The 144179-nt window shown below is 38.2% G+C and overlaps 3 protein-coding genes and 2 long non-coding RNA genes across 8 annotated transcripts in view; 1 reads left to right on the forward strand and 4 right to left on the reverse strand.

Moving 5' to 3' along the window:
* Window positions 1-624: 624 nt before the first annotated feature.
* On the reverse strand, window positions 625-84130 carry igf2bp1 (insulin-like growth factor 2 mRNA binding protein 1). Its single transcript, XM_084743726.1, has 15 exons — window positions 83390-84130; window positions 82150-82210; window positions 26885-26933; window positions 17869-17920; window positions 16003-16066; window positions 13783-14076; window positions 13304-13438; window positions 13104-13226; window positions 11999-12134; window positions 11630-11752; window positions 10309-10425; window positions 9013-9087; window positions 8776-8907; window positions 8478-8591; window positions 625-6768 (listed from the first exon to the last, which is right to left on the reverse strand). The coding sequence occupies exons 1-15, from the start codon at window positions 83562-83564 to the stop codon at window positions 6613-6615; spliced, it is 1806 nt and encodes a 601-aa protein (XP_084599852.1). The 5' UTR covers window positions 83565-84130; the 3' UTR covers window positions 625-6612.
* Window positions 41123-44397, forward strand: LOC146310299 (uncharacterized). Its single transcript, XR_014772403.1, has 2 exons — window positions 41123-41421; window positions 43787-44397. It is a non-coding gene; the product is annotated as an uncharacterized LOC146310299 (long non-coding RNA).
* A 9225-nt stretch (window positions 84131-93355) lies between the features above and the next one.
* LOC146310300 (uncharacterized) lies at window positions 93356-102342 on the reverse strand. The gene is made up of 3 exons (XR_014772435.1): window positions 102213-102342; window positions 99346-99431; window positions 93356-93550 (listed from the first exon to the last, which is right to left on the reverse strand). It is a non-coding gene; the product is annotated as an uncharacterized LOC146310300 (long non-coding RNA).
* Window positions 102343-108601: 6259 nt separating this feature from the next.
* LOC146310301 (uncharacterized) lies at window positions 108602-130068 on the reverse strand. Of its 4 annotated transcripts, none has more exons than XM_084745009.1 (7): window positions 129848-130068; window positions 126072-126337; window positions 125340-125586; window positions 118842-118931; window positions 115583-115807; window positions 113955-114134; window positions 108602-110611 (listed from the first exon to the last, which is right to left on the reverse strand). In XM_084745009.1, the coding sequence occupies exons 1-7, from the start codon at window positions 129980-129982 to the stop codon at window positions 110444-110446; spliced, it is 1311 nt and encodes a 436-aa protein (XP_084601135.1). In that variant the 5' UTR covers window positions 129983-130068; the 3' UTR covers window positions 108602-110443. The 4 variants fall into 4 exon arrangements, with proteins under 4 accessions (XP_084601135.1, XP_084601136.1, XP_084601134.1 ...); XM_084745010.1 differs by having other exon boundaries at window positions 114003-114137; XM_084745008.1 differs by having other exon boundaries at window positions 113955-114137.
* Window positions 130069-139127: 9059 nt separating this feature from the next.
* Window positions 139128-144179, reverse strand: part of prr15la (proline rich 15 like a) — a 13097-nt gene continuing 8045 nt past the window's right edge. The window contains exon 3 of the mRNA XM_084745018.1: window positions 139128-141275. Coding sequence (XP_084601144.1) covers window positions 140882-141247 — 366 coding nt within the window. The 5' untranslated portion in view covers window positions 141248-141275 and the 3' untranslated portion in view covers window positions 139128-140881. The remainder of the gene's footprint in view (window positions 141276-144179) is intronic.

The following is a 144179-nucleotide window of genomic DNA, read 5'->3' on the forward strand; positions in this document are numbered from 1 at the left end:
TGTACTCTGCTGCCACAAACAAGAAGCTAGGCGAGATAATTCACCCAAAACTCTCAGTTCCCAAGCTTAAAATCTTTAAAGGACAACACCAGTGGGTTTGTAGCCTATTTACTGCACACAGTTTACGTCAGTGCTGAGCATGTTCTAAAACGCGCTTTTCCACGACTGTCAGTGCATTTCATTGCACTCTAACAGTCCGGTTGCAGACACCTAAAGCTGCTCTAAAAGAGTATTTCTCCATTGGGAGAAGAGCGACACTGAAGTCTGAAGTTTTTTGAGGTTTTTTTGAAAGTGCCTGCCCTTTTCCAATCAGTTTCTAAGGACGACCTCTCAGATGTTTCCATGTAATAAACCATCTGGCATGTAACATTAGCTCAGGGGAGCATTTTAGCATTTTCCAGCTCACTGTTCCGGCGTTACGGCCTGCAGCTGTAAGGGTTTAGTTGAGTCTCACTGCTCTCATGATGTAATTATCAGCCACAGAAGGCAGAAGCCACATGTGTTTCTCAGGAGACCAACCTCAAGCTAGAAGGAGAATGACTGTTGGAGGTGACTGAACTTTTTTATTACACCTAAATGATACACTTAGTGCTTTTTGGTGAGAAACACTAAAAGTAAATTAAGTTTTTTTGCAGGAACTCTCCATGTTGTATCTTTAATTGGAAATGTGTTGGATAATTTAGATCACCAAAGTATAATATCAACTAAGGCTGGTTTGTGGAGCCCAGAGCCCAGTGGGGCCCCGATTCCATGGTGAGGAAATCTTCCCACCAGTAAATAAACTCGTGACTCACCTGTGTCACATTTTACAGATAAAGATATCAGTTATGAAGCTCAATAGCTGATCTGTAATGTTAATGTGATTATTGTGATCAAATGTTAGATCTTTAGCTCTTCCTCTTACTTTCAACAAAATGAAGGCTTAGAAGGTTGGTTGAGTTTCAAGTTATCGTATTTGACTGACATCTACAGACAAGTTGTAAAGTAACGCTAACGTTGAGTACACGCAGCTTGTGTTGTTGGCTCCTTTTCAAGCTTGCCTGGTTTAGCTAAGTTAGGCTTAGTCTTGACAAATTAGCACCAGCTACAACTGGCTGGCAATGCTAGGCCTGCAGTTTTTGCCCTTCCAGCACCCAGCTGTCAAGCAGCCTAATTTTGTCACATCTGACATCTGACTCCTGTGACTCTGCTGCTGAACGGACATTTTAAGCTCATAATTGTCACATTTGACATCTGACTAAGGCTAGAGATATAATTGTTTTTAACTCCACGTTGGCAGATGCACTCCAGTGCATCTTGGATGCCTCGTCCATTTGGAGCGATGGTTGTGTGTATGTTCAGAAATTAACGCTACGCATACGGGAATCACTGGCTTTAGTATTAAAAACACAATTTTGTTAATGGTCAGATTATAGATTATATGATTTATGATGTTTTAGAAAATGCTCAGCAGTGATTTATAGAAACCTGCACTGGTGTGATCCTTTTCTTTTCAAACAGTCTTGAAATAAGCTTGAAAAAACAAAATCATGTAAGCTTGATGCTGAAGTTTTAGTGTGTGACGACTATAATGAGCTTTTTTACACTGTGTGGCACCTGACACTGCCAAACTCTGTCCTAGCTGATACAACTTATCAATACATCACTCAACTTGCATAAAAATAGGACAGAGAAGGAGGAGGGTCACTTTTTGGACCCAGAAATGAGCCAGTTCTGATGAAAACCAGATGAAACATAAGAATGGATTTCTGTCCCAGTCAGGATGCAGGCTTCGATTTGTGTCTGCCACAGAGCAGGAGTCGTATGCATTGTGTGCGTCTCTGTGGAAACGCAACAACCATAAAATGTCTCGGCTCTATTGTACATACAAAAACAAGATGAGAAGAGTTCAGTTCCAAGATGAGATTTCACCATTTGAATGTAGTAATCTTCACTCTGAGTACTACTGACGTTATCTTAAGAGCTCTTCAATGCGTTCAGTATTACAAGTTATTTGCTCCAAATGGCTCCATACTGCATTCTGGACTGAGCCCCTTCCTGTGTGTTTGGCACAGTTACTGTCTGTCGTGTACTGAGCTACATGTTAGTAGTTCATTGAGTTTAGTAGCTGTTTTGTTAATAGATTTGTGCATTCAAAAACAAAAGAAGAAAACATGATCAAATTCAACTATTTTTCCAAAAGAGTCAGAACATTGATTGTAAAAAAACAAACAAACAAAAAAAGGTGGTTAAAGTAATGAAAATCGAAAGGTCTTGAACAGAAGTGAGCAAAACGAACACGATGGAGACCAGCGCAAGAGAGGGCGAGGGACCCTTACGTTCCCGCCCGCTCCAAAAATGAAATGATTCTTTTTTTTAATAATAAAAGGAAATAAAAACATCTCACTCTTCTTCTCCTGGAGTACAGAAGGGCAAAAAAAAAAAAAAAACAAGGAGAAAGCGTTAAACTGTTTGGTGGAAGGACAATGGGGGAAGAGTAAGAAAAGGAGATAGTGGAACCTCCCTTCTTCTTCCTCCCCTCCTCCCATCCTTCCTTCTCCTCTTCCCTCCACTCTCCACCTCTTTTCTTTAAAGAATTGCATCAGGTGTCACAGGAGGTTCTCAGTCGTTTTGATAGTTTGACGTTTGTCGACATATTTCTTCAATTAGTGCAACAGTACGTCCCCAGATGTCACGTCCAAATAAAGCTTGCTGTATTGTCATAACTAAATAAAAACAAAAAAATAATAAAGAAATGAATCCTAACCAATCCAAATGGCTGCAGGCTGAATAATGAATCCTAAATAGTGTGTCTTGGTGGTTGTGAACAGAGCTCTATGGTTTGGAAAGGGGTGGAAACTTAACACAGGGCAACCATGTTGAACTGTGAAGTTACCCCCCTCTGGACAAAAATGGAAGCATCAACACGGTAGAATAGACTTTTCCCTGTTTGATGGTGAGCTGTTGGGGTAGCCGATGAAGATTGACGGTGGATGACGCCGACTGCAGGTAAGACATTAAAAAGATTGGGAGTTATCTGGCAGTGTCCTTCAGTGACTTGGCTTGGCGCAATCTTTCCTGTCTACACGGCTTTTCCCATTCGGAATTTTTTAGCTTTTTTTTCTCCAAAAATACAAAAGTATTGTGATCACCTTTTTTAACATCTTATGTACAGGTTTTAATCTATTACTCAGCTGGGTTAATGTTGTTTTTAAACTCTCTTGCTTAGCTTTTTTTTTGCTCCCATTTTTTCAAAGGTTCTTGGATGTCTTCCTCCTCAGTCAGGTGGAACACAGACGGAGGGGCCATAGGTTCTTGTCCTACTTTTTTCTGCTTTTTCTAAAGTTTCACCCAACCACATCCCCTGACAAAAATGAACATTTAAAACCAGTGAACACAAACACACACACACACACACCTGCATTCGCTTTCACACACAAACACACACCAAGCACACATGTAGCCAACAGGGAGCATCTGAGGTGTCGTGGTCAGTGCACAGGTAATAAATATTCACATTCAGAGAAGTCAGAGCTAGTTCAGGCTTGTGTGTGTGGGTAAAATGCCCTCTGCTGTCTCCATGTACAGTCACGCTATAGATGGAGCACTACTGCTGCATTCAACACAACTCTGATCTGACAAGTTCCTCACCTCCAAGTGAGCTAGATAAAAAATGACAGGGTGAAAGCTGACTTAGCTCACTATCACAAGTTTTCTTTGTCGGTGAGGAACTTAAACTCTTGAACACTTGAAGCCCTCTCATAATGTTTGGCGCTAAATGATGATGTCATCACAATAAGGCAGGAGAAGGAGGTCCTTCAGGGCACAAGGTGGACCAGTAGCCACAGTGTTGCAGTGACATATTGCAACAGATGGATTGTTCAGCCTGTATCTTTAGTACCCCACCTATGATGACATGAGCTCAGTAAAAAGAGCACACAGTGGCATGGTGGGCCACCGTGTGCACCTTGGGGCCCCCTTTCAAGTTAACACCACTCCCCATGTACAGTCAAGCTATAGATGGAGCACTTCTGCTGGTTTCAACACAACTCTGATCTGACAAGTTTCCAATCTCCAAAGGAGACATGTATAGACAGACAGGGTGAGAGCTTACTTAGCTCACTCTCACACGTCTTCTTTGTAGGTGAGGACCTCAACCACTTGAACACTTGAAGCCCTCTCATAATGTTTGGCGCTTCATGATGATGTCATCACAATAAGGCAGGAGAGGGAGGTCCTTCGGGGCACAAGGTGGACCAGCAGCCACAGTGTCGCAGCGACTAATTGCGACGGATGGATGGATCAGTCTGTATCTTTAGTATCCCCCCTGATGACATGAGCTCAGTAAGAAGAACATCCAGTGGTACGTTTGGTCACCGTGTGCACTGTAGGACCCTCTCTCGAGTTAACACCACTCCCCATTGGCCAATCTTCCGTTTCAGACAACGGCTGCTCCAATCACACTTCAGGAAGACAGAGAGCATGTTTCCTCACCTAGAAAAGGCAAAATGGCACCCAACCCATTCCTGCTCTAGACCAGCATTTTATCTCTCTCTGCTTTGGGGAAAAAACACAGCCTCCTCGTCATCCTGAGCTCATTCAACCATCATCACACAAAAAAAAAAAAAAAAAAAACAGAAAAAAATAACCAAAGCAACAAGACAATACCTAAAAAAAAATACTTTTTTCTTTAAAAAAATAAAAAATATTCAGGACTATCAGCTCTTCTTTTCTTTTTTTCTTCTTATATAAAACACCAGCAAGCAAAAAAAAGTTAGGAATACTGAGGTAACTTTACCCTGAGGTAGGTTTTTTCTTTTTCATTTCTTCTCTAATCTGTTCTAATCTTGGCGAGAGCGTCCAGGCGTAGACCCCGCCCCTCATTATCATACGCAGGCAGGGTCTGGAGGCTCTGCCCACAGGCCTTTGGCAGATTGGGAGAGAGAACGAGGAAGCCGCTCCCCTTCAGACTGATTTTACCCTCTCTGAGCTCAAGGCAAGGAGCTTTGGAAGACTTCGCCTTTTTGGTTCCGGCGCTCGGCTGAGGCCAGTCTTAAACATTTATTTTTAATACAAGCATCAGAGGCCATGTTTGTCCAAATGAACAAAGGCGGCTTTGATGCAGTGATGGTCTTAAGGACCCCAGCTCCTCTGAGGAGAAAGCCATCCTGTCTTAGACTGGCCTCGAGTGTCTAGCGCTGGTGGAAGGCAATGAGCAGAAGGTCTCAGACACACCTTGTCTGTCTGTCATTGCAGGACTAATTCAAACAGGTGTAGAAATCCTCACACCTGACTCGCTGCCTTCAATACATTCACCCGAGGGGCCGGGCTAACTCACATATCATATATATATAATATATATAAAATATGCCGTTTAAGGTGCGGGCCGCTAGCCACCTAGCATAGGCTGGCTGTTTTTATAAAGTTGTTTTATCATGGTTTCACATGAGTGAGCTAAGCCGCTGCAATAGAACTGCAGGACCAGCTGCGACCTCCGCTCCCCTTACTGTCTCTTGCTGCGCCTTCCGCCACACGGCTAAACGTGGAAGGGGGAGCTCAGTGCCTCCCCAGCCCCCCGCCTCGTTGTAGGCTACATTATGCTACATATCATAGACAAGGAACTGGGAAATATACAGAAGACCCCTTTAAAAAAGGCAAGGCGGCCAGACACAGCATTTCTTAACATTTACATGAAGATTATATATTTACAACCTCATATTTTCTCCTTTTTTTTTCTTCTAATCTCTCCGCTATTCAGAGAGGTCTTTAAAGAGCAGTGTTAACATCTGCGGCCCCTCTTCTAGACTCTCATTGGCTAGGATGTTAGGGGTGGGTGGGGCTAATGCCAGACCCATGACCTATCCCCCTGTGCCACTGCAGCAGTTTCCCTGCTCCCTCTCCCGGCTCTGCCTCACTGCATTCTATCAATAATAGCTCTGAATAAAACATTTCTATACATATATCTCTATGTTTAAAAAAACCACCCTTAAAATATAGGACTGACTGCAGATGGTTGGAGAGGTCCGTACAGGGCGACAGAGGAACAAACAGGCCTCTGCTAGTGTGTCTCAGAAACAAAGATGAGTGGAGCCAGCCTCCCCCCTCTGCAGCAGATCTGAACAGGTCGACAGGTGTAAACAACAGCAGTAAGGCGCCATCCTTACAGGGAGAGTAATGTCGGCCATGTTGTTTAAACCTGTCTGATGCAGGACCTGTTAAAGTTGCAGCAGATGAGGAGCTGGCTGCAGCCCGACCAAGGCACACTAGGAGGACGCTGCCCCTCCCTCTCTCTATCCCTCCTTTCCTTCATCCCTCCATCCTCAATCAGTCTCTCTTCTGGCCTGGCATCTGGTTTCTGTTCTCAAGTTTCTTTTTATCTTAATCCTCTTTTTTTTTAATTCATTTCATCTTTTGATTTTATTCATCTTCTCTCTTCGTCTCTAAACGCCGATCTTTCTCTCTGACTATCGGGCGTACTCCCTCCCTCTTTATATCTCTCCCTGTCTATCGCTGGGTTCGTGTGTCGCTCTCCTGTATCCGTCCGTCCGTCTGTCCGTCCGTGCATGTGTCTGTCTGTCTGTCTGTCCGTCAGGCAGGGGGGGCCCACGGCATGTGAGGAGGGTGCTGGGACCCTCACTTCCTGCGCGGCTGGTGATCCTGAGTCAGTCCCTGTGTAGGGCTGCCCATCTCTGTGAAGCCCTCGGGGTTCGGGCCTGAGCCCATGCCCATCCCACCTTTCTGTGGCTGTTTGACCTGGGTCAAGATGTCCCGGATCTTCCTCTGAGCCAACTGGAGGACAGAGAACAAATGTGAAGGATGAGATGATTTGTGGCAAATGAAGAGCTGCATAGGTCAAGATCTGTGAGTAATAATAGAGCTTAGCAAATATATTGATATTATATTGCTATCATATTTATATCATGATAAAAGACTAGATAAGGTCTTAGATTTTGGACATTGTTAAATTGTGATATGGCATAGATTTTTTTTTTGCTTTCCTGGTTTTAAAGGCTGCATTACATTAACAGTGATGTCATTTTCTGAACACAACTGATGTTACTAGATGTTCTTTTATTTACCTTTAACCACTGACTTATGATATTTACATTACTGATGATTATTCATTAAAAATCTGTGTTCATTTTTCATGAAAGCACCAACAATACAATAATGTAGCAACATTGATTTTTGTTCAAAAATGTTGTGATATTTGATTTTGTCCATATTGCATCCATATTGGTTAGTTATTTTAGAGCAAATGTGTATATTGCGATATATATATTGTGTATTGTGGAACAGCCTCAAAATATCGAGATATTATTTATAAGTCATAGCGTAAAAATATACTTGTTATTTATACTAGCATCAAACTGCAGATAGACAATGTTATCAACTAGCTGGTGAACACAGTGAAGCATTAAGAAGCCAAGAAAACAGATATTTTTTCCCAGTTGATGGAGATCAAATCAGAGCTAAAAGGGGAGTGAAGGAGTCCACATCACATCAACTTTATATTATATGTCAGTGAAATATTTACAGCTTATTTGGGTGTTAGTGACCAAAAAAACGAATTAATGCAAATATTCGTTAGAGAAAATGATGTGTCAGTAAGGTTGGGAAAAGGATATAGTTGAATATCATCTACATAAAAATATACTGGTACTCTTTGCCTACTGATGATGTTATGAAGGAGAAGCACGTAAATAGAGAAAAGAATGGGGCCCAGAATCGACACTTGAGGTTCACCACAACTCTGTTCTGTAGACACCACATCAACCTTACATCATAATATGTCAGTGGTGTATTAACAGCCTATTACTGTATCAATAATATTAATATAATAATAATCAATTAATAAATTTAGCATCAACTATTTCAATAATTGATCAATTTGTGTAATTCTTTTAGAAAAGCAAGTAAAGATTCTGTGAATATTTTCTGGTTTCTTTACTCCTTTATGACAGGAAGCTGAATATCTTTGGGTTGTGGGCAAAACAAGACATTTGATGATGTCATCTTGGACTTTGGGACACACACTGATTGACACTTTTGCCCTTTTTCTGTCATTTTATAGACCATACAACTAATCGATGAATCGAGAAAATAATTATATTAATGGACAACAAAAATAATCTTTAGTTGCAGCTGAAATCAGCATAAAGATGTAATGATACTCTATGCTTACTAATTATGTGATGAAGAGGAAGCATGTAACTAGAGAAAAGAACGGGGCCCACATCACACCACAAGTCTGTTCTGTAGAGAAGGAAAGTTAGCTATCAAGTGCCACAAAGAACCGTTAAGAGCCAAACCAAGGAAGAAAACTACATGATATTAGTCCCTGATAAATGCTGTCATTACTTTGGCATTATTACACTTTAGCCCTATGTGGCTAGTACAAGGAGCACAGCCTGTACTAGCACTGGTTTCATGCTTTTAAAGTGAGTTAAAAGTTAAAGCCTACTGCAGCAGCAGCAGCAGCAGGGTAGCAGGAGTACCTGGCTGGCGTAGAAATGTCCATTGATCTTGACGATGACCTGGTCATTTTCATCGGGTGTCTGTTCCCTGGGGACCACCACCTCAGCTGCTGTCAGGTTCTGAAGCTCATTCACCTGTAGACACAAAGTTTGGTTTAGTATGAAGCAACAATATTATGAATGTTGCAAGTGCAAAAAGGTTTAGAACAAAGTTTAGAACTGAGTTTTAAAGACACCTCCACTTGAGTACAATACTTGTTATGGCAACCATTGCATGATAAGCAAGAAGGGACTGTAATCTAAGGTTCAGACGACTTACCGTCTTGCCTCCCTTGCCAATGACCCTTCCTGCAGCGGCAGCAGCCATCTTGATGTGTGTCTCCAGTTTGACCTCCTCCTTAGGCCCAAAGAAGTTCTCCTCCTTCAGTTTGCCATAGATTCTGCCCTGCGCCTGCATAAGGGACACAAAAGGCGTTAATAACCCATGAATTGATAAGATACTATGCTAAAACATAATATATAGATAGATATGAATCAGCTGCTTGTTAGTGTTTACCTTAAACTGAGCCTCAGGAGGTCCCGTCACAATCACCTGCCTCACTTTAGCATCTGGAGTTTCAGCTGGAGCGATCTACAGGGGAGGAGACACACATTACTGAGCTTCAAGAGTTTATCAAGAGAAAAACACAATCTCACAATCGTCTTCTCTTTGTTTTATGAGAAACAAATGAGACTCTTAGTTTGTATTTATTGAAGTCTCATCTGTTTCTTCTTCTCAAGTCTTTAGACCACAGTGGGCAGAAAACAACAAGCAGGAGTCTGGTTCCTTCAAAATTGTTCCTGGGACTAAAAGTTACAGGTACTTTGGGTGGAAACATGGCTTAAGAGGACACTTTAGTGAGATTTAGTGAGTAAATCAAACAGAAAGTGGAATTGTGGGTGTAACAAAAATATAATTTTGCCAAATCCATGAGGAAAATTATTGCAACAGAACACGTTTTGGGATTACATGTAATGGGATTATGTAATCTGGATACCAAAAACAGGTAACTATATTCCATTAAAGTTACAGACTAAAAAAGACATAAACAAATTACAGACACATTTAGTAAAAATGTGGATTATTAGCAGGATTACAGTTTTAAAATAAAGACAGATATCCTACCATACACAGTTCACACACAGCTGTCAATTCATTATCATGATCTCTAGAGAAAAAATGATTCACTGGGTGGTAATTTCAACATTTCTTGTCTTTAAATCAATCAATAAATTGCACACAATTAAGTAAGGAACAGCTGGACAAACTAAACTAAACCTAACAACAATTAATCATTTATTATTTAACAATTGTTTTGCTAATAAATTAATTGAGTATTTTTTTTTAAAGAAAAAAAGTCCAAATCCTCTGATTTCAGCTTTTTAAATGTGAATATTTTCTGGTTTCTTTATTCCTCTCTGACAGTAAACTGAATATTTTTGAGGTGTGGACAAAACAAGAGGACGTCATCTTGAGCTTTGGTCAACATTTGTCACTATTTTCTGACATTTTATGGACCAGACAACTAATTGATTAATTGGGAAAATATTTGATTGATTAATTATGATGAAAATGAAATTAGTTGCAGCCCTGAAAAACTTTATTAGGTTGAACAATTTCACCATATTTTATACTAAGGTAATCCAAAATAATATAAAATAATCAAATTACATGACTTTAATATTGTGATACTTGGATTATGTTACTGATTTTTTAACAGTCACTGTATCAGAACACATTTTTAAAGTAACCCTCCTCACCTTGTGACAGGATTAATCAACATGTAGCATGATAACTGTAGAAAGTACAGACCTTGATGGAGGCTCCGGCGAAGCGGCTCAGCTGTTTGATGTGCTGTCCCTTCTTTCCAATGATGGCTCCTACTGCCTGTGCTGGGATGTAGACATGGACTGTCTCCTGCTCTGGAGCCTGAACACACACAAAGTGAACATTTCATTACATTAATTCAATATCTCTTATGGGATTAATGTCATGTTACTGGAACTGTGGTCAGCAGTTCATTTTGATTATTGTGACCTCACTGTGCAGAATGATGGATGTGTACATGTGTTTTTTTTTTTTTTTTTTCTCTGCGTTCATCTTAAATCGCAGTTTAACACCTGGACATGCAGCCGGTTTGTCTTTTGGTCATTGCATTTTCCATTCAGAAACAGGTATTAAAAAACAAAAAACATGTGGTTGTTTGATTTTCTTTTTACAATACAAAAAAAAGAAAAGGATGAAGGACTCACATAACAGCAATAACTTCTCACATTATATCACAAATCATGATCCATGAAGTCTTGTTGAATGTGATGTCACCAAATAAGTCCTAATGTGATAAAACCATTCCCATAATACAACATGATACCATTCATAATTTATGTTGAAATTTTCAAAATTGAAAGTCCATGATGACTCAGACTATAACTATGTAAAATTTGGAGTTATTTTACTGTTAAATTTTGAGAAAATAATAACTTCTAAACATTATTTGAGCTGACGTTTTTTTTTTAATATTCTAAGAAATACTATGAAATAGAAACATGCAAATCAAACATTTTACCCTTTTTTTAACCATGAAAAAGAAAAAAAAAATCACCTTGTATTTCAATCTAACTTTAAATTTTGTAAAATGAAAATCAAGTTTTGTTTTTTAATGAAAAGAAAAAGCAGTAACCAAAAGATACACTGACCGACATACCAACAGGATTTTGTGATTATCTCTTAAAACTGGCTTGGAGGGGAATTTTCAAGAAAATACAAAATAATCAGTTCTTAAGAACTGTGAAAATAAATGTTGGCTAAATACAAGATTACAGCTGAAGGATATTTACATTTGGTGTGGGATCCAAAATTACAAAAAGTTTTCTGATCAAGGAACAACAAAGTCATCATTTCAGAAAAAACAGCCTTCATTTGAATTATTTCTCTGTGTATCAGAGGTTTTTTTTTTAAGATTTCTTTTGCCCATTTTAGAATTTTCTCAACACATCACAACTTCAAGTGAAGGAAATGTGGGGAAAATAAACAAAGGTGGATTATTAGGTTTCATTTGACAAAAGCAAAGCATTAAAGAAGGTGGTCTGCACTGACGGATCTCTGTGGAAATGTACTGAGCAGGTGTTCTTACCCCGAAGCAACTGTAGGGGGCAGCAGCGGACGTGTTTCCAGGTGGGGGTGGGGGCATGTTGGAGGAGGAGGGGAAGAGACCCAGAGCACCCAGGTTGAGTCCAGGGATCAGGTGGGTCTGTTGCTGTAGAGAGGAAGGCTGCAGGTTAGAAACCATCAGGAGGTTTACAAGCGTGTGTGTGAGGTTGCACAGAATTGATGGGGACTGCTTGAATTTGCGCAAACTGCAACATCACAATTTATTGGAGGGACCAATATATATGTGCATTTAAATATATATATGTATATAACCAACACAGAGTTTATAGGAACATTGAGGTTGTGTTGTATAATACAGGATGTGTGTGTGTGTGTTTGCCTCAAGACTCACATTCATAGCAGCCACGTCGTTCTCGTAGGCCTCTCTGATCTTCTTGGTGATCTCCATCTCTGCTTGACAGCAGGCGTTACTTGTGCCTTTGACCGTGATGGTTCTCTCTGGATTGTACAGTGTCAGCTCCACAAGTCTGCACACAGTAGACAGAGAGGTCACTGATGTTTAACACCACAGCAGCCGAGGCCTTTTCAAATGTATACCTACAATAACTTTGCTGAATTAAAAAAAATAATAAAATACAATGTTGCTGCTGTCTGACTTTTCATAAAAGTGTCTGTACTTGCATTTAAAATGGTTTTAACATAAATTAAACAAAATGCAAAGAAAATGTGATTTTTTTTTTACCTGTTTCAGATTTAGGCAGTCATACTGACCACATGAATATCACCACTTTCATATTGTTAGTTTTTGCACAGTTGCAGATGCATCTCAGGTGCTTAGCTGCTATCATTGTCTCTGTCAATACACAAGTGGTCTCAATTTCCAAACAAATAATTAATTAATTAGACTCAATTAAAATAAAGTAGGGGAGACCAGGGACAGTTGCAGCACTTTTTGTTTTTGCACCTATAACTCACTGAATTTTTGTGTTGCAGCTCTCAAATGTTGAAACAAAGTACCCTTAATTATTACAAAAAACAATGTTTCATCTTTTTTTGTTTTTGTTCTCGTTCAGTCTTTTCCCATAGGCTACAATTATTTTTTGTGATGGTTCTAATATTAAAATAACACATTTAGACTCTCATAAGATACATTGAACTGTTCATCACTCTGAGTAATTCTAGATGAATCTAAAATTTGAATCAGATCACTGATGGTTATTATCCTACAGAAAAATACTGCTGTGAATATATTCAATCATTAAGGTTTACTACATGTGATGGCTGCATGTTGATAAACATATAAATACATTTTACAAAATGTACAGTTTTGTGTTATTCATCTTTTAAAAGATAATCTAACAGAATAACTACATTAATCTCTTAGTCTGGTATTTATCAAGAGAGATTATAGATTTTGGAAGTTAAATAAAAGTGTGTGTGTGTGTGTGTGTGTGTGTGTGTGTGTGTGTGTGTGTGTGTTTGTGTGTGTGTCTTACGGGGAGATGGTGATCTTGGTGTCTGTGTCCTGTTCAATTTTTTTCAGGTTGCGTCCCTCCTTCCCAATCAGGCGTCCAACAAAGTTGTTGTGAGCCAGGATCTTCAGAGGAACCTCATCAGCTCTGCAAACACAAACCAAACGTTCTGTCCTGCTGTCTCATGTGAATACAAACACATGTGATTGTCATTCAGAACCTACGTCTTGGTGTCTTTAGCCTCCTGGTGCATGATGTCCAGGATCATGCGGCAGGCAGCTGAGCAGCCCTCAGGGGTGGAGTGGATGCTGATGGGCTTCTCAGCAGCGCCTGCATTCTCCTTGCGGTGCACGTCGATCCTGCAGTGACAGGAAAACAGGAGTTACCATGGTAACCATGGTCATACACTGTAGTATACACATGAATCTGCAAATCAAGTGACTACTAGTATTTATTTACATTGCAACTGGACGTACTCTGTGCATCCTGTGTACTTGTCATGTATATTTTCTGTATTTTGTCTTGTACTTTGGCTGCTATGACAATTAATTTCCCTCCAGGGATTAATAAATCAATAAATCAATCAATTAACAGCAAATAAAAGTTCAAGCACTTTTCAAGGTGCATTTTCAAGGGTGTGCACACAGTGTCTTCCTGTTGTGTAGACATTGTGCACACACAGAAGACGTTGTTCATCACTCACTTGCTCTGCGTCTGCTTGGTGATGTTGCGGATGGTGGCTCCCTCTTTGCCGATGATGGCTCCGACAAACTGCGTGGGCACCAGCAGTCTCAGAGGGATGTCAGCGTGCGCAGGCTTGGGGGGCATCCCGGAGCTCGGGGACCAACCGCGGGGCCCACCCCGGGGCCCATAGCCAGGGCGCCGGCCATTATCGGGCCCCCGCTGGCCTCCTTCCAGCTCCGAGTTCTCATCTGGGATGTAGGAGACGCGCAGGGCATTGTTCTCAAACTGGTATCCATTCAGCTTCTGGATGGCTCTGAGAGGGACACGAGCACAGGGTCAGCTACTGCACACAGCATGTGAGGCAGACAAGAGTTACATGCTGCATTTCTCTTATGTTTTTCTTCTATTATAGTCATAGTAATGATTATGGGAAATGATTATTATCAGACTTTCAAACTAATGAAAAACGGGGCACACATCAAGTGAAGTTAAGTGAGGAGTGCTTCAGTCATGGCCCCTCCAGTGGAGCACCATGGGACCTAACTTCAGAAAAAATATGAACTGTAGTCTATAGTGAAAGCCAGTCAACCTGTATACACACACTACACAAGGTGCACACGTGAGGGCCCCCCCCCCCCCTTATCTCAAAGCAGGTGTCAGTGTTTACAACTTTGATGAGAGGATGAAACAGAACTAAAGAGAAAATAACATCAGAGAGTGAACAGTAATCAGGTTAACTTGTGTTTCCTCCTTTACAAGTTTGATATCATTCATTCACAGTAATGTAAAGTTGATGCTCCTCCCTCTGTCTGTCTGATGTTAGCTGTGCTGCTGTCTGTCTGTCTGTCTGTCTGTGTCCTGCTGACAGACACATCCAGGGCTGCTCTGTGACTTTGTGTCTGACAGAAGTGAGAATGAAATAAAACTATTTATCATATGTGATGAGTGCCAACCTGCAGCAGTGTTTATAACCTGCAGCTCAGAAAAGATGACCCCATTGCATGTGAACATGCATTCATATGCACATGCATAATTTCCCACAGCCTCTGTAGAGACCAGTCTGTCTGATGTTAGCTGTGCTGCAGTCTGTCTGTCTGTCTGTCTGTCTGTCTGTCTGTCTATCAGTCTGTCTCTCCAGACAATATATGGACATGATGTTACTCCTCTGAGGTGCACATCATTTTAAAAAAATACAATGATTATCTGTCTCCCAATCAAGATTTAGTTACAGTCAGGAATGTAAAAGTATTCGGATCCTTTACTGAAGCAAAAGTACTAATATCACACTGTAAAAATACTTTACTAAAGGTCCTACATTCGAAAAACCTTACTGAAGTAAAAGTATGGAAATATGAAGGTATTCGTGTTACAGTGAAATGTTCCTGTCAGTATTATTATGTCTGATGTTTCTGGATTAATATCATCGTTTTAATGTTACTGCTGTTTACTGCTGTAGATGTTTAAGGTTGAGCTCATTTGAACTACTTTAGAGGTAACTGTATATTATTGTTTTAACTTAAAAAAGGGTCCAGGCTGCCTTAAAAATTGAAGTTGACTGAATTTAAACAGACAAACTGAGGTCATTTTTAATGATTCAAAACAAGCAAATTTTTCTGTTAAATAAAGTTGATATTAATTCAGTTTTACTTGAGAAAACACGTTCAGTTAACAAATTTTAAGTTTAATTAACTTGAATAAATAAAATTTAATGAAGAAACTTAACTTATTTAATCTGAAAAAAATGAATGAAAAGAAAGAAAAATGATTAGCTGATTCCACTAAATCCTTGTATCTTTTACTGTGTAGATCCTCATCTGTGATTGGCTATTTCTGTGATTAAACATGATAATTTCATCATTTTGATTCAAAAGATTCAGGTCTATAAATTCAAAATAAATACTAGAAATGTTCAAGCTCACAAACTCAAAGCTCAAGTTTCATGTTGCAGTTTCCTTACATGACCACTAGATGTCACACGTGGAGCATAAAAACAGCCATATAACTTTCTGAAATTCTCACTGCAGTTTTATTGAAATATTCATTTAAATGAAATGCATTCTAGCATATTTTAGAAGTTTGGTTAAATACACAACCACGCAACATACCTCTGACACAGTTCTGTAAAACATGAAATAAGGCTCAGAAAGAAAGGAGAATAAAAACAGAAATGGGAAAACAGCTGGTTTGAGAGAGACAAAGGTCAAATATAGAGAGTGTAAAGGATGATGGAGGAACTTACTGTCTGGCATGCTCCCGGGATGCATATGTGACATTTACCACTGCAGTCTCACTGTCTGTGTTCACTGAGAAAAAGAGAGGAAAAGAAACTCTTAGATGCAGCATGTGTTTGTTTTTTAACAGGTCAGAACAGATCTCAGACTTGTTTGCTCAGGTACACAGACAGAAGAAAGACTGGATGAGAGCTCCAGCTGTGTGAAACATCACGGAGCGGGCAGCTGGAGGAACAGGACTGCATCCTCACACTGACTCACAGGCTGATTTGCTTTTTCCCCAAATTAAATTCTTGTCTTGTCTGTGGTCAGCTCCTCTCTGACAGGAAACATTTTTCACCATTTTCTGATATTTTATGGATCAAACAATAAACTGAGAAATTAAGAGACTGATTAATCAATGATGAAAACAATTGTTAGTTGCAGTCCTAAAAACACTACATTATTAATATTTTAATACTGTGATAGAAAATGCTTTATTTATTTATTTGAACACACAAACAGAAACATTCATGCACACATGAAACTATAGAAAATACCAAATATAATACTGTAAGAACCATTTGACCATTTTCAAATTTATATGTGCAATTATTTTTGTTGAATTCAAAAATACACTGCTGCTGGTACCTGACTTTCCTAAAAGAATCCACATGAATATTTTCACTGTCATATTATTACTTTTTGGACAGCTGCAGATGCATCTTGGTTGCTGAGCAACTATCACTGTCTCTATCAATAAAATTTAACAAGTGGTCCTGATTTCCAGTTTCTTAACATTAAAATACAAAATTTTAATTAGACTCAGTTAAAAATAAAGTAGGGGAGACCAGGGATGGTTGTAACATTTGTCTCAACACCTATAACTTACTGAATTTTTGTGTTGAAGCTCTTAAATGTTGAAAGAAAGTTCCCTTATTAAAAACAGCAAGGCTTCCAACCTTGTCTGGTTTTATTTTTGTCTTTGTTTTCCAGTCTTTTCCCATAGGCTGGGATTATTTTTGTGATGGTTCTAGGTGGAAATTTCTCATTATTAATGTTAAAATAACATAACAGTTTATAATCTTTTAAAATACATGGAACTGTTTCTCACTGAGTAATTCTAGATGAATCTCAAATTTGAATCAGATCACTGATGGTTATTATCCTACAGAAAAATACTGCTGTGAATATATGCAATCATTACAGTTACTACATGTGATGGCTGCATGTTGATAAATATATAAATACTTTTTACAGAATTAACATTTTGGTGTTATTTCATTTTTAGAACGATAACCTGACATAATAACTACATGAATCTCTTAGTCTGGTATTTATTATGAGAGATAATCAGAGTTTGGAGGTCAAAATGATGCTTCTGGTTGTTCCAGTAGTTCTGGACTTCTGACACTTCCGGTGTTAAAAGAGTTGATGGATGATGGCTGCAGCTGGCAGCAGATAAAAACCAGTGTAACACAAGGCACATGATGCCAGAAAGTACAAAAACTACAAAAACTTTTCTTAAAATTTTCTTACATACATAAATGGAACTAAAAGGAAGTGAAAAAAAGGACAGAACCCTCATTGTTTCAGTTACTACTTACAGGGTTGTGACATGCTGTACACTGGCTGATAAATCAACTGCTGTCACTGTGACAGACATACAGTTATCACTCTGCCACCACTCGGGGCCAGCAGAGGGCCACATGGAACCACAATCCTGCAGGACTGGGGACTGTTTTGAGGTCTTGACTGGCTTGTATTGTTCCTGCTCTCCAGTTAGTAAAATAAATGAGGCGTGTATGGCAGACGTCAGCGGTGCAGTACACAAACCAGAGAGCAAAGATCGGACGGGCTTGAAGTTAATTGAGGGTAAAGCTCAGACGTCTCACCTTGTTCGCAGTTCTCGACGGTCCCACACTGAGCCAACAGACCATCCAGCACCTGACACACACACACACACACACAGAGAGAGAGAGCGAAAGAAAAGAGAACAAGGACAGAAAGAAGACTGTTAGATCATGTGGGGAAACACAGCAGCATTATCATCATCATTTCAGTGAGCAAAGATAAAACAAGAATATTAATAACTTATATATGGAGAGGTGGCTTGAAAATGATCTATACTCAGGGTTACTTTAAAGATGCACTGCAAACCCAAACCCAAATAAGTTATCAGTACTCAAACAGACTGAGGCAATCATTTGCCACAATTTTCATGAGTTGATAAACTCAAAAGTTGGAGGATCAGAGCTGGAACACTTGGAGTTACATGTACTCTTTGATTACAGTTAAATTAAAATGATTGATTAAGCCAATTCAAATATTTTCAGTAACTCAAAATTTTCATTCAACCCTCTAACTGCAATAGGTGAATAAATTCTAAGTATAAAAACTCATTATTTCAAAGTAATATAATAATAGTATAATAGTATTAAATAATACATGCTTTCAAATCTCTTAGGGACCTTTTGATGGACCTTATTTCCCTCAATTAAATCATTATGAGTTTAAATTCTACTGTCACTCAAGTTTTAAGTTATTAGAACAATTAGAAACAAATTGAAGTTATCACCACTTACTGCAAATAATTCTTTTGAGCATTTGGTTTTACAGTGTGTATCACAGTGTGTACACTTACTAATTACCTAATAAAAACCTAGTCAGTATCACAATATTAAATTAATGCAACTTGATTACCAACTGTGAATTTTGGATCACATCAAAATGATTAATTAATTAATTAATTAATCCTGCTATAATCTTGTCACTTGAAAAACAGGATGGCCGCCATGCTTTTTTGTATTAGAATTTTAATTTCACTAGAATTTCATTTCACATTTACATTGATTTCTTCAGAGTAAGTATTTTAAACTACTTTTTCTAAGTAGTCGTATTTAACCAAACTTTACAAAAGTGAGTTTTCAAGGTAACGTCCCCAACACTGATAAGAATTAGGATGAAGAATTACACTTCAGAAGAGGAGGAAAGAGCCAGCACAGGAGTGAAAAAGCTTTTTGCTAAGTTTGAGTAAAAGGAAACTTTTAACAAATGACTTGATGCTACTTTCAGTGAAGTCTGAAAGGAACTTTTTAAAGCAGCTCTTAAGTTAACAAATGTTTAATCACAGAAACAGCCAATCAGAAATGAGGATTTACACAGTAAAAAAACATACAAGAATTTAGCAGAAACAACTCATCTTTTTTCATGAATTTAACATAAATATATAAGTTTTATTTACTCAAGTTAATTAAACATTTCTAATATTTTTTCTCAGAAAACTTAAGTCTTTTAACTTGAAATGATGAGTTGAATTCAATACAGTTTTTAAAGAAACATGATCAGCATATTATATATGTTATATATTTCCCAGCATGCTTTGTTTTAGACTTAAAGCTCTCATGAGATCTTATTTTTTATAGTTTGAAGAGAACATGATGGAAACTTGCAGTGTGTCTACACTTTAAGATAAGTCTAAATTGACTCTTCAAACTGATAAAATGTGACAGGAAATCCAATTTGTTTGTAATGCTGGTTAGTGTGATAGAAAACTTGTTGATTTGACTTAATATCCGAAGCTTTTTGAACACGTTTTCTCAAGTACAACTTAATTAATATCAAGTTATTTGACTAGAACGGTTTATTTGTTTTGAATCATTAAAAATTATACCTCAACTTGTCTTTTTGAATTGAGTCAGTTTAAAATTTTAATGCAGCCTGGACACTAACTTTTTAAAGTTGAAACAATAATTTATTTTTTTACAGTGTATCCTCCATCCAATCCATTGTGTTCCTGAAAACAGATGTGATTTTAATAGGACAGTGGATGAAATGGAAACAAAAAGAGCTAAACTGGAGCAGGAAAGAATTTCTGCAGCTGGTGAATCAGAGAATAAAGAACACCAAATGCAAACAAGAGACTGAAACTACTGTTTCAGATACACATTACTCATCATGATATTTTGTACAGTGACATCTACTCTTAAACTTCAGACAACTCTGGAGTATTTTTAATTATTGGTTTGAGTTTTTATGTTTGTGAGTCGGAGTAAAAGTGAAGGATTTTACTTTTATTTTTCACAAGTTTCACTTTGAATTGAACTCATACAGAGCTGTTACAGCTTTTACCTACAGCACCTGTACAACCAAAGCCTTTATCATCAAATCTAAATTCTTACCTATAAATTCTTTTATACCCACAAATCAAGGCCACTTTTTTATTTTACCAGCTCTTAAAATGTACTTGGAATTATAATTATTTAAAACTTACTAATTTCCAGAGTAAGAATTCAACAGAGGACTGATCAAACTATGAATGATCGTTTCATTTCAAATGTTAAAGATTTGTGGTTTACATGAGTGACACCAGATTATGTTGAAAATCAAGAGAATATTCAAATTCAAACATATTCCCAACCTTGGAAACGTGACAGTTAAAATGACACATTTTCCAAACTTTGTAGGAACCTTTCTCTTAGCAGCTGGACAAATACAGCTCAGGTTCTCCACTTCAGCTGGAGACCAGGCTGATTTCTGATTTCTGATTCCTGTGGCTGTTTGTTTGCTCACTTTTGTGGATTACATTGTTTTTTGTATTTGTGTTTGTATAATTCTTACTGAGGTGAGATTCCTTCTATAAGCCATTTTAAATCTCGCCTGCACAATTTGATTCTTGTATTTCTCTCGTTAATTTTTTCTTCTGCTATTGCACAAAATAAAAATCATAAAAAATGTTCTCATTATGCAAAAGATATGATAAATGTATGTAGTTTGGCACCTGTCTGTGCCAAAGATTGCTGCAAAGATTCATTGGTAACTGATTGACTATTAAGTTAAATGCAAATATATTATATTTTCATTAAGATATGGACAAATTCTCTGATTTCAGCTTCTTAAATGTGAATATTTTCTAGTTTCTTTACTCCTCTCTGAATATCTTTTGGTTGTGGACAAAACGAGACATTTGAGGACGTCATCTTGGGCCTTTTTTTTTTTTTTTTTCTTACCATTTTCTGACATTTTCTGGACCAAACAACTACATAATTAGAGCACATTTTTGATGCAGAGAACAGTCTAAGATTTCTTGTCCTCTGAAGTTGTGTCAATTGTCAATTTTCTAAAAAAATGCAAATTTATGCAATGTTGCGTCTAATTATAAATAACACATCTAAATAAATGATATATTACAAGCTTTGCTTCCTCATGCTTTTATTGTGAAGTACTGAATGTTTCCTGTGTCTCTGCTCAGGCACAGCTCTCCTGTCTGACATGATCACTGATTTCTTCTCTGGGTGCTGCTGTGACATGTGACCCTCACTGAGCTTCAGCTGCAGGTAAATGACATGTTTCTGTCAGCTTTGCGGAGAGACGTCGCCCCCGTGTGGACACACACCGCGGCATCAGAGCAGCGGAGAGACGGAGGAGGAGAGGGAGACGATCTGGCTCATATTCAAATCACACACACAGACACACACTGACACTCCCACAGGCTGTTGCTTGCCAGAGGAGGCAGGCAGTGTGCCACACCCTCACAAAAAACAATAACGGCACACACAGACACACACATACTGAGAGATTTGCTGTTCTAAGCACTAGTTTTGTAATGGTCTACAAAAAACAAGCTGAATCTTGATTTTAGTTTTGTTTAAATATGACACAGGGCTTCAACTAATGATTATTTTCATAGTCAATTAAATGGATGATTGTTTTTACAATTAATTGATTAACAGTTTAGTCTATAAAATGTCAGAAAATGGTGAAAAATGTTGATCAGTGACGTCCTCAAATGTCTTGTAAAACTCTTCAAGTCCTGAAATCAAAATGCTATACAAGATATATAAAAACTGTATTAAAATATGATGGAAATGTCTCCAAACAAAGCAAGAGAACAGGTGTAAACAGTATGTTCAGTCTTTGTTTGGCTATTTTCATCTGTTAGTCAAACTCTAATCATATATATTAATAGAACTTTACTGTTGTATCTGTGATAATATTTTCTCTGATGCAAAGTAAACTGATGATGACATTATGCAAAGTTAGAAAGAGTAAAAGTTAAATATTTCAGTGATATCAATTGGCTGCATAATTAATTGTAATAATCACAACATGGCCAATAACCAAACTGCAGGAGCTGCAGTTTTTCCAGACTGTCTTATGATGAAGGACTGTAGAGCTGCAGAGACGTCCTGACCTGCACATCTTCTTCTCCAGATGAAAGAAAACATGTTTGTTTGGTTCAGACACCAACAAATGTCACATCATCATGATTTTATTTTGTTTCATGTTGTTTTTTTTTGCTGAAAAAGAAAATTGATTTTTTGATTTGATTTTTTTCTACCATGTCATGCAGCCGTACTATTATTAATTAAATTTCACTGTCTAGTGTTTAGAAGTAGAGGTGCAACTTATGATTATTTTCATTATCTGATAATCTCTTGATCATTTTCTTGATTAATCAATTACTCCTGTCACAATCTTGTCACTTGAAAAATATCTTTCAAGTCTTTCCTGTAACGATTATTTTCATTATCAATTAATCTGTCGACCATTTTTTCCACTAATGAATGAGGTGTTTGGCCTATAAAATGTCATAAAATTGTGGAAAATGTTGATCAAAGTCCAAGATGACGTTTGCTGTCAGAGAGGAGTAAAGAAACCAGAAAATATTCACATTTAAAGAAGCTGAAATCAGAGAATTTCTTAATTTAAAAGAATACTTAGCCAGATCAATATTAAAGGAAAACATCACTTTTACATCATTATTCTCATTTTAATTGAAAAACATATTAAAGCAATTATGATGTGTTATTTTTTCAGGGATCTGTACCACAATATTTAGTTTGACATTTCACCTTTAACAAATATTGTGCATTCAGTGATCTGAAAACTGCAGTAGATCTTATTGTGATTATAGAATTCTGATCAGTTATTCGGCCCTATGATCAATTGATGACCAAAATAGTTCTGATTAATTTATTAATCGATTCATAATCAATTAATCTTTGCAGCTCTATTCAGAAGTAGTTAGATCTACATTAACAAGAAAAACCATATGACCATATAACCATTTAAAACATTTTGCTGACCTGTAATCTTTAGTTAAAGTTTTTTTTTCTTTTTTTTAGATAAACTCGAATCTTTGAGTTTTACAAACTAAAAAAAAAGCTGTGAACCTTGTCTTGTCTTTTTTTTAGTGCCTGAAAAATTTAATATTTCTAATCGAAAATAAAATTTTAACATTTACTTTCATTTCAATGAATCTAATTTATATTTTTTTGAAAGAAATATTTTGAGTTTCTATAAGTCAAAGCTTTAAGTTTATCTAAAGAAGTAAAGTAAATCATCACAACTAAAGATCAGTTGCTGGTAAAACTTCTTCAGAACTTAAGAATTTGAGTTGGGCTAAAAACTGAAAAATCTAATGCAGTTTGTTGCCTTGAAATGTTGAGTTTTGTCAACTTCCTCGCTTTTACATATGTCATGTCATGTTGTTCATATGTATTTTGTTTGAATCTTATGTGTGTGTATTGTGTTGTACAGTTGTTCATGGCTACAATATTCTGCCTTTCTCAGCTTCTTGTCCTTAAACGTTCCTGTTCTTGGTTTTCGACATCCAGCTGGAGCAACAAAATAACTGCAGCAATTAGTGACCATCAATCAATAGGTTAGAGCTTACAACAGTTAGCCCATAAGTTGATCAATACATGACTATTAGTTAATGTTCGATTCTAATCACTGGGCTCCCGTTGGAATCATCTTTCAGCTGCACTGTGACCTGCAGCTTCCACTCGAAGTCGCTCTTCTCCACACAGAGCTGTGGGAGCTTTTCGTTCAGATACATCCACGCAGAAATGTGTGGATCCTGGCCCACAATTCACAGTCAGCCCACTGAGGTGGAGGCAAATATGACCCATAAACACCCTGCACATACACACACACACACACACACACACGCCTAAAGTGGTGCAAATATTTACTTGCAGTGAGGTCAGCCTGGGTGGCATTACAAGCTTCAACATCAAACCACTCAGTATCAGACACACTGGACCAGGTTCTCAGAGTGGAGGGGTCAGCTACAGATCTGTGAGCCTCATGTAGGTGTGTGTGTGTGTGTGTGTGTGGCTGCAGGGTGATCACTTCTCTGAACACATGACTCATGTACATCTCACATTTCTGACAGTGATGCTGCTTTGACTCAGTGAGGCCTCCTTCACTCCTCTCCCTCCACTTAACAAAAGATGCATTTCCACTGCAGGAACTTTCCTCAGGGACCGGGAAGCTTTGGAGGAACTTGTGTTTCCTCTGCAGAGACCAGGGTCTGAATTAAGTTCTGGGGACATTATTTTACATCTTAAAAAGTTCTTTTTAGGAGGATAGGTCTTGAAAAGTTATAGGAACTTCAAGGCTGGGGCTTGCTGAGCTGAACATTTCTGATCGGTGGAGTACTCGCAGCATTTCATTTCAGTTACCACTTCTAAAAATCTGCAGTTGCCAACCAGTTTGCTTTCTTCTGGAACTCCATGTTGATGTGTTGAAGTACAATGACCAAAAACAGACAACAGATGGACTGACGACAAAAAAACAAAACAGCTGTCACTTTTTCAAATAAGTCAGCCGACTAATTTTCCTAATCTTTTGCGAGTCTCTAGACCACAGTGGAAATGCAGACAACAACGGGTGGAAGGATTTTAGTTCCATAAAAAGAGGAAAAGTTCCTGCTGTAGAAACACAGCAAAACTTGTACTTTTGGAAAGTACTAACCCCCAAGCCAGATTTTTTTGGGCCAACTTAATTTAGACCCTGGTCCCTGCAGTGGAAACACGGCGAGTTCTTTCAAAGGTTGGGGTAGGTAGAAGTCCGTCAGAACTTGGAACTTGTACAAAGTTGGTTTTGTTTGAAGTTGTAAGATTTATTAGGGCTGTCCCTTGACAAATTTTGGGGCCTTCAGAGCTTTCCTCAAACCTGTAGCCCTTTGCTGATATACTTTAATATATTGTGATTATGAGTATTATGAGAGATTAGGACAGGAAGGACGACATCAGTGCAAGTCTTGACAATCAGGATTGTCTGCTTTACCCAGGGCAAGAAAAAAATGCCTTGTCAGGCTAGTAAATCTAGCAATTCACTTGCCCAGTTGGAGAAGTGGTAATAAAATAATTAAACTATTAAATTCTTTGGATAATCAATTCATGGTTAAAGTCCATGTAAACGAAAAGGAGAGTTTTTCTTCTAAACACATTATATATGGAACAGAGCTGCTGAAAACGTGAAGAGAACTAAGTTGTACTGAATTCTGAAGTTAGAACATTAAACTGTTGTTCATGAGTTCTGAAAAGTTTTTTTTCATGATGTTGAGACCTAATTTTTTATACCTGATGATTGATTTAATCATTCAAATTTGGCTGGGTGGTTAAGAACATGTTTTTTTGTGGTGTGACAAAGTCAGAACATACATTTATTGTTGCTTTACAAGATCTTTAAAGTAATTTTTCATGCAAAACAAGCATAAAATGCTGTTTACAGATATGGAGATTTTCTGCTTTTCTCAATGCATCATTCAACTGAATATCTTTGGGGTTTTGGACTGACAGAATAAGACATTTAAAGACATCAGCTTGGACTAGGATGGACATTTTTCCCTATTTTCTGACAATTTGTAGACATTACAACCCTAGATTAAACATGAAAATTAACTTTCGTCTTTGATGTTATTAGATAATAACACAGTTTGTACAGGGGTGAGTAAAGAGTGGCTTCAGGCTTCATTATAATCCCAAACAGACATACATGGACCACAGTTCTGTGTATACTACTTTTTGGAGTTTGCTTGGAGGAAGGGCTCCACACATGTGAAGTACATCGCCATCGCTGAGGGGAGGTGGTGTGAACCGTATCTGAGTTCATGGGGCTTATACAGTGCTGGGTGAGAGCTCTGGCATGTTTCAAGTCACCCCCAAAAATCCTGAACACAGAAATCATTACAAACAGGCTACTGGTCTCACTCTACAATTCAGTACTTCTCAGTGTGTTGACATGCTTTCAAGCAACTGTGTTCGAACTTGTATAATGTGTTTAAAAGAAAAACTCCATTTTTTCCTTTACACAGACTTAAATAATGTTTAAAAGTAGTTGTGTTTCTCCCTTCAACCAGTAATTTGGCCTTTTCTTTTGTGTAGCACCTCCACCCTACAAACTGTTGGTTTGTTTATTGCACAGAGGTGACTGTGAACAGGCAAGAGTGTGTTGAAACTATGTTAAAAGCCCTGACTGAGCCTCATATTCTACAATAATAATATAATAATGATCACAACATGCTTCAGAATAAGACCTACTTTGGAATATCTAACTGGAATCTGCTGTTTACATGACCTGTGTCAAATTTAGAATATTGTCATATTCTGAATAATAGTGGAATATTAGTGTGCATGTAAATGTAGCCATTATTTTGCTCTGATTTGAAGATTTTGAATAAGCAAGTGGTGCACTCAAGCTGTAATATACCAGATTTTTAAGTAATAAATTTGATAAAATGCAGAAAACACTCACAAAAACTGAAAGAAAAGCCTTCATCAAAAGCTACAACAATGGATGTCACTGACTCACTCATCATGTTTTTGACTAAAATGCCTGTCACTCATCTGTACGGCAGCCTGTGACTGGCTGGCTATAGACAGAGGAGAAGTAAAAACGTCCATTATTTAGCTTTACTGACTGTATTCACAGACGCTAACATGAGTTTTGTTGTGGTTTTCAGAGAATCTACATCCAAACAGTAAAAGCAACTCATTTCACAAGACGTTAGAAGGCAGTGTTGTGGGTGGAAGGAATGTGGTGTGGTTGCTGGCAGTGTGAAGTCACAGACTGTAAATGATCCCAGCAAGAAAAATAACAGAGGAAATCGGAACTAACCTCCCACTGCAGGTGAGGTGGAATGTTTCTGATCTGCAGTTTCCTGGTCCTGTGGAGAGAAGAAGGGGAAAAGGAGGAGAGGATATTAGCAAGTTAAAAACATCTGCAAACAGAAAGAAGTGCCTCACACTTTTGGGAGAGAAATACAACTCGTCATGTAAAGGATCAAGAAACAGCATATGAGTGAGGTACACATGAGGAATGCTGCGTGTGTGCTGAGAGTGGACAGTGCTGACACGCTCCTGTCTGTGTCAGGCTGCGGGTTCAGGGATGAAAGCCAGTGAAAGGAGGAAGAGGCCACTGAATGAAGCCAGGACGTGTCTTGAGAGACAAACAGGTGGAGATTGGAAGAGAGTCTGTTTGAAGTGACCCCCTTTGATACGAGCAGTAAAATCAGCTCCACCTCCACTCAGCTCCCACTGCTCTCACCTATACACAAACCTGCATGTGACACACGGCGCTAAACAACGAGTCCAACTATACGACCTGGACATCACCATCACATGTCAGCTGTAGCTCGACACATGTGTCTGTGTGAGGGTATCATTAACAAGAGTCACTGAAATGTTGCTTTGATTCATCTTCATCAATCACCTGATGAAAAGCTAAAAACTGGGACACTGGGACAGATCATGTCCTACCAAAATACATCAAAATAAAAACAATTATGAATATCAGCACTCTAATTCTATTTTATTCCCAATTTTTCTGAACATTTATTCTTTACAGATTTCTATATATAAAACATATATATATATAATCAAAAAGTTTACTATTTATAAAATGTTTTATAAATATTAATTTTATTAACACCCCTGTCCCAAGAAGACAAGAATTCATAACTTCAAACAATTTGGAAATGTATTAAAATCCTTCAAAATCTACAGCTAACAATACCTACTGATAACATGGGTATAAAAATGTACTAATATGATCATCTTTGTTTAAATATTGATTTTTTTTTTTTTTATGAAAATGTCCTGGTTTCAATCAAGGTGAGAATACTGCTTGTCAGTGGATGATGTGGTCCTGCACATGTGTGAGTGTGCTGCCATTATGGACAGCTCTCTACAATGATGACATGCCAGCAACCTTTAAAAAAACACTTGTTTGCAGTTAGTTGCAAAATCCGAGCACTTGTCAAAACTTGAAAGTATTTTAGTTTAAAAAAAATTAAAAACATTTAATTTTTGCGCTTATCAGTTTTTTTCTTTTGTCATGGTATCAAAAGAAGCACTGCATATTGTTTTTTAATGCAAGTTTTGTTCTGAAGTTTAAAATTCTGGTATGGCAACAACTCTAGCATCCTACCATGCTTCTTCGGGGGTTGATGCTGGTCAATACGTCAAGATCCCTTTTCACAGGTATCGATGCATGTCAACACTTGTATAATGCCTCTGGTGTGAGCTACAGGCGTCGGTAAACATTGCACTTTTTTTCTTTTTGTACTGAAATCAAACACTCCTTTCTGGTTCATCTGAACACAAAGAATCTGCAAATCTCATCCACAAAAAACACATTGGACCTAAAACATTCTTACACTGACATACACATCAAACCCACACTGGTGTGTATAACTGCACAGTTTAAATGAGTGCAACACTTATTTTTATTTAAATTCTAGCAAAAATGTCCTTCTCAGGCAGATCCATCTTGAATCAGCACAACACATTACCCATGAGCTCCTGATGCCCCTACACCATCTGTACCATCATCTCTGAACTCACATTAACTGCGAGAAACGTCCAGTTTTTGGCTGCCGGACAGATTCTGACATCCACCAAAATATCTCTGCAGGTAGGAGGCCCTTCGTCTCTACTTCACCAACACCCCTGATAAACGTCACCGTTATGGAGCTTGAGCTCCAGTTGTTGGAGAAAACCGTAGTGGGAAAAGTAGTGGGACGGCTTCGTGTTCAACCGCCCACGCTCACAGTGGGGGAAGGGTGGCCCGCTGAATACAAGGGGTGGCAGTCGAGCCTGTGCACAAGTGGATCTCAGTCCAGTATTTTTGCCAGTAACCACGTCCAGTCTTGGTTTGGTTATGCATGCTTGCTGTAATCAGCGTAACCATTTTTTTTGGCAGTGATGGCCCTCCTCTGTATTCTTGTGACCTCGTTCGATTTCTTGTAATCTGTTTATACTCTGGTATTTTTCAAGGTGATTTTAATCAGCTGTGGTTTTATCATTGGATTTGCTTTTCAGTCCAATTCTTTTTCATCATCTGTATCAGTGCCTGTTTGGTAAAACATTGCACAGTAAAAAAAAAGTGACAGTTTTTATAGCTTTTATTTAAACTGATAGATCTCCAGAATGCAAATTTAAGTTGTGAATATGTTTATATGCACTACTTTCAGTAAGACAATTTGAGTTTTATTTACGTTATGGGTCAAGTCTAAAGCCTAGGAAGGATCGTCTAGGTGCTTGGAGAGTTGCAGCTGAATGAGTCTCATGAATCAGACAATGTGTCCAGTCCTTGAACCCATCCCTCCACAGAACTATTTTTCCGTCTGTTGCATCAGTGCTGCACCTTTGACCCCCAGCCTTCTTACTGAAGCTGCTTGCATTGAAATGTAGAAATGTCCAACAGTGTAGCGTTCCGTCTTTACTACCCATTACCATCTTAACCGCTCCTTATCCAACCCCGCACCCCACCCAACTGAACATCAATGGCCCTAAACCCCAACAACAACCAACCCCCCATCTCCACCTCACATACTAAACCCCACCCAAAGCCCCAGGAGGCTCCAGCACAGATGAATAGTCTTTTGTGCATCCCGAATACCTGACATCCCCCCTCCAAAAAAAATGGAAGAGCCCTTTGATCCTCGATCAATACTCAGCTACAATCACTAACCCCACCACCAACCAACCGCACATAAAAACAGACCTGTTCTCCACCTGCACATGCAGAACTTCCACCACAGACATCAAAATCTTCATTACCTCCAACACACATACACACACACACACACAAAGTTCCACCTTATCAACACATCAACTCCCCATTATCCCCTCCAACGCCCCAGTCCACCCCCCACACACATACATCCCAACCCCCATCAAGCCACCAACAGTGAACTTGTTTGACCCCTACCGCCGCCGCCTGCCAACCCATGGCCTGCCCCATTGGCTGAAACCATGGCAACAGGTTAGGAATGGGCGGGCAAAGAAGATGGATGGGCGGGTGGACGGACAACAAAACAACATGCCTCACATTTGCTTACGCGCTCAGTCACTCATCTGTTATCTTTTTTCATTTAAACCATCTTTGCCTTTTACCCACATGGGGCTGACCTGTCTTGTCAGGGCTCCCACACTCAGTTAGCCTGGGAATTAACACTGCAAATTATAATATTACACTTATTTCCAAAGGCCCTGATGTGTCATTAAGCAATTAACTCAGTATCAGGTGTATTAGTAGCATAATACCTCAACAGTGACTCAATACGTTGAGTGAATTCCATGTTTTAATTGTATATACACCTGAAAATGACAATACAGATGAATAGAATTAGAAATGAATAACATAATGTCAAAATGCTTCATTTCAAACAAATTTGCACCACCCAAACAAGAAAGAAATCTGCTCCGAGAATCTCATCCTCAACTCTTTGTTGATATGCAAAGATGGAAACACATTGTCAATGAAGCTTGAAAATGTCTTAAGTCGAACGTAAAAACCGGAGCTGTTGAGGTTCCCTCAGCTGTGAAGGCATTAAATCCACGCTCAGCTCCAGCCTCCGGCCGAACAAAAGGGCCAGAGAGAAAGAAAAGAAGCCAAGAGAATGAAAAGAAGAGTGTGGTCCTCAAGGAGGAGGTGGAGGAGAGGAGAGAAAGGCTTCGCTTCTAGGAGGGGGTCAAAGGCCAAGGGTTGGAGCCCTTCAGACCAGACAGAGGGGCCCCTGGGACCACAGCGAGGTGTGTGAGGGCGTTGTCCTACACTTTGATAGCCAAGAAAACACAACAGAGAGGAGTGCAATATGTAAAGCCTATCAGTGCAAAATCATCATCCAGATAAGGGCTGCAACTATTATTTTCATAATCCATTAATGTGACGAATATTTTCTCAACTAATCGATTAGTTCTGTGGTCTATAAAATGTTAGACAGTGGTGAAAAGTGTCCATTAGTGTTTCCCAAACCCCTAAATGATGACCTAATATATCAACTGTTTAATCGCAACCCAAAGATATTCAATTTATTGTAATAGAGGACCAAAGACATCAGAAAATATTCATATTTAAGAAACTGAGAGCGTTTTTTTTTTGTTTTTTCTTAATAACTCAAATCGATTGATCAATTCTCAAAATAGTTGGCAAATAATTAGTAATAGATTAATAATCAGTTAATCGTTGCAGCCCTAATCAACATTACTTTCTTTTCATCTCTTTATACTTAAAAGGCAAACATTCCTCTGCTGCAACACTTACTCTAATGAGCAATTATTAATCAATTAGAAAATCTATTGCTAACTATTTTGAGTGTTTTTTTAAAAGAAAAAAAGACAAATTCCTCTGATTCCAGCTTCTTAAATGTGACCATTTTCTAGTTTCTTCACTTGTCTATAGCAGTAAACTAAATATTTTTGGATTGTGGACAAAACAAGACATTAGAGGACATCACCTTGAGTTTTGGGAAACACTGATCAGGATTTTTTTCTTCTACCATTTTCTGACATTTTATAGACCAGTATCGACTATAAAATAATGGTTAGTTGCAGCTCTACATTCTTCATGTGTCTTTTGACGTCCACACCTGACCCTAACTTCACTCATGTCCTGTTAGGTCTCATCAGCAGGTCCCAACTCCTTCAGCTAATGATCTGCTCAGTGATACACACTCAGTACTGCAGTGACATACAGATAGGAGCTATTTGCTGATTACAGCAGACTAAACTCCAGACTAGATGCTACTGTAAGACTAATTGCACCAGCAATTGTAACGACATGTGAGATTGTTTGTTGCACAGTGTCCCTTTCCTATTATTAACATCCTGACCTGTTTTGATTGGTCGAGAGCTGCTGTCAGGTTATAACAGGGCACTCATGCTGCAGGTGGACAAGCTGATGTGTCGTTCTTTACTAAGTTTACGTTCAGGGTGAACTGTTCAGCTCATTAAGTCTGAAGGCATCGCCGACACCACCAGGGTATGCTTCACCACAGTGGTTGGATCAAGCTCTCTTTGTCTGTATAAATACATAGAAAGAATTTTGGTTTAGGCCAGAGATATTCATGCTTTTAACTACATGTTTGCTCATCCATCCATACACATCGTGGCTGCTTCGCATGTCCTCCATCCATTTGGAGCGATGGTTGTGCATGTATGAACGCAATGTAACATTAAACAACTAGTTTATCTCCAGCTGTAGACATGACAACAAAATGTTAAACAACATAGTCCATTTGACACGGAAAATATATAAAATATGGTGAAATTGTTTAGCCTAATATAGTGTTTTTAGAGCTGCACGAGACGGACGTCCATGTGCTCCACATATATATCCATTTATCAGCTAACAAGATTGTGACAGGATTAATTAATTGATTTTAAGTCTTTCCTGGAATGATTTTCATTATCGACCGATCGTCAACAGTTTTCTTGATTAATGAATTAGTTGATGATCCAGAAGATGGTGAAAAATGTCAATCAGTGTTTCCCAGAGTCCAAGATGACGTCCTCAAATGTCTTGTTTTGTCCTCAACTCAAAGATATTCAGTTTACTGTCAGAGAGGAGTAAAGAAACCAGAAAATATTCACAGTTAAGAAGCTGAAATCAGAGAATTTGGACTTATTTTTTTTTCTAAAAAAATTTACTCAAACTGATTAATTGATTATCAAACTAGTTGGCAGCTTCAATTAATAACTGACTGATGGTTGCAGCTCTGTTCAGATCTCTCGCTGTCACCACTAATGACAATGAAAAGTGGAGTATTTGTGTTCGCTCAGCCCTGCAGGCCATGAATGGACCTCTGGTGACTTATTGATCACATCGCCCACTATGAATCCACAGTGAGGCACCGGAATCTGCTCGCTGTGGTTTACTGGATCTCCCATAAACATCTGCATCCATCCACTCAGTGTTGTGTAGCTTAATGGGTACAACACTAACACAAAACTTTCTGGGAAACCGAGTGTGTGTATGTGTGTGTTACAGCATGGTTAGCTGCTGGTTTTAAGCTGATTAAATCTGAGAGTCAGACAGAGACAGATTACGAGCTGAAAAGTCAATGAAAACTGTTCCCAGCAGTCTAGTGGGGCAATACACACAGACACACACTCATGTAATAACACACACAGTGACGAGGGCGTGATGCCATTTGTAGCAGCATGGTCTAATGTTGTCCAAAGTCTTACATCAAATCAGACTATGAAATTGAGGGATAATGCGTGTGTGCTGGCAGTAGTTTAACACTCCCAGCGGAGATGTTTAATGCCAGAAAAAGGCGTGTTTGATGGGTTTGACTGACACCTTTTCCAGCAGAGCGTGTGCAGCCCAGATGGCAGCTGTTGACTTCTACAGTACATCCATGTGCTAAATCAGGTAAATATGCATCCATACTGACGAGACATGTACAAGGAAAAGAGCAAGTGCAGATTTTACAATGTATCTTTTTTTTTTTTTTTTTTTTATTCGCTTCACTTTTAAAGGGACAGTTCATCCAAAAATCAAAAATACATGTTGTTCCCCTGGCCTGTTGTGCTGATTATCCATCTAGATTTTTGCCTGCCTTCTCCCCAATATAATGGAACTAGATTGCACAAAGTACTTATGCAGAATGTCCCATTTCAGATGTGTATATTATGATATTGGATTATAATTGTTAATGCATTAATGTGTACATCAATTTAATATGGTAGATGGTAAAAGGGGAGCTCATTTTGATTACTTAATATACACCACTATCTGATGTTATCTTTATCTATAATAATACATCACATTTTACTTGTTGATTATATTTGAATCTGAATCTGCAAAGTAATTAAATTTCAAATAAATGTAGTGGAATAAAAAGTACAATATTTGAATAGTTATGTAAAGCAGAAGTAAAGTAGCATCAAATGGAAATACTCAAGTATAAAGTAAATACTGCAGTCAAGTACAGATGTACTTTCCATCACTGCAAAAACATTTGTATTTTTTTTTTTGTTTAGCTCCAGCTGCAGTTTCTCTACAAATAATCAAACATGAGCAATAAAAGGGACAGTTCACCACATATTCAAAAATACACAGATGTCTGCGTGCTCTCCAATATAATCAGACTAGATTGCACTTGGATTGTGGTGCTCAAAGCGCCAAAAAATACATTTGGAAACCACAAATCCAGTGACTCTTTCCAAAAATCATGACCTGCTTACTCAAGCTCTTCCACAGACCTTGTTGTGAGCAGTTTCATGTAGGAAATACTTTCTTTCTAGTGGAAATAAAATCGTATGAAAGTAGTTACAGTCTACTGTAGAAAGAAAGTAGTTCCTGCATGAAACTGCTCACAACAAGGTCTGTGGATTCTCTGGAGTAATCGGGTCATGATAGAGACACTGGTTTTGAATTTTTCAAATGTTTTTATGGCACTTTGAGCACCACAAGCTGAGTGCCTCTTATTTCCATTATATTGGCAGACATCTCTATGGCTGATATCTCCAAAACTCTGCAACTCACACCAAAACTACCAACATGGATAAACAGCACCACAGACCAGGGGACAAACATGCATTTTTGATTTTGGGGTGCACTGTCCCTTTAAGAATTGTTGTATTCATCCATAATTGTAAGAATCTGCTGTGTCAAATCAAACGCGTAGAATGAGGGAAACAGGAACTCACACTGTGTTCCCGCCAAGTGTCCAGATAACAGGCCTCGTCAGGACGCTGCAGCTGGACTGACTGACTGACTGACTGACTGACTGACTGACTGACTGACACAAACACTCCCAGTGAAGGAAAACAAAGTGCACACAAACTGGTCCAGCTGACTGCCACACAAGTGCTCATCGATACATTGCAAAGCTTTTTATCCACAGTTTCACTGTGCTGAGCATTAGCCACCGTCTGCGAGGGTCTCAAGGTCGGTCCACGCTGAACAAATCAGCATAACAGACTCAATAAACAAAGTGAAAAAATGCTGCGTGGTTTAACGCGTCTCTGCACATTTTAAAGGCAACACAACACTTTCCCTGTCAGTCGCAGTTTAAAGTTGTATGTCTCTTGTCCAGCTGTGACATAATCAGTAAGTCTGGATCAATAGATTTATATCTGATCACACAGGACACGTTAAGAGGTGGTCAATGATGCAAATGACCACTTCAGATATGGAATGCACCCCTGACCAGACTAGGGTGACCAGATGAGAATGGGTGAAATTCAAGATGGGAATAATTTAAAAATTAAAAGATAAAACAAGACATTTGAGGACGTCATCTTGGACTTTGGGAAACACTTCTACTTCAGAAACAAAACAGTTCCTACATGAAACTGCTCACAACAAGGTCTGTGGATTAGTTTGAGCAACTTGGTCATGATTTCTGGGAGGACAGACTGGTTTTGAATTTTATTTAAGTGTTTTTTGGGCACTTTGAGGACTAATGCCACCTAGTTCTGTTACATTGGAGAGAAGGCATCTTTATCTCTAATACTCTGCAACTCACACCAAAAAAGCATAACAAGCCAGAGGAAAAATATGTACTGTTCCTTTAGTAAAATTCAATGAAAAAATATTTGAACTGAAAGGAACAAAATGATTTGAATCAGCAAAATGATTCAGAACTTCCACCTCAAACAAAACACTACATACAAGAAGTTCAGAAAATAAAGTTATATGACTTATATGATTTTCATTCCCGCTCTCATGTGTAACCACTGTTGGTGTGTTTCATGTGTGTGTACACTGAGGTGTCCAGTGCAGCCATTACCTGCTGCCATTACAACCCCCCACTATGCTCTCAAATGTCCCCTAGTACGAAGCAAATGCTGGCTGCAGGCTGGAGGAGCGCAGAAGTGCAGGGGGTTAATATTTTATAAGAGCTATCTAGCCAGCATAAAATCACAGATGAATTTTTCATTGCTAATGGTGAGGGACGAGTGGGTCGAGGCAACCAAACAAAAATCCTCCAGCGTGTGCACTAACCTCGTTACCAGACAAATTCCTACGATCCGATCCCACCTACCCGTCTTCCCATCAGCTAAACACACCTTGATGGCTCCACCCACTGACCCTTTGAACCATCCCAACCACCGTCACTGTGGTGGGGTGTGCTCTGCAGAGCTGCTGCATGAGCGAACACTGGAGCAGAGAAGAGAGAAAAGCCTCTGTTTGACTCTACCACAGGTGATACAAGTGCAATCAAATCGATCAAAAGATCACGCTGATCATTAAGTCTCTTTTCATTCACATGTTTAGAGGAAAACCTGGATGCAAGAACCTCTGCAGCAGCAATGACACACCACAACACGAGGCAGCACCAGGAGGCACACTGGGGCTGAGGGTGGAGGCTGCACCACAGAACACAGGACACAGAACAGGAGGACGTTTCTACTTGTGGCCATCAAACTGTAGAACTCCTCCCACTTCTGCAGGAAGGACAACTGCAGTAGAACAATAATACAAAGTATTACTTTTCAATATCATGTACAGTGTTACTTTTCTATTACACTTAGTATTGTGTTTTATTATCATGGGCAATATTATTTTTCTGTTACATTTAATATATAAGGGATAACCTGCATCAACCAGTCCCAATTTATTTAACAATAACGACCTGCTCACTGTACATTATCCTGGTTATTACATGGTTACTTACCAAAGAATATTAAGCAAACATTTATGAGACAAAATATTAATTTCAAAATGGTTTTATGGCTTTATTTTGCAATAGTGGTCCGCTAACTGAACATTAATCTGCTTGTTACATGGGCAAAAATTTGACACAAAATATTAACTTTAAAATGATTTTAGAGATTTTATAATTAGTTTTGAGTTTCTCCAGGTTCTATGATCAGAACTGTGCCTATAGTAATGTCTGTTATGCAGAAATAACAGACCTTAGAATGTTTTAATTCACCAGTCAGACTGACTATTTTACAAAACCATGTAATAATATGTTTTAATGTGATGGGCAATATGTTCATTATCATGTGCAATATTACTTTTCACTTTAATCTGTAATATTACTTTTCATTATTATCATGTAAATAACTTTCTATTATCTCTCAACATCACTGCCAATATTACTTTTCAGTTTAATTACCATTCTACTTGTTCTATTTTAGTTTACTTTTGTACTTCGCTTACCTTAATTGTTATTTTATCAGGCACTGTTTCTTTGCATTTATTCCTTATACACTTTATATTTTATATATTTATGGCACTTGATACTTGTCATCATTGTGTAATTTTTGGAGCAAGCTGGCACTAGAATTTCCTTCAGGATTGATAAAGTTAGATCTTATCTTATCTTTACTCTCTTATTATTAGCTGATCTTATTGCGCCCCCTCCTGAATACTCAGAGTACTTAGAGGAATCTTTCTCTGGAAAACATGATGTCAAAGTGTCCATCAGAATCACAGCTGCTCAAGCTACAGTTACAACTATTTCAATTTGATATTCCTGCCCTACTAAGAGTCTTGGTTCCCTTGTGTCCAAGCTGAAAACTGTGTCCATGTGTGTCTTCTCTCTCCCATCTCTCCTCTGCTCTCTGTCTTCCCAACTCTTTCTGCATTTGTCCATTTTCCTTTCTTCCCCTCCTGTCCCTCTCCTGGAGTTTTCCCCTCTAAGCCTCCCCCCACTGCTGAGGGCTGGAGGGAAAATTCCAGTGGATGTAACACTGTATAAGAGCTTTAAATAGACAGTACGGGCAGGAGGAGGCAGGAGGGAGGGGAGGGGAGAAGAAGGAGGAAAACTAGTGAGAGGAGGCGTTGGGAGCCGGGGGTGAGAGGGAGAGGAGAGGAAGAGGAGGAAGTGCAAAGGAGGAGGAGGTACTGATGCTGGGGGACAGATTCCACGCTGGCTAACCTGTGCGGGGCGCGTCACTCGGTGAAGGAGAGTGTGTACCAGGCTGTCAATATGTGTAAGTGCACGAGTGTGAAAATGACTGGGAGTGTGTGTTTTTTTCTTTTTTTAAAGGGCAAATCCGCACCGAATCACACGGTATGGAGAGCATCTTCACTGCTCTCTATGGGTTACTGATGTCTGACAGCTTGATGTCACAGCCAGTAGATGTCAAGAGCAGAAAGCAGTCACGACATCCCAGATGGCAGAGCAGGCTGGTTGGCGAGTGTCTTTAATGGTGAAAAAAGTGAGAAGGGGGCGCTCGTTTCACACCTCTAGGTAACAATTATGAGCGGTAACAATTCTGACTTTTTTTTTCTTTTTTGAACTTCAATTTCTTATGTGACTATAAGAGAAATGTGGCATACCTGGGTGCTTCCCTGTATGTCCACTCTCAGCCAATCACAGCGCAGTGCACATATCCTGCACATTACATGACCACAGCGAGTATTTAACTCCTGTGAGAAATCTTATTATTATTCTGCAAAAGTATGAAATAGATGAGAGAGTCAGAGGGAGAGATGCCCAATCACAGCGGTCATCACTCACTGATTGGCCCAGATTTATAGGGGAAAGGTCATCTCCCTCATTTTCTGCGATCTAATTGGTCAACTGAACCCCACTTAATGGTGAATCTTGCCTAATCAAAATTTAATAATGATGCCACCATGAGCATTGTGGAGTGGGCTGACAACTCCAAAGGCACTCAAGTATACAATATTTGTGTGTATGGTGAATATCTTTTCATTATGTTTTCTGCACTAACTTATTATTACTGCATCATATTCCCTGTATGATTTTTGATTTATTCTGGAGAAGAAAAATATAAAAGAAAAAAGCTGCAAACTGTTCACTTTGGCCTAAATAGTTCCTAAAAAGCTACACAAAATAAGTTTTATTTGTCTAATTATTTTTTTTATTGCTAATTTAATAATACTATAATCCCTATTAATCCTTGTTATTATTATTATCATTATCATTATAATTATGATTATTATTAGATGATTAGTACATGTTCCTGCCACAGTCACATCAGAATATATATACTGTGTCTAAGTATTAATGTTTCTATGGATGAATACTGCATGTGTGTGTGCAGACTCACACGCCGTCATACGTATGCGTAGCTGAATAGAATGCGCACGCATGTAGACTCTCGATTTGTCTCTCTCCTCATGCGACTTTATTAGAGAAAATACGTTTAAACCCTCCTGCTGTACAAAAGAAAAGGCGATATAGGAGAACTTTAACATGGGGCGGGCGACGTGTTTGAGAGGGAGGCCTCAGTTCTGGAATTCATTTAGGGTAAAAAGAGAGGAGGGGGTTGCAACAGTGTAGGTCAAAGTTCAGGCTCTGTTCTCCACTCTGACCCCGCCTGCAGCTCGGGCCGTGCGGCGGGCCTCCATTTTGGAGAGGCGAGGATCTCCATTTTGAGAAGGTGGAAGGGAATCAGCCTCGTGCGCTCTCTTGTCACTCCGACTTTTTTTCCTTTTTAAAAAATATAAAATACACACGGCGTACACTTCATGGTTAATTCTGGGATACTGGTATTAAAAGAAAAGAGACGGGCTTTTTATTAATTATTAGACCTCATCTATCCACTCCACCGCACCTGAGCCGCTTCTATGCTGATATCGAACCCTCGCTTAGTAAGTTTACTATATTACACTTGTAAAAACGGTGTTATTACAGGATACATTTCCTCTCAACTTAATTGAAGCCTATTAACTGAGAAGAGCTGCTGGTGAGGTGCTCAACACCTTCACCAGCTCTTCTCTCAGCTGTGTTGAGCGCGCGCCCCCTCCCCTCCCTCTCTACTCGCCATTTTGTGAAGCCTATAGCCATTTCATGTTACGGCAGGGCGGGGGAACAGCAGGCCCACACGAAGACAGTGCCATGACTCTACATGGTTGCCATTTATGAACGAAACTTGCGGTCAAGTCTGTGAAATATGGCCTCGCGACTCACAGGCTTAGTGCTGCTGACTTTTTTAAACTAGTTGTCCTCTACAGCCAACATTAAATAAAGGTTTAGGCTAAGTTATGGTGGCACTGTGTTTTGTCATAACATGAGCCTTAATTTTCTAAGATGGTTACAGTTGCTAAGATTTGATTTCAAGGCGCAGACAAAGCGTAGAGAGGAAATGTGGCTGAGCGTAATGCCAAGAGAGAATCAAGGAGCCTCTCGCGACAACAATTAAAGGCATGCAAGTGATGAAACGAGGGTGAATGACGAGTGTTGGTACAGGCCACTGACTGAGGCCGTTAATTACTTTACACGGCATTTTAGTCTAAAATGGGCTGCCCGTCGCCCTCATTCATATTTTCCTTAAAAGTGACTGAAACAAACTGCCCGCTACTGATAAAACTCTACCCGAGAGCCAGAGGAAGAGAGACCGCTTCAATAATAGGTTTTCCGACGGTTTGAGGATTGTTGACTGCTTATCCGCCGTTTGTGCCACATGTATGCAGACTGTTACCCGCATATGCCACAATGTGGCAAAGCAGTAAAACGCCATCTCTGTTTCTCCCCCCCTGCCTCACTCACTCACACACACACACACACACACACACACACACACATACATGTGAGCGTAAGTAGGCGGCCATCTTGACCAACGCCCATTTACTACAATGAGTGTGCAGTCACATGACAGCGGAGAATTCACCAGAACAGAGCACATACAGAGCACATAGGAGGAGGAGGGCGAGCACACCACATGCGCCATTATAGGAACATGGGAGCATGCAGGCGGTGTGTTGGTCTGTGGGTCGTCTCAGTCACTGCAACAGCACAATAATGCTGATGCACAATAAAGCCCAGCCATCTGTTTCATCTCACCGCTGCCCGCCATAACTGTTTGGCAGCGGGGCACAGGGATAGATGGATAAATGTATAGATAGTTATGCATAATTGTAGTTACAGGCTGCACAATAGCTGATATAATATGAAAGTCGCAGCTGTAGACTACTGTGCTCACCACGCAGGGACACACCCCCCTCCGTGCCCGCGCGCACAGACACACGCTCCGTTTTCAATCGCAAAGCCCAGAAACATTTCAAATATGATCCTTGTAACACCCTTATATCATCACTTTATTAATTATCTTTAATTATCAGCTCCCGTACATTCCTTCCCTTTCTCCTCTTCTCTCCGCGCGCTGCGTGTGTAGGAGCACGAGCGCGTCCCTCCATTCACAAAGTGCGTTCAAACTACTACAGCGGCGCGAGGGGTGGGCGGGGCCGGCGGCACAGCCCTCTGCGAGGGAGAGGGGAAGAGAAAAAAGGAGGAGGGGGTTATACTATAGAATGTGTGCCATGAATGCTTACGCCTGAAATACAGCATGGGGGTTTCTGTGTGTTGTAGTATGGCAGCGAGGAGGGAGAGAAAAAAGGTTTCTTTTCCTGGTTTGAGAGGAAAGTGTCCGGCTGTCCTCGCGCTTTTAGCAACTGGAGCAGCGCTTCCTCCTCGCGGCGCTCTCAGAAGCAGACAGGTAAAGGTTGAGGAATAAATGAGGAAAAACCGACTTCTATATGACAGCTCGGTTTTAACATTGAAATCAACGAACTGTTGAATTGAAGCCGAAGCTGCTTGAGGAGGCTACATTTGTTTCCAATTTGTTTCCAGGCTCAACCGACTGAGCTGGCAGAAAACTGAAACGGCTGTCGGTTAAAAAGAGATTAAAACAACGCAGAGCCACGTTTTCAAGTCAAAATTGAAGGTTAATTATCTGTATTTGCATCGAAGAAATGTTTCCAAAGACCTTTCTTAACCTTCTGAGCTGTGATACAGACGATATAAACCCAAACCAACTAAGAGCAGAAAATGACTGCAGCATGGCGGCTGTAGTAAAACTGCTTTAACTGGCTAATTAGACAGAGCCGTGCAGATTAGGCTACATTTTAATAACTTAATAACAGTGGCAGAGTGTAGCTTATCATTTAGTGTGCTTAAAAAAAGAGAGAACGTTTAGGAATAAATTACTTGAAGATGAGTAAGGGGTGATGCTGGAAATTTAAAAGCGTTTGTCCTTGAAATAAATCCAAACTACTTGATTAATGAAAATAATGAGGTGAAAACTATCTGGCCTTAAGGTCAAACAGTCCTTCGGACAGACCAAACCCTGCTGCAAGAATAGAAACCATCTAAAATCAGTAAGATTGTTTCTTAAAACATATTCTGACACTGTGATGGACACAATTTAGTAAAAGAAAATAGCTTAGTTTCTTGAATAATATTACAGTCCTGAGAGCAGAAAGTTTGACACCCATCAATATTTGGCAAATAACATCCTATTATTATTATTATTATTATTTACATTTGGCCTTTTCTCTTTAATATTGAGAAGAGATTTTTTCTTTCCCTGTCTTACATTGGAAACTTTAAACAAAGTGAAGACATTTTTTCTGGAACTGTATCACGACAATTAAAATACTAACACTATATATATATGTCTCACAGTTAAGGTTTAAAACATAGATAAATATTAAGTATAACTTGAAATATAATTTAAACAGTCCAGTGAATCTTTGTGCAGCTTTAAGAGAATTACACTGTCATTACAAGACATTTTAAGCCCCCTCACAGTTAGGAACAAATTATTTAAAATCCACTTAAAACAATTTTTTACAATAAATTAGTAAGTGTGGTGTGGTGAGTGATTTCCTTACTGTCATAAAACAGTAATAAGACACCCTGAGCCAATCAGTGAAGGCAGAAAAGTCCACAAATGCTGCCATGTTTAGAAGACTTCAGGGAAGTGTGAGAACAATTTTCTATTCATTTTTTTCAGCTACTATTACTTTAACTGACCTGTTCAAATGTGAATGATAAGTTTGTTGTAATTGATCAATTTGCTTTAGTTAACAAATATGTAACACCATCATAATTTTAGAGCATTTATTAACAGCATGTAAAGGTGAAAATGATTCTTCAATATTCATTAATTTCATTTAAAATCTTTTGACACAGACAAATTTGTAGGAAAAGCCTAACAAAAAAACAAAAAACAAAAACAAAACAGTACTCTAAGACCTTCAAAGAGAGAAGCAGAAACTTAGAAACAATTTAATTGTACACATTTTTGATGTATTAATTTTAATTGATATATTTTTTCCTAAATGAGTATTTTAATTTTTACAGCATAATGTATCTGTTAAATTAGTTTAAAAGCTAGAGAGAGTCTCAGAAACTCATTCATCTTTTTGATGTTTAAGATGCTGCAGGAAAGTAAGAGAAAAGGTAAAAACAATTTATTTTTAACATATCAGCTGACTTTACCCCCTGTGAAGAGAGCAGAGCTGGAATAGTCAGGCAACAAATCAAGGAGGTTTGTACTCTGATTTCTGCAGGTGTGCAGAAAGTAATATTTTTGCACTTTGTAATGAGAAATTTGGTGATGTGTTAGATTTAATTAAACATCCTGTATTTTCAGCCTCTGCATGTAGAGGTGAGCAACTGGCCTACGGACTGCTTTTCTGCAGTATGAAGCCCATATCTTAGTGAAACTGTTTGATGATGATGTTTATGTGACTGTCAGAGAAGAACTTTACTTATCCTCCTCATTTTATAGGCAGATTCACCACAGTGCAAACTGTATAAATATTGACAAATAAATGATCTCTATTTAACTGATTAATTTGCAATCATAAGATATACCCACAGTCTAATTCACTTATATTAAATTCTTTCCTGTTGGTTGAAGATTGTTAATTAGCTCTAAAATGTTATTATCTTAATTGATCTTTCAGATTATTCACTCCTTAATAACACCACAGTCAATGTCATTCCTTCATAGACAAGATAATCTGCTTGTGTCTAAACAATAAATTGCATGTTTTTTTCATTCTGGTTTTCAGAGGGTGTAGTTCCTGGACTGACTGAATGGAAAGCGGACAGGGGCCCGGCCTCCGTGCGCCCCTCTTAAAAAACAAAATGGGGGAGAAGGAGGAAGACGAGAGGGAAGGAGGGAGTTCCTGCTTTGTCTAAATGAGAGCCTGTGTGTGTGTGTGTGTGTGACGTCAGCCTGGACTTTGTTTTGAATCGGCAAGGAACAGGGCGGGACCAGCAGCAGCCAATAGGAAAGCAGCAAGGAAAGGGGCCCGTCTCCACTACACACCGCATACACACTAATACCCACACACACACACACACACACACACACACACACACACACACACACACGCACTAACCCAGCCTCCTTGGATTTCATTCCCTGGTTTGCTGCTTTGAACAGCAGAGGGCCGACTGAGTCACTGTGCTCCTCTCTGCTCTGCTGCTGTGACTTCAGAAAACCTACTCACTGCAGTCTGACTGAACAAACACTCAGTCTGGGGGAAATTAATAATGAAATCAAAGTTTTACATTCTGAGGAAAGCAGGGATGATAACAATCATCATTCAGAATCTGATTGATCAAGTAAAATGTAATCAACTTACTGTCAAATAAAGATCTGAAATATAGCAAATTATTTTTATGAGTGAGCTCTGTCATGTTTAATATCTGTACATCTTTATATGTTTCGTATGCTGTAATGCTGTCAGAGAATGTGCAACATGTTTCTGTGGAGATAAAGCTTTGATTGAAGGTGAAAAAAAACACATTTGGTATTCTTTGGTGTAAGCAAAATTTTTGTTTGTTTTTGAATAATTAGCTGACTGAATGTACAAACAATTAAGGCTTACAATTTGCAACCCAGAGGAAAGTTCTGGTCTGTTCATGTACCTGAGCAGGCCAGTGAACAAAGACTATTCATCTAAATACTACAACTACTGCTACCACTGCTGCTGTTAGCACAGTGTAGGGTCCTCAGAAATATTGATACTGTTTAGATTTCACATGTCGAAAACAATACATTATCAGTTAATTATAGTGCTGAAAGTAAGGAAGCTATTAAAAATGATCCAAGTGCTCATTCAGTACATCATTTAAGTTGAGAGCTGCATTGATTATGAATCAATTATTAAATTAATCACTAACTATTTTGACAATGAATCAGTTTAAGTAATTTTTCAAGAAAAAGTTTTTAAAAAGTAAAAGAAAAAAAGCAACAATTAAAATAATCTTAAATTGTAACTCTGCTGCAATTTAGTGGCAAAAAAATCCAGTCAATCCAGTGTTCAATGACTTTTTCTGTATCACTAAAAAGAAAACAACTTTTATGAGCCCAGGACTTTTTCTACTTTTAGCATGGTTAAGACATATCAAGATTCTTTTTTTTTTTTAAATTCAAGTATTGTGTCAGAGTTTAACATTCTAGTTTTTCTTTTAGTGAAGAACTCAGTGCATGGGTGAAACAGTCTCAGTACAATAAATAAATAAATACATAAAATAAAAGGTGCAAGTCTCCTTCAAAAACACTCCACGGCACACTGTAAGGTTTGTACAAAATTAAAATGCCCTTATTTTACATGGCAAAAAGAGTTAAAGATGACCAGTGCATATCGACCAATGCAGGTCTTCATCAGGGTCAGTCAGGAGGACTGTGTTACACTAATGAGCTGGACTGGAGGGTTGTTCCCTGACAAGGTGCAAGTCTATTGGTCAAACACCAAGGAAGTGATGCGTCATTAAAAGTAAAGGAGAAAAAAGAAAAATAAAACAAGAAAAAAATAAAAGTGCAAAAAGTAAAAAGCAAAGAAGAAAATAACAATAATACTAATGTGAGCAACAGAAAGACACAGCAGTGTTTCCATTCTATTGTCTTAAAAATAGAAATAACAGTTGAGTAGAAAAAAAAAATGCCTGTCTTTACATCTACACATTGCTGAAGTCGTACCATAGAGGACTGTTCCAAACCTTTTTGGGGCCCTCAGCAGATTTTGAGGGGCCACCTCCCCAGTGTCACTGTGCACAGCCACACAACAGTCTCGTGCCTGACAACAATCTTAACTCAAGGCCTGCTTACTTACTGTTTTTTTTTTTTTTTTCCAGAGCTTTTAACCCGTTTTCCTCAGTGGACAGAGTTTTTTATTATTATTATTATTTTTTTTTTTTTAAGAAAATCTCAGCTGATCTTTTTTTGTAGTTTTGTTTCACACTGCAGTTACAGTAGGACTTGTTTACCTCCTGTAAACTCCTTTTAGATCAGATTCATGGCTTCATTTTTCTGTTAGAATAAACTTATAATAAAATAGAATAAGCTTATTTTTTCTGCTTGGTGCACAGGTGCCTGCAAAGATCGCAGTTTGCTTTTTTGTTTTTTGGGCCATTTTTTCCTATGTTATGTTGCTACTTTGTGTAAAATAAAAGATCTATTCCTACATATCTGAAGACACATAAAAATACATTTGTGTCTGACGTGTTTTTTTCCCCCCCACAACAAGGTTCTCAGTCTTAAACAAATTCCTTAACTTAGATCTACTTCTAAATCCACTCTCAAAGAATATGCACTTTTTTTTTTTTTTCTTTTTCTGAGTGTATGTGCACTAGACATTCCCACATATATGTGAGAGGGAAACTGGGCTGTGATTGGCTCCTGAACTAGGAAACTAAATCCTGCTCATTTGTGAACATGAAGGGAACACAGAGATACCTTCACCTCTGCACTACACTATTTTTGATGGTGGATGACAGGGCTGCAACTAACCATTATTTTCATTGCCAACTGATTTGTCAACCATTTTCTCTATTGATCAATTAGTTGTTTGGTCCAGAAAATTGTGAAAAATGTTGTTCATCATTTCCAAAAGCCTAAGATGACGTCCTCAAATGTCTTGTTTTGTCTCCAACTCAAAAACATTTCGTTTTTTGTCAGAGAGGAGTAAAGAAACCAGAAAATATTAACATTTAGAAAGCTCAAATATGGACATTTTCTCTTAAAAAATGATTTAAAAGGTTCCTATTATCAATTATCAAAATACATGTTAACTTTAAAGTTTATTGAATTTAAAATACTTGTCTTTCTGTCACATTTCATGCAAAAACATACTTTGTGCAGCAATTATCTAACAACTGAATGCAGACTGAAATGTGTATGGAACAAGTTTGGTTTTTTTGTTATTAATCATGTAAAAACTTAACCATTGACACAGTATCTGTAAGGCTGAATACTCTGACATTGTGAGACAAACAATTGCGACATTACAAGTGTGGTGTACTAAAAAAGTAACAAAACTAAAAAGTTGTTCAAAAATCCCAATTCTGAACTCAACTTTGAAAAAACAATTACAATTAAGTTTAATAAGTAAAAGAAAATGAATTTACATTGAGCCTCTCTTCATTAACAAATACATTGACAGAAATGAGAACTTCACATTAAGAATGTGTTTGTTCTGGGGCCCCTCTGTGGTCGCGTGGCCCTGAGCAGCTGTTGTAAAACATTTCAAGGTGACAAAAATCTCTGATCTTTCCATTCAAACAAGAGCAAAGACTAAAAAAAAGTCAAGAAAACAATTGCACACGAGTGAATTTTTCATCATCAATGACATTTAAAACCTGAGACAGGAAATGCTATTTTGAGCAGCGAGTGGCTTGGAGACGATGAGAGGAGGAGCGGAGGCGGCAGCATCTAAACTGAGGGCGGCTTTCACCTTTCTTCTACAAAATTGGGCCATTATATCGACTGGTGCTGCGCTCGCTTTCAGACTCTGCCAGCTCAGTACCAACACTCACAAGATCACATACACTGGGAAATCTGTTGGCTCAAATCTCAGCTTGTCTGAACGCATCGGGCTGAAAGTCAGTTTTTAAGCTTTAATATTCAATCCTGCTAAAATACAGAGGGTTCAGTCAGTGAACGTGCTGTCGTCGTCTCAGTCAGAGCTGAAAAATACATCAGTCATCTTCTCAGAGGAGGTGGTGTTTGTTTCTTCCCCTCCCAGAAGAATGAATCCTGCTGTTAGAGCTGCTCCTTTCATTTTCATCTAAGTGAGCCCATCAAACTGTCACACACACACACACACACACACACACACACAGTATTTTCTCGAAGGCTCCCACCCAACATCACAATGTACAACTACTGCGACACCTCCCTCCACACACACACGCATACCTCAAGACCACGTGAGCCAGTGCAGTGGATGTGATATGGCACACCCCCGGCTTGCACACACCCACTTTGGCGAGGGGGGAGGGGAGGACAGAGAGAGGAGGGGGAGGGAGGGAAGGAGTGTGTGTGTGTGTGTGGGAGGGAGGCTGGAGGCTGGGGGAGGGGACTCCTCCATCTCTCTCTCTCCCTCTCGGCTTCCTCCTCCCGCCGCAGCTCATATATGTCTGCATGTGTGCGCCGTGTGTGTGTGTGTGTGTGTATGTGTGTGTGTGTGTGTGTGTGTGTGTATATGCGCAGCCGTAGCACATGCCTGTGTGTCATGTGACATGTGACCAGCAGCCATAGCCTCCATTTTAACTCTTTGAGAGAATCTCCGGGTCGGAAAGAGAAGGAGGGAGAAGAGTGGATCATGGGAGGAAAGTTGAGAGGAAGCAAACAGAGACCTGAACAGTGACGAGGCCGATGTTTTGTTCTTCAGCCTGTCATTAATTAAAGCTATTAAAACAACTGAGCTACATCTGTACACACAATATGGCTGCTCACATCTAACACCTACTACAACCAGCTACAATGACTGCGTCCACTCTCAGGCCTCTCACACCTCTCTGATGGTGGAGTAAGGATGGCCATTAGGGACAATTTTTAAAACTTTCCAAAAGAGGGCAGGGTGCAAACTTCTCATCTGAAGGGGACAGTTTACCCTAAATCAAAAATACATATTTTTTCCCCTTTTTTCATCTAGAGAGTTTTGGTTTGAGTTGCAGACATCAGCTGTAGAGATGTCTGCCTTCTCTCCAGTATCATGGAACTAAATGGCACTAGTCCTGTGGTGCTCAAAGCACAAACACACACGTATGTATGTATATATATATATATATATATATACATATATGTGTATGTATACAAAGAATTCTTAAGTAGCTGCAGTAGATTCTACTGCAGAGAAAATAGTTCCTACATGGAACTGCTCAGCAAGGTCTGTGGATTATCTTGAGTAACCGAGTCATGATTTCTGGAAAGAGACATTGCTGTCGGTCCTTCGAGCACCACAAGCTGAGCACCATTTAGTTCCATTATACTGGAGAGAAGGCAGACATCTCTACAGCTGATATCTCCAAAACTCTGCAGCTCACACCAAAACTAGACTAGATGGATAAATAGCACTACAGGCCAGGGGAAAATATCTGTTTTTGATTTGGGGTGAACTGTCCGTTAAAGTCAAGATAGAATGAGAAATTAACCCTGAACAATAAAATAATATTGATGTACAGTACATCAGCAATAGACACTATAAAAGCAATAAGAAAATAGTTAAAGAAAATGTTCAAAAGTTTCACTTAGATGCAAAGCGCCAATACACTCATAAAGAGCCTACAATATGCCTTGACACTGGAGCGTACTACAAGTAAACAGCCAGTCATCTAACAGATGTGTCGTTCAGTTGCACCATCCACATGTTGATGTGTGGACTGAGAAAATGAGAGCAGAAAACTGTTAATGAAAAAAAGGACAAAAAGGGGAAAAAAAAAATCTATTACTTAAGTGCCTTAATAAACAACGTGGTTAAACTCAAAGTAACTTAGTTAAATTCAAAATCAAGTGGTTAAATTCAACCTCTTTTTCCTCCTGGTATTTATTGATAATAGGTAATTAAAATGATCAATAATTGACTGAAATGAAACAATTTATTGTACATGAAAAACACCTTTTGGACTCTTTTAGATCACATCCCTGGATACTGTGCACACATTTATCAATATATGGCAAAAGAAGATAGAAAAAAAATATGTCTTTGTATTCTTATATGGAAATCCATAAAACATATGTAGGTTTGAACCAACCAGTTTCAACCAGTGATATCATGACATCCACCCATCAATTCAACATTCAAACGTCTCCCCTGCCTCTTCTGTTTCACTGAAAACATGAAATTGCTGCATCATCAAGACTTTAGACTGAGGCTACGTAACAGAACAGCAGCCGCTGCTAACTGCTAAACTACCATTAAGCTTAAAGCTACACAGTTGTTTGGTATTCAGCTAAAATGCTAAGCTACTGTAACAGCAGCACAAGTGGAGACGTTTCATTCAGTCCTCTAATTAATTCTGTAATGTCTTATACACAGGGCTATACTTTAAAAATATATTCAGATACAGTTACTAATTACCTGTTAAATAATGTAGTCAGTAACATATTCCAAGTATCATAACATTAAAGTAATATAACTTAATGTAACTTAATGTAATTGATTTTTCAAATCTTTCCCGTAATGATCAGTCCAGAAAACATCAAACAGTGTTTCATGAAATGTCAGAAAATGGTGAAAAATGTCTTTTGTCCACAACCCAAAAATATTCAGTTTACTGTCAGAGAGGAGTAAAGAAACCAGAAAATATTCATATGCAAGAAGCTGAAAACAGAGAATTTGGAACTTTCTTTTCGTAAAAAAATTGATCAAATCGATTAATCAATTATCACAATATTTGGCAATGAATTGAATCATCGATCTAGCGTTGCAGCTCTACACCTTTCACACGTTAGTGCTGCACAAATTACTAACAAGCTGATCACGAGACAGAATAAGCCAAGGGTAGCATGAAATAAAAACGACATAAAAATGAGATACAACAGAATAAAAAGACAAAACAAAAATAAAAACGACAATGATTGGATGTTGTGTGAAGCTGTGATAATGAGATCATATCTGCGGCGGAGCTTTCTGTAGCGTGAAAGAGACAGACTTCAGCTTGGGCTTCAGATTTCTACGTTTTGAACAAAAAGCTCATGTTACAACAAGGTGGAGTTTGACAGACCTTTACTACAGGGTCTAACAAAAGATACTGTTGAGTTGCATCATGGGAACTGTAGGATCAAGCATTTTCACAGCTTGACCCATACATCTCAGTCTCAGCTGCTCTGATCAAAAAAATCACTTTAACCAGAACACAACATTATCATAAAATAGAGGAGCTGATGACATTTTAACACAGGAGTAACAGGCACTGCAGCATTTATGGGCAGCAGACAAATAACAGAACAACATGGCTGTGTTTAATACTCTGCACTGCTGGACTGTACAGACTGTCAGTGATCACAGAGAGCAGGCGGGGCCTAAACAGAGGTCACCACCCCGTCTGTCCCATCAGACAAGGAAGCACGCTGTTGTTTTCCAACCAATGCAGGAGGAAGACGGCATTTAGCCATTTCCCTATTGTTTAGGCATTTTAGATGACACACAGAGCCTCACAACAATGAGCTGTAGATTCACACATGCACACCCTCACACACACACACACACACCATTTCAAAATTACCCAGAAAAAAAGTAATTACGGCCATTATCCCGGCTTCATCCATGTCTACTGCAGCATTTATGATACAATACGATATACTTTATTGTCCCAGTAGGGAAATTTGTCTTTGACTCAAACGTTGTGCACAAAAATGCCTCTCATTTACATTACATGTGCTTTACATGTCTTGCTGCAGTGCATTCTGGACTACATCATGCGCTTGTGCCTTTAAGACTGATCCACCTCCCCTTTAACTGTTGTGTTTTAATCTACACCTTAATGATGACTCTTTGATTTAAGAGACTGAAACTACGTTCTGAATGAAGCCACAAATTCTATACTACACTGTACAAACACACAGCATGACTACATGTGATGGGATTATGTAATCGGGATACAAAAAAGGTAAGTGTATTCCATTACAGTTACAGATAAAAAGATGGAATCAGATTACAGATACATTTAGTAAAAACTGGGATTACAACTGGGTGGAAATTTCAACATTTTTTAGTCTGTAAATCAATCAATCAATCAATCAATCAATCAATCAATCAATCAATCAATCAATCAATCAATCAATAAACTGTGCACAACAAAGGAAGGAACAGCTGGATAAACTAATAAAGCTAACAACAAACATAAAACACTTTGAGCTCAATCCATTATTAATCAGCTATTAAATTAATCTGCATCTATTCTGATAATCGATTAATCGCAAAATGGTTGACAGATAAATCGATAATAAAAATAATCATTTCAGGAAACCTGAAAAATAGATCCAAACAGCATACATCTGCATCTTTTGAAAGTAACACTTCCAACCCTGAGCGGGTGAATAAACTGTTAGCGTCCTTGGACAGAAATAATGTGATGTAATGTGATGGTAGGTAACAAAATGCTGTGACAGACTGGACACTCTATATTTAGACACAGAATGATGTGTTTTTTAGTCCAAAATGGACGTGTGGCGTTTTGGGCTCCAGCATGAAGGCCTGTGTTTTCAGATGACTCACTGACTGAGTCTGTCTGCACCGACATGGTTTCACCATGACTGTCCGTCTGTCTGCGCCTCGTCTCCAGCGTGTCTCCACGGCTCAGAGTGTGTGTGAGCACAGGGTTCATCAGCTTCAGATTTACAGGAGGGGAGAATGAATGTTTCATTTGTTTGAGTGAAGACACAATCTGTGGGAAATAAAGCCTGGGCAAAATCAGTTTTTCTTTACAGTTACACAGGGTTGGGAGGGTCACTTCAAAAATGTATTCTGTTAAAGTTAGAAAGTACCTGATTAAAAGCGTACTCAGTAAGGTAATCCAAGCATGACAATATTAAAGTACTGTAACTTTTTGACTTGCTGTTACTTTTGGATTACCTCAATATAAAATATGTCAGAACTGTTGAGCCTAGCATTGTGCCAGTGGGCTGCAACTAACCATTTCTTTCATCAGTCGATTCATTTCTCAATTAATCGATTAGTTGTTTGGTTCATGAAATGTGAGAAAATGGTGAAAAATGTTGATTTAAGTCCAAGATGACGTTCTCAAATGTCTTGTTTTGGCCACAACTCAAAAATATTCAGTTTACTATCAGACTGGAGTAAAGAATCCAAAAATTTTTTTTCTTTTTCATTTTTTAATAGAAAAAATGATTGAAAATATAGTAATAGTAATCCTGTTACATGTAATCTGTTACTGCCTAAGCCTGCTCCTACATACACACAATGGGAACAATTTGTGGTTTGAAAAACACTTCAACAAGTGGACAGAAGGAATCCTTTGAGTTCCCCAGCTTTATGGAAATACAACAGTAAAATCATCAACACGTCCCTCTACTCCACCCAGTCAGCTGTTCCCATCCTCACCTTTTCAAACTAAAACTTATCCCACTGATCCATCCTCACACACCGAAGCACACACTGACATCACCTCCTGATCTTTGATCAACATGTTCCATGTGTGTGTCAGTCACTGGACGTCCCTTTTGGGATGGATGTCCTTACAGGACGTGTTGTCTCTGTCAGATCACCAAGTTGAGGCGGAGCACAATGCGATGAGCAAACAGTCAAAAGTGTGTTTGATGTTAAACTACAATAGAAGCAACTCATTTTGGTTCATAGAGAGAATATTCACTGTGTTAACAGTGTTGAGTAAATGATTTTGTTGTCATTTTGAACACACACCGTCCTGCAGTGAGTAAACAAAGCAGTCATTTGGAGGCGTTGTAGCCATCAGGCAGGAGACACGTGAACCAGACAAAAATATGTTCAATAAAAATGAATAGATGTCTTTATGTGTCCTGTAATCATTGAAGTCACTCAAAATGGATTTTCAAGCCTCAAAAGCAACAAAATATACTTCAGTTCACAGACTAACACTTCCTGAATGGACAGGCTTGTTAGTAATGTTGTGGCCATGTGACTTTTTTTCTTTCTTTTTTTTTTTTACATTTGTAGGATATGAAGACTTTCTTGGTGATGTGGGGACATGTCCTCCTCACTCTTCTATTGATATTTTTAACAAGAAGACTCTGTTACAACATGGGGTGGAGTCTGATAATGTGGACCTTTGATAGGCGAGAGGGGGGTCTAACAAAAGACGCTATTGAGCTGCATCATGGGAGTTTTAGGCGCTAGCATTTTTGCAGCTTGAGCCACAACAAGGGGGTAAATGTCAGTCTCTCCTGTCCTCCCCGTTCTTACCTGTCCAGACACTGCAAAACTACACACTTAATTAATTGTAATAAATAGTGAGTGGTGAGTTTAGAAGTTCTACTAACTTACAATTTTCCTCTTTTAGTTTATCAAACTCATAATTTTCCAATGAATATGACCTTTACTCAAGATGAAATAATGGTTTTTTATACTGAAGCCATTACTTCCATTATTTAAAAATAAACTCTGTGTTGAACTTGTTTAACTAGTGCCTGAGCTGCCTTAAAATTTTAAGTTGACTGAATTTGAAAAGAAAAGTTCAGCTTATTTTGTGATGATTCAAAACACTTTTCTAGTCAAATAAAGACTGCAAGATCTCATCATGAAGGTTTTATAATACATTCATTACATTCATGAGTTGATTGGTTGAACATTCATACAACTCGTCATTTCATGTCAAAAGACATCGAGTGTTTAGTCAAGATGTTTAGAAATTCTCAGAGGAAATACTACAAATGTTACGTTTAATTAACTTGAATCATTAAATTGTATATTAATCTTTTCTCATTAACTTGCATTCTATAAATGAGAAAAGATGAACTGATTTCACACTATTCCTTTATTTTTTACAGTGTACAACACAACATATCTGTATTCTATCTTATTCTTTTTATATTATAGATGTTCTGACATCATTTTTCTGTCATTTATTGTTTTTGAGTAGGATGTGATGTGATTGCTGTTGTTACTGTTGTTTAGACGTCTCTGGTTTATCTTTTTGTCAAACAACAAATAAAGAGAATGAAACTTATTTCTAATATCTAGTTTGACAGTCAGAATTGTTAACTGACAATTCCCATTAAAAAAAGTTAAGTGTAACCACAAATTAGTCAAATAAAAGCCATTTTAAATTTCATATACAAACCACAAATATAACAAACAGCAGTGCACAGACTATTCATATAATATACACACTTATATTACAGCTGCAATGATTAGTTGATAAGTCAAATTAATTGCCAACTATTTTGATAATCAATTAATAGTTTGGGGTCATTTTAAAGAAAAGTTTTGAAGATGTAAAGTTGGGCCTTGGGAAATATTTGTCACCATTTTATAAAACTTCATGGACCAAAGAATTCTTGAGAAAATGATGGACAGATTAATTACTAATAAAAGTGTTGGTTGTGTTTTCTTTTATTTGGTACTTATTGGAGGGAGCCTGAGGACAAGAATTCCACTGTAACTGTAACCACACATGGCACATAAAGAGCTTCATTTAATTTAACTTGAACTTCACATTAACTTAAGTGCAGTGCTAAATCCCTGCTTTACATCTTTACAATCACATTCTGATTTACAGTAACAAAGGTTCAGTTTACTTTTTAAATACACAGCAGTGTTCTTAATATTTGTTGTGTAAAACTAAACTTCATTCTAAAGTTTTTCAGTGTTTCATCTGTTTCATTTCATGGTTTGTGATTGGACATTAAATTACAATGTTACTCTCAGAGAACATGTGTCAATGACACAGACATGACGTCCACATTTAAGAGTTGTGGCATGAAGACAAATTCTGAGCTATTTGGTGACTTGAAGCAAATGTGTTTAGTTTCACATTCACAAATGTATTTATATTTTCTTTTAATGTATTTTGTTTATTTATCTATTTATTTAGATTTTTGTGATGTGTTTTCTCTTGTTTGGTTGAAGAACCTAGATTCCATGTGTCTGCAATTCTAAAACCAACCTTCTTGATCAAGTACGAACTCAAACTTTTTTTTTGCTTTACAAAACCACATGAACACACACAAACCCATTCTCATGTTTGTTTTTGTTAAATGAGATTAAATAATGTCCCTGGTTAGCAGGTTAATTTAAGCTCTGAATCTTTTTGTGACTAAAAATGTTTTCTTTTATTTTGCAGATCCTGAAGCATTTCACATGCAAAAGTAAAAACTGCGTGTTTCTTTGAGATGTTTTCACGGCACAAACACTGTAAAAACATTCTTTTAGTTCTTTGGTTTTAATATTTTATATTTTCATGATGTCATCAGGACGTTTTATATTGAGGAAAATAAAGAGATGGAAACTGCAGGACACACACACACACACACACACACACACACACACTCTCTCACACTCTGCTGGAAGGCTGACAGTTAGCTGCTCACATGCGCACACACGCTGGCAAACCAGGAAGAGGACGGGGCAGGAAGTTCTATATGCGAAAGAGCAACTATAGAACCCCTCCCCAGCCAATCAGAGCCCAGCACAGTAAGCCTCCTGTCCAATCAGATCAGCGGATTCTCTATAGGCTCCTTAATCTCCAGTTTCTTTCTCATTACTGCTGAAAAAATGTCAAGAATTTGGGTCCAAGGTGCAATGCCCTCGCCCTGCACACACGCACACACACACACAAACATGCGCGTGCACATTCACGCACACACAGCAAAGCCATGCGGGAAGTGTTGTTGTGGTTGGATGGATGGAGGGAGGGAGAGGAAAAAGGTGAAAGGTCATTAAAAAAGAAAGAATGAGAGCCAAAAAGGAAAATGGAGGACAACTGAATCAGAGAGAAATCTAATTCTTCACAGTTTTCTTCTCTAAGACAACCTATTTTTTTTTAATTGATTCAAAATAAATTCAATAATTATTTGAAACAGTAGGCAGGCAGAGTGTTAAGTTTTATCTAAAAGCAAAAATATTTTTTTCTACACGCTTTTGTTGAACTACTTAGTGCAAAATCCAAAGACAAGTTCAGAAAGTGTGATTAAACATGTTAAAGTGGGACAGTTTATACAGCAGGCCTGTTTTCAGTTCAGTTTTCCTTCCATCAACAGAGAGGAACACTTTGATTTTGGAAAGGCAGAAGTCTATGAATTGTAAATAACAGAAAACATGAATACTTTCATAAATGGAAAACCAAAACGGTATTTTTGTGCCTTTTATTTTGAAAGGTCTGTTATTTCACATGAAATGTAGGAAATAAACACCACGTTCCTCCAAACGAATAGAGAACCCAAATGTTGAGGCAGGAATAAACGGCTTTTTTTTTAAAAAACAGTAAAATCTACTTTGGCAACAAAATAGTTTCCTCTTCAATAATGATGTTTTTAGGAGTTATGGAGCTAAGTTAATTTAGGTAGAAATGATGGTCAATTTGCTTTTGTTACATTCAAAAACTGTTTTTTTTTTTAGCCAATTAACTGATAATAAAAGAGACAAAAAATTAGAACTTCTCTCCAGGGTTTTGACCTGTTTAGTTTTTTTTTTGTTTTTGACTTGAAGTCATGCTGTTGAATGAGTGAGAGAACACGAGGGCCCTTAAAAGCTGGAGAATATGTGACCATGATTCATCCTTCGTTCCTCTAAATCCACGTTTTGTCTCTTAACATTCACACCAGCTAAAACACTGACTTTGTTTGTGTGTTTCTACTCAGTGTTCTTAACAGATGTAAAGATCTGAATTTTGTTTGTGCAGCTGCTGATCTACAGTTTGTCACTTTTCTTAATGTCCTGTCTGTGTGAACAGATTCCACGAGATACAGGGTTCTGATTTTTAGCTGAAATACGTCCTGACAGAGACGAGCAGCATCGAGTGAAATAAACAACTACTTTATTATTTTGTTGGAATATCTGCCATGTAATTAAATATCAAACACAATGACAAAAATTAAGATTATTTCCCTTTAAATCTCAGTTTCTTCATTTTCTTGAAAAGCTGCCATGGCCGGACTTTGAAGTGCAAACTGCATCCAATGAAACCCTCACTGACTTTCCAACAATCCTGCCCCTCCACTGGTCCAGTCCAATCAAACTGCTCCCTGCTCCTAACTGACATCCAATTGGTTCATACTTTCGGCTGATTCCTCCCTGCTCATTTCTCACCCCAACCCACAGGTCTGCTAAATTACTACGATGAGCAGCAAAAAATTACATTGACTGGATACATTCTATGCAAAAAAGCAAAGGAAAAAAGTCAGAATTCTCTCATTCCAGCTTTTAAATGTGAGTATTTTCTGGTATCTTTACTCCTCTCTGGCAGTATATCGTGGTTTGTGAGCAAAACAAGTCATCTGAGGACGTCATCTTGGGTTTTGGAAACACTGATCAGCATTTTTCACCTTTTTCTGATATTGTATGGACCAAACAACTAATTGATTAATTGAGATAATAATCAACAGTTTAATCAGCTATAAAAAATAATTGTTAGCTGCAGCCCTAGTGACAATTATGGAGTAAAGATATCTACACATGAAGATACTTGCAGCTGAAATTCAATACAAACCATAATCTGACTGTCTTTCAATTCTAAAAATGTAAAAAGTCCAACATGTTCACTGGTGGGAAGCCAGTGAGGGATCATGTTGTTTCTTCACCAACACCCTGTCTCTTTAAATGCAATCATGCACAATAACTATTTACTCTTACTGAATGTATTTTGAGGAGAAAAAAAAAAAGTTTGACTTTTGCTACAATTTGAAGTATTTTAAAGTTGTGGTTGGGAAGCCAGTGAGGGATCAGGTTCTTGTTTCGGCACCAGAGACTCCCACTGGTTGACAATGAATTGAAGTAGAATTAAAAACGTGAACATTTTTGCGGATATAATCTTTGGTTTGGCACATTGTTTACAGCAGCACTACACCAAAACATACATGTTTGTGATCCACAGTAGTTTAATGCAAACATAAGAAGAGAAGGTCGCTCAACCATTGTTAGCAGCAAATATATAAGCCAATCTGTTTCTTTATGATTTTTAAAGCTACAAGCATGTACCTGTATTATCAGGTTCATTCATGTGACCTGCTGCAGGTTTTGAGGCCAGAGGACTTTATATTTAAAATGTATTATGGATATTGCCTTTTGTTCTATATGTTATTTTTCTATATGCTCAGTTCTCCCACAAATGTTGGAACCTGATGAATTTGAGTATTTTTCACTGCTGTTATTTATTGTGACAGTAGGATTTATTTATAGGGACCTTGTTGATTCAGTGTATACAGTCTGGATAAAGTAGAGGTAAATTTGATTATTGTTATTTGTTATACACTGATGAGTTTGTATGTATTGGTGAGTTATCAAGTATGAAGAATCAGTCTGACATGATCCTCCTCTGATATACTAGAGGTTGCTGTTGTAGGATTTCCACTTGGTTTTTGTACCATCAGCCTGTACAGCCTAATATTTCATTTGATTAACTTTTTAATTAATTCTTTATCTAAAATCAGGAAAACATGAACAGATTTCTGAACCAACTTTCACAGCCCCAAAAGCTCATTTTCTTATCATACGGAAAGTGACAGTGCCCTCCTGATAGAATCAGTGAGTCTTTTTCACATAAATGCTACCTGATATCTGCATCAGTGCTGGACTAATGTTTTGAGGATTAAGTTCAGATCAGATTATTGGTTTAACCTGGTAATCAGCTACAAGGATTAGTCAATTAATCGGTTAGTTGACTGAAAGAAAAGTAGTTGCCAACTATTTTGATAACTGATAAATCATTTGTCACTTTTCAAGCAAAAATGTAAAACATTTGCAGTTCCAGCTTCTTAACTGGGACGACTTGCTGCTTTACTTTGTCACTTCTGACAGGAAATGAAGAGTCTTTGGACTCTGGGAGATTGTAATGAGCATTTTTCACAATTCATATTTTTTACATGTTTTAGACTGTAAACAATTAATGGTGAAAATATATATATATAAGCAGATTAATCTCTGATGTTTAATTTAAGATAAAACTGATTGTTTTTCCACTCTTATCAAACTCAACCAGACTTTTGTACATTCGGTCAGAATACGTGTCAGTGATCAGAGCACCACTGTGTACTGGTGCAGTAACTGTTAAAGCCACAAATTCTGACATAAGTCATGCTGACATAATTAGCACAATATAGAAAAGACTGACAGTCATGTCATTAATGGAGGGGTCATGTATTCATGCTCTCCTGAACATACAATGCATTTGATGACTCAGCCAATTACAGAAATAAAAGCTAACATAGAGGCTAAAGACACAAGGAAATTACAAAGTGGATTTATCTTTTATATTTTCGTAGATTGTTCTTGAATATATTTTCTATATTGTTTATTTCCATATTCTATATAGGTTTATCTTTAAGATTTATGGAGTATGTCAAAAGTTTTCTTATACTGTGTTTTCAATTTGTTCATTTGTGGGTTTATTCTTCTTTTTTGGTGTCTGTCTGTCTATCTAAGATTTAGTAATATTAATGTTATCTTGCAAATAGTTATTCAAAATCTAACTTCTTTTATCACCAAATTACTATTTCTGCAAGATTTTTCTTCCTCCTGATTTCCAGATTTTTTTCTTTTTTTTTTTAATGCAAAGGTTTCAACAGCTGCAGAAACACACTATTTCTTCAAGAAAACAGAAAACACACAACTAAGGAGTTGTACAGTCTGCTACAAAAGAGCAGATTTTAGTGATTAATAAAAGAACAGGGGGTTGCTGAAATCCAGCACTGACTACAAAAACACACGTCACTCATTAAAAACTCTTAATTGTGCGCACACACACTGACACACCTTCCAGTGTCTCCCATTGGCTGATATGACTGTGGATGATGACTGGAGCCAGGCTGCAGGGAGGCGCTCTCTCATGTACATGCACACATTCTCTTAACACACACACACACACACACACACACACACACACACACACACACACACACATACACATACACATATGCGCAAGGGGCCCCATCCACCATGCAAACCCGACCCCTGGGCCCCAACCCCCTCCTCCTCCCTTTCTCTCTTCATTTCTTGGTCTCTCCTTCTTCCCCTTCACTGCTCATCGCTCCTCATGTATGAGCCGGTGTGGCATGCATGTACCCAGATGTGTGTGTGCGTGTCGGTGTGTGTGAGTGTGTGTGAGTGTGCAATTTATTTTTTGGTGAGCGAAAGAGCGAGAGACGACCAGAATGAGGGAGAAAAACAAGAGACAGAGGGAGAGAAAGAGATGGAGAGAGAGAAAGAGGACAGATGGTTTGAACCAGAGAGAAGAAACAATCAGAAAGATGGGGTGGAGGAGGAGGTGGAGGAGGAGGAAGAGGAGGAGGGGGTTGGTGGGTCTTCTTAAAGAGACAGGACTCACTTACCCCTTCACCTACATAAGGCCTCCATGTCTCTCCTCTGTCCGCTCTCCTTCACTTTCTCCTCTATGTTGCCGTTTGTCTCAACACTCCTGCAGCCTCTCTGTCTCATTTGTTCTCCTGCCTGCTCATGCTCACTACATTCCTCCTTTCTTTAGGTTATTCTTTAAAAAAGCAACTCAAACAATCTTATTAGCTTATACTCACTGACATTCATCATCCATTACCATCCATCCATAACTAAAGGGATACTCAAATGATTAAGGACTGCACACTCATAAAGTTGGGAAATTCACAAGAAACGCATTTTAAAAATGTCAAAAATCAAAGCATAACTCATTCTTTTGGCTGATTCCTCCCTGCTCATTTCTCACCCTAAACCTGTCTACTAGATTACAATGATGCACAGTAACAAACTACATTTACTGGACACACTTAGTGCAAAAATGTTTATATTTACTGAATGTAGTTCCAGCAAAAAAGTTGTGACTTTTGTACAATTTTAAATAATTAAAATAGTACCACACAATATGGCATAAAAGTCACATTGCAATTACTTTGACTGAATTTGTGATTGTGATATGTGATTTGAATGGGAATGATTATTTTTGCATCACAATTTTCATTTTTACTGAAAAAAAACTAATAAAATGGTGGTGATATCATTTTTATTGAGGTCTTGTCCAAACATGTTTTCTTTCATCTGGAGAACCATATTTTTAAACCTGGTCATCTCTGTAGTATTTCATTATAATGTTGTTTCTCACACATTTTTCCATTAAAAAAAGTGTTTTGGTTCTAGTTCTGTGATGTGGACGTTGCATCTTGCCATATTGTGATTTCAATAATATTAGAATTAATTGCGCAGCCCTAATTTAAAACTTGGCATAGGTTTGTAGTTGAGAAGAGAATGAGGGGTCATGTCTTTGTTACGTCCCTGTTCCTCATCCAAACCCCTGTCTCTTGAAATACAATTATGCATAAGAACTATTTACACTTACTGAATGCACTTAGAGCAAAAAAAGACACAAATTGATTTTTGTTACAATTTTAAATATATAAAACTTCTGACATGCTTGTGAGTGGGAAGCCAGTGAGGGATTGTGTCCTTGTTGCTGCACCAAAGACTCCTTCTAGTTAGTTAGCAAAAACTGAGGCCAAGCAACAAAGCTGAAGATATCCTGAGTGTTAGCCCCTGGTATGGGTGAAAACCACTGGACTACATTTCCCATAATGCAACATGACAGCGTCTTTTCAGGGTAATCTCCTTCACTGTTAAAATTCTAATGGTGTAACAATTCTCAAACTGAAACCACAATACAAATGTTCACGTGTCTTGAATAAAGTTAAGTCTTTAGTACAACTTTTCCCCCCATTTTGTCTGATTGAACCACCAACATACTGCAGTACGTTGGACACGCTCTACACCCTCAGTTTGTATTTAAGGCTTTCCATGATAAATATTTGGTCCAAACCTGAATGACATCACTGTGACACCATCCAGGTTATTTTCTCAAACTTGACAAAACTCCTCCAGACCAACAGAAGACAGTCTGCAACCATTTCCACATGCAGGCAGACCAACTATTCTTTATGTGTAAAACTGGTGAAGTGGTCCTTAAGACAAAGATTATTATCATGCAGGTAAAGAAGGAAAATGTTAACGGTGACTTCCAGTTTGAGTCTGGACAAGAAGTAAAAGTAGAGCACTTTTCTTTGCACCAAACAGAATTCATACAGCATTATTTTTTTAAATTGTAAAATTCAAGCACTTTTCAAGAACCTAAACTAAAACTTTCCAGACTCTCCAGGCCTTTATCGTCACATCTAAAGTGTTACTATAAATGAAATTGCAGATTTCTTTAAAGTCTCAGCAATCAATATATACTGTCATTTTGATTATTTTACTAGCTGCTCATTTTGCATATGAACTTTGTTGTATGTATTTAATGATTACTAATGTCCAGAGGAAGGGACCAACAGAGGACTTATTTAGCTAGGAATGACATATATAAATAAGACTAGTGGTTTACAGGGAGTGTATTGATCAAACACCAGATTATGTTAATGATCGAGCATATATTCAAATCAAAGCATATTTCTAACATGAAAACATAAAATAAAGCATTGTCCAAACTGTAAGCCTGTAGACGAGTGGCACACTCCTCTGTACTGACTGACTGACGATGCTTGGAAGTGGATTTGTAATAACAGCAAAACAGACATCTGTTTATAGAAAAGTGCAGTTTAGATTAGATTAGATAACTTTATTCGTCCCCAGAGGGGAAGCTAGTGATAAATAAAAGAGACACAAATAAGTCAGGTCACAGAGGACAACACATGGAGGACAAGCAGCCGCTGCAGCGATGGTCAGAGACAACACAGAACAGGAGACATGTATGAAACTAAAGATCTGCAGGTGACAGGGTAAGATCGCCTCTCATGTTCAAACTGTCCATGACTCCACAGAGCCTGTTCTGTTCTGCAGGCGTACAATGAAGCTCAGTCACAGTCAGCAAGCAAAACTTTGACCACAATCAAAAAATACTCCAATACAAGTAAAAGTCCTGCATCTTATCTTTTTATTTGAATAAAAATATGAGCAACAAAATGTACTGAACAACAGGAAAGGTACTTCAGATACACAGCCCCTTATTATTCATACAGTAATATATAGGGCTGCAAATAACATTATTTTCATTGTTGATTAATCTGTCAGTTGTTTTCTCAATTCATCAATAAGTTGCTTGGTCTATAAAATGTCAGAAAATGTTAAAAAAAATGTTGATCAGTGTTTCCCAGACAATGTCCTCAAATGTAATTTTGCCTCAAGGTTTGCTGTCATGTCAAAAAAATATTCTGAAGCTGAAATCAGAAATTTTTTTTCTTAAAAAATACTAATTGATAATCAAGAGTTGATAGATTCATATAATCATTGATTAATGGTTGCAGCTGTAGTATAATACATATTATATCCTGTGAGACTTTTAAATTCATCCCCTTCACTACAGAAAAAATGCAATTACAGAGAAAATTACATTTTGTTGGAGAACCTTTAATTTATATATTTATTTTTTATTTTATTTTATATATATTCTGGTATTTGTTCCTACAAGCTGCCAATTAAACAGAGGAGCAGATACCTGAGGAGGTGTGTCTACAACACCTCTTTCATCCCTACATCAGAGAATCTCCTGAGGTGTGAGATGAGGTGCTGTCTTTCATGGATCTGAATGCACTTGATGTCTTTTCCTGCACCGCAAGTATTTTTGATGTGGCAGCCTTTATGTCCAGGACAGATTCTAATCTGTTATCGGAATCATTTTGAAAGAAAAAAAGTCACAATTCTCTGATTTCAGCTTCTCTCTGATTGTAAACTGAATATGTTTGAGTTGTGGACAAAACAAGACATTTTAAGACATCATCTTGGACTTCACTGATCAAAATCTTACACCATTTTCTATCGGTCTATAAAACTATTAATCAAGAACATAACTGAATGATTAATCAACTATCAAAATAATTGTTAGTTGCAGCTGTAATAAGAATAAACATGTTAAATGAAATTTTTAAACTGTACAGTAACTTTGGTTATAGAATGAATGTAGTTCAAGCCTGAACAATATGTTGGTCAACTGATATTATCAGCCCAATAAACCCTTCACAGCTATATTGATCTGTATTGGTATCAGCAAGCATGCTGTCTGATATGTGCCTATATAAAAACTTTTTCTTTTTTTAAAGACATCATTCAGACTTTTTATTTGTTAGCTTTACAGGCAGCATCCTGTGTATATTTGATCCTTATCTTAATTCAGGTTCACACAAATATTTAACTGTCTTTTTTTAATCAATCATTATTAAAAATACCTGTGACAGTTTACTGTTTCTCTGCTCTGATATCATTCTGGACAGTAAAGTTTATTGTTAGCTTGTAAAATATCCTGCCTCCTTAACATATCCTTATCACATGTGTGTAGGGATTATTGTAAAAAGAACAGATGCATATTTTGTATAAAGAATATATTATATTTACATCTGAAATGTTGAGGAGTACAAATACAAATAATCAGGGAACGTACAAGTAGTCTACTTCAGATTTTTCCTTTAGTATTTAAGTTGAAAGTAGAAACTAACTTTTGGTAAAAGCCAAAATCGGGGCTGCAGATAATAATCACTTTTATTAACCATTAATCTGTTGAGTATTTGTTAAATGTATAAAATCTATAAAAAGTTATCATTTCCCACATGTATTCAAACGGCTCATATTATTCAACCAACAGTCTGAAATGCACAAATATTCACATTGCTCTTAGAAGTGACAAAGACAAGCATCAAATCTACACTTGAGTAGCAGGACATGTTTGAGTCCAGTTAGGATGAAAGTCCCTCTTTGTGTGTCCACAGGCCGTCTCCGTGCTGAGCCAGGACAGAGGGCTGCTTCCTGTCTGCCAGGACACCACAGCAGCCAATAAACATGCACACAAGATGAAGACGCACACTGGATCTGTCTCAGACTGCTTCATTTCACCTGAACTTTAGGACCGACTGTTGGACAGGACGGCAGCTGTGGACTTTGTTCCTGCAGTGACTCATAACTCCAGAGTAATGCATTACGACTGGGTTTAAAGGATCTGATTGCACCATGTCTCCGTCTCTCCATCCAGTTAACAGAGGGGAGACAAAGATCTTGTGTGTGAGCTGAAAAGCACAGCTGGACAGAAACAATCTAGTCCGTCCTCTCACAACTGAGACAACTGACGATTTAATGCAAATAGAGGACACAAATCCAGAGCACAAAGATGCAGACTGACCACAGACTAACATGCAGAGCTGCAGCACGCCGTCTGATCGCTTTGTCCAAGACGCTCGAGAGGTGCACTTCAGCTGACGTCAAATTTAAAACACATGCATCTGCAGCAGGTCTCAGCCTCGTCTGTCTGTCTGTCTTTTCTTTCCTTCTTTCTTTCTCTCGCTCGCTCTTGGCTCTCTGGTGAAAACGCTGGTGCAGAGAACATGGCAACATGCCAAGAGAGAGAAAGGGAGGGAAAAACAGGAGAGAGAAATGGACCTACTGTACCAGAGAGGGAGGGGAGGGCCTATCGGCTCCTCCCGTCTCTGCGCCGAGCGACCGCCTCGTAGGCGCAGCTGCCAGGCGATTGGTCGCACCCCCCTCGGTCCCTCCGCCCACCGTCCCCTCCTCCTCCTCGCCAGCCATGAGAGGCGAGCAGAGGAGGACGAAGCATGGCGTGCTACTTCTTCTCCGAGCCTTCCTCTCTCTCCCTCTCTCTGTGTGAGAGCCACACACACACTAACACATATACACACACACACAGCTCCACACACGCATGATACATTCAGAGTGCATTTAAAGTTGCAACACACTTTACATAACACACAGACAGACAGACAGAAATGAGACACACAGCTGCAGAACAGAATAGAATAAAACAGAACAGGATAGAGTAGAACATAACAGAAGAACAGAGCAGAAGGATAGAACAGAAGAACAGAATAGACTAGAGGAGATCAGACCAGAAGAGATCAGAATAGAGCTGATGAACAGAATAGAAGAACAAAATAGAACCAATCAGAACAGAATGGAACAGAGCAGAAGAATAGAACAGAATAGAACAGGACAGAAGAATAGAATAGTAGAACAGAATAGAACCAAACAGAACAGAAGTATAGAATAGAATAGAAAGAAACCAAAAAATAGAATGGAACAGACAAGAGGAATATAACAAACAGAACAGAACAGAATAGAACACAACACAGCGTTTTCAAAAAAGGCTACAAAAAAGATCTGAAATATGAAGAAAAATAGAGAAAAACAAAAACCTAACAGCTGCAAAGTAAAACTGAACTGTTGAAGAGTTCAACTCAGAGGACAGAGAGTGGAAAGAAGAATTCTAACAGTGTGAGAAATTTAAAAAAACTTACAACACGACATATTTCTGAACTGCTGACTGTGCGTTTCAGTCAGATTTGAACAAATTAGACAAAAAAAAAAAATCTCATTCTGTTGCTAAAGACTGAAATGTAAAGCTTCCCACACAGATGGTGATGTGAGAGTCGGCCCAGTCTGCACTATGCTGCAGTGTGTGCTCTCACCATCTATGTTCAAACACTGTTGGAGGGGTTTTTTGATAATAGAGCGGATATGAATAAGATATAATGATATTATGAAAGCATGCAGATGGCAGACAATCCTGGACATCAGCTGATAGATTTTCAATAACAGCAGACACACTGAGGGTCGAGGCCTTCAAGCCTGTCTTGGTGTGACAGATTTCTGCACCATTCAGGGGCTTTTTAACCTCTGCGTCCAAACATTCACTCATGAGCTCTGACCTCCCTGCTCCAAACAACACAGCAGCAACAGGCAGCACACAGGACGACCGACAGGGAGTCAGTGCTGCAACCACTGACTGACTAACTGAAAGGAAATCAATTTACAACTATATGGTAATCGATTAATCATTTCACACATTTTTCAAAGGAAAAATGTCAAACATTTGCTGGTTCCAGCTTCTTAAATGTGAGGATTTGCTGCTTTTCTTTCTCATTTCTGACAGTAAATGAAGAGTCTTTGGGTTTTGGACTACAAGAAGCCATCTGACGACGTCTCTGTGGGATCTGGGAAATTGTGACAAGCATTTTTCACAGTTTTTTTGACGTTTCATAGACTAAATGATTAATTGGTTAACCATAAAAAGCAGGAAGTGAAATGAAAATAAATAGTCCTAGTGACTTTTATACACATACAATATTCTGTTTTTTGCCTTAATTCTGGAAAGACAATGAATCTCATTCACTATTTTTTTTTTTTTTTACTTTTCTCTCATATTTGTTTTTAAACAAAGCACTATGAGTAAAATACAAAAATCCTACATATTTCATGAAACATGCGCAGACAGCTGAGTCTGTTCTTACTCTGCTGAGTGTGTTGATGAATCATGTTTGATCTTAAACTGGATGTGCGTGCCGGGAAGTTTGCAATTAGCATATAGACACGCCCCAATAAATCCATATAAAGGCGACGGACTAAAGTGCTGTGCGCAAACCACACTGCAACAAGCCCTGCAAACATTTTACAGACGACGTTGAACTCTGATAAATTATGACAGGAAATGACACAGAGGAAAGAACAAAAAGAAAAAAGAAACTTTTAACAGACATGGAGGTGTGGATTGGAGCATCACTGGAGTCATCAAGAGGTTTCTGTGTCGCGGGTTACAGCTGGTTTTCACACAAACAACTTAAGATCAAATCTGTTCCTACAAACTCATGCATGAGGGCCGGTGTTCATACTGAGCTGTTTACACAGGTTATGAAAATGAATATTCCCATTTTAATGCAGCTGCACATTATAGTATATCATATCTACAACATAACATACTAACACACATCCAAAAACCTGTTGATATATGTCTGTCATCATGTTTAACAGAGTGTATTTCTCCTTCCAAGTAGGTATGTGGAAACTAACAATTATTTTCATAACCAATTACTTTATCAATGAATCGATGAATAGTTATTTGCCTATCAAATCTCAGACAGCTGTGAAAAATGTTGATCAGTGTTTCCCAAAGCCCAAGATGACATCCTCAAATGTCTTATTTTGTCCACAACTCAAAGATATTCAGTTTACTGTCAGAGAGGAGTAAAGAAACCAGAAAATATTCACAGTTAAGAAGCTGAAATCAGAGAATTTCCACATTTTTTCTTAAATAAATGATTAGAATAGTTGGCGATCAACTTAATAATTAATTAATTGCTGCAGCTCTAGCGTGGGCTTTTTTTGTGCATGCACCAAATAACATCAGCATATATCCCACATGTCTAGATCAGAAAATGCTACACTGACTATGTTAACATGCACACTAATTTTCCACTGTTATTCAGAAAAGGACAATGTTCTGAATTTAACACAGCTCATATCAACAGCAGATTCTCTTTGGATGCTGACTGAATTATTCTGGATGTAGCATTTTCTGATTAAGACCAGTGGGATATTCCAGTATTATTCAGGTTTTAGGAGCAATCTTTGCACATGTATTCAGTGGATTTGAAAGGGTCACCTCTGTGCTGAAAACAAACCAACTAGCCAACAGTCTGTGAGGCTGGGGTGGAGATGCATGCATGAAAAGAAAAGTTCACATTTCTGGTCAGAAGGAGAAACACACCTACTTTGAAACGTGAAAATATTGTAGTGCGGACATTTTCAAGACGGTGGTTGAAGGGCTCAAAGAGGGAGGCCATGTTCCAACAGTCAAACAAGTCTGCCACCAGTGAAAAATGCATTTTTTTAAATACTATTTTAACACAAAGAAGCAAAATGGTGCAAGTGGCTGCAGCTGTTCCACTGGTCCATAATCAGAGCATGCACAGCTGCATGCAGATGGGAATATTAGCCATGGGACCAGCTTCATAGGAACATTGTCTTTCTCAAAATACAGGCAAAACCAGAATATTTTGTGCATGTAAACACAGACATTCAGAATAAGGCCTAATTAGGAATATCCAAATGGAATATGCTGTTTAAAAGGGACCGTTTACCCAATTGTTTGCCTTCTCTGCAATGTAATGACACTAAATTGCAGAAGACCTGTGGTGCTCAAAGCACCAAAAAATATAAAACTTCAAAACCAGTGTCTCTGTCCAAAAACCATGACCTGCTTAGTCAAGATAATTTAAACACTTTGCTGTGAGAAGTTTCATATAGGAACTACTTTTTTCTGTTAGAAAGAAAGTAGTTCCTTCAGATTCTACTGCAGAAAGAAAGTAGTTCCTAGACATCTCTATGACCATCTCTCCAAAACTCTGCAACCCCAAGAAATCTAAATGGATAAACAGCACTACAAGTCAGGAGAAAAATGTATTTCAGATTTTTGAGTCTCTTTAATATAAAATTAAGAATACTGTCATGTTTGGAATAATAGCTGGTGTGGATGTAGACACAGTCAGAGAGGATAGCATGCAAATGAACCAAAAGAAAAACGAGGGTCACTCTAATGGACCAGGTGAACAGAACATCATGGCACTGCATTAGTGATGTGTTCACTTGTTGCTTTCACAGATGATTAATTTTTTTGTATGATTAAATAACTGCCACTTATGACAACTGCAGCGTTTAAACTCTGGTTGCAGGTAAGTTAAGCCAGAGATCATGTGAAAGGCGATACAGACACACAGCGTGGTGTGTTACACAGGGAAGCACGTCTCCTGCAGCATTTATTGGGACATAAATGCTCATTCTGACACCTTTCTTGATGTCAATTAGTCTCACTGTGCAGGCGCCGCAAAGCTACTATCTGCATCTGTATGTATGTCAGGAAAATGTCTTCCTCAGAGGCTCACCAGAGGTGGGCGGGGTGTTAAGAAACAACCTTTATACTCTTCGTGTAGATCTTCAACTGCTAACAAAATCTACAAAGTAACAGTCTGTATTTGAACCTCACATTTAAAAAAGACAAAAGGAAGTCTTGGTTAGGAATAAATACTGGCCAGCTGTTAAAAGGGTTATTCCAGAATTTTTAGACAGTATTTTTCTTACACATTTTGGGGGTCTAAATGAGTAAAAATGTTTTGGTGCAGCGGATCATCTCAGCCAACAGTCATGAAACGGGCTGCAATGTAATCCTTGAGGGCAGCACTGTCCATCAAAGTATGGCCACTGAAATTGCTCAACAGGCTCACATTGGTATTCCAAGTGTCTGCAACATTATGGAAAAGATCCCAACAGAGACAGACCTGTTTGTTAAACAGTGAAATCATTTTTGTTTTACCAAAAACAGACATATCAGTCTCTTCAAAGCCACCAGATTACACAGACAAAAACTGTTATTTTATCTGCAGAACACAGGAGCTGCTCGACTACCGCCACCTCCATTGGTTAGTTTGTTTTGTGTTATTGCACGACTCTGTTTTTTTTTTCCCCAAACTAAAACGTCACTGATACCCCATTTACACATGGTACTAAAATGTGATGTGTATCTGGATTTTGTTATCCATGATTAATCAAAATTTTATTGAAATGGTAAAATGCCTTTCTGCAATTCTAAAATCGCAGGAGATGCAATATTAAGCAATATGTGTCAAAAAACCTTTAAATGAATGACTGTGGTGAGGCAGAGATGTCCTGTCCTACACATCAGATTTTACCGACGTGTACAGACACTGTCTACATTTCTGCAAAGAAAAAAAAATCACACCAATCATTTTTAACATGTTTTTGAAAGAAAATAAGTAGAATGATTAAAAAATGACCATTACCTCTAATATTCCGAACCATATAACAAATGCAGTATCAGTCAAAATAATCACAATTCAATGTTTTTCCGGCCTTAATGCAGGGTGTAAATGCGACATGATTGGAATGTGATCAGACCTGCCTGACCACATCTGGAGGTAGTCTGACTCACATTGTGTTCGGATCTCAGGTGGAAACGCAATCAGACAGACATCCTATGTTAATACCAGATGTAAATGGGGTGTTAGACCCCAAAATATATACAAATAAAAGGTTAAATTTTAATGATCCAGAAACAGAACAGTAACAGGACACTGGGCCATATTGTATGATTTTTCTTTAAAAAAATGGAGGCAGTGTACATAATGTAGATAATGTGAGGAGGTGAAGATAAAGCTGCTCTCATGTCTTGATCATATAAATGAGAAAGTAACTGATAAAATGATCTTATGTTCTCTTGAGCCATGCACTTTTGAGGCGGCCCCTAAGTTCACCATATCATTTTACAGGTGAGTAACACCTGTGCAACATCAATAAAAGTTCATCTTCCACCCAACAAAACATATCTCTATAGATTAACTGGTTATTAATTGCATTCTAAATTAATCGGCAGCTATTTTGATAAGTAATTAATTTTTTGAGTGTTTTTTTAAATAAATAAGTCTAAATTCTCTGCCTTCAGCTTCTTAAATGTGAATATTTTCTGGTTTCTTTACTCCTCTCTGACAGTAAACTGAATATTTTTGAGGTGTGGACAAAACAAAACATTTGAGGACATTGTCCTAGACACTAATAGGCTTTTTTTTTTTCACAATTTTCTGACATTTGACATGGACCAAACAACTCACTGACTAATATAGAAAATGACTGACAGATTAACCAGCAATGAAAATGATCATTACAGGAAAGAAAAAAAAAATAGGTCCAACATGTTCATTCATGTGCTCAACATGATTTGACTTATTTTTCAACAGACAGAATTGCAACAGGATTAATAAATCAATTGATTGAGAAAATAATCGACAGAATAATCGACAATGAAAATGATCATCAGTTGCAGCCATACATATTTCAAATCTTTTCTATGCAATAACGATAAAACACACTCCTTTACAGGTGTGTGACAACAAACAGGAAGTGTTTCTGCTCTCCAAAGTAAAAGCGTGGAGGTCAGCAAATACATGATCAGTGACAGAATGGCCACTGACTGGCCCCCCTTGGCCATCACCTCTACCTCTACCTCTCACACCTTCCTGCTTCTAAATGACCTCAACTCAATCTGTTTAACCTGTCCTGCTGTCCTCTGATTGGTCCAATCAGATTAAAGCTGAGAGAACCTGAACCCTTAAATACATAGAAAACCACCTCTAACTATCCAGACTTTAAAATGAGTGTGTGCTGCAGTGGACCTCCCAAGGAGTCTTGGGATAAATCGCAGGGTGTTTGAGGATGATTAAAGGGATAAGACGCAAAGAATTATTCTGACTGACCTCTTTAGGGGCCTCTAGAAATCCTTAAAATGAAGCTGAGAGGGAATAAAATCACATTCCCCCAACATCATGACTCAAATCAGACATTGCTTCATTTTAGAGGCCAAAAAGTTGTGTTGTGTTGTCTTATTCAGAAAATGAACAGCTATACTGTAGTTGATGTGTGTGAGCTTTGAACAGAGCTTTCAGGTCAAACACATCTCCCCAACAGGCTGATCTGCAGGTGCAACAATGATACCAACTGTCTGAGGAGATGCCACAAACATCAAGACAAAAAAAACTAACAGAAAAGATTGAAAGTTCATTGTCATTTACTCTTCTGCCCTGCCCATTTATTCACAGCTGACCTTTGTTTTAACTTTCCCAACTTGTTTTATTTTTTTGTTTTGATTTTTGTACATTCAAAATATGTCAAACTGAAATACTGAGGGAAAAAAAGATGTAATCGGATTACAGATACTTTTAGTAAAAATGTGAATTATTAGTAGGATTGCAATTTGAAAATAACTTCATTAGGAACTGTATCAGAATACATTTTTAAAGTAAGCCTCCCAACCCTGCAGTGTTATCTGGAGGTGATGTCACAGGCTCAACTGTCACCAGCATCTTTTTCATTGGCACAAAATCTGATGTCATAATCATCTGTCCTGTGTTTCTTTTTGTTTTATCAGCGCATGCTCATTATAAAAACACAAAAGAAGAATCAAGAAGGATCCTGATGACTGCTGGTGCGCTGCCATGCCCCACATTTTAAAGCTCCACCAGCACACAACACAAAGCTCCAGGAGAGCAACAAACAGCCTGGTTTTTTTTTTTTTCATTCTGTCCATTGCTAATTCCAGAGTCGGACCAGGACAAGAATTCAGGCCAGGAAACATCAGCCCGGGCCAATCTGCACACATTCAACAGCAGAAATATTCTGCTCATGCCTGGGGCATAACTTTTAGTTGCATTACGACACACAAAAACTGCTTCAAAAACATCCGAAATAGTTCCAAACAAGTGTCTCCAGTTTTACAGAGTTACTCAGCTGCACCTCCACACTCCTGGCTGCAGAAATTAATAGTGATATCTGTTTTGCACATGGTGTTTCCTCACAGCTCTGACAGGTTTATCATCTCAAAACCAGAGATACTTCCACCCAACAGAAAAGAGCATCTACTGCTTTCATACACAGTGTCATTAATGGGATGGTTCGCCCCAAAATCCAAAACACATACTTTGTATTTTGTAGAGATGTTTGCCTTCTCTCCAATACAATGGAACTGGATAGCTCTTGGCTTGTGGTGCTCAAAGCACCAAAAAAAAAAAAAAAAAACATAAAATAAATAAATAAATAATCATGAGCTGGTCACTTAAATTAATCCTCAGAGTTTGTTGTGGGCAGCTTCATGTAGGAACTACTTTTTTTCTGATAGAAAAGAAAGTAGTTGGGGTAGATTCTACTGCAGAGAGAAAAGTAGTTCCTCCATGAAACTGCTCACAACAAGCTCTGTGGATCATCTTGAGCAACCACTTTTTGTGTATGTGTGTGTGACGTATTGTGTGCATTGACAGGCTGGAACCATCCCATTTTATTTTGTATTTTGAACATTCTGAATCAGCTGGGAATGACCGTGAATTCTCCCAGAGCTTTGGATGGCCAATCTGAGCCTGGTTTCCACAGATGCCCAAAAGTTACTTCAGATAAAAATTATAAAGCAAAAATATCTCTAAGCTTGAGATTTAGAAAATTGAAACGTGTAGAACAGAGCTGTGAGCGAACCGAGATGATGTAAAAATGTTTTCTACATGAATCTATCAAACTAACGGAGGAGATGACGGGTGGCAGTGCGTCAGTTTGTGATGATCTTTGATTGACTGATTGATTGATTGGGAGGTGGAGGGGGGGTTCACAGAAAAATAACCATCTTTTCATCCATACATTTAGAAGAATGCACACACACACTAACAGAGACATTCAGGGCGTAGTCAGGCACCTTAGACTGACTTCATATTTTTAAAATAAACAGCTTTTTGTTTGAGAGCAGGTAGAGTGAGAACTACAACACATAAGGATTAATACAAGGACTTGACTGCAGGAGCATGAAGCAGACATGTCAGACACCAACACACGTCTGACATGTGAACATATCAAATTCAGTAACAACTCATTTTTTTACTGTTTTTTTCTAAAAGACAAAACCCACATTAGACTGTTTTTAGACTTGTCATTTTTGCAGAAAATCACGCTTTTTAAAAAAAAAAAACTATTATTATTATTTAAGTCAGTGGTAGAAGAAAAAATCAGCTCTTGTTTGGCTCCAAGTGCTAACACACTGACTCAAGCTCCGCCCCTCTGCACACACAGGTGGAGGAGGTGGAGTTAAAGAACTGTTGCCACAAATGATCCAAACAATGAAATACAATCTGAAGACATGATTAGCTAAAGGTTACAGCTGGGAAAGAAATCAGGGGAGGATTTGCAAATGAGCTGTTTTACAGCAAAAATAAAAGAAAGGCAGACTTTGGCGTTATTCTAGAAACCAAACACAGACAGGGGGAGGAGTCTTTTCTCACACTGTGGCTCAGGGGTGGGGGTGCTACACCGTACACTCTGATCAGTCTAAATATTCTTCCATCAATCAGTTGAAAAAATCACTCGATAATTCAGGTCTTTACACAACAAATATTTTTCAAATGTTACAGCATATTCTGCTTTCTATACATGCAGCACTTAATTACCTGTACTTCTTCCCTACACCGTGTGCACAACAACAACAACAACAACAACAACAACAACAACAACAATAATAATAATAATAGTGGTGTTTTTTTCCCTTTGAATATTGTCTCTTTTGTTCTGGTGTTAAAAAACCCAGTATAAAGAGAAGAACTAGACTGCATATCTGCAATTACAGAAGTGTTCTTATTACAACAAATAAGGATAATTCATGTTTTATATGTAACACAGTTTGTGTATGAACATATATTCATTTTATTTGACAAAAATACACAGTATGTTATCTTCTGATGTTATCATTATCAATGATATCAAATACATTTAACTGGACTTTGGGAGGGTGTTCTTGTGTCACCAGTTCCAACAACACTAGATTTGCAACAATTAATCCATTATTTATTGACTGTCAAATTAATCATCAACTATTTTGGTAATCAATTAATCAGTCGTCACCTTCTTAAATGTTATTTTTTATGTTTCTTCAATCCTCTCTGACAGTGAGCTGAATATCTTTGGACATTTGAGGACGTCAACAAACACTGATTGACATTTTTCACCATTTTCTGTTAATTGTTAGCTGCAGCCCTAATCACAGATACAGCACAGAAAAATTAAAGCTGGTCTCTGGAACTTCTGTAGTTCACTTCCAAAACATGTCATCATTTCAAACTCATGTTTAGAAGTAATTCTCATCAAAATAAGAAAAAAGTCATGACATATTGACCTAATAAAACAGCTCATTATGTGTGTTGGTGTGTTAAAGGTTACCTGAACGCTGCTCAGTGCAGCCCCTGACCAGGTGCTTTCTGCTAACACTGTGCTTATATATGTAAGTCCAGCCTGGGGTCTGAAATGACATTTTTCTTCTCACCTGCCACTGAGATACCCAGTTTTTTGTTTGCCACTTGTGAAATCTGTGCAGAATGTATGTATAATATAAGAAAAAGCTATCCGTCATGGTGACCTGATTTTTTTTTTACATGCCACAGCCAAGATGGACCTTGTGTCTGGCAGTTTGCAGGTGCTGATTTCATTTCTTGTAACAGCCATTATGAATCAGGTCATATGACAACACTCCTTATCGGTTTACCAACAAAGTGCACAAGTACAGGTGATTGTGAAGCAGGGCTGGGCAGTATACTATATCACTATCATGATGAGACTAGATATTGTTAAATTTGGATATGGTTATATCCTGATATGACATAAGTGTTTTAAAGGCTACATTACAATAAAGTGATGTTATTATCAGAACTGATCAGACTGTAGACATGTATTTGATTTTGTTCATAACACCCAGCCCTACTGATGGGTAGTTTAATCTACAGGTATGCATCATATTCTATAGGATCACTATTTGAAAATTAATGGTATGTTAATTTGGATAAAATGTGTATATTGAGACATATTGTATACTGTGGCATAGCCTTTAAATACAGATATTATCTATAATGCATGTACAGAAAAGTGCAATTACTAGTTTTTAGAGCATTGTTAATATTGCCAACAACAGTTCAAATGGAAACATCAACAACAAAAGAACACATGATATTGGTAAGCTAATTACAACATTTCTGGAGTCCTGGACATGTTATTGGACACTAATGTCAGGGGCGTGGCAGATCTGAGAAAGTAAAACTATTTAGATTTGTTTAATCACACTGTATAAGAAGAAGAAGAAGACTAACTATTATTGTATTTGCTGTCACGGGTCAAACTTTGTCATGATGGACTCCTAATATATAGTATATATTAATTCCTGTTCAGAATTTAGCCTGCCTTAGCATGATACACACATACCAAGACCACAGGCAGAGTGTATATATGCAAGCATGCATCTAAATGTGGAAATTAGAGGTGTGCCCTTTCTCACTGGTCACTGTATGTCTTTATAATTTTATTCATGATAAAAACATACAAATATAAAAATCATACAGTGAAGTTGGCAGTGTTACGTTGGAGGGGTTAGGTCAGAATTGTGGAAGTGGTTTGGTTACAAAAGATGAGATGTACAATAAGGTACAGTCAGATGTAAGAAGTCAAGAAGACTGTACCTGCAAAAGGAGGCAACACAACAAACTAACTTCACCACCTCAAGCAGAAGCACCTGCTTCAGTACAAGAAGAGCTCAGCAGCTTTTATAAAATATTCTTCAGTATTTTGCCATAGTGTCAAGACTATCATAGCAGAATATCCTATAATATTGTGATATTATTATGGGGCCATATGGCCCAGCCCAAGTGGAAATTAGAGCTGCAACGATTTATCAAATAATGACTTAAATTAAATTAACCGCCAACTATTTTGATTAATCAGTTGGAGTCATTTTTAAGGAAAAAAAGTCAAAGTTCTATGATTTTTGCTTCTAAATGTGAATATTTTCTAGTTTCTCGAATGTTAAGAAACACTGATCAACATCTTTCACAATTTTCTGACATTTTATGAACCAAAAAACTGATCAATTGATCAGGAAAATGACTGACAGCTTAATTGATAATGAAAATAGCTAATGGTGGCTAATGTTGATGCTAACAATGGATGGCAAATTTCAGATGTAATAGCAGGCTTTGAGAGTAACAGAACACACGCAACAGGATTAATTAATCTGGATATTAAAGAAAGGTTAACTGTATTCCATTACAGTTACAGGTTTAAAAAAAGGACATAACCAGATTACATTTAGTAAAAATGTGGATTATTAGCAGGATTACATTTTTAAATTAAAGACAGATATCCTACCATGCACAGTTCACACACAGCTGACAATTCATTATCATGGACTCTAGTGAAAAAATGATTCACTGGGTGAATATTTCAACATTTTTATCTTTAAATTAATCAATCAATAAACTGTGCACAACAAAGGAAGGAAGAGCTGAACAAACTAATTAATTTAACTGATTCATTTTATTGTATTTATTTTTATATTTATATGATTTCTTTTAATAAGTGATTAATTGTTGAGTATTTTTTTTATTAAATCAGTTAAATGTGAATATTTTCTGGTTTCTATACTCCTCTCAGACAGTAAACTGAATATTGTTTTATTTGTGGACAAAACAAGACATTTCAGGATGTCATCTTAAGCTTCTTTCCATCATTTTCTGACATTTTATTTTATAACTGATCGCTTAATTAAGATAATTGATAATTGAGAGATTAATTGACTATAAAAAGAATATATTTGCAGCTCTGGTGGAAATATAAGCAGAGTTTGTAGAGGAGGAGGGGTTTTAAAATTAAAAAGCAAACACTAAAGAAAACTGCACATTAAAAGTGTGATTTAAAATTGGTGCCGAACTTTGATAAATTGTTTAAATTATTATTTTCTGAATGTTTGTTGTGCTGCATTTACAATAAAAACTATTCTTAAACCTAACCCATTAAATTGATTATAATGGAATTTCTTTTGGGCTTTGTTACTGCAACACTTTTCACTTTTTTTAAGAAAAAAAAAAAATCAAATTAGAAAACGGCACACACACTCCTCAGGTGGACAGTCAGCAGGCAGCTTCTTTTGTCATTTCCATTCTTAAGAAATGGACGCTTCGGCTGGTTTTTGGTGGGTGTTGCTGGTGGTGGAGGTTTGCTCCACACTCACTCACTCCAGGCATTCTATACATTTTTCTCTCCAGAGAGGATGGCTTGTTCCCTCTGAACAACTCCCCCACCCCCACCCACACACACACACACACACACACACACACACACACACACACACACACACAATCCAGCCCCCGACTCTTGCACCCCTCCCTCAGTCCTCCTCCTCCTCTCCCACTCTTGCTGACCTCAGCCTGACACACATTTCAATCAACTTTCATGATGAATATTACCACTGTCTCGGAAATCTAAAACCCCTCCATCTCACAGCAGCCATTTTCGATACATGCACACACAAACGCATATGCACACACACAGCTTACATGTTGCAATATGGTCAGGGGTCAGGGGCAGCCGTGGGCGGCGCCCCCTGCAGCCTATAAGGAGTTCAGCACAAACACTTATAGGGCAGAAAAGAAGGAATTGAGCCTTTAGAACTTCCCGTTACAGGACTGCCCCCTCCCCCCTCAAATAAAGGGTTTGTTCCCTATGAACAGCCGCCCCTCCCACACCGACACACACCTCCACTGACGAAAACTGCACCACAGCAACTTTATGCACGAAGACAACATGAGTGATGTGTTTTTAACAGATAGCATGAAGCCACACACCACCTACTGCAGCTACAACACCCTACTGACCCCAGCGTGACCACACTACAGGCAGATTAAGGGCAAACTATTTAAATTATGTGATACTGTGATAGGAAAAAATGTAAGTTACCATTATTTTTAGCATATTTATTTTAGGGGGGGAAAAAACAAAAGAAAAATCGCCTGTTTGCTCAAATTAACATATACGCCACAACTGTTTTACAGCTTGGACGTTTTACGCAATAATTTAGTAAATTTGCGTTAGCTCAAACAGCACACACGCACGTAGATGCTGCAACTCGGCAGATGTTTGATATCAATAATTAAACAATAATTTGAGGCATAATTTGGGTAATTAGGCTCGCGCTGGCTGAATACATGGACGGCCATTTTAAGATGTGGCTCCCAAAAACTGGTTTGCGTGATTTTTTTTAACTCTCTCCTGCTGCACAGGCCTGCGTTTTCATCCTCAAACACACACATATATACATAAATGGAATGCTACAGGATAGGCAGGGCTGAGGAGACCCGGAACTACACCGAGTGAAACAGCAGCAGCAGCAGGATGGACGGTTACTCAGAGGTTCGCCATTAGCCCTCCTCACAGCCTGACGTGGAGTGACTCCTCTCTGCGTGGACGCACCACGTGTTATGGAGCCACTGAAGGCCTCGGCTCGCCCACGGTGCCTGGCCCCCGTCCTCACAAATCATCTTTATCATTATGGGCTGTTCAAGGTTATCACAGGGAAGGCGTGGGACCCTCTTCACACAAACACAGCGCCCTCAGAATTATTTACCGAGCCGCTGGGAGATTAGAACAAACTACAGGCTGCCATGTTGGTTCTCTGAGCAAGCATGGCGGCTGACCTGTTTCTGTGCTTTGACAAAATATGAGACCCAGCCTCACTGGTTTTAACGCCATTCACCTGCAGGAGAGACCACAGGCCTGCTGGGAGTTTTTTTGAGCCACAGTCATGTTGCAATACTTCACCTGACGCACAGCGCGTGCCAAAAAACTGCTCAAATCCCATTATTTGGCCATATTCACGCAAAATCACACGAAACCCGAATGAAGTGGCCGTTAAAATTTATTTGAAGCCAACAGTGAAGCACTGGCGTGAAAGCTGCGTTCACTGGTCTTTTTAAACATGGGAAAAACACATACGCACACGTGTGGCCAAATGGCGGAACATGGAGGACTGTGTCCACAGCTCACCTCGTATCTGTGCCAAAGGTTACAGGCATGAATGATGACCTATAGGCGAATTCCATAATACTGTTTAAAGCAGGTCAAGTCTGGCTCCCAGCACAGAGCAGCTGATTTACACTGGAGCCCAGTTTATCCTCTGGACCGAGCAAATTCTGAGACACACACTACAGTCTACCCTACAGGTTCATTTTTCTATTAATATGCTGTGGAAGCTCGATAAACCAAATGTCTCTTTTAATGTGCAAATATTTACACCATTAGCCCATTTTAATGTCAGAATTGGCCACAAAAATAACAGCTCAAAATAATATTTTAAAAATTATAATTATCTAGAAAAACTCAAAACACACAGCTTAGGTTTTACAAGAAATTAATGATATTTAACAGAGCATTTATGCTTAATTTATTCGACATTTTTGAAACAATTACGGCGACGTTAAATCAAGCCAACCTTTACATTTTGGCAGGAGATATTTTACAGAACTAAATATAAATAAATAAAATAATTATTTGCCTGCATTTGAGGAAATCTTTAATAACGAATTATATTTTTTAATGACCAGCAGGCAGACATGAATGTAATCCAAATACAGAAAACCAATTTAGTCGTCTTAGTTAAATCTACATGCATGGAAATGTGTACACGTAATTAATGGAATATAAATTCCAAATTAGTAGTTTAAAAAGTTGCCGAACGTAAGCATTACTCAACCATATGACACAATTTCCCTGCATGTATATTTCCAGCGTTTTTTTTTTTTTTGTTTTTTTTTTTGTTGTTGTTGTTTTTTTTGAAAATACCATTAAATTAAAAAAAAAGTGTAGTTACGTAAATGAAAGGCTGGGCCTATAGAACGTGCTTATAGTCTTATGTGATGACTTTGCAAACTATATTTTCTCCACATGTTGTTTCGCTTCACTCAACCAAAAGCAAGATTTTCAAAACAAGAGAAAACCCAAAAATTTATGAACACAGCACGGCAGGGCAGCTTTAAGCTGTCACAGTTCAGTTTCACAGCAATGGCCGACAAAGTTGAGGCACCACACAGTCACACCAAAAAAAAACCAAAACCAAAACCAGCCACGACTGCGCCGAACACAACCTCAAAGTGGCTTTTAAAACAAGGAAGCCACATGGGCACGTTTCAGAGTGCCACTTCTAGCAAATTAACAGTGAAATGGTTGCATTCAGTTATAACTCCATGAAAGAAAGGCCTGGACAAGGTGATGCAACACATGAAAGGGCTTTTAGAGAGGGGGGGAGGGGTGATATAGTGCTCAATACTGTTTAGTACCTTTGCTTCTTGGGGACGGAGTGCTCGACCTCAATACGTTTCCCATGAAGCTCCACTTTACCTGGAAAAAATACACATAGAAACGGGGATTCAGAACACACTGTGGCTACATGCTAACTGTTTACTAGCTATTGTAGGCCTGTGAGGGGGAGTATGGTGTATTAAGGGTACATAGCTACAGTGAAGCTAACTTTTTTTTTTTAAAAAAAAAGCTGCAGCTTATTAAAGAACCACAGAAAGCTGAGAAGAATGTGAGAGGGGCACAGGGTGCAGAAGGCCCAAAACATGGCTAATAAAAAGTAACGGAACAAGTGCATAGTGTAGGCACGTCACTTCTGCCCCATAATGAGGTACTTCAACCCTCAGAGATGCACTATGACAAGCATACGAATATTATTTTTACTCTGGGACTGATGGGGTGTCTTTTAAAAGTCCACATGCTGTATAAAAGGGTTGTCTTGGGTGTTTATGTAGTTGTAGTAGTAGAAGAAGAAGAAGCAGAGGGAGCTGACAGGCATGGCGACCTTGCCTCTTCACCGTTAGATATGTGGGAAATCATGAGAAATAAGCTACAAAGCGCTGCCGCCATGCACGAGCTGAAGCCAGCCTTCACTACAGTGGTGCTACTCTTCGATAATGTGGTATTCATGGTGGCGTGAGGCCTGTTTTGGTGAGTACACTGGGTAAGATGTGTGGTTTTTTCTATCTTTGTCATAGTGGACTGCCGGCTTAAAGGGGGAGGGGAGCCAGCAAGGCTTCATACTATATCACAGGAGAGTATTCAATTCAATGCGAGGCGTCCAACACATCAAAATGCCACCTACTGCACATATTAGCTTGAAACACATGAGCCGCAATAGTCAGCTGGCTTACAAATAATTGAATGAAGAACTTGTTCAGTAGCAATATTGGGAGAGATAGTGCTTTACGTTCGCCACGGTTTAGCTTTACGTTTATACTAGCGTGTGTCCCTCCCCCCTACAAAAGTTGAATGGCTCCCCAGGGCGTATAGCTCTCCACACGCCATTAAGCTAGCATCAATAAAATAATTGTGTGAATGTATTTTTATCCGGCATGTTCATGTGGTAGCCTCGGAGGTGGACGGAGAGTGAAACCGGGGTGCACCGCCGAAGGTGTGCATGCAGCCGCGGCTACACCGGCGTCTGCCGCTTCCCGTTAGAATGAATGAAACTAAAGGTGGAAGGGGGTCTTTGGCGGTCAGTAGTCCACCTTAACTCACCAGAAAACGTCTCGATAGCCTTCATGGCCCACTGATCGTCCGGACAATCCACAAACGCATAGCCGGTTTTCATGAGAAACTGTCCGGAGTATGGGATCTTGTGCTCCTCAAAGGTTTTTGTTAAGTCGTCGACAGTCACGTTGTCGCCTAGATTCCCAATGTATAGCTTGTGCATGGTGGAAATTGTTTTTCCAAGTCCAAAAACGAAAAAAAACAAAGCCCGGAATAACTAAAATTGAAGCCAGCAAAAAAGTTTCTCTCCCGAATTAGCTAATAGCGCAACAAGATATTGTCACACTTGCCACACTAACGGAAAGTAGGAATCACGCTAGAGAGCAAGAATATCTAAAAAGAATATTTCAAAAAGAAAACAAAACGAAACAAATGCTAATAATCGGCAGCAAATTAAAATAAAAAATGCGATTTTAAAAGTGTAAAACCAGATGGTAACGTTGAATTTAGCTGTAAATCCAGTTGAATAAGTAGAGCAGGAGAAATGAAATCCCTTGACTTGCAGCCGGCCCCAGCAGACGAATAAAGCAGCAGCCTATAGCCTCTCTATCGCACTGTGGAGGAGGTGGGTTGTACTGGGTGGATTTGGTGATGGGTCTATGGTGGAAGAGTGGGAAAAACTATGGCGGGATCGGATAGGGAAAAATGTTTTCCTCTCTCTCCGCCTCTCTCTCTAGTTTTCTACCCTTCCCCTCTTTCAGCGATCCGCCTGCTGCCGGCAGAGGGGTGACGCCGCCCCTCCGTCGACTCCAATTCACGTTTTTTTCTTTTTTTTGTTTGCAAAGAGGAAACCACGTGGTCTATTTGGAGTAGGTTAGAGAGAGGAGGAAGGGGAGGGGGCATCCCCCGCTCATCCTAGGGTATTCACCAGATGAGCGCGAGTGTGCGTGTGCGCGTGCATGGGCACACAAGCCGAGACCCCTAATTCCGTCCTGTGCTCGCGCCATTCTCTACTGTACTTGTGCATGAAGCTGTGAGTGTGTGCGCGTGCTGTACGAGGCTTTTATGCAACACGACGTGGCCACACATGCGCTTAATGCGCTTCTGCTCGTGCGGGCAAAGATTAGGCTATATAGAGACACACAGGGCTTCCTTCACCATACAGTAATGGAAGCTAAAAGCTAACACCAACTGTTTATATCGCCATAACTCACTCCGGCCCACACCCCCTGTCTTGAGTAGCTGAAGGCCTTAGGTGGAAAAAAAACGTTCACATTTAAATAACAAGGCACCGCCTGCTAATTCTATAGCCTTGCAGCACCCCCACCTCCCCGCTGTTCCCACCCTCTGGATGAATATGATGCGTGGTAAAGAAGTTAGTCGTCATGATGTTACATAAATGACCTATGGTGAACCTCGGGCTGTTTGGAGCACGGGAACAAAAGGTCCAGGGCCCCATTTTGCCTCAGGGGCCACCAGGGTACTGCTACTGGAACCTGCGGAAACCCTCTACTCACTTTGATACATTGTTGCCTCCACCCACAGCCCCACGAGCTGAAACAATGTAGCAGATATGGCGGCGATAGCCTACAGTGTAACAACAGCAGAGTCCAGGCTGTTGTGGCGAGACGTAGCTCATAGTTGGAGTTTAACTACACCGCCCCTCTGCTTTTCAAGACACTTTCTGGCATAGTTGTAGTGATTGTTGCTCGGTAAGGTCATGGCTTCCAACAGGCGACACCTCAGCAGTGTCCATCCACCTCAGATAGCCGTGTTAGCTTCTATTTCACCCTGTTTTCTCATGTTTCTCAGAGTGAGGCGCAGAGGAAGTGACAGTATGGCGCAGTCGCCCGGCTACAGCTCCACCACACACAGCGCGCGCCCCTATGCGTGGATGGAGGTTTCTCAAAATGGAGGCAGTGACTGATACACAGGCCTGCCTCTCCCCCCACACACACATACACAGTGTGGCTGCTATGTGTGCCTATATGACGCCTTCACGGTTTGGTCTAAATTTCGAAAAGTGTGGAGTTTGGTTTTAAAAGAACACTTCCTCCATGGTGGACAACAGTTCGACTTTGTAGCCGTACTGTACCCGCCCGGGGGCGACGTGGCACTTTCCTGCGCTCGCCTCGTTAGAAAATGGCTCCTGTGCACAAAATGGAGCCAAACCCCTTAAACTGGTTGAATAGTGAGCGTTGTCTCAACACGGACGGCCTCTAAAAAAGAGGACATTTTAAAATAAAAGGTTAAAAGTATAACTGTTGTTTTTATCTGCGTATAGGACGAAATTCGCTGGCATGTCCGTATAAGGTCTTGACGAAATACTTTCAACAAAACTCTATTTCTCCGTTTATTTGGCGAGTTACTATTGTGTGTTTCCATGTAAAGTACGCCTCGGTTTCAGTATATTTAATTTTGTTAATAAAAATGTATGGTATGATAAGACTATATATTAGTTTTGAAAGCATGTGCATATAGTGTTTCTGACAGTAACATAAAATCAACAGAGTTACCATGTTAATTGTAAATTAATCTAATTTTCACAACCAACTTTAAAATCATAGGCATGACACAACTTTGTCACAGCAATATATTTAATAGATTAAACAGCCTGAGGTACAGAGTGAAGAATAATAATACTGTTATTATGCAGCCTCAGTAAGTTTGTGATCTTTCAATAGTAAAACCTCCATACAGTCATGTCCATTTCAGAGCAGCAGAGGTTCACTTTATTCTTTCCACTTTCTGTCACCAGTCTGCCCCCCCAAACCCCCCGCCCCCCCCCCCCCCCCCCCAGCTCTCTGAGAACATACAAGTGAAGTTTTCCCCTTTTTTCCTTTTTCCTTGTCCTGAGACGGCTTGAAACCCCCCACCCCCTTTTTCTCTGAACACACACACGGTCACATGGGAGCTGGTGAGGTCACAGGCGGGTTTCCAAGGGTCAAATAACCACATAGAATGCAACATATTATGAAGCTGTAGGTACTAGAAGAGTGTGAGTGTACTTTCCCAAGTGTTAAAGACAGATTGTATTTTTTTTTAATGAACTTAAACTGGGATTTGAAACTAAAAGTAAATATTTTTTTAAACATATTCTCACTGTGTTTATTAGACACACTACAAAACTATTCATTTGTACTTTAGTCACATAAGTGTGAAATTTTATTGACTTAAGTTTTCTTAAACTACTTTTATTCCTCTGCATCCCCCCCCCTACAATATATGCTTTTTTTTTCTTGACTCAGTCGTTTTACAGCAGGTTTCTAAATGTTCCCCATGATTGTAGTTATGCTCACAGGTCAATTGATTCCACATGCTGTCCAGTGATTCCTAATATTAATTTAATAGTATCTGACCAATGAGATTTGCAAAGTGCAGTAAATATTAGTGTTGTAACTAAAGATAATTTTCATCATCGATTAATTTGAAAGAAATCACAAAATATTCACATTTAAGAAGCAGGAATCAGAGAATTGTACTTTTTTCTTTGAAAACTGACTCAAACTAATTAATCAGTTATCAAAAGAGTGCGATTAATTTCATAATTGATTAATAATTGATTAATTGTTGCAGCTCTAGTAAATATTCAACAGGACTGATCAGCTGATATAAATGCAGTGGTCACTGAAGATTTCTTGAATTCAGGGACTGGGGGACAAATTCAGCTCCTCCTGCAGACAACTGAACTTAATTTATCAAGAGCAGCAACATTTGAGGAAGTCTTACTGTAGAAGTTCAAGCTTGCAGCTCTGTTCCTGATATATATAAAAAAACCCAAAAACAAACAAACAACAAAAAAAAAAAACAGGTTTCCTGTAGAGGCTAATGCAAAATGAAAAGGTGTGGTGTTTTTTTTCAAGTTGCGAGGAGGTGACCACAGCTGGGACTACTTGTCCATATTCTGTGATCCCAAATAAATCACCTCCTCTTGAAAGCCCCCCCCCCCCCACATACACATACACACACGCCTCACCCACCCTCCTCTGCTAGCACCTGCAACTCCTCTCCAACCCCCAACAAACATACCTCATCATTTCCTGTTCCTAGCTTTTTTTGTTGTAAATCATCTTTAAAAGTTGTTGTTCTCTTACACTGGATGGAATGGAAATATTTCACCTTTTATAATTCACATTTCTAATCTGTCTGACTTTTTCTTTGTACTGACTGAGAATCACAGTCGACTTTATTAGACAAGTATGTGCACACATACAGTGAGTACAACTGTTTGCTTTCAATGTACTTCCACAGGAATACACATGCCAGCTAAGACCAAGGATGACAAAGGTGGACAGATAAATATAACAAGTAGACATGTCTATTATAAGCACAAATTGAAGATGATGTAGATATGAAAAAAGTGAGAATGATTGGAGAACATTTTCACTATACTGCACATATGCTGTGGTAATGGTGGAGGAAGTATTCACATCTTAAAAGTAAAAGTCCTTCATTGAAAATATCACTAAAATATGTAATATTATCAGAAAAATTGGAGTCTCAAAAGTAAAAGTTCTCTCTCCCTGAGAGTGTTGTATCCTTATATTCATGGATTATTATTATTACTGATGAATGTTAATATAAGTAGCATTTTAGTGTGTAATATTTTATTAAGTCTTAATTCTGTGCATCAGAAAACAGTGAAAAATGTCCCAGGTTGATGTCTTAAAATGGCTTCCATCCAGTTTAAAAACTATTTTCCAACTATTAAATATTATTCAACTTATCATAAAATCATATTAAGACAATGAAAACTGGCAAATGCTCATAGTTAAGCATAGTTAAGAAGCTGGAACCATCAAATGTTTGGCATTTTGGCTTGAAATACAGCTGCAGGTTAATTTTCTGTTGATCAGTTATACAATGAATCAACACACAAATTTGAACTCTTATATACTGTTATAGTTTAATCTTTATTGCTGCATCGGTTATCTTGATCTTAATCCATAAAGTAACAAGTAACTTAGGTTACAGCAGTAAAAAGGTCAGTATTTCACTCTTAAATGTAGTGAAGTAGAAATATAAAGATGCAAAAAAAAAGAAAAGAAATAGAAAAACACTGGTACCTCAAATTTGTCCAAGATCACTACATATAAATTCTCCCTTTACATTCATTGGGGGAAGACAAATCAGGAAATTACTTTTTTGTCCTCATGGTCATTGGTACTATCATAAGACCCTGTCAACAGGCCTCCTGTGTGTGTGTGTGTGTGTGTGTGTGTGTGTGTGTGTGTGTGTGTGTGTGTGTTTTGGGGGAGGGGTGGAGAGGTCAAAGGCTGTGGAGAAACAGGGTGAATTGGGCGGGAATGCAGAAGGAGGAGACAAACTGCCTAGGGAAATGCAAATCTTTTCTTCTTCTCTGTCTTCTTTTGTCCTCCCCCACAGACCTTTAAATCATTCACCAGTACTCGATTACTTCAAAATAACGTCGTTGTATCTTTGAAGTGTTGTGTGATGAGGTAATAATGCTTTTCTATGACAGTTTGACCTTCACTCCACCTGACTGTGGTGCTGCAAACCAATAGAACTGCTTCAAGACAGAAAGTAGTTCACCCCCTCACCTTTGACTTCACATATCATGCTTTTATATTTGATATTTAAATACAGAGATTTGTGCAGACATTCCTCAGTGTGCAGCTTCTTTGTAAAAGAGACAATGAACAGTAAAATATGAGACTCTAATCAGGCCATCTGTCCAGATATTTAAGATGGAATCACACTCCAGCTAACTCTGCATAGCTATTTACCTGCCAGTGAAACACACCTGCAAATATTCTGGATATTTGTATGTTTGCTGGTGGTCATTTCCCTCCCTGACTGCCAGTTAACGCAGCACAATCAAATCACATGTTCACCTCTCACAGAGCTGAGCCTTCAGGGAAATGTAGTGTAAGCTCAAAAGCCACTCAAAGTATTCCAGTTATGTGAAACTTTTCACTGACAGATTAGAGGAGTCAGAGCAGCCGGAGAACATATATCTGTCTGTCTCTGAGGACTTTAACATTTACACATTAACTATAATAATAATTGGATTATGTTACTGCCTACATTTTTAACACATTACTGAAGTAATGTAACTTGATTACTTTCTGTTACTTTTGGATTACCTCAACATAAAGTACAGTGAAATTTTTATGGCTGCAACCAACAATAATTTTCATCACTGATTAATCTGTTTGATTATTTTCATTATTAATCAATTAGTTGTTTGGTCCATAAAATGTCAGAAAATGGTGAAAAATGTTGATCAAAGTCCAAGATGACGTCCTCAAATGTCTTATTTTGTCCATAACTCAAAAATATTCAGTTTACTGTCACATATTCACATTTAAGAAGCTGAAATCAGAGAAATTTGATATTTTTGATTATTAAAAATGATTGATTGATTATCAAAAAAGATGCAGATTAAATTAATAGTCAATAAATAATAGATTAATTGTTGCAGAGTTTTATGTTTGTTTTTTTTAGTTTGTCCAGCTGTTGCTTCCTTTGTTGTGAACAGTTTATTGATTTATTTAAAGATAAAAAATGTTGAAAATTCCACTCAGTGAATATTTTTTTTTCACTAGAGGTCATGATAATGAATTGACAGCTGTGTGTGTTTACTTTAAAATTGTAATCCTACTAATAATCCCCATTTTTTACTGACTGTAACTGTAATCTGATTATGTCTTTTTTCTGTAACTGTAATGAAATAGTTACCTTTTCGTATTCACATTATGTAATCCAGAGTAATCAGTTACTCCCCTAAACTGTTCCTAGCATAGAGCTCCATTAAAAACACTGAGTGACATGTTCCTTCATTACCATGAACACTAGGGCTGAGAAATGTTCGCTACCAATACTAGCACCCTTAAAGTGATGCAGACACCATTTGAATACTTCATTTGATATCTTTGTTCAAAGGTTCTTCTTTATGAAGAATGCTTGTGGTGATTGGCTGTGAGCAAAACCATTTAAATAGTCATAATATTTATTTTTTTTAATCTGGGTACCAAAAGATTGAACACAGGTATCAGTTGACTGGAAATTTTTGGATACTACTTGGTACTGTGTTATTTCAATCAATACTTTCTAGGTAATATCAGTAGTCAGCCCAAATGAATAGTTTATTTTGAGTCAGTCCCACACACACCATCCTGCTGCTCCAAATACTCACTAGAACCAATGTGGATTAATCCACCTCTGAAAATAGTCCCCAACGACAGCACCATTTCTTTGGGCTGGTTTAGGAAATTACTGAGCCTTCAAAATATTTTCTGTGGCGGTAGAAGTATTCCGATCCTTTATTTATGTAAAAGTACTAATACCACACTGTAAAAGTACATCACCAAATTGCTAACTCTAAAGCTGTCAGGCAAATGTAATAAAAGGACCAGATTTACCTCTGAGATAGTAGAGTCGAAGTATAAAGTTGCAGTGAATGGAATTAAAGTACAAATACCTCAAATTTGTTCTTACATTCCTCCACTCTATATTTGTGAGCTCTTTTCAAAGATTAAATAGATCAGTAGAACCAAACTCTCCACACTTGTTGTCTCTGAATAACTCCAGAGTCACAGACAGGGTCGGGAAGCAGTGAGAGACACATGAACATACACAGTAGTTGGTTTTCACGATTTATTGACAAAAATTAAAATGTAGAGAAACACCAATCATGTACTTACATTTTAAGATCCTGAAAAGATGAGCAATAAACTTTAAAGCCTGTTGATGGAGGGGACATGCTGTTTTTTGATGCTGTCTGAAGTGTTCAGTGAGGAAATAGAGACAAAAAGGAACATTTTTTTTGTCATTTTCTTCAAAAGAAACACTGTTTACAGTGGTGAGCTGTTGTTTTTCTGTGTGAGTGAGTTTTGGCCTTATCACAAACTGATTACCAACAAATGATTTACAGGTCAAAGTGTTGACTGAAGCCAAAACTGCCTGGTCAGACGGAGAAGTCACTGCCTTACAAGAAGAATTTTAAACTTTAATACAACACTAGTTAAGAAAACAATATTTGATACTTTTCTTGACACCATGGCAAAAAGAAAAAAGTTCTAGACTCAAGTAGGAACTCTTTCTCTTCTTAACTCTGTGCATCAGAAAAACTGAAAATCCCAAGGTGATATCCAGTGGTGGACAAAGTACTCAACCCCAGTACTTGAGTCAAAGTATAGATACTCCTGGTCAAATATTACTCAACTACAAGTGAAAGTTGCTCAGTCAAAATTTTACTTGAGTTAAAGTACTAGAGTACTTGGTTTTAAAAATACTTAAGTATTCAGAAGTACACGTTTATAAAAATACTCAAGTATTCAAAAGTACAAATTACAAAGTACATTTTCTAATATCGATACATGCTGTATTGTTTTCATGATGCATTTACAGAAGCTTGTAACTCTCTGAAACCATCTAATGATGCACTGATGCTTGTAGAACCACTCTGCTACAACAAAGTCTATAGAAACACCTATAAAAACTTCAGCATAGAAATACAATCAAAACCAAAAAGGACAGCTGTTGTCATTTTCTGATGTAACTGTATTAAAATCACCACATAAAATTAGATTGAAGCTAACTGTAAGGAGTTCTCCAAGTCTGTTAAATAACTGAGATTTCTTTCTGTCTTCAGAGGCAGTATATATACATGAATTATGTGGTATTTTTCACCCCAATAAAAACAATCCAACTTTAAAAGCTACCTGGAATAATTAATAATTATAATTACATCTTGAGATTTAATTTAGTCTTTCTCCTGTCGTCACCATTACTGCTTTTTGTTTGAATGAAAGAGGGAGAGCTCGCTTGTTCTTGTTACAGAGCACCTGGATGATGTATTTCTGCTTTTACATCAGTCCCATTTGAGAGGAGCTACTGTGATTGGTTTCCTTCTGTGAGGAACACAGCATGTGACCAACTGCATTTTAGAAAAGAAAAAACAGCAACAGCTGACTTCAACGATGCGCTCAGTCAAAAAGTAACAACAACCTTCCTAGAAATGTAGTGGAGTCAAAAGTACAATATTTGTTTTTGAAATGTAGTGGAGTGAAAGTACTAAGTTTCCACAAAAACAAATACTCAAGTAAAGTACAGATACTCAAAAAATGTACTTAAGTACTGTACTCAAGTAAATGTACTTCATTACTGTCCACCACTGGTGATATCTCAAAATGTCCTTTTTTAGAAAACACAAAACTGTTCAACCTATCATTAAATCATGTTAAGACAATGAAAAGTGGGAAATCCTTATATTTAAGAAGTGGAACCATCAAGTGTTTAGAATTTTGAAAAATAACTGCAGGTTAATTTTCTTTTGATCATTTATTTAATAAATCCACATAGGACTGCAGCTCTATAAATCTGAACCATTATTAGGATGTTTTTTGAAGACAGTAGAGTGGACGTGCTGCTGGGTCTTTCTGTTGGTCACATACAGTACAAGTCTTCTTAAAAAACGCTCCACGGCACTCTGTAAGCTTTGTATAGAATTAAATGCCTTCATTTCACATGGCAAAAAGAGTTTAAAATGACGAGGGTCATTATCACTGTATTATCACTAACTTTAATCTATCAGATCTGCTGTTGTATTTTTGTCAGTTATATCTTTTATATTGATAATTTTTTGTAACTGTAAGTCTTATCACTCAGATCTTTCATTCCTGTCTCTTCATTCTTTGTAAATATGTGTAGATCTTAATACAAAGCACCATCAGAAGATGACACAACTGTAATTTGTTTGTGCTCGCACAATGGATATTCAGTTCTTGAATCTTGGATTGAACAACCTGCAGTGACACAGAAAAAAGCCACATTTAAATCAGGACAGTGAAGACTGAACTGATCTGAGGTCTTCAGTGAGCACCTAAATCATTTTTTAGCAGCTTCAGTACTTTTGATGCTATAATTAACAGTATGGTTTTAAATACATGGTCTCGAAAAAGTATCAGTACTGAGGTACTTTAGACAACCTTACCTTCCAGGAACTCTTTTAGGCCTGATTGAAGAATGATTTTCCACAATGAAAGGAACCGAGAGTATCATTTAGCAGTAGAACAGTGTCTGTTGTGAGAGGCTCAGAGGGCCTTCACATCTGAAGAGTACCTTAATGCTTTAACTACATGACAAATTACAATTCAGATTTCTCCTCTGCTGGCGCTCCCAGGCACGGCATTCCTCCTCCAGAGCCTGCAGGTAGGCAGCATCTCCTGTAACTTCAATGCCTTCCTGCAAGAAACAAACAAGACGGAGAGGAACAGTCCTCATTAGACGGCCTGTACTGTAATGATGAGGCTGCTGAGGCAGGAAAAAAGTCACAGAAAAAGAAGCCCTCTTTCAAAAAAGCGAGTAATGAGATCCAGGCATCGTTTCTCCATAATTGAACAAGAACATTTGACAACAGATTTCCATTTTCTATACAGACCACACAAATGTACTTTGTAGTCACTCATTCTTTAGAATTGGGACAAAACTGTACTTTGAGTTTTACTCTTCAGTTATGCTGGAAACTGTTTTAAAAGATCAAACTCTTGGCTATGAAACCTTGGAACGGGCCAACTCCTGGTAATTAAACTTTTAATTAAATGTGTCTTACAGAGTTGACAAAATGTTTCATTTTTTAATTTCACAACATAGTCATACTGAGTAGCCATTTTATTTTTTAAAGTGTCTCAGAGTTCTATTAATGTTAATCAAAATACACATTTTTAAATCATAATTCTTATTTAGCTTTGATTTAGAAGGACTACAGAGTTGACATGTTATGGTTGAGATACATCTGATAGAAATATTATTGAATGAGTTTGTCAAAAAACAGAAAGTTTGAGCAGTATTCCTGTCTTTTTTTAAACCAGGAAGTGAGACAGGGGTCCTTAGGGTATAGCTAACCCTTTTTATGCCTGATTAAATCAAGTTTCTGTTGACAGAAATCTGGGACACAACATTGAGGGGCCAACATTTTCATTAAAAAAAATCAATTTTAAAATGAAGATGATTATAATAGCACATTTTACACCTCTGTTATCAGCAGGAATTGTTTGTTTTAGTTTTTGAAGACTTCATCACATTTTTAAGTTGTTTGAAGTTGTGAATTCTTGTCTGGGACAATCGGCTGTTTTCTGACACAGAGCAAGTTTAGAAATAAAATTAAAAAAAAGCAAACCAAAACATTTCAGAACTGACATATATTTCATATGTATGAAGCTTTAAAGAATACTTTTTCACAAGAAATGGAATTGGAGTGTTGGTATATATAATTTTTTGTAAGTTATTTTGGTAGGACATGATCTGTCCTAATTCTGAAGAACAGCTGCAGGCCCAGTTCAGCAAACTGCAGAGCTCTGCTTATATAAAACACTTAAATTCTAAAACTACCACATGTGTGTACACTCTATATTTATGGTTCACATCTATATCCTTTGAATGAGGTGTAACATCAATCAAGCTGATTGTGGGCGATCCAGACTCAGTACTTTTATTTATTTGCTTCACCTTAATGACCTCCGACCCCTCCCTCTCAGATCTTCTCCTCACACTGTGTCACATGTTCAAAACTTGCATGTCAGTCATGTGTGAACACTCTTCCTGTCTGCTGCTCAAATGTGTTGACTGTGTGTATTCAAATGCCTCCCATGCATACAGGATGTCTGCTGCTGGACTAATGAGCGGCGTCATCAGTGTGCTGCATGTTGGTTTTTACCTTCCCTCGCTGTGATTTCTCTCCCCCGGGCGCTCAGCTACAGCGTGACGTCGCACATGTTTACAGCACACAGAATGACACCAACGGTCTGAGGAAGAATCTGAGCTGAAACTCTTCAACAAGATTTACTACATCACTAATTTGTGAGTGTCTATGTTAAGTGTGTGGTGCACATGCTTATAAGAAAGAACTGAGAAGCAGTTGTGACAGATGACTTCCTTGAAGTGAAAGCTGGCCAGATGTGAACAGAAATCAGTGAACAGAGAAAGTGAATGAGTTTCATTGCAGATGTGCTGTGGCCACCTGCTAACAGCGGCAGAATCCAGCTCCAATAATAAACGCACGGCTGTTTTCTTTCTCTTTACAGCTCAGAAAAACCTCCTTCATCAAACAACCTATCACTAACTGCAAACAAAGAACATTTCATCAAAGTCTGATCTTAAACTTCTTCTATAGTTAGATCTGCTCAGCAGCTGCTGTGGCGCTTTCGATCAGATCACATGATCTTCATCAGCAGGTGGAGACAACAAGAAGTCCTTCAAGCACTCAAAAATCTACATTTCAGTGACACCTGGCATGGAAATCTGCTGATGAAGCTCATGTGATATGACTGAAAGGTCCAGAACACTTACTAAATGGCTGTTGAGGTGAGATCGTTTTGTCCAAAATGGACTTGATTAGAAATCTTAACTCAATCTTGTTTGTTCAGCCATGTGATCATGAAAAAGTAAGCAAGTGGACCTTGAGTTAAGTTTTTTTTTGGTTGAACACTTCCTGTGTCCACAGATAGTGACGTCAAGGCAAGTTCAGAGTGAGAAAAATAACAGCGTGAAAAACCTGTTTGTCCCGGCCTACTTCTTGTCTTGAAAGCCCTCTGAGACGGGATCATTCAACTATTTCATCAGTGAAAAAAGTACTAATTTCCTTAAATGATGACGTGAGACTGTAAACAGCTTAAAGTAGCACTCTAAAACTCAAACTGGCTTGGGGTCACTGATATTATTGCCATCGTATAGGAGGGGCCGCTTAAATGTTCAAGTACTGCACAGAAATTTTTGAAGATGTACATTTTTGTGCAAACAGTATTTTTTCAAACTGAATGCTCAAATTATTGTAATATTATTATTATTATTGTTTGTAATAAGTAACAAAAATGTAAAATTTATTTAGAGGTTCTACTAACTTAAAAATATGAGTCCCGTTACAATTTTTTAAAATAAACTCAGAACTTTTAATTCATAACACAAATATTTTATGAGATAAACACCCTTTTATTTATTACTGTATTGAATGTGCTAAACATGAAGTAATGGATTTTTCTACTTAAAATGTGTTCAGTTCTGTTAATTTCTTGCAGTGAGAGGAGTGAATGAAAAGAGTTTCATTTACTGAAAATATTTGAGTTGCTTTAATTAATAATTTTAACTTATCTGTAGTCTAACTCCAAATATTTAAGCTCTGAAACCTCCAACTTTTGAGTTTATGAACTCAACAAAATTGTGGCAACTGATTGCCTCATTTTTTTGAGCATTGTGAATATATTTGGGTTTTCAGTGTACATTTTTAGACACATCAGTCAGCTGCGTGTTTGGATCGGTCACTAATACCCCTGATGAAAATGGTGAGATCAGAATGGTCAGTTTAGTCTGAATGCAGTGAAAACAGCTTTGTGATAAATGACCATGAATATCAATTGATGACTTGTTCGAGAAATACTGCTGAACAAGCTGTTCTGGACAGAGAACATCAGGGCAACATGCAGTCCTTCACAAATACATACATTAAAACAAAAACAGAGATGTGTTTTTATTCAGTTGTCTTCAGTTGGTAGTTTAAATGGAAATTCATGAGCAGCTTAAATTGCTGTGAAACAACTAGAAAAAATAATTAAATAAAATAAGTGTGTAGGCCAGATTATATACTTTTGACAGAAATGGTCCCCAGGTCCCCAGTTTGAGACCCCTGCCTTAAAGTGATGTGAATAGAGCTGGGTATCATTTAAAAATGACAATACCAGTAGCAGTAGTAGTAGTACCAAGTGATACTGATACCAATGAAGTACTTTATTCCATACCTACGATGCAGCAGTCCATTCAGAGGTTGTCTTCATGCTTTATAAGAAGCTTCATCATGTTTGACATTCACATTTATTCCTAAAATAATCTTTCCACATTTTCTGCATTTACTTTAAGTATGTAATAAAGCCATATATTCAAATATTTTGGTGGCAAAATTGTATAAATAGTCTTTGTTATTTAGATCTGGATACAAAAAGGATTGAATGCAGGTTGTTTGACTGGAGAAGTTTTGATACTACTCTGTACCAGGTTATTTCATTTATCAATACCTTAAAGGTACTGATATCAACCCTTGTTCTGAAAGAAAGATGTCTGAAAAACTTTCAAAGTCATAGCAACATTGAAAAAACCTGTTATTTATATTTAAATATTAATAATTCAACTAATCTAAATAAATAAATAAACATTGAATCATTGCGGGAATGTAATTCAGTTCAATTTACTTGGCTTAGTATTGCTGTTGTATCTAATAGGGTTGTTCAATAACTGATACCAGAAATACCTCTGACACAGTCTGAAATCAGTTATTGTACTACCAACCAATCCAAGACCACATTATTAATTAGTCCTGAATCAGGGGCCCTGCCAGGCCCTGCTACCTGTTTTTTTCACACACTGGTATCATATCTTGGTATCTGATGTTTAAAACTCACAAAGTAACATCTGAAATATTTCTGACCTGATTAATGTAAGGCTCACTGTCTCTCGCTTGTTTTGTTTTACTGGGAATAAAAGTTTAAAATCATCCATGAGATTCATCCAACAAACATCTGTGCAACCAAATCAAAACTGAAAAAGCAGGATGACAGAGAGCGTGAGACACAGACACGATCCCTGGACAAACGCTGGACAAAACTCTGTGGAGGACGTGCTGCAGATTCACCCATTCATCCCATAATATGAAAGATTAAAATACGACTGTAGTGCTGCTGGTTTGCTTCACACGTTGTCACCTTTTGTAGATGTCATACAATAATAATTTAAAGCAGTTTTTCTTCTCTTACTCTGGGACTGTTTGCCTGATGCTCTCTGAGGAGCCTGGAGTTCTGAGCACAAAACTTGAGCCTATTTTGAAATAAAGAGGAGGAATTTGTTTGCTTCTGTTTAAATGACAGCTGTATGAATCCATCCTGATGTGTTTAAAGCATGTCAGAAAATACAGCAATGTTCACTAAAGATCCCCTCCAGACTTTAAATATTTTACTTTGAATAATAGTTGATGTCTGCTGTTGTTTTTCTTCCTTTTTCTTCTTCTTCTTCTTCTTTTTTAAATTCAATCACCAGATTAAAATTTTAATCACATCTGCTCATTTTCCTTCATATAAAAATTCATAATGTACAAATCTGCAAATATTAATTTCCAGAGTTTACATGTGATAATACAAATGTCTCCTACTTTTCTGAAAAGTCCAGTCTCTGTGTTTGCACTGTAAAAAAACATCATACAAGAATTTACATGGAATCAACTCGTCTTTTCTCATTAACTCAACATTAATATAAAACTTTTATTTATTCAAGTTAATTAAAGTGAAAATTTCTAATATTTATTTTTAGGAAACTTCAGAACTTATAAACCTGAGTTCTTCTAACTTGGAGTCTTGAGTTGAATGAATACTGTTCAATCAACTTATTCAATAAAGTTTTTAAAGAAACATGATCAGCATATTAGCAGACTTCCCAGCATGCTTTGTTTTAGACTTAAAACTCTTGTGAAACTAAACTTACACTTTAAGATAAATCTAAACTGACTCTTCAAACTAAGAAAATGTGAAAGGAAATTGAATTTGTTTGTAATGTTTGTCTGAGTGATGGAAGAGTTGCTGGTTCAACTTAATATCTGAAGCTGTAGGAACATGTTTTCTCAAGTATAACTTAATTAATATCAAGTTGATTTGACTAGAAAAAGATGATCTGTTTTATACCTCAACTTGTCTTTCAATCAGCTTAGAATTTTAGGGCAGCCTGGACACTAACTTTTTTTTTTGAAGTTGAAACAATAATTTATTTTTACAGTGTGGCCTGGAGGTTTCTAGTTTCCACGTCAAACCTGTGTAAGTAGTATACCGGGCTGTGATTGGTTTCAAACTGCTTGTGATGTCATAAAATCCTGCTGTTAACTCCAAGTGTTACATTGAGATTTAAACTTCATTCTGCACACTGAAGTTAAAATAAGAAGAAAAAAACAACACATCTTTGACATAAAAATGAACTTAAAAATGTTGGACACTGAGGAGAGGGCCACTGACCTTTTTCTGTCTCTTTAGCAGGCAGCAGTGGGACCTCATCCTCCAGACTGTTGTCCTCACTTAGACTGAACCTGGACAATCTGTGGCTGAAACAGAGGACACATGTTAATTTATGTTTCACTCTTATTTTCCAAGATGAATAAGTATGATTTTTTTTTTCTTATGTTGCTGTTATTCAGAGATGAACCAGTCCAAATGTTTAAGGGACACATGTGATGAGTAAAATCATTAAAGGCCGGGAATAAAGCAAGTAAGGGGACTTTGAGTGAATAGTTTTTGTCAAACAATAATTTCAAGATGAAGAATGAGCTCTGATGCTTCAGGAAACTGATGGAAAGCAAATTCATACTCATGTTGACAAAACGAGGCCTTCACATTTCATGTATGTTTAAATTTCACTGTCCTGCCAGGAGTTGGAACATTAAAGACACCATGAATGTGAATTCATTCTTTTGTTCACACAGAATTGCTGATTTAGCTTTTTCTGGGTTTGGTCTGACAGTTTCTAACATCTCTGTAGCCCTAAAATCACCACAGATCATTCTTCATATGGAAGTTCTCTGGATTTGAGGCCTAAATTGTTCCGATCCACAGAAATTTGATTTATAATCCAAATTCTCTCAGGCTGAACTGTAGAGAAATTTGAAAATGACTTGATAGTCATGACTAATATTTCCTGAGACAAATTTAAAAATGCAAAAACAAAAAGTTTTCAAATTCTGCCTGCAGAATTTACCCTGAACACTGGAGACATTTGAGTTGAAGTAGTAACTCAGCTGCTTACTGGTTTCAAACCATTATAATTCAGTGGAGGAATCTGAACGTTAACGATGCCTCACTTTCATTTAAAATACAGAGCGAGACAGCTGATTGTGAGGAGGCTTCACTTCCTGTAGTGAAGGAAACAGGATGTGCTCACAGCAGAAACATGAGAGTGAAGACTGATGTCTGAATGAGAAAAAATCCTGTTTTCACCTCGATGGATTTATCATTTCATTGAGCTTCATTTACCTGCTTATGAAATGTATTTAGAAAAGACTAGAAGCCAGCATGGAGGACGGACGTGTGTATAAACTGGAGGAGGAGAGGATTGTGACCCGTTACTGCAGGAGGCAGATACAATCCTGCACTGAAAATAGAACTGGAGTTTATTCTGAAATTGAGAATGTTTTGCAGTTGTGTGTAGACAGATCTAAGGGATGTTTTACTAAAATGTGCTCTGTTCATATGGATTTTTGTTGGCTGAATATTTATAAAAACTTGAGTTGTGCTTCAGGAAGGAAATCTCATTTCGTATCTTTATTTTTCAGGCTGGAACAGGAGGCAGAATATTTTATTTAGGATGATACATAAAATAATCTGCCATTTTGTCATGAAATTAAATGTTTGAAGACTGTAACTGCACTGTCAGTGTCTGAATGACACAAAAATAAAAGAAATCTATTCAAAAAACTTAAGTAAAAGAAGTCATTTCAGAAAACTATTATAATGTGCTATAAAAGTAGTGAGTGTAGAGAACTGAGTGTTACACAACCTGTCATATTACTGGATTATTGTTACTGACTTGCATTAAGAGGATTTTAATAAGATCATCATGTTTTCTATGTAAAATAATCTTAATAATCTTAATCTGCAAACAACTAACTATATTACTCAGATAAATGTAGCAGACTAATATTGTTTTTTTTTTGCAATTATCTTCATTATCGATTATTGTTTAGATCATTTTCTCAATCCATAAAATGTAACAAAAAAAAAAAAAGGGTTAGAGAGGAGTAAAGAAACCAGAAAATATTCACATTTAAGAAGCTGAAATCAGAGAAGTTTTCATTAAAAACGACTCAAAACTATTAACCAATAATCAAAATATTTGCTGATTAATTAAATAGTTGAGATCTAACTGATTAATTGACTAATCAATGCAGCTCTACTATGAACTACAGTAGAACAGAAATGGAAATACTTACGGTACTGGAGTAAATGTACTTAGTTACTTTCCACCACTGAGTAAAATGTATCAGTCACAACTGTTGTAATAAATAAACTGTGCTCATGTTTCATTTGTTACCAGATGTTTTTTTTCACTGGAAAACACATCTGTTGCTATAAATGATGTGAAATATTTCACTTTTTTTGGCTTCTAACACGACTTTGAATGGTGAGAAAGCTTCAAGAGAAGTTTGATGTGGAGTTTCAGGCCTGTTTAAAGTAGAGTCCAACAGAAAGCCAGAGCTGATCCAATATCACACAGCAAATAAACAACAACAACAACAACAACAACAACTCTATTAATCAAACTAAAAGCTGCAATATTGCAGCCATAATAAGTCCATAAGTGTGCATCATCAAAACTAATTGAAATGCCGAATTAAATAAGAAATTAATGAGGATCTTTTATTAACGTGAAAGAGATCCTGCAGAAAAACAGCGTCATTACACAAAGAAAAACTAATTTTCCACACCAACCAAACTGAATCTTCATTATAAATATGTATAACAGGATACCTGTGAGTTATGATTATTAAAGCCGATATTTTTTTGCTTTGTGAGATGATGAAAACAAGCTACCTGAGAGGAGAGGAAAGATGCAATCCGACATTTGATCAATGAATAAACTGCAGCTGAATGAGTTGATTCGATTCAGTCAGAAAAATGAAATGCGTTGCGCACTAAAGTGCTCAGAAACTCTGATTTCGTTTCTGTCGCTGGTTTTGAATCCAGTTCATTTAACGCAGATCTGATCCCCTCGTGCAGCCTGGACCCACTCAGACAAACTGCGTGTTTTCATCACGGCCGAATTAAAAAAAAAAAAGACAGACACACACACATTATTTCAGGGAATTTAACCATTTGTGCATCGGACTCACCGACCACCGGCTCCATCAAAATAATAGTCCAAAATCCCTCATGTGGCGGAGCGCGACAGGACCTGAGCTGCTTTTTTACAAAGCACACAAAATGGAGCGAGAGGAGGGGGAGGGAGGGGAGAGAGAGAGACAGACACACACACACACACACACACAGAGAGAGAGACACACACATACACAGAGAGAGAGAGAGAGATGGGAGAGGGGGTTTCTTCTGAGAGGAGAAACACAACACAAACCCACCGATGACAAACGGAAAATGTCCACTTTTAGCCTTTAACGCGCGCCCATGTCGCGCTGAAAAACCAAGAGCTCCAAATGAGAAAGAAAACTGAGAGAGGGAGACTGAGAACTAAACAAAAAAGTGTCCTTTTCTACCAGGATTTGTTTTATAAGCTTCAGACTTTAAATGATAGATGAGCAATGATATTTAGCACAAATTTTCAAATAAAAGACAAGAAAATAAAAAGAAACGCGTTCTGAGAAGGAACAAGTCTGCGCAAACGGATACCCAAGATTGTATCCTAAAATCTGAGATCAAATCTCTTGCCTTTACTTAAAAATCAAATGAAGAATATTTGAGGTGTTAGTTTCCATTAACACTTTTAGATCTTTTCTATTTATGTTTTATATCTGATTTAAACAGCCGTTAACTTCTGTTAATGAAGCCTAAAATGACAGAAGCTGTTCACTGAGCCTGCGGTCAGACTGCGGCTGTAAAGGCTGTAAAAGTAAAATAGCGAACAGTAAATAAAACTATAGTCTCTTCTCTCTTCAGTCCGGGTCACCACCGCCACCAAGCGGCCGAAACAGGCCACTACAGGCGGGCCTGCGCTCCGGTGTGGGAGAGGAGGGGAGGGGAGGGGAGGGGAGGCCGGGGCCTTCAACTGGGAGGCCCGCTGCTCAGGCTGCTGAAGAGCAGCACGAATTATCCGCTCAGAACCAAATATAAACTTTAAATTTGAAAAAAAAAAAAATCTTGAAAAATATATGTTTTTAATTAATGAATTAACTGTTTAAATCTTCTTATGGCAGAGCTTTATTTTGAAACCATCCGCGCCTTTCCTGTCTCTCCTCGTTATTATTTACAATATAGTATTAATATTAATATGACCGACACTTTCATTTCGACTAAAAATAATTTACTTTTATAAATATCTGTCGATTTCATTCGTGTTTTGTATTTGGAAGCAAGCGTGTTCTTGTTCAGACAAATAATAATAAAAAACGTTTGCGGCAGGTAACGCCCACTGACACAGCTGTTACCACTAATTAACGCATTTACCGACATAATTCTTCGTCATTAATCGGTTTTAGCGTGCTCGTCGGCTGGTACGTCATCGACCGAGCCGCTGGGTTTTGAATTACCGAGCCTGGATCCGCACGAGGCCCTGAAACGTCCAAACCGAGCCCGGCCATCGAAAAGATGAATGATTTTTTATCGATAACCGGATTCGATACGGACCAAACACGACGTCCGCCGGCACATGGATATTAATTCACTCTGATCCACAACTGTGGCTCGCGCGACGGAACACTTCAAAGCCTTTAATCGGCCCGTTAAAAGCGCGCGGGTCGGCTCTTCATTTCTTAAAGAGTTGAATTATAATGCGCGTTCCCGACGCGTGCACGCACTTTGACACAATATATTGACAGCGTGGCATCAAATTACCACACCTGTTGGCATCAGGGGGACACGTGGGAAACAAAATCACGTGGCATGTCATTTAATAATCATTTAAGGTCATAACAACAACTTGTTAAAATAGTAATATTGTTACTAATTAATAACATTTAACATTTTGATATAAACCAGTTCAGTCTCCAATCCAAAAAGTATGCTCAAGTTGTTGTTGTTGTTGTTTTTTTAAAATAAACGAATGAATAAAATAACTGCGTCTGTCCACTTCAGATGTGTTCACTGTCACATCAGAAAATGAGGATCAGATGAAGTCATTCAACAAAAGAGCCAATAAACGTGTCATCCAGAGGACTTCATGTTATTGCAGTGACAAGTTCCTCTTTCCTACTTTATAATTTAATGTAACCCATTAAGATTAAATCCGTTCTTGATTAATTTAAGAAAATAAACTGATCATTTCCAATTACCAGATGTGGTGTGGATCATAGCAGTCAGGTTTGGGTAGTAACAGATTACATGTAGTGAGATTACATATTCTGGTTACAAAAAAGATAACTGTATTCCATTACAGTTAGAAATAAAAAAGATGTAATCAGATTACAGATACATTCAGTAAAAATGTGGATTATTAGCAGGATTACAGTTTTAAATTAAAGACAGATATCCTACCATACACAGTTCACACAGCTGTCAATTCATTATCATGAGCTCTAGAGAAAAAATGATTCACTGGGTGGAAATTTCAACATTTTTTGTCTTTAAATCAATCAATCAATAAATTGTGACAAACAACAAAGGAAGGAACAGCTGGACAAACTAATAAACGTAACAACAAACATAAAACACTCAGTGCTGCAATGATTAATCTATTAATAATCGACTATTAATCTGCAACAATTTTCATAATCAACCATTTGTTTTGAGTCATTTTTAAGCAAAAAGAAGTCAATTCTGTGATTTCAGCTTCTTAAATGTGAATATTTTCTGGTTTCTTTATTCCTCTCTGACAATAAACAAACGACATTTGAGGACGTCACCTTTGACTTTGGGAAACACTGATCAACATTTTCTGATATTTTATGGACCACATAACTAATTGATTTATGGAGAAAATGATCAGCAGCTTAATCAAGAATGAAAATAATCATTACAGGAAAGACGACATCTGTGTGCTCGGATATACACACAATGATGTCAATTTTTCAACAGACAAGATTGTGACTGGCTTAATTAACCGATTAATCGTTTTAAGGAGTCCAAATCCTCTGATTTCAGCTTCTTAAATGTGAATATTTTCTGGTTTCTTTACTCCTCTCTGACAGTAAACTGAATATTTTTGAGTTGTGGACAAAACAAGACATTTGAGGACGTCATCTTGGAGTTTGATCAACATTTGTCACCATTTTCTGACATTTCATGAACCAAACAACTAACTGATTAATAGTGAAAATAATCAACAGATTAATTGATGATGAAAATAATCATTAGTTGTAGCTCTAAAAACACTTTTATTAGATATTGAGGTAATCCAAAAGTAATGGACAGTTATCAAGTTACATTACTTTAATATTGTGATACTTGGACTATGTTACAGACTACATTTTTTAACAGGTAATTAGTAACTGTATCAGAATACATTTTTAAAGTAACCCTCCCACCTCTTCAGTATAGTCCAGATATTACTGAGATATTACAAATCACTGCAGGGGAGATTCAGACTCTGGCTTCTGGCAACCAGCAAACTGAGCCACACGTCCCCCTGAGCTGCAGGCAGACGTGTAAAAAAAATACCATTTATCGTCTGTCTTGGATGAAACATAATGAACAAAGACTGAATGTATTTTTTAAGTGTTCTCACACTATCATTAAACACAGAATATCAGTCTGGATTTTAAAGAGGTCATTTGTCAGTCTGTTTCTCACCCTGACCTGGTCTCTCAGCCAGTCTGCAGCCTCTCACAAGTCATGTCAGCTCAAATCTGTTATGAACAACTCATCATGTGACTGAATATTGCTTGAATATGGAGGGCTCCTCCTCCTCCTCCTCCTCCTCCTCCTCCTCCTCCTCCTCCTCCTCCTCCTCCTCCTCCTCCTCCTCCTCCTCCTCCCAGTTTACATGGGAGAGTGGTGAAGAAAAAAATGTATAGTCTAATAAAACCAAAATGAGGTGTGTTCAAAATGTTTTATATTTGCAAATAACTGAGATGACTTTGTAGGGATCTGTTTTCATTTTGGCATAAAAATATATAATTTTTTCAACCATACAACATAACATATAACAATGTGAAGTTATGTGAAGTTCAAATGATTTTATTCATAAAATGTATGTTTTGACTCAATGTGTGTTAGAATCTGTTTGAACTGAGATATATGGGCCTGGTGCCCCCTGGTGGCGCTTTTCAAACCCTTCACCACTGACAAACCAAATCTACAGGTGGGTTAGTTTCAGCTGTCACTTCAGGGGGGTGTACTATGAAGCAAGCTCAACACAGCCAGGCTTTCTTTGTATGATCTGTTGTATGATCACGATGGTGGTTATGAACTCACTTTGTCAATCCAGGCTTTCCTCTTCAGACTCTGTGCGCTCACATAAAAGGGGTGTTTGTTACGTCATATGACTCTTCTTCCGCATGAAATGAAACGATCGCGAGCCACTTAAGTCAAAATCATCAAGTTGTTATAATTATGAGCTGTGGAAAATATACAAAATACATTACAGCAAAAAGCAACATTGTTGCTGCAAATAAAGCAGGAGAAGAAGAATGATGTCAGAAAATGACTGATGGACTAAATGCGGTCTTAAATGCTGCGGTTTATTCTAACATGAAAACTGCACATTAAACAATAAAACTCCATACAGCAGATTTAAACATGATGAAGTCTGTCTGACACTGTCCTATGATGACAGAGACATGGACATCACTGAAGTCTTTGGCTAAACGAACGTAAAATGAGTGTAATTGATTTAAGACTGTCTGTGATAAATGATGATGAATTTTCTGATCAGTGATCTGAGCTGCAATATCACCAAGACAAAACAGATAACAGTAAAAAGTATTCAAAGTGTCTGTAGTTGCTTCATCATTATTTTACTGTGTGGATTATATACCATGTCAATTTAAAGTGTTAATATGATCTGGAGCAAACAGGAAAAATGACTCTGCATCACCAAACGGAGGTTACCATGACAGCGCGATGCATACAGATGTGCTGCTGTTATATTACATTATGTTACATTTTTACATTATATGGATTCGTTCGGTGATATTACGAACATACAGCTCAACAACTTCTCATTGTTAACCTCCTCCCTCAGTTTAAAAGCTATATCGCTCATAAACAACCGTTAGAACAATAATTAGTTAAAGAACGGCGCTTTTTACAGACGATTTAATCTGAAACTCTGAACATAACCTGCTCCCAACCAGGTTATGAGTTTAGCATAAGTTACCATGGTGATCTAGCCAGATTAAAAGAGAGCCACCTTTGTGACACTGAAAATCCTGGATTTAGACTCAACATAGCTCGCTAACCCATTAATCTCACTTCATAGTACACCCCTCATGTCTACTTACCTTTTTATTTTAGAAGTTTTTGTCTGAATCACACAGTCTTCACCAGCAGATGAAGTTTTCTCAGAACTCAAGGAACTTTCCATTATTACAAGCACCTTCAGGACTTTTCCAAGGTCAAGAATGAACCATCAAGAAAACTACATCTAACAGGCTGCTAAACTCAGGATTGCAAATTAGGACCAGGCAGAGGGGAAAAATAAATCACTCTTAAAATTTTGCATTTCAAAAATAAAGCTGAAATGTCAAGAATCTTGTTGAAATGGTATTTAGACTATTCCATTTCAACTTTCTCAATTATTTTGACTTAATTCTCTGTAATTGACTTTTTCAACATTGTAACTTTTATCTGAATATTACTACTTTATTTTCAGCATTTATATTGTATTCTCGATAATTTTGCTTTACTACACATTTAAACTTTAATATAAATATTTCAGCTTTATTTTTGATATTTAAACGCAGGACATTTCAATTTAAATCTCAATATTTCAGTGTTGTCAAATTTCAACTTAAATCTTGATATTTTGACATGATGCACATCTTAACTTTATTCTCAATATTTTGACTATACACTTAATATTTCAACCTACATGACATTTCAACTTAACAATGCCAACATTCTCAAATTTCCACTTGATGCACATTTCAATTTTATTCTCAATATTTCAGCTTTATTCTTGAAATTTACTTTATTCTCAGCATTCAAATTTTCTCAGTAATTTTGACATTCTTGGCATTTGGACTTTATCATCAACATTTCAATTTGAATATCAATATTTTGACTTTTTTTTTTTTTAATTCAATTGTATTCTTGTTTTACTTTCTTTTGACTTTATGCACAGCATTTCAACTTAAATCTGAGCATTTCAACCTTCTCAAAAAACAAAACTTCCTATTTTTTATACCTGGCACTAATACTGACTTTTCAGCTTTATTATCAACATTGATTTTATTCTCAAAATACAAAACCTTGCTCCTCACATCCTTTACCATTTAGCCTGGCCCTAATACTCCTCCATACAAGATAAATTCCAATTTCATTTCTATGAAAAATTTAAACTTGCAACTTTTTGTCTCTCAAAAAATATTCCATAAACCAAAACAAACCCACCTTGGAGCACCGACAGGTACCATCGATGGTCTCGTCTTCTACGTAAGAAAAGCAGCACTGATGGTGATAATAATAAAACATTTTATTTTGTATAGCACTTTTCTAAATACTCAAAGACACTTTACAAGGAGAGAGAAAGCAACAATGAAAACATGTCATGAATAAAAATAGAAACAACTTTAAAAAGAGATAATACAATGTCAGTAGAATTGTGGGTATTTCAATGAACACCATGTTAGCGAGATAACGTAACAGAACTACATACTGGATCAACTCATCAAATTGGCCGTTGAGGAAAATTCATTTCTTCTTTTGTGTTTATTTGGAGTTATCCGGCCAACTGTGGCTGGCTGCTTATTGAAACACCCTGCAGGTAGGTGTTCTCTAAATCCATCCTGGGAGCAGTGAGACGGAGGCATGACGTTTTCTACAGGAAAATCAACACTGGAGGGTGTGCTGGAGCAGAGGTGGGTGGGTGGGTGGGTGTCTGTGGGAGTCCAGAGCTGCAGACATACTGTATTTTGGCCACTGTAGCTTCCAGATGCAGCTGTGTTACAGGCTCAAAGTGAACCCAGTACTGCTGCTAAGTCACTGGTGATCATGTGAGTGAGTCGTGATGAGGGGTTGATGTAAGGCAATGTTACATCTTTACAGCCGACACAGCTCTAGATAGAGGGTGGGAGAGACAGTAATAATAATTATACTACAGCACTTGTCTTAAAGTGCTTTAAAGTGAAAAGGAACAAACATGTTAACAGTCAGTTTGGAACAAAAGGGGATGCAGACTTGTACTGTTATCTTCTAGATTTGATTCCCAGCCAACAGATTATTAAAACTACAATAACAACAAGCCACCAGTCAGATGCAAGTTTAGAAAAAAGTGAGCTTTCAGTTGTGTGTTAGAAGAAGGTAACGGCGCCACCCTGTCCTAGTCGGTGGTTGTGGCTGAGGAGCATTGAGGTCCTTTTCAACAGCAGGGCTTCAGTCTTCACAACACAGAGAGGCCAAACTGGCACCAACGTGTCAAAATGTTTTTTGTTTGTTTGTTTGTTTGTTTTGCAGAACAACAGTCAGCTGAGTTGTTTCCGTCGTGGTCCTTGCTGTCGATGCTCGGAGATGAGAGGTGTGGGCGCTGTAACGTCAGAGAGAACGGAAACGGCTTTCTGAAATAGTCATGACACCTCCTAACGCACAATATACACAATCTTCCTTCTGGAGCACTCTAAAGGGGTACGTTGAAAAAAAACAAACAAAAAAAAAAACAGAAGAAGAAAAAAAAACATTCCCCTTTATTTCCAGAGGCCTGGTTTGACAAAAGAAAAAAAAAGTTGGGTTTTATGTTCAAAAACATATCAGACTGAAGGGAGAATTTTGTCACATTTACTTTGACAACTTGGCGCCCTGGAATCCCTCGTCTTTCAGGGTTTGGAACACACTTGATAAAAATAGGCTTTCGTTTCATTTAACATATGGAAAAAGAGGGGTGGGGAGGGGAGAGACACTATTCATAAAGGGAAGGATAGATATTTTCATAACTAGAGCAGGGGAGGAGGGTGGGGAGATAAATTCTTGGTGAGAGGACAGATTAGGGGACAGACATTTTTAACTTATATCCAGTACATGGCATAGATCATACATGAGGGTCAAGGCAACACATTTTTTAAACCTAACTACTCAGTAATCAATCTCAACTAGTTCTCAATGTGCCCTTCCCCATTCCCAAACACAACGTTCCAAAGGAGGGGTGAGGCGGTAGAGGGACGTCCCGACTCCTCCCTCCTTGATGCTGGGTCCGAAAGAGGTGGAGAGGAGGAGTAGGAGGAGAAAGAAGAGGAGGAGGAGGGCGTGTGGGGATGGTGGTGGTGGACGTGACGTGAAGGGGGGCGGCTGGTCCCTGGGGGTCTCATTGATTGTAGAGGGAGCGCTGCTCCCAGGGCATGGCCTGGATGGTGCGTGGCACGGGGGAAGGCTTGAGCGTGGGCGCTCCGTTCGGATGGAGGGAGTGGCCGATGGGGTTGATGGTGGTGAGGGGCCGCTGGGGAGCCAGAGAGAAAGTGTCCTGGTGCTTCGGCTGTAAGGGGAGGAGGAGGAAGAGGAAGAGAAAAGAGCCAGAGTGAAAGAATTGGTGTGAGAGAATTGAGAGGAGAAAAGGTACAGTTAGAGTGGGACGGGAAAGAAGGGGCAGAGAGAAAAGAAAGAACAACCGAGTCAAATATCAGTGTCAGCAGAGGGACGACTTCTCAGATTGATGCACTGGTGGAGTTCAGGTGGATGAGCTAAAGAAGAGTTGGGAAAGTACACACAACCAAGGGCAACAATGAAGGTGAAGAGTTAGAGACATACAGGGAAGATGGAGAGCAGGGCTGCACACACCAGAGAAACATCTTCAGACATTTTTCTGTTGTGATGAAGATTCAAATCTTTCTGTGGGCTTGATGGCATCCACAGGTGGGGCGTTTTGTCGATGTAAATGATTACGGATATATGTCTATTTGCATAACATTGACACGTTGCTATGAACGGCTGTGCTTGGTGAAAGCATAGATTCACCTGGAGAACAAGCTGCAGAGAGCAAGCCTCGCTGCAATCAGGGACTATTTTACACTGAAAGCTGTATGCTTCACTTTACAAACTGGACATGTCTTATCACAGCGGGACAACTGTTCCACATGAGCGCTGGAAGAGAAGCACCGAGCAATCTGTCCTCCTGTCTGTAATTTCTTTAAATTAAAATAAGTTGCCAGAGATCATCTTACCTACAGATGACTAGACTGATAAAATATTATATGTCATAACTAGTTTACGCTTTAGTCAAATCCTCAAGTCAAAAAACTGACTGTCCAGTTCAGTGAAGGGTTGACACAATGATTAGTGATGAAATTAATGTTTCACAGCTCCTTTTGAATTTTAGGTCCAGTATTTTCAGGAATCTACTTTAAATTATGTCACTATTATCATTATTTTAATGTGTTTAATGTGTCTATTTTCATGATTCTGATTAAATGAAAATGAAAATTTTCTGATATTTAGTTTGATTGATTGTTATATCGAATCATAAAAAATAAATAAATTATAGTATAAATTAATAAATTAATCCTTAGATTAATTGGTTAAAAAAGGAGTATTATCACCTGGCACAGACCAAAATGTCTTGGACACAACTGGACAACCCTACAACCAATCAGAGCAACGAAACATGCATAGCATAGTTGGTAAATTAAATTGACCAAATCTTGTTAGAAGTACAACAAACACATCTCATTAACAAAAGCTTGAACTGCAGTTGTTTGTTCTTCTTTTAGGGAAAATTTAGCATCCAGATTGTTTAAATACAGAAAATATTCTCAGACTAACGGTCAGTTACCAAGTCAGTAAATTCACTGATAGCATTAAACCAGTATTCAAAGTTCAGCACAGGGTTCCTACATGTTTTCCATTTCAGATTTCAGCCCCAACTACAACTTCAACATGTGCAACACAGAGCCAAATGAATGATGAGTGTCAAAGTGTGAAAGGCAGGACAGGAAGTAGGCAGCACAGCCCCAAGTTAGTAACGTCGTACCGCCAGAGAGGACCCACAGTTCAGAAGTTCAGGGTCCAAGTTAAAAAATGACCCCAGAATGACTGGATTTTAGTCTGCTGGTTTGTTTCGCTGGGCACTGGGAGCATCAGCCTCAAACTACACTAAAAGTCACTAATCATTCCAGTGAATGTGTTGGTGTCAGGAGGCTGAGAATGCTAACAATACTAATAAGGCCTGTATTGTTTCAGTCAGTGTCTGAGCCACACTGGGAGTCAAGGGGCCTGTTAGCACTTCTCTACATGCTTTTCTCGATCGACAAAGTACAGCCTGTTGTTTAACAAGAGTCGAACTGTGGCACTGACACATATCTCTTCACTACGCTACTGACTATTTTTCCTGGAACTAAACCTCACATTTATTGACACAATATGAACATTGAGATTAGCAGATATTTAACAGATATTTTCATTATCCATTAACTGTCTGTTATTTTCTCAATTAATTGATTAGTTGTTTGGTCCATAAAATGTCAGAAAAAAGTGAAAAATGTTGATCAAAGCTCAACATGACGTCCTCAAATGCCTTGTTTTGTCCACAATGCAAAGATATTCCTTTAACTGTCAGAGAGGAGTAAAGACACCAGAAAATATTAATATTTAAGAAGCTGAAATCAGAGAATTTTGATATTCTTTATTATACAAATGGGATCATTACAGCTATCAACTATGTTGATAATCGATCAATCATTTTGGGTCTGAGACATTTTAGGATGTCATCTTGAGCTTTGAAAACACTGATCAACATTTTTCACCATTTTCTGATGTTTTATGGACCAAACAACTAATCAATTAATCAAAAATGATTGACAGATTAATTAATGATGAAATTATAGGAAAGACTTAAAACAGATCCAAGCATGTGGAACACACAGATGTACGTCCATATTATCTTTTTAAGAAAACTTGGAAAGTCCAAAACCTAAAGACTCTTCATTTACTGTCAGAAATGATCAGCAAGTCAGCAAATCTTCACACTTTAGGAGGTGAACACAGCAAATGTCTGTTTTTGATGCTTGAAAAATGACTAAAATACAACAATGATCAAAAAAGTTGGCAACTAATTTCACGCCGCCGTGCTCCACGTTTGGACCTATGTTTCAACAGACAACATAGGGACAGGATTAATTAATCAATTAATCGCTTTAGGCATTTTTTTAATTAAAAAAAAAGTAAAAATTCTGTGATTTCAGCTTCTGAAATGTGAATATTTTGGGTTTCTTTACTCCTCTCTAACAATAAATGGTATATCTTTGTGTTGTTGACGTCATCTTGGACTTTAGGAAACACTGATCAATATTTTTCACCAGTAATCAATTAATTGAGAAAATAACAATCATTAGTTGTAGCCCTAATGTCAAAACTTGTTCGGAAAGTGTTTCCATCTCCTACTATGCATCTTAACTCACTTAAAAAAGGCAAACTTATTGATTAGACGATTACAGATGTAATTTTTCAAATTTGACTGATTCCATCACTATTTTCAAACAAACTACAAAACGTGCATAAAAATACATTAAAACCCACTTCCATCAGTGTCCCAGGAATATTTGAAATGAAAACAGCAGACTAAAACCTAAAAGACTGAATAAAAAAGCTAAGACTGTGTCCCCCAGGTGTCTCTACAGACAGCAGCACTCAGACATTTTAGGTGGACCTCTCTTTATCTTAACTCACTACTAAAAACAGTTATTTGTGCTGTAAGCAGAGGCTCCCAGTGGACACGGAAAGTGTTAAATTATAAGACCCTCTCCTGATGTTAGTAGCCAGATAGGGAGAAGGCAGCTAGGCAGCTAGCCAGCAGACAGCGGGTGTGTGGCGGTTCTCTCTCCTACCATGGGGTTGGCGCTCAGCCTAGTGTATCCCGAGCTCATCTCCTTTACCTCAGGCACCAGGGGCTGGAGCAGGGAGTAGGAGGAGGACGGGGTGGCGCTGGAGGAGGAGACGTGTTTGTTGGAGGACGAGCTCCTCATGCTCTGCTGGCTGCTCTGGGAGGACACTGAGCTGGGACGGCCCTGCTGGGACACACACAAGCTCGCGCTCACTCTCAAAACAACAAAACTGCTACTGACATGCCCCTTGGAAATATAAGGTTTAGAGCTGACACTGCTGGAAAAATTGAGTTATTCACATATTCTTATTTATTTATTTTAGTTAAATGCAATTTGGGCTTTTTCGTTCGAAAACAAAATGATGTTTTATCTGTGTGAGCCAATCAGCAATTAGAAGGCACACAAGAGGACCGATCGGGTTCTGCAACTTTGTCATGTTGCTCACCGAGTGTCACACAACATGATGTTTGATGTGATTTTATTGTTTGTCTCACGAAGGACAGCAGTACAAGTTTGTTCTTGACGAATTGATCTGGCTGAGTAGTTTGTTTTAGTTATAAGCTAGCTACCATGTTAGCTAACTTTTTAATGTTAGTTTACAGCTAATGCTAACATGAAGAGACAAGCACTACACAGCAGATTCAGGGTTTTGCCTATGACTAGAATAAAGGTTATAAACTAGAAAAAACCTTGAACCTACCCTTTAGTGTTTGCCTTTTAATGTAACGTTAGCGTTAGCTGCTAGCAGGGTGGGAGATGAGCATCAGCCACCAGCCAAATGCTGGTAAAATATGAAAGCAGCTGGTAGATTTCAGAACAAAAATAATGATTTACTACTGAGTGGCAGGTGGATTTGAACATGTGTCTGTCAGTAGCTGATAGAAGCTCACATTTTTTAAGCTAATTTCCCATCTTCACTGCCAGATTAACATTAGAAAACTAGCATTTGGTAGCATGGTAGCTAATAATGAAAATAAACTCCTCAGCAAGCTCTAAAATAATTAAAAAGACTGGAGTTGCCTGGCCTTAAGTCTTAAGCCTTAAGTTTACAACTACCTCAACACTTAAGAAAACTAACTACTCTGTAATTCATGAAAACATGCTACTGAAGCATTTTCATCTCCTTGCAGTTCTTGAAAATGTCTTAAATTTAATAAATATTAAGCCTCACAAATCAAAAAGTCTATTTCAATTGATGGGGCCTTAATCATAACACAATACACAATACTAATTTCATTCATCCATCGTTGTTTCTCTCCACAATCCCCCACCCTCAAAATAAGACATATATTTTATGTCTCAGAATCAACATTTCTGAAACAAAACAAACCCTCATAAAAATGTCATACAGAACCTTGTAATTCTAAGCAGAAAGTGAGTTCTCAGAACTAGAAGGTTCTATCTACATTTGCCTTGTTCCAAAAAAACCCACTTAGAAATTTGAAAAGATTTGAATTTGTATAGAAAACATTAAGAATGAATGTCTGTCACTTGTTCCACATATTATTTTTCTTATTTGGAATGCACAAATTTCGAAGCTAAACAACTCAACACTTCTGAGAACACAGATAGAACCTTAGAATTCCAAGAGCAGGATGTAATGATTCCCCTGCGTTGATTCTGCTCCCTACCTGGTGGGGGTCAGGCACAGGCTGGCTGCTCACACCACCACCCTGACCTCCCTGGGACATGGGAGAGACGCAGTGGGAGGGCAGAGGTTCCTGCTGGCCGTGTCCTCCATGCTGCGGTTGCATCATGGAGTTAGCACTGTTCTGCTGTTGCTGTTGTTGCTGCTGTTGCTGTTGTTGCTGCTGACGGCGAGGAGTAGTGGAGAAATTGGAACGACGACCGCCGGACTGGATGGGAGGAGGGAGGAGAGCAGGAGGTGGGACAAAAACAGGAAGAAGGATTCTGTAAATCATGTGTGTTTTCATGCACACTGGGTTTGCCACATGCATGGCAGTAATGCAGACAGAATTGGTGACGAGAGTGAGATAAGGTACAGAGCTGGTGACAGATGAATGTGATGAACTGCTTTGTTTTCCACACTGAATCAGATTCTTCAAGCTTCTTGTGTCGTTCCATGTAAATGACTCGAGTCAGTTCTGTATCACAGACTCATTACCCTTCAATTCAATTTCAGTCTGCTTTATTGGAAGGACTATCTCTTCCCTGTTTCTCTTTACACCTATTAATATGAAGAGATGGAGTGGTCAAGTTGTACATACACACACACACACACACACATACATACATACATACAGACACACACAAACATTAATTCTACCAAACCTAGAGATTATAATTATAAAGACTGTCAACTCCAATGTTAACGTGAATCTGTCCATCTTTCATAACTATGACAACTGTAGAAGATGCTTGCCTTGTCAACTTATCTCATAACCTGACAACTACAGAATTTTGCTGACATGAATGTTTAACTGCTGCAGATGCTTTAAACTAAAGTCTCATCATTCTTCTATTGTGAATTCCTGGTTTTTTTTTTTAAATTATATTTTACAACCAAGGTCTTATTTTCATAGTTCCAACCATCAATCATATCTGGTGTTACATTTTACAGACCAGGTTCCCTGCCTGACATGTTTGAAACAAATCCAGTTTACAAGTTGTGTAGAACTGTTAAACTGGTTCTGTATAAATATTAAAAAGACACTTTGGGTTTAGGAAATTTTGTGCTGAAACTTGAAAAAAATTGAAGCCTCAGCTTTAAAGTATTTTACTATAGATTTCATCCCTTTTTCTTACATTTGAATTGTGGAAGGAGGGGATTTGTTTTTGACCAGAGTGGACAGACCGTTCATATGAGCATATCCATATTGTTTTAAGATTAGAGCTACAATAGGATGAGATTTTCACGCTATGATAACCATGTCACCGTTTCATAGATTAGAGTATTAAACAATTATCATTATCAGTTACAATGCCACTTGAAGATAACCTGATAGGCCAGATGGTTTATTACACAGAACCATCTGGGACGACAGCCTTAGACACTGGAAAAGGGCAGGCACTTTCAAAAATTTGCAGGTGATAAGATGAACCATCCATCTATCACGTCTAACATGGGCTAACTTTAACCAATAAGATCAACGAACCATATGATGTCGTAGGAGAGTTACCTTGCGAGGCAGCTTGATTTGCAAGATCACAAGATCAAGGTGTGGTCTGGTGTGTCTGCTTACTACCAATGGAGCTTCACACCTAAAACCATGCCTGTAGCTGCCAGCAGTCCCTCTTAGGACAGTGATTGGCTGCATTACTTCTGGTGTGGCCACAAATGGATAACATGAAGCCTAGCAAAATTAATTCTTGTGTGATCTCACTAATCCAGCTGCCTTGCAAGGTAACGTTGAAGGAGCAATATGTAACAATTTGCACATCCAAACATGAGTACAATGGTTAAAATAGCAAGTTGGAGCCATAGAACATAGATTAAAAAGGTTAAATTCTATTTAACACGCAGTCCATGGTTAAAGCAAGTCTCCTCTCCAGACTTGAGGAAGCTCAGGCAGGCTGCATGCTGAACAACAAGAGTGCAACATCATAATCTGACAGACAACTGACGGCGAGGGTGAGTCCTCCAAGTTGATCAGCTGTTTAGAACCCTGTCAGTTGTCTGTCAATGTAAAGTTCAGCCTGTTATCCTGAAAACAAAAGCCCACTGCACTGAAAATACACACTGTGGACTTTGAGTTCAGTTCCTATGCTCTGCCTGCCAGACATTAACATATTGCGCAATTCAACTGTTACGAACATTTACTCCTTAATAAGCTGATTAATGATTCGTTATGACTAAAAAACAAATTCATTCGGTGAACATTCAGCTTTAATTTTAACTCTAATTAAGGTGAAACAGGCAAAGAATATCACAAGTTAGGCTGGAATAGGAATATGCTGTCATCAGAGAAGCCTGTATTTCAACTTTGCTTGATCTCTGAAAACACATCATGGTTATTTTATATATATATATATATATATATATATATATATGTGTGTGTGTGTGTGTGTGTGTGTGTGTGTGTGTGTGTATGTATATAAAGAATAAGACTAATATGGTAGATTTCAAAGCTGCAGAAAAGCAAATATACATGGGATGGTAGCTGTCAATTTCCATACTGTATTATATGTTGTCTGCTGCAACCATATCAGACTTGAAAATTAAGATGCACTTTAGTTAGTTGTAGTTTGGATAAATTGGGAATGTTCAAACCCAATGATGACCAGTGGATTTACAGTTATGTCTACTGGTCAGGGCTGGGGTAGCCCACCAGGAACAGAAATAAGCTGCAGGGCCCCTCTGGACACGTCATATTTCTCCCATTCTTGACTTACTTTGATGAAAATGCACCAGGTAACCACCCAGTCAAGACTTTAACTGGGGGCCCCTCTTCATGATGGGGCCTCAAGATTAAGTTGTAGCTGCTATGGGTCTTTAAGTAGTTTCACAGTTGGTATTTCAGTTCTAATACTGGTGGTCAAAAAAGATAAAAATAAGACCAAAGCTGTAGGGAAATAGAACTTTCCTCACTCTGATTGATTTCTGCTTGGTTTCAAAAGTTGTTGTATGCACAAGTTTTAGATGTAATGGTCAGGCACCTGCTGTGACAGCCATCAATAGTTTGCTTTAGAAATCCAGTTTACATTGACACCAGTGCAGCACCCAGAGAGAACACCGAGGACAACTCTGTTCAAAGGCCTCATCAAAGCAGTGTGAAACCTTTATGTTGTTGGTTCCTGACCATCACATCTAAAGCTCCTGTACAAGTTGACCCTTACTCAAAGCTACAGTTCAACCTGCTGACAACGCCTCACACACAGCACACACACACATACACACACACACACATGCTCACTCACGCTCACACCAACCTGGTTTTTGGCCGCGGCGCTGCAGCGGTGCTGGGCCAGGTCCAGCATGGTTCGGTAGCTCTTAAAGCAGGACGGGCAGTTGAACCGGTTCTTATGAACCAACCCCACACACACACACAGACACATACACACACAGACACACACACATAAATTTGGATTACTATGCTTGTGAGGGAAATTCACTGAATTGTTTTCATTCCCTAATGTCTAAACCCTGACCCTTTCCCTAAACTTAGCCTAACCCTGGTCTAACCCTAACTGCACAGCATGCTTTCACTACAGAAGGGGCGGCAAACCAGTCCCTCATCAGGAGGCTTGTAAGACGGTAGCTGGAGAGAGGACAGAAGGTCAAGAAAAAATGTGCTACATCTTGCATGCACACACTTCATCAAAGCAAGTAATAGAAAATATGCCCTACCACACATGCATATCCACACACACAGAGTCACACAGCAGTGTTTCTCCTATATCGGGCTGTCTGTGGCACTCACACACCCAGACACCCACAGACAGACACAGAGAGAGACACAGACAGACACTCACACAGAACAGCATTATAATGAAGTGTAGTGTAATTTAAACTAGTCGACTAGTGTAAAAATAAGAAATTACTCAGACAGCAGTTAAAATTTAGCACAATTTATTAATTGATAACGTTAAACCTTGTCCTCCAAAATACTGCGTATTAAGTGTCATTTGAAGCCGTTAATCACATTCTTCAGTGACCAAATCGTATTTTCAATGTTGCTAAAATGTGTGACACTTTCCACTGTGTTCTAAAAATTGCAATTTATCCTCCAAAACATGACAACAACTCACTAAATGCTCCAACTTTTCAGACCAAACAGGATCAGTGTGTCTGTGGGTAAACAACATTGTTCACCCGGCATTGTCGTTAGCTGCCAGCCTGACACACAGTGTCAGCAGTGCTAGCAGCAGCAGCCTGCTCTGCTTGCAGGTTAAAGTTTATTCTGTCACAGCCTACATTCAAACTTATTATCATTTTCTAGACCAAAACATGTCCTATCGGGGGCATTCACGCTGGGCTGCTGTCTGCCAGAGCTGCAGCATCAGCTAGAGGCAACAGTTAACTGGCATTGTACATAAATTAAACATTGATAAACAGTTTGACTGACTAGTATCTCTGGTGTCGACTAGAGAGGGTGGCGACATTTAATCATATGGTGGACTAGTCATGCACATCCCTAATGATGATCTGAGCCGCAGAAGTATCTCAACTGTAGATCATGTTGAATCAGTTTATGGAGATTAAAGAAAAAAAAGAACCATAAGTGCCTGCAATAACTCCTTCCACTTGGCAACTTTATCGAGACCCCTTGGATGAGATTAATAGTAAACAGAATTCATCTGGAGGAGTGTAGTTAACATGTGATGCTCCTCATTAGTGTAGTGACCAAGTCACTCTGAACAGTACTTGAAACAGTGCAAAATGACTACAGGTGGTATGTAACAGACAACACCAGGCCATCAAATCAGTTCTATAAAGGCAGCTTGGATACACATAGTATCTTACTTGTAGCTCACATTACAACACTAAGCTTGCAGGGTCTCCAAATGTCTTTAAGCTCGTCAGTCTCTTCTTCATACAGGCAGGCTTACAGTTAGAACCAAGTATCCGTGTGTCTGCTCAGGAGGGATTTACATGTTTGGTAACAGCTACATATATAAGGAGCTCTTATTAATATGGTGATTGAGTGGAAACTGCTGTGGTTGGTTTGTTTGTTTTGTTATGTATCATTACATGAATGCTGTTATATTAATTACCATCTTGATTTTGATTACATACACAGATGAGCCTCACACTTTAGGGAAACACTGCACGCACGCACACACACACACACACACACACACACACACACTCAACGAAGAGCAGAACACAGCATAAAAGCAGCCACAGCAAAGACTCATCAGACTGTAGCTGAGTCAAGGTGTTAGTTCATAACACACCATCACTTCTCCACACAGACCCTCACAGCATCACACACAGGTCAATTACAGTGTTACCTTAGTGGTATTAATAATGGATTTTTAGTGTATGAAGTTCTAAAGTTCTCAGAGAACCTTTATAGATTCATAGTACTTAACAGTGAAGCTATAGGAATGAGATGCCAAAGTTCAGTAAATTACTTTGCCCCTTGAATGGGGCTTGGGAATCAATATCGATGTCTGTAGTTTGGAACAATTGACCTGTTGGAAAACCCCTCCTGCAAACAGCAACTGTACCTAGGGAGTCTGGATGATGGTGTCTTTTTAGTAGTCTTTCAAAAGTGTAAAACAGAAGAATGCACTTGTGAGGAATGGATTAAATCTGGTCTTTATCTGCTTTATCTGTAGTAACGTTACGTCCGGTCAATCTTGTTAGATGCCACTGTATCTAATGTATGTGTTTGTTATGCGGGGGGTTTCAGGAGGAGGATGTGGGCTGGTGCAGAATCAAATTGGGCAAATGATGACGCATCTTTCCTTGGCTTACCTCCTGAGGTCTAAGCCGGGTTAGCTTAGCCTTAGCTATTATCATGGCTTTCTCTGTGGTCCAGCTGAGTGACGGTCTCAAGGTCTGTTAAACTAATCTAACCCCTGTGCTTCCTTTTCCTGCATTAATGAGTATATTTCTGTCTTCTATCATATACACCTCATTTTTGTATTGACCAATGTTTGCTGAGATGAAAGCTGACTTCAGCCTCAGCCTTTAGTACTAACATTATATTATGTATGCAGCTGTTAAGTAACGTTACATATACACTTTGACAGGTTTCTTGTTTTAAAATGTATCAGATTGAAACATTAACAAGCCAGCTGGAGACTGATTTTTCAGCTGACTCAAGGAGTTCAAGCATTAGCTTAGATTAGCCAGTTACACTGCTGCAGTGTGGTGAAGCCACGTTTGATTAATTCTCTGTGGAATCAAAGATCTTGTGTTTCAACAAATACTCCCAATTATTGATGTTGAATCTGCCACCGTTTGCACATAGGCCACTTACAGTGCTGTGTGTGAATGGAAAGCTTGACAGGCATAGCAACAGTAACTAAGGTGGATGGGGCTTTTGCTGCACACATTCCTGTGAGATTTTGGTAGTGGAATCTGCTGGGAATAATCAGTATAAGAGCCATCAAACCAGGACAAACAGATGGAAAATAGCTCGCTAACAATAAAGTAATGTAAGAGTAAAGTAACTTAAGAAGTAGCTTTTTTGCATTTTGAGGTTTCTAGAAAAAACTGAGAACTTATTTAGTTTGGTGCAGAGTTTAACTTGTGGACGGTGGGAGTTTAACTTTAATTTAACTGTTGTAAATATAGATGGTGCTTGTGTTTGATAGTGATAGGAAAGAAATTTAGCTTGTGTCTCTTCCAGTTCTTTCTGTGATTGGCCTTTGCTCAGTCAGACTGTACTCAGTCTCTGACGTTACAGAGCTGAGCGGAGGAAGCAGACCAGGTGAGCAGAATGCTGCAGGGGCAGAACAGTCTAATATTAACCTGAACATTAAAGTTTAAAATGCTGCCGCTGTAGCCTTCTCTACTGCCACTCAAGAAGTTCTGTGCCTCCTGCAGGCTAAAGCACACGGCCCCCCGCCTTCTCCATTAATGCAGCTACATGTCAGACCTGGAGACGTGGTGTGCTGCACCGTGAGAAAGCAGAGTTCTCTAACACAGTGCTGGAAGCTGAAAGTGCCATTATGTGGCACTAAAAGACCAGACTGATGACCTTATTCATTAAATGATTGGGGGAAAGCTGTGATTAAAGCAGGTGAATTTAAGTAGATGCAACAACTTCAGTGGAGTTGCAAACAACATGAGGGTTGAGTTGAGGACAACTTTTGTTGACAACGGCACTGTGTTAAAAATCCCAAAAGCTTTGAGTGCAAGTGGGTGGCAAATTGTGACAGGCATTAGGCCCTCCTACTGATTCTCCTTGCTGGCAGGTAAAAAGAGGCACCTGTTTGTCTAGTTCTGAATCAGGACCTCCAATATTTGGATCACGTAGCTTGTGAAAAACAAGGTGACAAGGTGATTTTGGAGCTATTAACAAATCCAGTGAAATACGGGTAGTTAGCAAGCTGCCATTGTTGCTGTGGCGTCTCCCTACGGTATGAGCACGAATTCATGCAAGTGATAAAAAGACGTTTACAATTTTCTACTTTTACCTTTACTTTTTATGTAAAGTTACTTTGACAACAATGTATAGGAAGTCTAAAAGAATCTGTGCAGATCGGCTGCTCCAACAGTTGTGGCGAACTTCAACTCTGGGGAAAAAAAGGGAATGCAAAATACACTAAAACCTTTATTTCATGAAGAGTGCTGCTGTCTGACACTACAGAGACTCACTGAGTAAACAGAGGACCACGATGTTCAAGAATATTAACAGAAAGGAACTTTGTTCCTGAAGATCTTGAGTGCCTGATGAAGAACGTGAATTCATATATATTTTTTATATGTATTACACAGTACTTAATCACTTAAATGTGGCATAGGTGGTCCATTTTTTCTCTTCTCCATTACTTGTTTCTGGCTGTTGTCATGACCAAAGTCTAACTGCTGTGTAAAATTTGAAGAATGTTAATATTGACTAAAATTAACCTTCACCAGTTTCTGAGGCTGCTGTTTAACATCGTCAATCCAATTATCTATCCGTCACTGTCAGCAGGAAACAGCAGACAGTGCCTAGAAAGGAACCCTAGACTTGTGAGATCTTGTAAGAGTGAATAATTTAACCAAAACTGTGAAAAATCTTGCATGAATCTTGCAAATTTTGGGTTCCCTTCTAGACACGACCAGCAGACACAGAGTGATGGACACGCTGTGCCACCGCAATAATGGCAGTGTCATACACAAAGCAGTTGCAGGACTCATCTATAGCTTTTATTTCAATGTGTCTGATACATATTTAATCAACATTTTAAGTAAACATAAGTATCAGACTTTCATGGAGTGTTAAGTGTCCCACCATATAAACACTGAAGAGCTGAGACATTTGTTCTGACATGCAGAATAGACACTTTTTCAACACTTTTTGCCACTATTTCCTCCTGTTTGATTAATCTTTGATAAAACTACAATGGGCAGCTGTTTTAGGAAAGCCTTTTGAAAAATGAAACTACATATTTGTTAGCTGTTTATGAGACTTTTTTTTCCCCACAGCTAATGCAGTTGTTAAATTCCAGAATTCAATCAACAACTACCAGACATACGCAGTAATAACGGCATATGCAGAGGTGTGGTGCTATTTGTTTAAGTACCAGAGAGCACCTATGGTACATGTGAAAGCAGATGCATGCTTTGTTGTGGCTAAACTCATGTCATTTAACCACTGTCCGAGGGAGACGGACTGAGAGGGAGGTCAGACGTCAGATGTGTGCATGTAAGCAGACTCTAATTGTTATTCTAAGTGTCTGACAACATTATGGAAGGGATTCCTACAGAGATAGACTCTAAATGCAAATTTAACATGTCGGAATTAAGCCCTGCAGCGCTCCTCTCAGTACTATGGATAGCACCACTCAACCAGACTGGCTTATTACTGTAATTCTTGCGAATCGCTATTCAGTTCAGCTCCATGTGCTAGGGTTGTCATGATACCAGAATTTTGAACTTTCAATACCACGACAAAGGGGTACACCAAACTGTATCCCCTTTTCTTTCTTTAAATGAGCAACCTACACAGGGTCCTGATACAGAGAATGTTGCTGAAAAACATCTGGTTTTGCTGCAAGCCAAATTTCAGGCAGGACAATAACGACTGAGCTGATCTAAGGTCTGACTTCGATCATTTCTTTTCATAGCTTTGGTACTTTTGATACTATCAAATGTTAGTATTATACTGTTTTAAACAAGGTGGGATTGAAAAGTATTGAAAGTATCGATACTTTTGACAAGCTTCCTATGTACAGTGGGCAGCAAACTTCAATACTGACTAGAAAATAATCACAGGTAATTCACAGATTTCTTTTAAATGTGTTACTTTTATTTTAGATATTTTAAATGGTCTGTTTGGCATGTTTGGTCATTTCATCTGCTGAACAACTACAAGATACCGGCAAAATACACAGTATGCCAGCTAACATTAACCCTGGTGAACGTACTTAGAACTGTTAAGTGATTTCACTGGTTTGTATAATTTCAGACCTATTAACTACAGTTATTACATCCAATTGAGATGACAAAAATTTCTAAATAGAAGATATGGGAAAATGGGAGTCTTTATAGAGGAAGAGCTAATTGGGGCCAGGAGCACAGATTTTGCACCTTTGCTACAAACTTGTGATAACTGTGTAAATCACATTAATTTATGTAGCAGAAAACATCCAAAGTTTAATACTTTATAACCTTTCTTTCAAATAATCAAATCTGAAAGCTCTCACATGTTTTGCTGCAAAATGACCCTCACAGAAATGTCATATTAGAAAATAGTAATGCAGCCTGACACACACCACCATGGGCCTCAACCACTCTTTTCACAGCATTATCTCACACACACCCACCTGGTTGGATGCAGCAGCGGTGCAGCGGTGCTGGGCCAGCTCCAGCATGGTCCTGTAGCTCTTGCAGCAGGAGGGACAATCGAAGCGGTTTGGCCCGTCATCGTGGATCCTCTGGTGGTTGCGGAGATACCGGGCTAAGCGGAAGGCCTTCCCACACAGGTCGCACATGTAGCGCTTCTGACCGTGGATTCGCATGTGGTTGCGCAGGGACATGTAGTTGGTGTAGGGCTTGCTACAAAAGTCGCACCTGAGATTTGGGATCAGTGTGGTTGGGTTAGAAATGAAAAAAATACATGACTTTCAGACATTTGATATCAGTGAGTGAGATGTATGAGCTCTGTGTCTTATTTGACATTTTGTCATCATTACTGACATTGAAAGAAACAGTTCACCCCCAAATCAAAAATACAAGGTTTCACCTTGCCTCAGGTGCCTCTGTAGAGATGTCTGTCTTCTCTCCCATATAGTGAGACTAAATGGCGTGTGGCTTGTGGTGCTCACAGCCCCAAAAAATATATTTTATTTTATTTTATATATATTTTATTAGACAGAAGGCAGACATCTCTACATCTGATATCTCCCAAAACTCTGTAGCTCACACCAAACTGTATAGATTGATAAATACCACTAGGGATATTTTTGATTTTGGGGTGACCTGTCCCTTTAACTAAAATCATTTAATAACTGGAATGCAGGAAAATCATAACCATCAATCTAAAAAGAGTGTATTACCTGAAGTCCCCGGTCTTGTGTGTGAGCTTGTGGTTGAGAAGGGAGCTGGCGTGTTTGTAGGCGCAGCTGCACAGGTCGCAGACATACGGCCTCTCATCCGACTCCATGTCATCTGATGCCGTTGTTGCTGATGCCGGTGCCGGCGCTGGTGCCCGGGACTCCATGGAGAGACTGGAGCTGGAGAGTGACGCAGAAGAGAGGCTGGAACTGGAGAGCGTTGCTGAGGATGATGGGAGCTGATCACACCAGCTGATGGTCGAACTCGGCTGTCACAGAAGGGAGGAACAAATTAAAGCAGAGTACAACTTCAGATATACATAGATCAACAAGTGTGTGTGTAGAGACTGAACTAATAATCTCTTGACTATTTTAGCATTTTCCCTGTAACGAGCAATTTGATTTGAGAAGTGGTTTTGTCTTATCCCATTTAGATGGGGAACAAAATTTTTGAAATGCTTCAATATAATAAGGTTGCTGCTAACAGAGTAGACACACTGGGTGAAAATTCCACATTGGTTTGGGATTGATGTGAGCACATTCTTGACTGGAAGAAATGTCTTTAGACTGTTTCATAAATGATGGGCACATCATCCCATCAAGTCCTGCTATGGTGAGCAGGTTTGTGTTGTACAGTGATTAAAGTCCAACTAAAACATAAAAACATTCACACTGGTCAGTCCCTCCACGAAGTTGTGATCTTGCGATTGCAACAGTTAACACAAATTTGATCAATCCCTGTGAACTCGGAGACCTTGTCATAACATCATACAAGTATGTCTCAATGAACCGACTCAATGTTTTATTTTATGACTCACTTTTTTTTCACATTTATATTTTTTTATTTTGTCCCAGATAATTTCGTGCTGTTTGACAGAGTTTGAGCCTTGAGTCTTTGTGGGGTTAGGGTTAGGCATGTAATAGCTTCGTACCTAGTCAAAAAGAAAGCACTGTCTGACACTTAAGACATTGTCAGGTGAAAACAAGCAGTTAAGTAAAGGAGGGTCAGCACCACAGACACCAACTATGCCCACATAATAGATCTGCAGAACTGAGACCCAAAGCCAGCCTGTACCAGCGTATTTAAAACCAATCCGAGCAAACCTGAACGATGCTGCTAAATGTGAGAACCAAAGCTTTATTAAAAATTAATCTAGTTCTGACAGTTAGCTAGCCAGGCTAATGCAACACATTGGCAACACACTTTTGTCTTTTACCCCTTCTCGAGGATGACAAGTATCTACTTGCAGCATTTGACACTTATGGACCTGGATGATAGGCCTGGTCACAGTGACAGAGAACAAGTCATAAACTATGTTTGAAAATAACCAAACAAGCCTGAGCTGTAAGCTTTACACAATGGGCAGAAACAGAACTCTAGACTACATCACCATGAGCAGAGTTACATGTGTGAACACAAACGTCTCCCTGCCCAGCTTTGAAACGTCTGCAGAAAAATACGTTCTCATTAATAGTACAACTTGTTTATAAGCTTTGTTTACAATACTGACTCATTGCTCAATGTAAAAAAATGATAATAAAGTAATCATCTGCATCACTTTGGCAGCACAGACTTCTGGGTTACTTTATTAGTACACTGATACAATCTAACCAACTACAACGTTGATATATTTGAAGTGAAACTTCTCTGAGAGTGACGATGTATTTGATGCATGCAGCTTCTTTAGAATGCCTATGTGTGGTTGCAATGTATTGAGCTTTCTTGGCCACAGATTAGACTACTGGAACTGTATAAAATATATTTAAAAAGACAGTTAAAATGTTATGCATGAATGTATGGTACTACACCTATGAAGAGCCTTATTGATCAACATCTTGTTTTCTAAAACCCCCCTCAAAAGAACCTGCTAAACCATTCACCTGCCACTGTGAAAAAAGGTATCTTTTTTTTTTTTAGACATCAACTCTGAAAGAGCTGAGATGGGACAGACTGTGCACACACCAACTGTTATCCTGGAGCTATTGTCTGCATCTCATAGGCTCAGACAAAAACAGAATGACCATCAATGATGTTAAATCACTGTGAAGATGCAGAACATCGCTTAGGGAGACTGACAGGAGAACCATCAGGCGAGTGACCAGGTGTAACTAGGTGCTGCCAGTCCTTATTCATCACAGAGAGCACCAAATGTTGTTTTCATATGAGTTGCAAAATTGGAGATGCCAGCTGCAGAGATGTCTGCCTTCTTTCAAAAACACATTTGAAAAACTCTTTCCACAAATCAAGACATAATCCACAGATCTTGTTCCAAGCAGCTTCATGTTTTCTTTCCAATGTCTGCAACCTGTATCACTGTGCAGGGGCAGCATGCATCCACTGATGAAAGGCTCGAGCTTGTGACAGTGCTGGATGTAAACATTAATGTCTTTCTCCTCGGGACGGCATGTGTATACTCTCCACGAATAGACACATGTTTCTTTTTTTGCCATGATATGTTTGGTGGACCATACAAAGAAAATAGTTCCTACATGAAACTGCTAACAAGGTCTGTGAATTATCTTGAGTGGCGGGGTCACTTTGTATTTTATATTTCTTAATTCTTATACAGATTTTTTTTTCTATTTTATCTTCATTTTGTATTACATTATTACTCACCCCTTTTTCTACCTGTACTTTTTGGGCTGCAACTTGTGGATTTCCCTAGTGTGGGGTCAATACAATTTATCTTATGATCACTGGAAAGATACATTGCTGTTAATAAATATTTTTTGTATATTTTCTATTCTGTGCTTTGAGATCCACAAGTGTCATCTAGCTCCATTATATTCAATAGAAAGCAGACATTTCAACAGCAGATATCTCAAAAACTCTGCAACTCACTTTGGATGGATAAATAGCACTACAGGCCAGAGAAAATTATTTATGGCTGATTTTTTTAAGTGAACTGTCCCTTTAGCTTTCATGCGTGTGATCGAAATGGATAGTTAATATAAAAGTGGTTTACATTCAAATTGTAGAAAAGTGTTGAAACACATAAATGAATGCGTGTGTGGATGATGTGAGGGCTGAAGAGGACCATGAATGAACCGTACAGTCTGGCATCACAAAGAGGTCTTTCAAAGTCCTCCGCGGGGCGTCTTCCGCTCCCGTTTCCTGTGGGACAGCCTGGTCGTGTTTACTTTGCGCTGTCCGCTAACAATATCGCAGGCCTCGTGAGTGCACATATGCGTTAAAAGCTCTTATTTGTCCCGTATGGTCCCCGGTGTCGGAGCAGACCTCTCAAAGCACCGTTTGAACCGCGGCTCGAGCCAAAAGAAGCTCGCTGCCTTGTTGTGCGCTCAGCTCTGTTAGCTGACGGCAGCAGTGTTGTCTGCTATTAGCATTAGCTCGGTGATGCTTACATACATTTACATGCATTTTCTTAACCCGTTAGCATCTATATCTAACACAGCACTCTCACAGTGCAGGTGTTACACGCCCAAATTCACCAAACCCCGTACAGAAGGTAAAATATACAGTATACAGCAGCTAATAACAGCTAGCCACTTAGCTCGGCAGCTAAGAGTCAAACTAGGCCGTGCGCCGCTCAGCATGACGGTAGCAGCAAGCTAACGAAGCTGTTGTGTGAAACAACCTGCAGCTTTACATCACCCAGTGTATCTAAACTGTGTTCAACTCAACGCTCAACCAACAACGCTGTGTAAAAAGATACACTGCCCAGTGCTTAGCTGGTAAAATGTAGCTCCGTTAGCCGTGTGATATAGCTATGTGTTGGCTATGCTCGCTAGCTGACGGTGGTGGCAGCTGCCTTTCTTACTCCGGAGTCGTTCGGATCCTTTTTCCAGAACAATTGAGAGCAGTGGCCGAAAGACTCTGTGGATGTCACATAATTCACTCCGTTTCTGTCTTGAAAGTCTCCGTGTGTGCTGCCCGTGTTTGTCCTGGCATACATCGTCGCTTTTCAGATTCTTCGACTTTTTCTGGCTGAAAAGAAATAGGGCCGCTTTGTAGGGATCTTCTTCCGAAAAGAAAAATATTTCTTCTGTGAAATGAGCGTTTTGGCGGCGGACATATCGACGCATGCGGGGCAATACTGCCACCTACTGGACTGGAGTGTGACAACACACAGTGTGTGTGTGATGAACGCAAAGATTATGGGTCCCTGGAAAACTTCATTCATATGACAGAAAAAACCCCAACGGCATTTGTTCAGTCAGTTACAACCAATCCAGATAATACCACAACACCCACATTACAAAATATTACAGTAAACATATTCATTTCTTACATGAAAAGTGCAGTTATAAATTCCTGAGGCAACACCTGGTAAATACAATGTATCCTGGACTATGTAAGAGGATATTTAGACTCAAAGACTATGGAAAAACGATAATGTAGGATATTAGAACTTAATTCTTAAAATACAATCTCTCCTAAAAAAACATAAATTAAATTTATCCTTCAAATGAATTCCTCAAAAAAGGATTTAAATTTGATGTAAATAATTGTCACCTCTAATATGAATGTAGAGACAACAGGAGACCTGTTTTATACTTGTGAAACCATACAAAACTAAACCTCGCATGACCTCCAAATCCTTAAACATAGGTTTAGTTTCCTTCAAAGATATCAAGATAGGAATAATATTGAACAACAAAAATTGAATTTGTTGTTAACAACATTAACAAAATCATTATTTCATTTTTCCCCCTATTTTTTCTTTCTTTTTAATTTATTTCATTTATTTATTTATTTTATCAGTGATAATAATATCCATCTAAAAGCAGAAATTGTGGGTTTGTGATGTGTAAGGGAGTGTGTGAGTGTGTCAATGCAGTGGTTCCCAAACTTTTTTCCATGGAGCCCCCCATTTATATCTAAGGAAAACTGAGCCCCCCGCAGCCTCAACACACACACACACACACACACACACACACACACACACACACACACACACACACACACACACACACACACACACACACACACCATAAGAATTAGAATTCATTCCAAAGCTTTATGGTCCAAAATAAACAAGAAAAAATTAAATTACTTCCATTCTTAGAACACTTACTTTTGGTTAAATGTCTCTTTTCTACTAAAAACTGATCATTTTTTAACAACCCAACAGAGCAGCTGATACACACTCATCCTGACCAGGCTTTAAATTACATTCACAATTACGTTGTTGAAACCTGCAGAAACCCTGCAGACATATAGATGACTATTTTTCATTGAGAACAAAGCAAAATATTAGTCAATATTTTGTATACAAATTTCAAATTGTGATTTTAGCTAATGTGAAACTCAAATAATTTTGAGGACCTCAGAGCAGACAAAGTCCTGGGGACCCCCTGTGATTTCTATTGCCCCTCTAAGGGGGGCCTGGACTCCAGGTTGGGAACCAATGTGTTAGTGTACTCAGGCAGGTATTACTTCATAATTTATTGATGCTTGAGTAATAGTAAAAATGTGGAAGTCATCCCATAATTTAGTTCCCCTAAATCTTATTGAAGTTTGACCTTTACAAGTAAGAAATTTAGGAGGATGAAGATCTGATGTCTTGCGAGTTGAATATGAATGTAACTGTGAATTAGCTCAAATGGCTCAGAAATATTCCATTCACTTAAAAGTATTTTGTAAATAAAAACACATATTTGAAAAATAATAATGTCATAAATAGTAAGAATCTGAAGTCTCTGAACAGGGGTGGTCTGAGTGAGGCACTGACATATGCAGGGGTGATATGCAACATGTACATGCATGAACACATATTCATGTACCATTTCTCATATTTAATCACTAACATTACAGTATCTTACAGTTGTCTCATTCCTGCGTTTAAAAATTGTGTTTCAGAAATACTGTATTGATCCCTGGGGGGAAAATCCTCTAAAGGAAATTCTACTGTAGCTTTTTCCTCCACACTCCATCATGAAAAATACTGTTAATACTTCTATGATTTATTATTCAAATCATTTAATAATTTATTAAGTAGGCTAATTTAACCTTGTAAAAAATTAAAAGTAGGTCACATGCAAAAGAAACAATGCACATGTGGTTGGCACTTGGAGTGGCCAACTGCCAAATGTCAAAATTCCAGTCAAATATTATCCTTGTTTACCAAGGTTAAAGGTGTTATATTTAACAATTGCACCTCCAAAATTTTTTAATGCAGTTCAAAATAGCGAGCTGGAGCCATACACAGCAGGTGGAAGTAGGTCAAAAATCCCACTGCTCTGAAGATACTCTGGAGTCATACTGACTGACTGACTGCCTGCTATAAACTTCTACTCCTACAAGATTAATAATGACTTCTTACAACTCATGAACAGACATTTAGTCGTTTGGCAAACATTTGGCATTAATATGAACTCTAATTAACATAACATGGGTGAAAAATAACACAAGTGAAATAAAGACATTGAGGCTGTGGTGTTGTAATCAAAAAAAGTCACTATTTCAACTGAGCATGTTTCCTTCACCTCTGATGATATATTATTGTCATTTTTAGTACAGATTTCTCCTATAAAGCAAATTCATGTAAGATTTTGTATTGATTGCAATTTGGCACCTCCAGTCTCAGTGTGTGATTCATCCGAAGTGCCCACACATGATCAGCAGTCAGGCAGCTCTGTGCTGGCTGTGTCATTGTTTCTGTCCCCGAGTGCTGCACTCAGAGTTCAGATAAGTTTAACTTTGACTTCGGCTGCTGCCTTTCAAAACTTCAGGGTCAGAGTTCAAAACATAAAAACATACTGGAATCTTGCTATTAAATGTAATTCATGGCCAAACATTAGTCTGATGGGGCTATCAGATCTGTGAATAAGCATATTATTAACAGAGGTGGGAATTAACTAAGTACAAATATTCATTACTGTAGATTTTTCAGGTATCTATAACCATCGCATTACATTATTTTTAATGCATTTGAGGAGAATATTGATTATTTTTATTTTGCATCATTGTGCAGCCTTCCAACATCAAGAATGATTTCAACCTAAATGGATGAGACAATAACACGCAGAGAAGATGATTCATTGGCGTATCCATCAGTGTATATCACAGATGACAGATGTAACAAGACAAAAAAAAAAAAAAAAAAAAAAAAGAAAGAAAGATGAAAACGACATAACAATAAACAACACAGTATGTTTTTATTCATGCTGCTGAATTATGTGATGCAGGATATCAAGGAAAGTTTCATCTTTATTTGCAAAAAAATAACTATTTGAAGTTAACATTGACATCTGTGTTTATTGATATACATTACATTAAAGTAGTTAGTGATGTTCAGAATGAAATATTGTTTTCACAAAGCCACAAAAAATAGTTTTTACATAAGATGGTATTTGTTGAGGTTCTCCACTTTTGTTGATTTTGAGTTTATCATCTCATTTTCAACATTAAAATCCACAAAGACATTTATTTCACAGACAGAGACACCTCTCATCCTCACACCTCTCAGCCATGTTCTTTAGTACCTTCAGTACCAGTTTAAGCTGAGATGTTATTTGTAGATCATGGATTTTTAAAATTAAACAGCACACAGTGTATTGATCTGTGGCATCTGAGATGTCAGCTCTGTAATTTTGCCTGTAAACACTAGAGGGCATCATGTCACCAAACAGTATCATGTGTATGTGACGTGTGGGATCTTCATGAGGTTGAGTGAGGGCGCCCCCTGTAGTCTAAACTGACCATAGTAACTGTGCAGATACTGGTACAGTCTTAAACTAGTAATCAACACATTAAATACAATCTTTTTGCACTTCTGGTATCAATAGAGTCACAAGAGTGAATAAAAAAATCTGTAAAACAAAATAGATGTGGAAATAGAAAATAAATAGGATGAATTTTAATAATTTTCATTTATTTCTGTTTGTTCATAGTTCTGTAAATGTATTTTGTATAGAAATTAATATTTTTTCTGTATTTTTTAATAATATATTTTGATATAAAGCCATTAACTTATTTTTATCCACATAATTTTATCCACTTTATTATTTAGCCTATTGTTTTTGCATTTCTCTTTTGTTATTTTCTGTTGGTCAAAGGGCCAAGCTGTGAATCATCTGTCTTTTGGTGGGCCTTCCTGCCTCAGCTGAGTTATCAGATCCTGCACACATGAGTTGAGCAATAAGGAAAAGATAAAGGAAAAATAAATGAATAAAAAAAGTGGTATTATATAAAATATAATAAAAAATATTTAAAGAAATATGCAGGAACAAAGGGAGTAATTTATATGCAAAAAAAAAACATTAAAAAATATTAATACATATGCAAATAAATTTGAAAATAAATGAAAATGATTTATTTATTCTTTTTACTGGTACTGCTATGACTCCAGAGATGGCTGTTACATTTCTCATAGATATAGAACTAAAATATAATTGCAAGAACAAATCATTTACTTTTACAATCACACATTTTTATTTTCTACAAAAATGTGTACAATACATATCCCAGGTTTTACAGCATTGATATATCAAGCTGAAATGACTGCAGCAACTGCAGCACTTCAGCACCAGAGAAGAAAAGAGCATCAATGTTTCTACATTAATTTCACCCAGAATCAAAACTTCAGCTTGTTCTGTTGATTGAATGTTGAGTAGAGTTCAGATTCTGTTAGAGAGGTTAGAAGTTAGAAGGTAGAAGTTTTTGAGCCAGACCTCAACACATAAACCAGAGTGGAGGAGTGTTTGAATGAGCAGTTAAAATCTGTTGACTATGAGGTTTCTGAGTAGAGCAATGCTGCCCTCTGCTGGGTTTCACTGGCAACAGCATGTGTAGGTTGGCTGTTTTATTCTAGACATGCAGCGTGTTTGTCTTTTACTACAAATCCATGCAAGTGTAGAGGGTGTGTAGGTAGATATTACTGCTCATATGCTGATTTCTGCACAAGGCTACTTGTGCAAAACACTCACTGATATAAAGATCCACAGCTCCCCCTGCTGGATTAATCATGCAATGACTCCTGACTTTCTGCACGTCCAAGTTCTGCTTCAACTGCATGTTTTGTTAGACATTCATAGGTCTGTATCGAGTCTCATTACAAGACATGGACACTGCCCTCATTGAGAAAAGTAAACCACTGCTCATATCATTTAGCATCCCAGCTAATATTCAAGCTCTCATATCAGAGTGACAAAGTGTTTCACTACTGATCTGAAAAGGTTAAACAAAATAAAATGTCAGTGTTTCAGTAGGCTTTAAAAGATTTTTAAAAAGCTGTTATAAAGTAAAAAAAAAAAAAAAATTAAAAACCTACAGATGCATGAGGCATGGACAGAAACACTTGCTATAAGGTCTTGGCGTCTGTTACCATGGTCACTGTAACAGATTAAGTGATTGTAGTCACAAATTCTTGTTGTGACTCTTCTGCGAGACATGACAGATTACATTTTGGTCCCTGGCCGTTTTCACAAGTGCAGCGTGGGCAACAACATCACTGGGAAGGAGGTGGTATATAGACTACTGGGAATGAATGAAAGGATGTAAACAAACAGTGGTGAAGTGTATGATATACTGGCTACCAGCTACCTCATATTTCAAAAAACTTTCAGAAAGTGGCCTTTTACGCTTGTGTTCTGTGCTCCAATTGGTCAACATTTGCAACACATTGTGGAATTTATCGTAAAAGACAAAAAAATGATCTCACATGCTGGTCTTTTTGTCAGGATGTTGTGAAGCGTCCCAGATGTGATGTTGTACAGAGAACCTTTCTATGATGTAATGCTTCCACTCCCTCTTGGTTGTGTCCAGAACCTTTCCATCTTCTAAGGGTACAAACAAGACCCCACCCACGGGGTTCTATCGAGAAACTTTTTATATTCCAAGGACTTTATTTTGAACCCACCCATACTGTAAAAATCACACAAGAACTTTGTGGAATCAACTAATCTTTTCTCATTAACTCAACATAAATATAAACATTTTATTTAGTCAAGTAAATTAAACTTAAAATTTCTACTATTTCTTTTAAGAACACTTCAGAACCTATTAACATAAGTTCTTCTAACTTGGAGTCTTTTAACTTGAAATGATGAGTTGAATGAATGAACTGTACAGAGTTCAATCAACTCATTTGATAAAGTTTTTAAAGAAACATGATCAGCTTATTAGCAGATTTCAAGGCATGCTTTATTTTAGACTTAAAACTCACAAGACTGTATTTCTTATAGTTTGAAGAGAGCATGATGGAAACTTGCTTATTGAACATGTTTTTCAAGTACAACTTTAATTAAGATCAAGTTTATTTGATGAAAAAAGTTTATTTGTTTTGAATCATTACAAAATTACTTCAACTTGTCTTTTTAATTCAGTCAGCTTAAAATTTTAAGGTAGCTAATGGATGCTAATCATTTTGAGTTGAAACAATAATCTATTTTTAGACTGCGGGGGGTTCTACCGAGAACCCTTTTATATGATGGTACAAGGAACCCTTGACAAACCCTCAGTGAAACAAACAAGAACAATCCTTAAAGAATTCTTTCATCCAAAATTGGTACTTTGGATGAAAAGGCTTTAAATGTAACCCTTGGTCTTACAAACAACCTTTGACAAACACTTTGTGCAAAAAAAGAATTCTTCACAAGTAAATGATTCTGGGTAGAACCTTATCCCTTCAAGAAGAACGCTTTTGGAATCTCTATTTCTAAGAGAGTAGAAGATATTAAGATCAGATAATAAAGGACCTGAAGCTCTTTATATGTCAGTCAGTGTTGAGCTTTACCCAACAAGCACCCAACTTCATTTTAACATTGTCTTCTGGGCTGATTGCTCAGTCCACTGTGGTCTTTATGAAGTCTGTTCACTGGCATGAAAAACATGTCTTTCCATCGTTCTCTTTGACCAAAATCAAACCTTTCTTAACTGGCAAAGCCACTTTTCCAAAGTCTTTTGAACCAGATTTTGCTTGGTGGGAAGTGTTGCATATTCCCAAATATTTTCAACAGAATTACAACAAAACAGCAGACTCACACTAAATCTTCAAGGAATCCTTGAAGCTTTGTTTTGGATAGAGGAGGTTAATAAATTGCTAATGGTCAACGGTGCCAATAGATCTGCTTCATGGTTGACCTGACAGGAAAAGCACAGGTGCAAATAACAAGATTAACAATGGCTCCATTCCCACATGAGAGCCCCGGGGCCTCATTTATAAAACACAGTTATGATCATTTTTGGAAAGTAAGAATAAGCATTGTATAAGTTATTTATTAAACCTTACTTTGACATGAAAACTAATGAGCTTATTTCTACGCAAAGTCTAGACTTAACCTGCCGTTTATGTTGGGATGTTGCAGTAAGAGCAGTCTTACTAATAATCCACATTTCTACTAAATGTATCTGTAATCTAATGACATCTTTTTATCTGTAACTGTAATGGAATACAGTTACCTTTTATGTATCCAGATTACATATTCCCAAACGTTTCCAAGCCTGCCCATGAGGATTCTGTTTTCACTATTTTTTTTTTATGCATTTCACATTTTGTAATCTTATAATAATAATAATTATACACGTGGACCCTGTTTGTACTGCTTATTATCATTTTACATTATTTTATTGATATATACTGTCTATTGCTCTGTCTGCACTTTACTTTTTTACACTTTCTATACTTTTGTCTATACTTTATGTTTATTGATGTACCTGTACCCTAGTATTAGCATCGTTATTATTGCTCTCACATCTGTGTTGGTGTTGTTATAATGTCTATTCTTTTTTTAATCGTACTGTGTTATTGTATTGTCTGTATTTTTCTGTGCTTACTTCTCATTTCTTTTGCTGTCCTCTCATGTCTCCGCTGCTGTGAGACTGAATCCTCCTCACATGGATAAATAAAGAGCTACTTATCTACCTAAATGTCAGTGGTAGATGTGTCAGTATCTCAGCAAAACAAAACATATATATCATAATGTGTAAGTGAGGAAATAGAGTGTGATTTGGGATCTGACCCTTTAGGAAATATATCTAGGAAGATCTACTTTGAAGATTATTTGAGGGAGTGTTTCTTTGTAGAAGCTCATCCAATGATTTAATGACACATAACAAAATGACTTTTTGTCACATTGGAATCATCACAAAAGTCACTTGACTGTAAAAAACAAACAAACAAAAACAAAACAAAACAAAACACATTTTCATACATTTACCACAAATATGAATCAACCAATCTGATTGGTTAAAGGTATATACAAACAAAATATATCCCTGAATCTCATTATTAATCTCCAGTCTAGATTCAAGACAGGTTACCTGCAACCTTCATGATCTGCTTCACAAATGTTCACTGTCATTTCAACATCTTCACCTTGATTTGTGTGTGTGTGTGTGTGTGTGTGTGTGTGTGTGTTGTGCCAAGCCTTCCAAAGCATACTGTAGGACCCTGAGTGTAAGTTGTTGTCACAGTCTTGTATGTGGTCCAAAAGTTTAGCAACAGTGGTTAAGACCACAGCCGGTTCAGTCTACTGAGAAGATAATCCATCCACTAACGGAAAAGTCACAGGTTTGATGCCAGTGTGTCTACACAGTGCAGTGGACAAGTGGTTGAAGGTCTTATACTGGAGAAATTGTAGGAAACAATCCCTTCAGTCAATGTCATTCTGTTAACAGCAGGTGGATGAAACAACTGGTCCAGCATCTCAAAACATGTAATTCCTCTTGTGGCCACCAGAAGCTTCTTGTGTTGAAGTGAATAGGAAAACCTCAAACTTCTATATGGAGATATAAACTAGGCACAAGTTTCCTTCAGTGTAAAACCAAAAAGTTGAGAAAACTCAAATTTGAAGGTAACTTATTTCAATAGATTTTTGGACTTCTGAGCCCAAGTGTTACAAGACATATTAGGAGCAAAATAATCAGTAAACACCAAGTTTGAGCATGAGTCTCAAGAACAACAACAACAACAACGACAACAACAACAACAACAACAACAACAACCACAACAAAACGGATTCAGTCCAGTTGGGTACACGACTTCATAAACCTAAGGAACCAATCCCTTACACTGAAGGGGTGGTGGCATACATATCTTTAGCGGCAATGCCCCGTCAAGGAAGAAGCCAGATGTAGCTAACTACCTATCCTACAACCACTTAGGAGTAGAGGTGGGGGTGGGGTGTGTGTGAAGAGGGCGGGGACTATTTGCATATTCAGTGAAGGCAAAGTGTAGAGCCAATTATAACAAGGTATTTGAACTTATTTAGCAAAAAAACATTTAAGACACAATTTATTCCTTCTTGTAGAGCATTTCATATTGTTTAAAACATGACTGGAGGTGGACTTTAAGTTTTGAAAAAAGTTTTACCAACCATTAATGTCTTGGTCAGATGATTTACTTTTCTTCTTTAGATAAACTTGAATCTTAGAGTTTTACAAACCCAAATAAAACTGTATTTCAAAAATTATTGAGTAAACTCATTGAAGTGCATGGTAATAATGGTTAATGATTTAATATTTTCATTTGCAGTCATTTAATTTTCAGGCAGAAAGACTAAATTATCTCAACAAAAGATTACTGGTTGGCAAAACTTTTTTTTGGTGTTTACTCAACTTATTTTAAAGAGTTTTTTGCTTTATGAATATGTGAAATTCACTTATTCTGATGAGTGTCTCTTCAGTGCTACTTTTAAAATGTGTTGTCCTACAAAGAAGACATTAACCCTTTAACAGGCATCGTAACCATATGATTGATGTTTATTGTGACCAAACTACTGTAATAAAAAGTCAGCAAAACCCAACCCATTTGGTTGTTTATCACCATTTCCCTGACTGAACAGAATGTCAGACGCTGATTAAATCCACTTGGTGGAAATGTTGTAAAAAGATTTTGTAGTGTGAAAGCTGAGAGAAAGGAAAGGAAGTTGACTGGTGTGAAGCTGCTGCAAAAAGTCTTACCAGATTTCAAATTTTAGACCCCCTAACTATTATACTTTTGTTGACTGGCAGAATCATGACAATAACGTGTGTTACTCTCTGGCTGAGTTGTCTATTTTGGGTAAACTGATCCTGAAGGTTTCCATAATGATAAATCCAACACTCGATATCTTTTGTGATTATTTATCAAATTTTCCATGTAAAAAAAAATGTTATTGCCATCCACTGGCAATCCCATGATGTCTTGGGTTGAGACTGTGGACCAATCAGAGGCTTTTTCCCTGACTTGTCAACCAATCAGAGGTTGTGTGGGTGTGTGTGTGGCAGTTCTGATCTCAACCTCATTGTGCAGTTGATTGAATTGATTCAAGATGTATCATTATTAGTATTATTATTTGTATTAATTTAGTTTTGTTATTTGTTTATTTTATCACATCAGTTTATTTTTAGATATTTATTTCTATTGCATCAACTATTTCACTTTTTACAGTGCATTTATTATGTACATTATGATAGGAACATGCTTTTTTAATATTAAAATGAGTGAATATTGAATATTTTTCACATGTTCTACTTTCTGTAATGTTTTTATATGAAAAATCTTTAACTTTAGTAGCACAAATGAAAAAATTCTATCAAAGCCTATTACTTGTTGCATCATATCTAGAGTTACCCCAAGTGGCTAGTTGATGTGCATATCTGCCCCCTGATGGGGTCATCTGAGAAAAGAAATACTGAAAAGTTGCTAAAAGTGGAGCAAGGAATATGATTTTACCTTTTTGCACATATATTTCCTGGTGTGCCTGTTAAAGGGTTAAGGCTTGGGGTTCCATATTTGAATATTATGGCTCTATCAGCTGACATCATGAGAGCTGTAAACCTAAACACCAAATCTGATTTTTGATTATTTTTGCGTATGTTGTAGTCTTTATGTGATTATGTGGCTCTGTATTAATGTTTGTGTGTTCTGTCACTTCCCAGCTCTCTGGTTCTCATCTCTTGTGGTGTCACCCCCTGGAAACATCTCAGGGTTCTCTGCCAGAGTGGCTCGCACTTTCTTCTTCTCCTTAAACCTCCCGGAGTGAGACACCTTAACATGGCGCCCCTTGTTGGCTGTTGTTTTATCCACGATCCTCTCTAGTCGGGCGTCCAGCTGAGGGTCGTGCACTGTGTCCTCTGGTTGGGCGGCGGCTGTGTTGGCTGTGGCGGCAGATCCGTGCTGGCCAGTTGCAGCGTTGGAGACAAACTCTGCTGGGATTTCGTACAGAACCTTGGGCTGGGATTTTTTTCTCCTCAGGAAGGTCAGCTTCCACCAGCCTGCAGAGGGCTCTGCCATGATGGATGGATCGGGGATGGGTGGAGGGCTGGGGACAGGGAAAAAGGGACAAAACGAAGGTTAAAATAAAAAAAAGGAGAGGGTTAGGTAAGAGAAAAATATATTGTTGCACCTGTCTTTACATGAGTCTTTAAGTGTATCTATGTGTTTGTTATAATGTGTGTGTGTGAACACCAATCCATCCACCATCACCTTGTTAATATTTCAGTGTCATTCAATAGTCTCCATATACTGTGGATGCACACACACTCAGGTTACCATGAGTGTGTGTCAGTGCGTCACATCTGAGTGTATGTGTATGAGTTAATAGGTCAGTCTAATGGATGTGAGTGTGTGTGGAATGTACATTATGTATGTGTGTGTGTGTGTGTGTGTTTGTGTGTGTGTGTGTGTGTGTGTGTGTGTGTGAGGTTACATGTTACAAAGCTGATCTTGCCTGTTTGCTAATTCACCTTCTGTGAGTTGATCAGCCATTTGATCATCTATCTAATAATCTTATTTAGAGGGACCATAAGAGAGTTAAGGGCTGTACTGCAGCTTTATAATTGTGGTGTGGACATCCTTTAGAGTTATATTTATTGTTATAGTTGTAGTCCTTGGTGCAGACAGCCCTTTACAGTAACGCACACAACACATGCAACATTGCAGTCATCTGCAATAGTAGCATATGAACACTGGTAGACTCATGGGAGGGGGATCAATCACCCTGGTGGACTCATGTTCAACAAAAACAATGCACAATTTCTCTCTTGGATGTCTCTATGGTAGACAAAATGTGTAAAAGTGCCCTCTTGGGTGTCCTTATAGACAATATGTGGTAAATTGTCCACTAAAGTGCCCTTCTAGTGGACAAAATGTGGTAAATTGCCCTCTAGGGTGCCCTTCTTATGGACAAATTGTTGTAAAGTGTTCTCTGGCTGCCCCTCTAGCAGACAAATCTCGGTAACGTGTCCTCAAGGTGCCCTTCTAGTGATCAAAATGTGGTAAAGTGCCCTCTGGATTGGCCTTCTTATGAACAAAACATGGTGAAGTGCCCTTGAAAGTACCCCTCTAGTCAACAACATGTCTAGAGGGGTACCTTCTGGGAGCTCTTCTAGCGGACAAAATGTGGTAGAGTGTCCTCTAAAGTGCCCGCCCAGTCGATAACATGTGGGCACATGCCCTCTTGGTGCTCTTCTGGTGGATAAAACATGTTAAAGTGCCTTCTAAAGTGTCCTTCTAGGAGACAAAATGTGATAAAGTATGCCATAGTATTTATTTAGTAGAGAAAGAATGAGTAAGGTCCCATGGTGGTCCACCAGAAGGCAAGGGGTCTTGCTGTTCTATAGAGCAATGAGTCCTTAAAATCTCATGGTTTCAGTTTCAGTGGTGAAACACTGACGCAGCACTAATTACTGTGTTTAAGCATCACTTGGTCCAAATGTATCTTCACAGAGCTGCAAGCATGGCTGAACAGTCTTAGTCTTGTTACACAGAACCAAACTGTGAAAATCTTCTTGAATATTCTGTGAAGGCTGCTGGAAACTGTCCGATTTGACTGCAGCTTTTCGCCACCGCCTATTGCTGCAGCTGCCTGATCTTATCTACTTTTCAGGCGAGGCACAGTTCATCTCAAATGACCCTAATATTTCAAACTGAAGCGGGTGTTGATCACTTGTGGCCCCTAGTTGCAGTTTACATAATGCATGCGACCATTGAAACATAAATGCAAGAAAGTCATAAAAAATGTTATTCAATGTTTTTTAAGAATTATGTGAGATGTCATTCAGAATATGGTAATTGAGTGTGTGTGCACAAAAATTAGGCTGATCCATCCAGTTTGGTTCGAGATTAGCTCCAGAGAGGATGCAGGTCCAGTCATCACACAGGCACACACACACACACACACACACACACACACACACACACACACAGAAGCAATTACATGATTATGGCTTATGCCAGGCGGGTATAACTATATAAAAGTATGTGCATAGGGATGTTCCATGTTCACATGGATGCACCATTTCTACTACTATGTCATCCACATTAATCAACAACAAGAAAATGACTTCAAATGGTGGAAATAATCCACTAGCATTAAGACTGACCTCCTGTAGAGATCAGCCTGCACTTTGGTTAACTGTTCCATTATCTGGGCTTTAAAAAGATCAACTTCAGTTATCTGTCCCAGCTGGCATGCAAACTGGCTGCAGGTCTGCTCCTGATTGCCTTCTGGCCCCAGGGCAAGTTTTTATAGCAGCTGTGCAAACAGAAACTAAACCACATTGTTCTATTGTTTCTTTTCGCTCTCTCTCTTTCTCTATTCCATGAAGATGTGATATGCTCAGCTAACTGATCATTGTTTGGCTCCCTTTGTCTCCTTTCATGTAGGTTCTATACAACTTTGAAGTGATGGTGAGTATCGACTTCCTAAATGTTCTGTGTTTGAGAACCTTTCAGTGGGAGTGTGGGGCAGCGCCCATTTTATTGCTGGCGCAGAAAACAGTCCAAATAGCCAACTGAATGAACATTTTGAAAATAACATTAAAATTCAGTGTTCAGTTTGTGGTCTTATATGGCCTTAGAGCACCTGCAGAATCAGAATGACCAGTCAGGCTGGCTACAGGCTCTAATGTCTTTATTATGACTGTGAATTGAAGTCATGAGCAGTCAGTGTTACATAATTTCATCACACTTGATCATTTCTTCATATTAGATTTCATTTCAGCAACAATTTAGGTGACTGATGTGACTGTGTGGCTGAAATTTGTACGTTAGTGATCCTCTGACTTTCCCTCTAGCACCACCATGAGGTTGTTTCATTTAATGAAATATCTGAACAACTAGAAGATAATTGCCAGGAAATTTGGTACAGATATTCAAAGTACCAAGATGATGAATCTCTATGACTTTGATGGCCCTCTACTTTTCATTTCCGATGTTTATTACA

The sequence above is a fragment of the Lutjanus erythropterus genome, chromosome 19 (genome assembly GCF_056507025.1).
Source record: "Lutjanus erythropterus isolate fLutEry1 chromosome 19, fLutEry1.hap2, whole genome shotgun sequence".
NCBI classification, from domain to species: Eukaryota; Metazoa; Chordata; class Actinopteri; order Lutjaniformes; family Lutjanidae; genus Lutjanus; species Lutjanus erythropterus.

Coding starts and splice junctions, on each gene's coding strand:
- igf2bp1 (XM_084743726.1), bottom strand. CDS start 83,564: ATGCACAAGCTATACATTGGGAATCTAGGCGACAACGTGACTGTCGAC. Junction 11,753..11,998: donor ACGACGTGGCTGCTATGAAT/GTGAGTCTTGAG, acceptor TCCTCTCTACAG/CAACAGACCCACCTGATCCC. Junction 8,908..9,012: donor CTCCTGAGGCTCAGTTTAAG/GTAAACACTAAC, acceptor TCCCTTATGCAG/GCGCAGGGCAGAATCTATGG.
- LOC146310301 (XM_084745008.1), bottom strand. CDS start 129,982: ATGTATGCCAGGACAAACACGGGCAGCACACACGGAGACTTTCAAGAC. Junction 114,138..115,582: donor CTGTGCCTGACCCCCACCAG/GTAGGGAGCAGA, acceptor TGTGTGTCCCAG/CAGGGCCGTCCCAGCTCAGT. Junction 110,612..113,954: donor GGCTGAGCGCCAACCCCATG/GTAGGAGAGAGA, acceptor CTCCCCTTACAG/CCGAAGCACCAGGACACTTT.